This window comes from Pelodiscus sinensis, chromosome 5, assembly GCF_052426305.1.
Source record: "Pelodiscus sinensis isolate ZL-2025 chromosome 5, ASM5242630v1, whole genome shotgun sequence".
Classification (NCBI taxonomy): Eukaryota; Metazoa; Chordata; order Testudines; family Trionychidae; genus Pelodiscus; species Pelodiscus sinensis.
In genome coordinates, this window is record NC_143056.1 from 47,494,165 (window position 1) to 47,622,189 (window position 128,025).

General features: G+C 42.6%; 1 long non-coding RNA gene across 1 annotated transcript; it reads right to left on the reverse strand.

Annotated features, from left to right (window-relative positions):
- Window positions 1-8,932: 8,932 nt before the first annotated feature.
- Window positions 8,933-105,710, reverse strand: LOC142829111 (uncharacterized). Its single transcript, XR_016349626.1, has 5 exons — window positions 103,572-105,710; window positions 101,241-101,591; window positions 16,394-16,486; window positions 10,749-10,865; window positions 8,933-9,537 (listed from the first exon to the last, which is right to left on the reverse strand). It is a non-coding gene; the product is annotated as an uncharacterized LOC142829111 (long non-coding RNA).
- Window positions 105,711-128,025: the final 22,315 nt, after the last annotated feature.

Here is a 128,025-nt window from a genome sequence, read left to right on the forward strand (position 1 = left end):
AGCTTATCTGGAACAGAGTGAAGCTTAGAAACAGAGATTTTTAATACCAGCTAGTAAGACTGCTTTTTAGATAAGGCCTATCGGAGATAGTTAAACTATTCTGCTTCCCTTGAATTCCACTTTTCATGCTATTAAAAAAAAAAGTTAATCAGAATAAAAAAGCTGCCACCAGTTCTTTAAGAAAGCAAGGGTTATGTAACACAGTATTTTAAAATGAAGACAATACACAGATGAACTCAGCTGTGTTTATTATAAAACATTCACTTGGATTTAAGAGAACACTATCGAGATAAGTCTTGTTTCTAGAAAATACACTGCCTGTGATACTAAACACCTACCATTACTAAAGTTGAATGTATTTTAGAACTCTATATTTTGTCATTTAAGGCATTCATTTACATTTGAAGAAAGGATGGGCTCGTGTTTGATGCAAATAACTAGAAACTAATTGACTTGGGTCATTTATTTATAGACTTTCAATGGCACTCACTGTTATTTGAGCACTTCACCAATGTGATTCATCTGTTCTATTAAACATTAATCTATGGGTCCTAGTCCTGATTTTACAGTCATCCAATGCAACCTTCAACAATCCACAAATGCCTCAGGCATCATTTTCCTCATATGTGAGGTCAAGGTATTTATCTACCTCACTATGGTTACCTCACTTAGACTGTAAGCAGTTTGGGAAAGGGACTAGCCTTTGTTCTGTGTTTTTATGTTGCCTCGAACAGTGGGGGGTCTTGGTCCATGCTTAAGATTCTTAGGTGATATCACAATGCAAATAAATGATTGTAGGATGGGTCCTTATTTTCCTGGAATTGTTGCACTTATCTCCAAATGCAGCTACCTATGCTGCATTAGCCTCAAGTTAGACTTATTTAAACAAATATTTTAAAATAATGTATCAAAGTTAACCATGACATTACAACCCCATCCCAGAAAGATCTCCAGATAGAACTTGTCCTTCACTCATCAGGATGATACAGACAGAGCTGTCCCATCAACAGAACCCCACGCCAGCTGCCTCAACCATCCTATGGATAGGATGGTCCCCAATAAGAAGCTTAGCCCATGGGACCATCCAGGGGGCCTGCTGCCAGCCTCAGGTCCCCCAGGTAATGCATGGCTTGCATCTCTCAAAGAAAGGGGTTTTGGGGAGGGGGTGGAAAGAGGTGGGGTGGGGCAGAGGGATGGGAAAAGACAGGGTACGGGTGGGCCCTGGAGCATGGGAATTGCCCTGGGCTCCGTTCCTGGGACAGGAATAGAGTTGTCTGAGGCCTCACACCTAGCCTTTAGGGCAGGGGTCCCCAACGCGGTGCCTGCAGGCGCCATGGCGCCCACTGGGGCATTTATGTGTGCCCGCCTAGTGACCAGGGCTGGCCCAAGCCATTCTTGCACCCTGGGCCCCGGGCGCGTGACGCATACGTGGCCCCCGCCCCCAGCACATGTGCGGTCCCTGCCCCTGGGCACCCAGCAGCCCTAAAAGGTTGGGGACCACTGCATTAGGGCCAGCCCTGGACACAAGTCTCCAAAAGGACAAACTGAAGTCTTGGGCATTGCAGGACACAAACCCAGGAGGGATTTGTTGTAAGGTGGTGTCGTAGGGTGGGCATGCCTGTCCCCCTTGGGATAGGGCAGTAGGCCTCAGAAGCTTCTCAAAGGGTGCTCCACCCAGCATGCATATCAGCTCCAATGGCCAAGGGCCAAAATCTTCACCTTATCTCTGAGGCAGTGTGGCCCAGTGGCCCCAGTCAGTAACAACACCACTCCCTTCCTGTAGGTCAGTGTGGCTTAGTGGCCAGAGTCAATGGCAACAGTTGTAGTGCCCCCTCTTGGGTTAATGGGGATGGGGTCAGAGGACCCAGGCTCACCCTCTTCACTGGGTCCCAGTCAAGGGCCCCATCAGTAGTGAAGTGATCCACCACTAGCTCCGTGGGTAATCTGCCCAAAACAAACCAAGTTTCCAGGGAGGATAAGTAGCCCCATTCAGAGCTACTTCCTAGCAGACTCACTGTTGCAGTCGTCTTTGCCCCTTTCCTCTGGACTGAGGGGTTTTCCAGTCATTCCTCACTGACTAACCTCTGTGGTTCAGTCCAACTGCAGCTCTACCTCATGAACTCCATCAGCACCTCCTTCCTCAGCAACAGTCAACCCAGACTTTATATCTGACCTCCAGTTGGAGCATGCCCAGCAGGACTGTGGGGGTGCGGCCTTCTCAGCCAGGTATCCAGGATTAACCTTTGCTGGCCCAGTGCAGGGTTGGTACACCCCTCCCAGGTGGGATTTGTATTTGTGTCATCTTTTCCTAGGCAAATAAGTCCTACACATCCTGGCTCTTTGCAGATGTTTCTATCACACAGGAAGAATGATTTTTTTTATACCTAAACATTTGTTTTCTTCTACATTTTCTATAATAATGAATTTATATCAGTTTTCCAGTGCGGTGAATTGATTAATAGATCACCATTGGGACTTTTGTGCAAACCTCCTGCGCCCTAACCCAACAAAACCCAAAAGCTCATGGATAATCTTACACACATAAGTAATCTCATTGGAAGTAGTAGGACTACACACATGTTTAAGTGCTTTACTAGATTGGAGCCATTACCTTAAATTGTGGCATAGTTGCTCTTCAGAAATGTATAGCATACACATTAATGGAGCATACATATTTCAACACACATGTGGCTGTGTGTAATAGTCGGTGTTTGAGCTGCTTGCATAAATATTTGTTTTAATTAAAGACAGAGCTCCATATTCTCAGCTATATAATCAGCATAGCAACACGGCCCCCAGCTGAGAATCTTGTTCATTAAATGGTAGTAAGTTTCATTCCACTGTAGATCACTTGTTCAAGTCCAGATTATTTGAGTACTTATTAATAAATCATTACTCTCAGAAGGCCGTTCTGTAGCTTGTATTTAAAAAGTTGATGGGTCCAGCTTCTCGAAGCAGAGTACAGCTGGACCCCTTTGGCTCCTGCTCAGTCCACAAAAATCACTCTGGGTATGTCTACACTACCCCGCTAGTTTGAACTAGCGGGGTAATGTAGGCATACCGCACTTGCAAATGAAGCCCGGGATTTGAATTTCCCGGGCTTCATTTGCATAAACTGGGCGCCGCCATTTTTAAATCCCTGCTCGTTCGAACCCCGTGCAGCGCGGCTACACGTGGCACGAACTAGGTAGTTCGGACTAGGCTTCCTAGTCCGAACTACCATTACTCCTCATTCCACGAGGAGTAACGGTAGTTCGGACTAGGAAGCCTAGTCTGAACTACCTAGTTCATGCCGCGTGTAGCCGCACGGCACGGGGTTCGAATGAGCAGGGATTTAAAAATGGCGGCGACCAGTTTATGCAAATGAAGCCCGGGAAATTCAAATCCCGGGCTTCCTTTGCAAGTGCGGTATGCCTACATTACCCCGCTAGTTCGAACTAGGAGGGTAGTGTAGACATACCCTCTGAGACTCTGTGATTAGTAACCACTGGTACAGATTATTCACAGGCTTGTTCCCAAGGGCACCATTTCAGGAGGGCAGGGGAGGATGCAGCTGCTCTTCTTCCCCTTCCCCTTCCCCTCAGTATCAAGGAGTGAGGGGAACGTACACAGCTTGCCTGCATTCCTCTCACTCCCAACTGATGAGGGGAAGAGGATTAACTTGAATAGTCAGAGTTAAGAGAAAAAGAGCAAGAAGTGTCCCAGGACACACACAGCTACAATCTTCCCATCCCTCGCAAAATGGCACCCTAGTTTGTTCCCACCACAGTTTCCCCATGTACAGGCAGTCCCCGAGTTACGCGGATCCATGGAACGAGGTGTACAGCTAGTTAGGATTAGAAGCCTAATCCGAACTAGCTAGTCCGTGCTGCATGTAGCCACGCGGCACGGGGTCCGAACTAGCCGGCATTTAAAAATGGCGCCGGCCGGCTTCATGCAAATGAAGCCCGGGAAATTCAAATCCCGGGCTTCATTTGCAACTGCGGATGACTACATTACCCCCACTATTTCGAACTAGCGGGGTAGTGTAGACATACCCCAGCAGACCAGGGAGACGGGGAGCAAAGCCGCGAAGGACCCGGGCGGCGGGACCGCGGTGCATCTCGGTCCACCGCCCGCGTCTCCCTGGTCTGCTGGGGGGGGGGGCAGCTAGTACATCCCCCCCCCCCCAGCAGACCAGGCTTTTCTCCGGACGCCTGTGGTAGAGCAGCTGGGGCGCTGCCGGTTGGTCCCGCAGCGCCGCTCTGGGCGCTACTGGACCAACCCAGCAGCACCGCAGCTGCTCAGCCCCAGGCGTCCCCAAGTCAGCCACTGCTTAAACTGACCAGCGCTGACTACAGGAAGACCGAGGCAGAGTTGCTCTGCCCCGGGCTTCCTGGGATCAGCCGCTAATCAGTTTCAGCAGCAGCTGACTTGGGGACGCCTGGGGTTCTTAAGTTGAATCTGTATGTAAGTCGGTACTGGCGTCCAGATTCAGCCTGTTGAAACTGAGCAGAGGCTGATTCCAGGAAGCCCGGGGCAGAGCAACTCTGCCTCGGGCTTCCTGTAGTCAGCCGCTGGTCAGTTTCAGCAGCGGCTGAATCTGGACGCCAGTTCTGACTTACATACAGATTCAACTTAAGAACAAACCTACAGTCCCTATCTTGTACGTAACCCGGCGACTGCCTGTACAGTTGTCCCTTCACTATCTGCAGGAAAGAGGAAGGAAGGTGCTACCTACCTGCTTCGCCTGTCTACTTTTCCTTTCTTTTTCTGCTCTTCGCTTCACTTCCTTCCCCTGAGGCTTTTGTACAGCTCAGGCTAATAATTTGGCAGCCGTCTCTTCTTCCTCAATTAGAGCCAGGTTATCTCCAGCCAACTCAAATTTATTCCCCTAAATGGGAGCTGGCATGACAGAGGGCTGAATCAGCAACCCTTTTGCCCAGCACCCTGTCACACTTCTAATGTACAAATAACCAGATCACAATATCTACCATCACTGAAATTAAGTTGCAATCTTGTCTCAGTCTTAGCTGAGAAGCCAATGAATAAATGGCAATAGAAATTGAACTAACCTTTAATCAATGACAGGAGTGGCTTTCACATGAAGACTGAAGTATGCTGATGGGACAGCGTACGGACTAGAACTTAGACTGGTTCTGCTATGTATTTCTGTAGATAAGCCGAAGACTGCAGTTTCCCGGGCTGTCATTGCAGCACCTTTCATTAAACACTGAATTCACACAGAATTTGTTTATTTATTTGGGAGATAAAACATTTTAAACAGCTCAGTTCTGTGCTGAAAAGAACCTCTGTGTTAAGAAAGACAAGATCGTTCAGGTCAAAACAAAAGTACATAGGGCAAGCTCATGATTAGCTGGTGCTGAATTTCCCAGCAATCTACACATCTGACAAATGCCATGGGATCCTAACTTTCATGACAATTCATTTGAACCCACAGAAACTTAAAAAAGGAGGTCACTAAATTATGCCTGAGTTTATACCTTTCTATTCAATCAGAAACCAAGGCAACAGCATATATAGAAAGATACAGTAAATAATATTCTCAGGGGCACAGCATTAGTGAATCATAAGTTGTTACTTTGCTCCTGACTATTCATATGTTTATTTCTTCAGGAAAAAACCCACTGTATTTTAGCAGATGGTGCTTGAGAGAATAAAAGTCAGATTAGTACTTGATCTGTCCTTATAAGACACAAGTATGAGGCCAAAAAGACTATTGCATATCATTTATATGGGGTGCTACATCATTGGAATGTAAGAAAGGAATATCGTGTCACTTGGCTAGGGTGATATATACTGGCTGGAAGTAAGATAAAAGACAAACATATGCAATTCTCTCCCATAATTTTAATAAAAATACTCTGAAGCCCACATAATTAAAGACACCATCAAATAAATGCTCTTCATTTTTACAGCCTGTGACGGGGCGAACAGGCCCCGCACTGCAGGGCTGGGAGTAGCCCAGGCCCAGCTGGCGGAGAGGGCCCCGCCCTTCCGGCCCTGCTGGGCATGCTCCCAGCAGAGGCCAGGTATAAAGGCAGAGGGAGCCCAGCAGGGAGGAGGACAGCTGGGGGAGGGAGGAGACCAAGCCAGGCCAGTGTTTTTGCAGCCGCTGGGACCAGAGTCGCTGCCAGTGCTGGACCCTGACACCAAGGAAGCGGACCCCGACTCCAAGAGACCGGAACGTAACCCCAACCCCAGCAGGTCCTGCCTCAGAGGACAAGGGGCCCTCGGGGAACCGGGGCGCGGTAGGAAGCAGCCCAGGGCAGGGGATACAAAGTTTGGCTCGGTGTGTATCGGCCGGATTCCCCGCCGAGCCGGCAGGAGCCACAGACCCTGCCTAAAGGGCCCTGGGCTGGGACCCGGTGGAGAGGGAGGGCCCGGGTCCCCCTACCACGCAGGCCCCCTCCCCCCCCCCGGATAACCAGGCCTGGGGCCGGGAGAGGCTCCTCAGAGGGACTAGACCTTGATACCGTATATCCCCTGGTAGAGGGGCCTGAACTTTTGGGGACTTTGGGGTATGGTATGGGCCCGGACTGAGACGCGGGTCAGTAAAGGGGGTCAGCAGCCCCCGTCAGGGGCATACCCCCTGACACAGCCATTCAAAGAACATAGAAAGTAGCAGTAACTTTTCATAAGGTAAGATTTCCAAAAGTACTTCAGTGACTTTAGACCTTAAGGCACATCCAAAGGTATTTCAGTACCTAGAGATGAATATAGGTGCCTAATGAGATTTACAAGAGTCTAAGCAGGTTAGGTGCCTAAATCATATTGGTTTCTCCCCTTAGGGCTGTCTAGTCTTAGAACACTACAGTGGAGCTGTGCCGCTGTAGCAATTCAGTGTAGATACTACCTATGTCAAAGGTAATCTACTTCCCAAGAAGTGGTAACTAGGTTGGCAGAAAAATTCTTCCATTGACCTAGCAGAGTCAACACCGAGGGACTAGGTCAGTACGTATAGCCATGTGTCTTTTGGGGGGGGGGGGGAAGCGTGGCTGTAAGTTCCTAGTGAAAACCAGAGGATAGGCTCCTGGAAGCTAGATCTTTAGTGGCCTTTAGACACACACTAGGCATCTATCTGCATATTAAAGCACCTATAGACCTTTAAAAATCTGACCTCAGGGTCCAGATCCTCAAAGATTTTTAGGCCCCTAACTCTCATGGGCCTAAGTCACTTTTGATAATGGGACGTAGGTTCTCTATAAAGCTCAGCAAATCCATGGATACAGCATCTCATTTTTGTGGATACAGATGCAGATGAGGATATAAATTCTGTATCCATGCAGGGCTCTATTTATCTAAGCTCTAATTGACTACAGGCAGTCCCCGACTTATGCAGATCCGCCCGTGTACTCCAGGGCAAGAAAATCTGCTCCGCGTCTCCCTGGTCTGCAGACCAGGAAGACGCGGAGCAAAGCCGCGGAGGGGGTGGGGCTGCGGGGCAGCCCAGGCGCGCCTGGGCTGCCCCGCTGCCCCACCCCCTCCGCGGCTTTGCAAAGCCTCGGCGGAAGCCGGCAGCAGGACAGCCCAGAAGCGCCTGGGCTGCCCTGCTGCCCAAGCCCCTCCGCGGCTTTGCTCCTCATCTTCCTGGAGACCCCCCAGCAGACCAGGGAGACACAGAGCAAAGCTGGGGAGGATGCGGGCGGGACGGCGGCGCATCTCCGCAGTCCTGCCGTCCAGGTTTCCCTGGTCTGCTGGGGTGCAGCTAGTGCGCCCCCCCAGAAGACCAGGCTTTTCTCGCCTGGGGTAGAGCAGCTGGGGCTGCTGGGTTGGTCCTGCAGCGCCGCTCCTCGGCGCTACTGGACCAACCGGGCAGCACCCCAGCTGCTCTTCCCCAGGTGTCCCCAAGTAAGCTGCTGCTTAAACTGATCAGCGGCTGACTACAGGAAGCCCGAGGCAGAGTTGCTCTGCCTCGGGCTTCCTAGAATCAGCCGCTGATCAGTTTCAGCAGCGGCTGACTTGGGGACACCTGGGGCAGAGCAGCTGGGGTGCTGCCCGGTTGGTCCCTGCAGCGCCCCAGCTGCTCTGTCCTAGGCGTCCAGTTTCAGCTGCTGTTGAAACTGATCAGCGGCTGATTCCAGGCAGCCCAGGGCAGAGCAACTCTGCCTCGGGCTTCCTGTAGTCAGCCGCTGGTCAGTTTCAGCAGCGGCTGAATCTGGAAGCCAGTTCCGACTTACATACAGATTCAACTTAAGAACAAACCTACAGTCCCTATCTTGTACGTAACCCGGGGACTGCCTGTAATTCCAATTGGGTAGTTTTTTTAAAAAGTAGAAAATTGCTACAGATCAAGAACAAATTCTTTATAACACATTGTAAAAATATTACTCTGATCTTATTGCAACCTGTAAAATAGATTATGTAGTATAAGAACAAACTATAATTGGCTGAAGTGACAATAATATTGCAGGTTTATGTTCCCCCAAATATTAATACTCTGCCAAAGCACTTCATTAAATCTCAAGTTACATGCCAGAGTTGCACCATGAAAGAGTAAGATATTCTAAAAAATTATGTACCAAGTATTGGTTTATGAGACCTCACTTCACAAAAGAGTTATTTTTGTGAGCCTAAAATTCCATATCCACTAGATAGTTATAGTTCATATGAAGGTATTATATTTGGTTTCAGGATCTCCCTTGTGTTCTTTCTACATAAAATATTTTCTCAGGCTTCTTATGAAATCAGTGAAGCGAAGGCATTGTGGTTAATAAAACCTACAATTAAAAATAAATAAAGGTTAGAAAAATATATCCTGTTTCTTTATGAGAAAGTTGGAAATATTTGCCACATAGTTCACTAATTCAGTAATTTGACCAATCAGTTAAGCAATGTATGGTACTAAAAACCCAGGAGATAGTTAAGTTTGTAAAGCCTAATTCCAAATAGAATTCTTCCCTAATTTCAGTTACACTGTACAACACTCTGCCTTTCTCAGATACACCACTAAACCAGGACAGTGGTCCTGATCTTTCTACAGGCAGAAATCCCAAAATCAATGGAAGTTTTGCATGTAAAAGAACTCTGTTTCAGTCTATTTTGGTCCCTGCTTTTGCTCAGATTACTAGAGTTCTTACACAGCAGCCAGAGCAAGAATTAATTTCTTTCCTACTATAAAAGAGATTTTTCATTAAACAGTTTTTAAGTTCAAACTATACTATCATATAGGACTTAAGTAATGTTAACCTTCTAGTTTAATGCAAGTGAAACAAAATTGGTTGCATTATTTACAGATGGTTTTATTCAGCTCCTCTGCTAAAGAACACTCAGACTGGATAATTGGCTTCCTTATACATGCACAGTCGTAAATGAAGCTTAAAACATGGTCCTTTACACTGAACATAATTTGGAGGAAAAAGCATCCTAGACAGATGTCTACTCCATGGTTTATAAGAGTATGTGATACCATCCGCACTTTTCACAGCTCACCCCTTGAAAACTGGGAGATTGACAAAAGGCCCCAAACGTGAAGAGCATTCATTAAAAGATGTAAATAGCCAAGATCCGTGCTGTTTTGTTTCAATCTTCTTTATCCTGTTGAAAACAGGAAAGCCTCCTGTCATGCAGGCTCAGGGATTCTCAGGGCCCAATAAAGGTTAGTGACATTTTCAATTCATGTTTGTTTTCATTCTTCTAATCATGAACCCTGTGTCAGCCTGAGAAACCAGCTGAGCTTAATCCATAACCTTTTACAAGCGAAACATTAACTCACAGCATGTTCTGTTGTCTTTTTAAAGCAATACAAAAGGGGGGGAAAGCCACAATATACATGATAAAATACAGCAGCCAAATGTGAAGGTTATTTGAAAGCAGATACATTTGAAGAAAGCAAGATATTTCAGTAATTGAATTAATCATATTAAGATGTCATATCTGCTAGCTACTGCACAAGGGTATCTTTAGTACAGATAGCAATTGATTACTATTGACAAAAGACATAAATGAAAAACCATTGTATCTGCTTCAGAATTTATTGTATCAGATTTCCATATGACACTCCAGTTGTATGCATGTGTGTGTGTGCGTGTGTGTGTATATAGATATAGATATATTCGGTGAGATTTTCTCTTTTCTTCTATAAATTAACCAGACACTTTTTCTTACAGCTTCACACAATAAATGAGATATAGTTTGCTTTATACAGTATTTCTGTGCAATAATCTAGAAGTTACACCAGAGACTATAGACTGCATATTACAGCCCCTCCTTCCCCACTGTTAATACTGACTTATTTTACGGAAATCTAGCAAGATTTACAGAATAAAGATGGATAATTATTTCTCAGATCTGTATGAGGAGATCCACAAGCTATTTGAATCAGGAATAATAAGGAAGATAGAAATATAAGGAAATTAGATTTCAGGAAAGCAAACTTTGAATTAAGACATCTAGTGACTAAGAACAATGGGAGGAATTATTAGAATTTGTAAGCATGGAAGATAGCTAAGGAACCCTAAAAGACGGTATAATTAAGGTTCAATAGATATTTCCTCTGAAAAAAAGAATTCAAAGAACAAGTAGGCACCTATGTAGCCTTGTGAGTTACTGGTGAAAGATCTGATGCTAAAAAGGAACCTATAAAAGAAATGGAAAAGAGGAAGACAGCCAATCACAAATGCTCAGAGTCACTTACGAAGTGGACTACATCATCACAGCCTTTCTTTGGTCACACCAAGAGCAACGCCTTTGTTATTCCTCTGCTCAGGTCATGACCAGCTGTGTTACAGAGAACAGGAGCTACTCACATGATACATCTTCCTCCAGCAAGTCAGCAGGAACAGAACCAGTCCTAGCTCTGCCCCACATCATCAACTCCCAATTGTTGGTCAGATTTTCCAGGTTGTTGCACAAGAAGTTGTAAGCTGCACCAAAAAAAAAAAGGATGTAGAAAGTTATTCCTCTCTCTAGGGAAAGCAGGGGAGGAATTGTGATGAAGCTGCAATTCATTCTCTGCTCCTTGATGATTCAGCTACTTACTCTGAGCAGATTGTAAATTGTAATATTACCATTAATGAGTCAAAAGGGCTAAAGGGAACAAAAAGGGCTCTTGTGAATAAGCAGAAAGAAAATAAGTACTAAAGAAAAAGGAAGTCCATTAACAAATGAAGGGAAGAAAATAATGATGATTCAAAATGGGTAAGATAATAGATTATTTTATTTAAAAAAAAAAATCTGTGTCTTACTAGAAGAGTAGTTGGAACAATAAGGACCTAAGAAACGTCTAGTAAAAGTAGCTGTTGATAGGAACAGGTAAGCAAATATGGTAGGTGACCAGCCTGACTTAGCAGTGAAATCCTTGGTGAGCTTAAACCCAAAAAGGAAGCTTGCAAGAAGTGGAAACTTGGACTGATGACTAGGGAAGAGTACAAATATAGTGTTCAAGCATGCAGGGGTGTAATCAGGAAGGCCAAAGCGCAATGTGAAGGGTAACAAGAAGGGTTTCTACAGGCATGTTAGCAATAAGAGGGTGATCAGGGAAGGTGTGGAACCCTTATTGAATGAGTGACAGATGATGTGGGAAAAGCGTAAGTACTCTATGCTTTTTTTGTCTGTCTTCACAGACAAGGACATCTTCCAGACAACTGCACTAGGCAACACAGTATGGGAAAGAGACAGGCAGCCCTTGGTGAAGAAAGAACAGGTTAAGAACTATGTAGTAAAGTTTGATATATACAAATCTAAGGGGACAGATCTAATGCATCCGAGGGTACCGAGGGAGTTAGCTGATGGGATTACAGAGTCATTGGCCATTATCTTTGAAAACTCGTGTCAATCTGGGGGAGGCCATAGACAATTGGAAAAAAGGCAAATGTAGTGCCCGTCTTTAAAAAGAGAAGGACAATCCAGTCAGCCTCATCTCAGTCCCTGGAGATCCTCAAGGAATCCATTTTGAAGCACTTGGAAGAGAGAGGAAAGTGATCAGGAACAGTCAACATGGATTCGCCAAGGGCAAATCAAGCCTGACTCTGTGAATATGGGGAAGGCGATGAATGTGATATATCTTGACTTTACCAAAGCTTTAGATACTGTCTCCCACAGTATACTTGCCAGAAAGTTAAGGAAGTATGGATTGGATAAATAATCTGTAAGGTGGATAGAAAACTGGCTAGATTGTTGAGCTCAAAGAGTAGTGATCAATGGCTCAATGTCTGGTTGATGGTCAGTGTCAAGCAGAGTACCCCAGCGTCAGTTCTGGGGCCAGTTTTGTTCAACATCTTTATTAATGACCTGGATGAGGGGCTGTATTGCACTTTCAGCAAGTTCACAGATTACACTAAGCTAGGGGGAGAGAGGGATATGTTGTAGGGTCCAGAGTTACCTAAACAAACTGGAGGATTAGGCCAAAAGAAATCTGATGAGGTTCAACACGGACAAGTGCAGAATCCTCCACTTGGAACAGAAGAATCCTAAGCATTGTTACGGGCTGGGGGCTGACTGGCTAAGCAGCAGTTCGGCACCTTTAGGACCCAGGGGTGCTGGATTATCAAATATGCCGGACTATCGGAAGGGGGGGCTATGAGGGGTCTAGGCTGGAGTGGGGTGGGGGATATGGGAGGTAGCACTGCGGGACCAATCCAGCATCACCCCAGCTGCTCTGCCCCAGGCGTCCCCAAGTCAGCCGCTGCTGAAACTGACGAGAGGCTGACTCAGGGAAGCCCGGGGCAGAGCAGCTCCAATTGTCTGGCTGCCTGGAGCACTTCCAGGTTCCAGGTGGTGCCAGACTATCAGGAGTGCCGGACCACTGGATACCAGACAACTGGAGTTTTACTGTATTCCCCTTTATTCAGCACTAGTGAGGCTATATCTGGAGTATTGCATCCAATTCTGGGGCCCCTATTACTGGACAGATGTGGACACGGAGAAAATCCAGCAGAGGGAAACAGAAATTATTAGGGGGCTGGAGTACATGACTTACAAGGAGAGGCTGAGGGATTTGGGCTTATTTAGTGTACAGAACAGAAGAGTGTAAGTGGGAAGGGGATTTGATAGCAGCCTTTAACTACCTGAAGAGGGTATCCAAGGAGGATGGAGTCAGGTGTTCTCATTGGTGACAGATGACAGAATGAGGAGCAATTGGTCTCAAGTCGCAGTGTGGGAGGTCTAGATTGGATATTAGGAAAACTATTTCACTAGAAGGGTGGTGAAGCACTGAACTGGGTTACCTAAATTGGTGTTGGAATCTCCATCCCGAGAAGTTTTTAAGCCCTGGCTGGGATGATTTAGTTGGGATTGGTCCTGCTTTGGGCAGGGAGTTGGACTTGATGGCTTCCTGAGATCTTTTCCAACCCTATGATTCCATGTAAGAAAATACATTAAATATTTCAGCATAATGTATTAGCTGATCTACATGCTATGCACTGTAGGATGTTAGAGAAAATTAATTATAATAGTATGTGATAAGAGAATTAGGTAACAAATTTATTCTGTTGCTATTATAATTTAAGAATCATAAATTGGGGCCATACAGAATAACAGAAGAAAAGTAAATGCTCAAAAAGTTATCCTGACACTAGTGATAGCCTGCTTTGAATCTAAATTCCATTTCTAGAAAAAAATCAGGATTGGCCAGATTGAAGCCTATCCTGCACACCAGCACAAGGGAGCAGAGGGAGTCTGCTTCTGCCTGTGTTCAGGAAGAGATGGTATGCTTCACTGGCACTATCTCCCCTCATTCATATGGGCAGGCACTGGGTAGAGTCTTATTTCTACCATCTCCCTCACAGATAGCTGGTGGCATAGTTCCATTAGCTCATCAGCAAGGGTATGCTGCAGCAGGTGTAAACCTGTCACCGTTTATTCCTTCCCTCGAGCAGCAGGTAGACCAAGATGGAGAGCACAACTCCTCCCCAGGTCACCATCTTCCTCCTGGGGCACAGCAGGGACAGCCCAATACCATGGTGCTTGTTACTCTGCTCAGACCACACACTAACAACATAGCCTAGACTCTAGGCCCTAGAGCAGGGATTCTCAAACTGAGGGTAGCAAGTTTATTTCGAGGAAGTCACAGGTGCATGCATGAAGCAAAGATATATTTAAAATATATCATTGACATTAGGCATGTTAGAAAATTGCACAAACCTTTTCATCACAATGTAGTGTAGTTACTTCAAAAAGTATTGTAAAAATAGAATGCAGCTAAACAAATATATATTTGTATTTCACCGCTAAGGAAATTGGACTCTGGAGATTGTAGGATCATGCACACAAGTTTCTTACCTAGAGACTAAAAGGTGGGACTGAGACAACATTAGAAGTACTGATTGTTCAGCAGTGGAAGAGCTGCATTAAACCACATAACACTGAGATGGGGGGAAAAGTAATTTACTATTTAATACAGGCAGGGGTGGCATTAGTGGGAGTTTGCAGGGGCTATAGCCACCTTAAAATTTGTCTTAGCTCCTCCTCCCAATGCAAACATTTAGAAGTAAGGGTGGCATGGTATGGCACCCTTATTTCTGGTGTTCAGTGCTGCTGGTTGTGGTGGTGGCACTGTCTTCAGAGCTGGGTGCCCAACCAACAACCACCTGTCTCTGGCTGCCCAGTTCTGAAGGCAATATCTGGTGCCAGCAACAGCGCAGAAATAAAGGTGGCAATGTGGTGCTAACAAGGCTGCTGTGAAAAGTAATATTTGTAAAAAATATTGTTTGTTAATATCACTTTTCGCAGCTTCCCCACTAGCTAGCAAGTCTGCTATGAAATCTACACTGGTAAGTCTCCACTAGGAATGTAAAATCCCCATTTAATTGCTAACTGAATAAAGGGGACCAGCAGGGGGCTCTCCAGTCCAGATGGAGTGACCCCCCTGCACTGCAGGCAAGAGCTGTTCTGACCAGGACGTAGGAGCAGCCCCTGCCTGCAGTGGGCCAGAGCACCCCACCGGCAGGCGCTGCTCTAACATCCCAATCAGAGCACCTCCTGCCTGTGGGGTACTTGGGCCTGCTGCTGACAGAGGCTGTTCCGGGTCTGTGCTACATCTGCTGTGAAAAGTGATACTGACAAAGTTTTTCTTCCCTTCATGAGCACCATTTATGAGGAGATGGGGGACAGTACCCTTCCTCCCAAATTTGAACCCCTTGATTTCACATTTGAGGTCTGCTTAAAGCTTCAAGCCCTGGTTCCAAAGGCAGCTCTGAACTGCAACAGAGTTTGAGCTGCTTGCAGCTTTTCCTTTGCGAGAGAAAGATGGGGATGGAGTAAGTCATGTGTGAGGACACAGAGGCATGAGGGGAATGGGGGCAGAGGGTGGGAAGAGGGTGGGCATCTGGGGAAAAGAGGGCAAAGGGGGCAGAGGCAGGTAAGGGAAGGAGGAGGCACCAGGAGGGTGCAGGGCTAAGAGAAGGTGCAGGTGCCAGGGGATTCTGGGGGTGAAGCAGAAGGGCAGACACCTGCAGGGAAGGGACCAGCACCAGAGGAGAGAGGCAGGGCAGGTGTGTAGAGGGAGGTGTTAGGAGAGGGGATGAGGAGGGGTAGCTTGCATGATCAGAGTGGGGCTATTAGAGGAGTGGGCATAGGGAGGAGAGAAGGGCTGATGGCAGGAAGGGTGAGGGCAGGAGTCAGGACAGCAGAGGAGGGTGAGGAGTTGGGGGCAGCAGGCACCAGGAGAGCTGATGGAGCAAGGAGAGGAGACATGGCAGCAGAGAGAAAAGGTAAAGGTTTATAAAATATTTATTAATAACTTGGGTGCCACAGTGACACATCCAAACAAGCCACATGAACTCAGCACTGCTGCACAACACAAAATTCATTCTGCTCATGGGAGGAAACTCTTAGGCTATGTCTACACTGGTAGCTTCTTGTGCAAGGGTTCTTGTGCAAGAAGTCTTGCGCAAGAACATCCACATTGCCATGTGCGAGCTGTGCTTTTGCGCAAATGCATCCATGGCAGTGTGGCTGCTCTCTTGCTCAAGAAAGCTCCCCTGCCGAGCATACACACTGCCCTCTTGTTCAAGAGAGCTTACACCTGTTAGAAAAGAGCATAGCTCTTGCGCAAGACGCCCTCTCTTACCATGCCATACTGTAAATATCCTTGCGCAAGAGCAGGAGGACAGTATGGATGCTCTGTGGGTTCTTGCACAAGAACGGCTGTATTTGCACAAGAAGCTGCGAGAGTAGACATAGCTTTAGAGGGAACACTTCTCCCAGCCTCTCTGCCCCCGAGTTAATGTCACACACATTGGGTTAATGCAATTGCAGGATAGTTTCATGAGGGGGGCGTGGTGGGGGCCAAACTCATCCCTGTTGGTAGGAGGATGGTGGGAATAGTCCTTCGACTATTCACCTTTTACTTCTGGTCATGTGTCCATCTTGCCCCGAGCATGTTACCTCCAGAGGCCTGGTTAATGGGGGTCAGGGGCGTGGTTAATGGGGCACCACCAAAAATTATACAAACCTGCCTCCCGGGGCTGGGAATGGGCAACAGGGGATGGATCATTTGATGACTGCCTCTTCTGTTGATGCCTTCTGAAGCACCTGGCATTGGCCACTGTTGGAAGACAAGATACTGGGTTAGATGGACCACTGGTCTGACCCAGTATGGCCATTCTGATCATATATAGAGCCCAAATGTATCTGCCCCCTGCTGTAACCCACTAGACCCCACTCCACTGCCAGAGATGAAATAGAGCCCAGGAATCCTGACACTCACTCACTCACACTCTCTCTGCAGTTAGTAAGAAAGTAAAACTATATATTAAAATTTTAAGGCTAAGTGGTGTCCCTTAAGTGACTTGCCATAAGATGTCAGAACATGTTAATATTAGAGCTGAGCGAGTCTAATATTTAATTTTTTCGTGTATATAGGAATTAGATACAGCGCTCCTGTCAGCTAATTGCTAAGTTATCTGCCAAAAAAAATTTAAAATGTTCCAGTGCCTTACTAGCTCTACAAAATGATGATGTGTGGGGGGCGGGGGGGAGGGAAGGTGAATGGAGTCATTCCCTCTCCCCTCACACACACACACCCCGCCCATTTGCTGCTTGGCTTGCACTGAGCATGCTCAGTAACACTGCTGAAGCCACTGTCCTCATCTGCCCTTTCCATTCCCTCACTCTCTTCCCCTTTCTAACAGCAGGGCATGCACAGGTCCACCCCCTCCTCACCAAAATCTGGAAAGGCACCCCTGTTCCTCATCCTAAGTAATAGGATGAAATTTAGCATGTAAAATAGTGTTACTTATAAAAATAAGGGGAGTGGCACCTAGAGGCTTGCTGTTTGAAAGGGGTCACTGATACTGAAAGTTTGAGAACTACCAGTCTCTCAGATAGTGGAAATATGAATAATAAGCAGTATGGGTATATAAAGCTGAAAACCTGACAAACACTTTATGCCTGTTTTAACAGAAGTACAAAATTATTGCAGGAAGAAAGGGCAAAGGTGTAAAATAGTGGAATTTCAGAAAAATAAATCTCAGGATCTTATCTGAAAAATTCAAATTGCTTTTAGGCAAACTCAGTGCCCAACCAGCAGCATTACTGTGCCATCTGTTGCTTTCTGACTGCTGGGCCAAGAATCTCAAAGATTCTGCTTTACTTCTCCCCCTCTGACAGCTTCCTCCCACCCCTAAAACAGTAACACATTGCCAAGTGATGCATTCTTTATACCTATGAGTAAGCTGAGCTCTAACAAGGTTCTCTTCACTGGTTAGAATAGGGTGGGGGCTGATGGGGGTGGGTAGCTCTGGTCTTTAGCATACCATTTATTTCATTACAACTAATTTGGTTGATATTATCAACATTATTATGCTGATAGTTGTTTCAACTCAAACTAATTTAATTGATAGAATTCTGTGTCCTTGCTATTATATGAGACAATTAGCTCTCATTAGTTCACATTTCACTCATTTTCTACTGACTGATTGCACTACATACTGATACTTGCTAATATCAATATGTAATGCAATCAGTCAGAGGAAAATGTTGGTACAGTACAGTATCTCTAAAAACGATCACATTTATCATTCTGATTGTCCTCAAAGTACCAATATTTTCCTATAATTTAATGGTTTCATAATCTAATATTTTGTATTAATAACAATCTTTGTAAGGTCAAATACTTAATCACATATGGATTATACAGCATTTAATTAATGAGAATTGCCATTTATTAATACATTGCAGATGGTACATTTCTATTGTCAAGTATAACCTTCAAATAGAAATCAGACTGAGGTTTGACTTAAAGACTTTTTGCTTCTCTTTCCCTATTTCCTCAGTTTTCTTCTTGAATTCTAAGCTTTTTTTTGTATTCTATTGTTAAGGTCCTGCTGTAACCATATGGAGAGCCTTAGAAAAGCAAGAACATGCAGCTGATGCTTTGTAGAAGAGGTGAAGAGGTTACTCGAATTGTGCTACTGTTAATTTGCCCTTTAAGCATCTACAGCAGGGAGTCTATAATGGCAAGAACCAAAGCACAGATTTGTCTATCAGATTATTACGTCAGAAATGCTAAAGATTCAAAAGAAAGAAAAGGGCAAAAGGCTTTTTGTAACCAATTTAATATAATCCACCGAGCTTTCATTGGGGCCCATTTGTAAATGCTCTGCTAGCTTTTTCAAATAAAATGCAAACATACATACCTACATTTTTCCTTAAGTATTTTTATATTACAGATGTGAATTCGTTCATATGTTTTATAAACACTACACTTTCAGTCCTTGGATTTTTCATGAATTATGAAACATGTCAATACTGAAGTACAGATCATTCTGCAAAAAATAATGGCACCACACATTCTGTACTATTCTTTAGGGTTGAGCCCCTCAATAATAAATGTATTTAACAGCCTATACAGCTAGTCTCAAACAAGATCATAATCTTTAAAAGAGAGGTGTTTAATATTGGAAATGTAAAAAAAAAATCCCATAAAAACAAACAGTGCATAGTTTGGGATTGTAAAAATTCAAAATAATTCTTTTCTAAAGAGAAAATCCAAATTAGTTTTGCTATGCTATATTCTACACTGAATAATGGCAGAGGATATTTAAATACCATAGTTACTATAATAATCCCTGTTTGAACTATGGCTTCCCTGAACTGGGCTAAGCCTTTAGATAGAAACTAATTGCTACAAATACTAATTTTCAAGTCCCTTTTGTTTCTTATTGTAGGCACCTCTGGATGCAGAAGGTACCCAATTAGCAGAATTCATGGTCCTGATTGTGTATTGTGGGGCTGGTGTGTGAAAAGTATAAATACTGTTGATTACTATTCCACTATAATGGTTGAATTTTTTGATTGCTTAATAAGGCCATCTATTCTGCATCAGGCACTGGCAAGGCTGTTGGTGAAATCAGTTAGGTCACTTTTTCTGGTCAGAATAGCAGGAGGAGCCTGGTGCTGGTAACAGATGACTAAAGACATAATTACAGGCTATTTAATCACATCTGTTTCCCCACTTAACACTGTTTGCTCAAGTTACATGTAGTTAAAGAAATCAAAAGGAAAATAATGGCAAAGACAGTAAAAATTACTATTAAATGGTTAAAACTCTAGGGTTTGTTATAATTAGAGAAAACAGAGTTTACAGTAATTTTAAAAAGGTACTAATTTATATTACTGAGCTTCTATACACACACATACACTCTGCAAGGTTAGTTGTTGCTGGTTGCATAGTCCATGTCCATGCATAGTCTTTTAAATACCTATTTGTATAACACAAGTGCTTGAATTTTTTAAAAAAAAGCATAGCAAGATTAATATTCTTTGTATATTAAAGTTATTTGTTTGTGCTCATCCAATATTATAATGATATGTCAAGTTAAGTAACTCTTTTCATGGTTTGTGATTAACAGCTAATCCTATAAATATACCCTCTATTAAATGGCAATCAGAATAGCAGAAACCAACTGACTTATCTGTGTATGCCACTCCATTCAACTGGGATACTATTTTCAGCCCTTTATCATTCCAGGTACAGTTCCACAGTCAGTCAATAACGTACCTCTGCTTCACAATCAAATACAGGGATAAAACTAAGAGATATGTAACTGCTTACGAGATGTCAAATCCATGTTGCATGCATACATAATCATATCAGTGGTAGACACAGGGATAGCTGTCTCTGTTTGCCGCCACATATCATATATATATAGTAGCCCAATGTTTGGGTATGTCTACACTACAAAGTTAATTTGAACTAACAGATGTTAGTTCGAATTAACTTTGATAGGCACTACACAGGCAAACCGCTAGTTCGAACTTAATTCGAACTAGCGGAGCGCTTAATTCGAACTAGGTAAACCTCATTCTACGAGGACTAACACCTAATTCGAATTAAGTAGTTCAAATTAAGGGCTGTGTAGCCATTTCATTCGAACTAGTGGGAGGCTAGCCCTCCCCAGCTTTCCCTGGTGGCCACTCTGGGCACCACCAGGGAAACTCTTCTGCCCCCTTCCCGGCCCCGGAGCCCTTAAAGACTGCCAGCATCCAGCCAGCAGACCCTGTACTTGGCACGGCATGAGCCAGCCACCCGCTGCCACCCAGCCCTCCGCCTCTTCCTGGGACCAGGCTGGCAGCTCCCAGGAGCCTGCCCGGGGCCGCAAGAGGCGGGCACCCGCCTGGTCTAGTGCGGACATCATGGACCTCATCCACGACCTCCACACTAGGCACAGAAAGTGGCCGTCTAGGGCAGGATAGCTACCAGCCTGGCCACCTAGGAGCAGGTGTGCATGAAAATCAAGGTGGTCCAGTGAGACCCCCGACCCTGAGCCCTGAGCTTAGAACAGCCACACTGGGTCAGACCAAAGGTCTATCTAGCCCAGTAGCCTGTCTGCCGACAGCGGCCAACACCAGCTACCCAGGAGGGGATGGACCGAAGACAATGACCAAGCCATTTGTCTCATGTCATCCATCTCCTGACTTCCAAAACAGAGGCCAGTGACACCATTTCTATCCCCTGGCTAATACCACTCCATGGACCCAGCCTCCATGAATTTAGCTAACTTCTCTTTTAACTCTGTTATAGTTCTAGCCTTCACAGCCTCCTGCAGCAAGGAGTTCCACAGGTTGACTATTTGCTTTGTGAAGAAGAACTTTCTGTTATTAGTTTGAAGCCTGCTACCCATTCCTTTTCTTTGGTGTCCTCTAGTCCTTCTATTATGGGAACTAATGAAGAACTTTTCTTTATGCACCCTCTCCACACCACTCATGCTTTTATAGACCTCTATCCTGTCCCCCCTCAGTCTCCTCTTTTCTAAGCTGAAAAGTCCCAGTCTCTTTAGCCTCTCTTCATAAGGGACCTATTCCAAACTCCTGATCGTTTTAGTTGCCCTCCCCTCTCCCACCCTCTCTCTTCCCCTCTCCTACCTCCTTTTCCCAGTCTCCCCGAGTTTTGTTAAATAAAGAGAGTTTCTATTTATGAACACGCGTGTCCTTTATTTTATACATCAGGAAGGGGGGCTAGGGAGGGGTAAATGGAAGGAGGTGAGGGAGGAATGGGGTACGAGCCCCCGATGGGGAGGACTGGGGTGGCTCTGCGGGCTCCTTGGGGTGGAAGCTCTCCTGCAGCCCCCCAGTTGACCCTCCCCAAGATGGCAGCCTGCAGCAAGTGCAGCCGGTCTGATGGCCAAGTGCTGTGATATGCCGAGTGTGGGCATTCAGGGCACTCCAAGACAGGACTGCTTTGCTGTCCCTCATAGAGTTAGACAAGCAAGCGGGGAACCCCTGAGAACTGTCTGTCCGGGGTGGAGGTCGGGACTCTTTAAGCACAGCCCTCAGCTAGCCTGAGACAGCAGCTCCACACTCTAAGTCCTAATCTGATGCCCTGTCGGCACTGCTTCCGGCCATCCTTAACCTCGGTTCAGGGTCCACTCAATGTGGACATGCTAGTTCGAATTAGCAAAACGCTAATTCGAACTAGTTTTTAGGTCTAGATGCACTAGTTCGAATTAGCTTAGTTCTAATTAACTAATTCGAATTAAATTAGTTTGAATTAGTGCTGTAGTGTAGACACGCCCTCAGAGTTTGTAACGCTGAAATTCTGGCTGTTCCTTCTGGGCGGCACTGTTGCTGAAATGCTGGCTGTTCCCTCCGGGCGGCGCTGTTACCTGAGTCACGTCCTTTGCCTCCCACTGTGGCGCTCAACTGACTTCTGCGCCGCTCATCCGGGCCACCGCAGGGGAGCCCAAATGGCCGCTTGCTCTGCTTGCTCCCCCACGGCATCCCAGCTGAGCGGTGCAGAAGTCAGCTGAGCATCACAGCGAGAGGTGAAGAGGGGTGGGGCGGCAATGTACACAGCCAGGGGATGGGGCCTGGACAAGTGTGCATCCCCAACGGAGACAGAGGAGAGCGGAGAGAGAGTGAGAGGCAGGGGGAGAAGAGAAAGAGAGAGACGGAGAGAGAGGCAGAAGGTGGAGGAGAGCTGAGAGAGAGAGGGGGAGGCAGTAGGAGGAGGAGAGAGAGAGAAAAAGTGACACGGAGCGAGAGACCGGAGGCTCAGGAAAGAAAACCGATGTGAAGGAGAGACCTGAAAATCCCGTCTTATGACAGGCTAATTGGCTGGTTGTATATTAAATGTAAAATGTATGCCATGTACAGTAGATACAAATACATACACATAATACACTTCAACTTTTTATCAGTGTGTAACCCCCAAGCAGAGCCAGCCCAAGCTACGGGCTGACCGGGCTACCGCCTGAGGCGCCCCATTGTAGGGGGGGCTGAGCGGGGCTAATGCGCATGCCACGGGCACCGGGGGCCCAAGGGCACCGGGCACCTGGGGGCGGGGCCACACATGAGCCGCACTTCCGGGGGCATCACCAGGGCCCGGGGCGCATGAATGGCTCGGGCCGGCTCTGCCCCCAAGGAGATTACCTAGATTTCTGGGGCTCTGTCTGCTGGCAGCTCAGGAAGAGGCACTCTGTCCCTGGTAGGGAGGGAGAGCCAAGACAAACTCAGAGTCTGTCCGGCAAAAAATAGGGAGTGAGATGCCCCTCCCAGGGAGTTCAAGAGAGGGGAGAAGCCATTTGTTTTATGAGTCAGTCTGGAGCCAGCCAGGGCAAGGGCAGGACTGGTTTTGTGGGGAGCTGGTAAGCCCCAGGCCTGCATGAATGGTCCCCCCTGAGAACTAGCTTCTAGGGACCTGAAAGCAAGATCCCTCAGCTGGGTTTTCCTTCTCCACTGATGAGTCCCAGTTTGTAGAGTTTGCTGGGGAACTTCCCCAGCCAGGCTGAGTTAGCCTTCCAGCTCCCTGGGTGAGACCAGTCACCACATGGTCAGCTCTGCTCTGCCAGCTAGTTCAGGACTGCTGCCTGCTGTGTGTGTGTCTGGGCACTGGCCTAGAAGACTACAGCTTGGATTTTAGTACAGTTGTGTAATCTGCACCTTGAGCCCTGCACCCTTTTGTGGTGAGGGGAAATCCTGGGACTGAAGCAGCCTGATACCTGCCTGAAGAGGATCCCTGCTAGCAGAGATCAGCCCTCTGCAGTGACTGAGGAGTCCAGAGTCATCTCTGAACCGGAGGATCAGTCATGGAGTTTGTGAGTGCACCATCTTTTAGTTAGTCAGTCAGTCAAGACTGGGGACCCCCTACTACCTGAACTGTGTCCTCAAGCCAGGGAGTAAGGGTTTGGGATTTTATAACCTGCTGCATATTAAACCTGTGGAGGGATTTACCACCTTCTCCCACTTGTGAGTCCTTTGGGCTGTACTGAACCCAATCAGCCACACTGCTAACCCATTGCAGAGAAGAATTTTGTGGTCATAGGTAATCAAGGGCCCCAACAAAGTACATGTATCAATGGGACACTAATCTTACATTTGCTACACCATGTCACATGACTGGGGAAGTCACAGGTATTAGCAGTGTGGGCACCCGTGAACCTAAAAATAGTGTTTTACCCTGTTATAATTGTTTCCTGTTTAATGTAATTATTGTGTTGAATATATTGTGTGTGTTTGTGTTATTTTTTGGAAATCTCCAACTATCTGGCAAGTAAGTGGGGATTACTCTGTGGTTAGAATTTTCCTCCCAAATTGCCCTGGTGACCCTGCCAGGAAGGAGTGAGGGGGGTAGAGGCACCGCCAAAAAAATTCATAGGAAAAAATAAAGAAGATACACCCTGCTGAGTGTATGGTGGGATCCAGAAGAACCCAGACCTGTCCACCAAAACATGTAAGCAGATTGGCATTAAAGAAGATAACTGGGTGGAGAGGGGTGCTACAAGTATAATATAAGTAATTTACTATATAATATATAGGCATTATTATTATTAAACATTACTATGCATATTATAAAATAATCTGTATTGCATTTTAATATACAGTAAAACTGGGAGCTCTATGTACTACTGCAGTATGATATTATATAATAGTACCATATTTATATCTTTCAGAACAAGAAGTGAGTTGGGGAAACATAAGGATTCTTTTTAGCATAAAAAGGAGAGGTTGAAGAGAGTCTAATGAACTCACAAATTAAGCTTAAGTGGCCTTTATTTAAAAAGAGTTTCAGAAAAGAAAAAAGCAATACAATGGACTTAAGATGAGCTACTAAAAGAGGGATTGCCCCCAAAATATGCCAGCTCTAGTTGTGATGGTAAGAGTGCCTACAAGCCACTTGGCTTTAGAGGTTATTTTCCAAGAAATCTCATGACACCTCCAATTGATGTCCTTAAAATATCAACCCACTCTTCCCCAAACCCAACCTACTTATTCCCAGCTCAAAACTGAACAAATGATACTCATCCTGCATTGCCATATTTTCATACTGCAAGGCACTGGATAAGAAGTCAGCTATTCGCATGTCAGTCACTTTTTTGAAATGTACATCTACATACTGTAGCATTTTCACAATAGTGACCAGCATGCAAGAAACCATTTAGGTGCCACATCAGGAGTTTTGGGTCACTTTTTGGTCAGAAAGTTTCTTATCCTTGAAAATACTGGTCAGACTTTTCACATGGAAACTCTATTTCAAGACATTCTATAATAAACCCTCTGCAGTTCCTCCCTGAGAGAATGGGAGTCCTTGAACCCCAAACCTCTGTCCCAGCCCTGGGACATTCATTCCCAGCCTAACCCCAGAGCCCACACCCCCAGCTGGAACCATCACACTCCTGCAGCCAGGCTTGAGGCCCCTACAGCACTCAAAAGCTCTTGGCCCCACCCCTGCCATGAATTTTGTTATGTGCACCAATACAAAGGGGATGTGTCACTGCTAATAATAGACAGATGGAGCAAGCCCTATAGTCAGGGGCTGTCTGGCCCCTACCTCATCTTATGAGGTCTATGCACCCATATATGTAGTTCCTCTCAAAAAGAATTCCTTGTGGTTGACGTGTCCTCTTTATCCACAGTGATATTCTTATTCTATTAAAAGAAACCAGCACTGGGAAACTGTATGGAGGGCCATGTACCAACGCATGATCCTTGTGTTTGTATCCCTCAGTGTGTGTATCCACTGATGAGGTATGTGGTCCATATGGAGAAAAAAGGGGTTCCCCAGCACGTAGTAGAGCAAAATTTCAATGGCCCACTTCATGGCCAATGCTCCCTTTTTGATCGCAGCATAAGTTCCTTCACGTAGGAAGAGATTTTGGCTTCAATAAGAAGTGAAATTAAGACAGTGTGCCTACTCCAGCAAGAGCTGACTAAACTCTGGCAAAAGCTGGATGGGGTGCTCTGCTGAGAGCCGGCTGGCAAGCAGCACAGCTTGCAGTGCACTCTCCCAGATGGGTTTCTAGTGCAGGGTGGTGCTGGCACCCTGATGCAAGCAGCCAGGTGAGGCCAGAAGGGTAAAGAGGCCAGCTGGGGCATACTGTAGGGGAAGCATGCATGCTCCCAGCTGGGCTACTGGTGCATCTGCATCTGTCCTGCTGCCCCCTAAGTGGACACCGGGCAGCACATGTGTTGTCCATGTCATGTGCTGTGGCCTGCGACCCCTAAGAAGAGGCTGGGGAAGGGAGCAGCAGGCCAAGGGGGGGGGGGGGGGGTCTCACATCTCTGCCAGTTTCTCTGTAGCAGTACCTCCCCACAACCAACCCACAGCTCCATTGTGGCAGCAGCAGCAAACAGGAGCATCAGGGCAGGGACCTGTCCACCAACCAGGCAAGGTAACCAGGTCCCAGTCACACACACCCTTCCCATCACTCCCAGTCCCCTGCCCTAACTCCTGTACTTCCCCACATACTTCAGCCCCCAGCCTGACTCTTGTACCCTCACACCCACTGCCCTGAGCCTCCTCCCACAGTCCCATCCCCATGCCGATTCCTGCTTCCCCCCAACAAACTCCAACCCTCTGCCCTAACCCCCCTCCCTGCCACACACATACACTCCCTCAACTAATCTCCCGGGCCTCCTTGGGCCCTGTCCATAGGACGGTTGATGTGGTTGCCCTGAACCATCATATGGATGGGATGGTTCTAGCCATTCCAGATCTCATGATGGATTTTACAACCATAAGCACATTCTTGTGTGGGCAGGGGCGGGGAGGTGGAGAGAGGGGTTCCCTCCACTCACAGCAGAACTCATCTACTACCTGCATTCTCCACCGCTTATAAGAGAGACCTGTATCTACTGCTCCTCCCTCAGGATGGAAGGCAAGTGCATGCTGTTTTGTAATGATCTAACGCCATCATAGAAAGTTTTGGGAATCCATTCTGGCTGGGCCTCTGAGTCGAACACATTCTGAATCTGCTGTACTCTTCTCGGGATCTGGGTGAATGTCTCCTGTCTGGGAATTTCCCCTGTGACTCCAGGAGTGATCACTGCTGTCTGCTCCTTCAGGTAACCGTCCCACCTTGTGAATACAGTTTCATGCTTTTAAAGGCCTCCTCCCTGTCGTACATGTTTGACAGGGTCACAAGAGTGGGGCTAGTCCTACTTTCAGGGCCTCTGATACCATCCTCTTCCATGTAGAATGTATACATCCAGTTACACATTCCTTTTCAATGTGGATGTATGTTTGTTCCATTGGCAGACATGACCTTGGATTTGATTTTTACCTGGGACAGTATGAAAATAATTCAGTTATGTCCAGAACCTTGTTAGTTTAGAAGAATGCAGGGAAAATCCATAAAGAAAAAGAAAAAGAAAAATTGAGAGGGGAAAGAAACACAATGCCCTTAAGTTTAAAGACCTTAAGGAGTGTCTTGTCTCCAGCCATTGAGGATTTTTGCTACTGGCAGTCACTGATGGATCATATGCCACTGTAGCCAGAACTGTGCTGTTTTGCCCTTGTCAGAATCCTGACCAATTATGTTCATTACCCAGTATGCCTCTCCTTCTATGTGGCATGGACACACAGACACTGGCCTTTATAAATTGTGCTGAGATTTCCCAAACACTTCATCCAAAACACACTGTTGTAAGTAAAATATAAAACTGATTTATTAACTATAGAAAGACAGATTTTAGTAAGAGTAGCAATCAGAAGTGGTTACCTAAAAAATAAAAGTAAATTCACAATCTAAGTTCTATAAACTCAACAGGATTTGAATCAATCAGTATCTCACCCTGAGATAGTATCAGAGGGGTAGCCGTGTTAGTCTGGATCTGCAAAAGTGACAAGGAGGCCTATAGTGCCTTAGGGTATGTCTACACTGCCACCCTAGTTCGAACTAGGGTGGCTAATGTACGCATTCGAAGTCGCAAATGAAGCCCGGGATTTAAACATCCCGGGCTTCATTTGCATCTTGCCGGGTGCCGCCATTTTTAAATCCCCATTAGTGTGGACTCCGTGCCCGTGGCTACCCGCGGCACGGAGTAGGTAGTTCGAATTAGGCTAATTTGAACTACCGGTACACCTCATTCCACGAGGAATAACGGGAGTTCGAATTAGAAAGCCTAATTCGAACTACCTACTCCGTGCCGCGTGTAGCTGCGGGCACGGAGTCCGCACTAACGGGGATTTAAAAATGGCGGCACCCGGCAAGATGCAAATGAAGCCTGGGATATTTAAATCCCGGGCTTCATTTGCGACTTCGAATGCCTACATTAGCCACCCTAGTTCGAACTAGGGTGGCAGTGTAGACATACCCTTATAGACTAAACAGATGCATTGGAGCATAAGCTTTCATGGACAAAGACCCACTTCGTCAGAGGCATGACAAAGTGAGTCTTTTCCCACGAAAGCTTATGCTCCAATACATCTGCTAGTCTATAAAGTACCACAGGACTCCTTGTCACTTTGACAGATAGTAGAGTTCATCAGTACACAAGTTGAAACTGCCTTATAATCCAGGACTACCCTCCCCAATTCAAAGTCTATGTCTTCCAAATGTACTTTCAGGTGTTGAGTTTCAGGGAGAGTCAGGCCAAGTCACAATGCCACTTCCCCTTATTTCATAGTTTCTTCCAGCTTTCTAGAAAGATTTTTGTTTCTGACATGGAGTTCCAATCCCATTGGGCAAGCATTGATCAAGTTCTCTAAGAAACCTCCTATGATGGCTGTGATGAAAGTAGATTTCCTTTAATGAGCCATCAGCATGTCTGGCTACTGCATTGTTGTACTTATTGTAGTGTTCCCAACCTCACAACCTAGTTCAGTAACACACACATGGCAAAACTTCATTATATTATATAAGATAGCACATATGATACAACAGGCTGTTAATGTCCAACAGATGATACCTCACAAGGCATACACTGTACAAAATACCATAATTATATGACAGCAAAAAATATGGTGGTTCCAGGAGTGCTATTTTGAAATTACAAAGTGTCACAGTAGAGTGCTCTAAAATTTCACTCCTCTGATGCATAGAAACCTTCACCTAATTTGAAGCCTAAACTTGAAGATGGCCAGTTATAGCCATTTGTTCTTTTGTCCACATTGGCATTTAACCTAAATAACTCCTCTCCTTCCGTGGTATTTATCCCTCCAACATATTTATAAAGAGCAATCATATCTCCCCTCAGACTTCTTTTCATTCACCTAAACAAGCCAGGCTCTTGGAGTCTCTTCTCATAAGATAGGCTTTCTATTCCTTAAATCAGTGTTTCCCAATTTTATTTGGCCACGGAACCCTTTTACACTCTAAATAATTTTGCAGAACCCCTAATAACAGTCTAATATATGGAGCTACAAATAAGTAAGGATAATAATAAACAAATGCTAAACAAGGTCATGAGATCAACATTTAGTTTAATTGCACATATTTAAAAACAAAAATCACAATGTTAATTCTTATTTTTTCTAAGTCATAAAATGTTATTGTAACAGAATTTTCTCACTGAACCCTTATTTTCACTTCACGGAACCCCAGGGTTCCACAGAACACCATTTGGGAAACATAGCCTTAAATCATCTTAGTAGAGCTCTACTGCATCTGTTCTAGTTTTAATTAATCTTGCTTAAACTTGGGAACCCAAAATATCATATAGTATTTTAGAGAAGGGCTCACCAGTGCCCTGTATATATGCTACAAACACTTCCTTGACTCTACTAGATATATCACCTAATGCATTCTAGGACAACTTTAGCCTTTTTCCCCCCATGGATACATCATGTTGACAGTTCATAGTCATCCTGTGATCTACCAATGCACTTAGGTCTTTCACCTCCTCTGCTGCTTCCAACTTATGAGTCGCTAGCATATAGCAAAAATTTGTTATTAATTGCTAAATGCACAATCTTACACTTTGCACTATTAAATTTCACCCCATTTCTTTTATTCTAGTTTACAAGAATATCCAGCTCTTGTATGATAGTCCTTTTTTGTATTGGCTATACCTCTGAACTTTGTGTCATCCACACATTTTTTTAGCAAACTCTCATTTTTGGTGCCAAGGTCAGTAATAAAGATGTTAAATAAGGTTCGTCCCAAGACCAATCCCTGAGGAGCTCCACTAGTAACCTTCCTTCAATCTGACCTGCCATCTTCAATATGGTGTGTCGTATTGACACCATTAAGCAGTTCCTCATCCAACTTTCAATCCTCATATTAATCACCATCTTTTCCAATTCAGCTAATAATTTCCCATGTGGAATTGAATTAAATATCTTACTGAAATTTAGGCATATTAGATTTTCTGCATTTCCTTTGTCTAAAATAATCAATTATCTTCTCAGAGAAGATCATGTTGGTCTAGAATAATCTACCTTTTGTAAAATCATACTGTATTTAATCTCAATTACCATTTGCCTCTATGTCCTTAACTACTTTCTCTTTCAAAATTTGTCCCAAGACCTTGCAAACAATTGATGACAAACTACCAGACCTGTAGTTTCCTGCATCATTTTTCCCCTTTATTAAAAATAGGAACTATATGAGTAATTCTCCAGTCATAACGTATAACCCCAGAATTTACAGATTCATTTAAAATCCTTGCTGTTGGGCTTGCAATTTCATGAGTCAGTTCTTTAATATTTTTGGATGGAGATTATTGAGGTGGAGGACCTGATTTAGTCCCATTAAGCTTTTTGAGTTTGACTTACACCTTGGATGTGATCACTACCTCCTTATCCTTGTTGCCATTGACTACCTTGCCACTATCCCTAAACTCTTCATTAGCCTCATTAAAAACTGATAAGAAGTATCTGTCTAGGTATTGGGTAATGCCTAGATAAATGTTAATCTCCATCCCCTCCTCAGTGCTTAAAGGCCCACTTCTAGGATCATGTACATCCTACAGATTCCACATTCAGTCATCTTCATTGTCTCTTCCAGGGCAGAGTCACTGTCACTGCTGCCTTTATACCGGTCATAGCCTTCCCACCTAAATTCCTGTCATGGGGGAAGAAACCACCAAAGATCTGAGCAAACACCAAAACAAACCCAGAATTCCACATACCCTCATACTCACCTTACAAACTCCCACTAAAACTCCCATGTTAATAGCTCTCTTTGCTGCTCCTGTGCTCTGGTTTACTGTTTGGCTGCTTTTATAGGCGCCGTAATAGGGAAGCCCCTTACCCAGGGGTCTGTTTCGCTCACAGACATAGGTGCTAGAACTAGGGATGTGGGAGGTGCAGCAGCACTTTCTGGCTTGAAGTGGTTTCCATCATATACAGGATTTACAGTTTGGTTTGATGGCTTAGCACCTCAACTATAAAAGTTGTTCCAGCACCCCTGTTCACAATGCACTGTCCACTACCAGTCTCCACTGACAGGGGACAGTCACTCACTGCCCCATGCTATTTTTAACATCTCTAGAGATATATACCTATCTCTGTATTTGATCACTGAGCTATGCATGTTTTTCCTCTCTTTCTCAACATAGCTTCAGAGTGGTGCAAATTAAATATACATTTGGCACTTTAAAAAGATAGCTGAAATTGTATCCAAAGCACTTACAAATGCTTGATTCCTTGACAGAATTAATTTTAATTTACTTTCCCCAGTAAAGTGATTTATGATTCTTTATCTCTGTCTTACACTAAAATTTCATCATCCTTATCTGTAGAACTAGCCATAAGAAAGTATTTATTTAGTAGCATGAAAGTTTGTTTTCGCAGTGTAAGCTAGATCAAAGCAGCAGTCTTAGGTCATATTCTGCTTCCATTTAGTAAATAAATGAACTGTTCTTGATTTGATATACATCTATATATCTTTTAGAGAGTTGTGTGTGTGTCTGTCTGTGTGACTGTCTGCAAATCCATTTGTTCAAGAACTCCTCTTAAATGGTAAAAGCTAGGACCACCAAATTTGGTATGCAGCTTCCTCTTCTCCGACCTTAAAAAGCAAAGTTGGGATTTGGTTGTGCAAGGACAACCAGAAGTGCCAGGAAAAGGACTGTTTTCCATAACACGGAAAAAGAGGGGCTGGACTATTGCTCTCTCTCTCTCTCTCTCTCTCACCTTCAGTCTCCTCTGCCCCTTTTCATTTATAATCTACATTTCACCATTTCTAGCCCAAGCTGCCACCCATGCCACAATGTCCACATTGCTATTTTTAACATGCTAGTTTGAGCTGAGCTAGCATGAGTGATAAACCCTTTAGATTCTAAACATTTTTCTTCCGGTCTGCATAACAGAAAAGTAAGAGATTAAGGATCCCAATTCATAACTGGATACTAACTAAAACATTATCTGTTGCTGCTTGCAGTCAGTGTTTGTGTGTTCTCTGCATGCAACATTCCAGCACTATAGCCAAAATGTTTGCACAGCGGGGCTAAGCATGTCAGCTTTAGGACCTAGATGTCAAGCTTTGGAATGTATAGTCATAGATACAAAGTGGTCTCAGAATTGGCCTTTATGGTAACCTTCTGACAGATCACTGCTGACTTTTATGGCCAATGTGAAATTATACAAACTTGCTAAAAAGTGTCTTCTCCCATCAAATGCAAATGTCTTCTTTGCCCAAACAATGTTCTCCTCCTTTAGAGATTAGGTTTTCACATTAAAATCTAGTACAAATCTCTTATGTCATTCACAGCAATATTTGTTAATGGGAAACTGTTTTTCCTTTGTCTTCATTGTCATCCTTTGCAGACATAGAATCTTTTATGTCAGGGCTAGTTCATTAAACATTTTGGGCTTTCCTACTTAGCTTCCTTTGCTGTGCTTGTAGGTGTTTCTCTATTGGTTCCTTGCAAATAAGCATATATTTTTTAAAATTAAAATCTACTATTTTGGCAAAACTTTTTAAAACTGTTCTGATATATGCAGTTTCATTGAAAGTAGAGTCCTAGAGCCCTGTTTGTCTGCTCGCCTTTATTAACCTGCTATGCTTTGTTGTTGTTGTTGTTGTTGTGATATGCTTTCCCTCTTCTCTGTCTTCTTCATGTTTCCATAGCTAGAAGACAAAACTAAGCTAGTTATTGAGAGACTATCATTTATTTCTGTTCTTTAGGCAGACTGCAGCAGAGCCAGAAGATAATGGACATCTCATTTATTCAGGCTTTGAATGATCATATTTAATTCCCAGTGACAGCTGTCTTCACCACATTAGCATTGCAAATCAGCTCGGTTTTGTAATGGCCTTCTATTGAACATGATTCAATTATGTGTGGTCCGTAGTGAGGCCGGATACAATCTTAGTATCTATAGCAATATTTCTGCAAGCTGCTGCTCTTTACACTGCTCACATTTAAGCTGTCTGTTTACCACAATGCTTTCCTTGAACTATGCTGAACTCTGTGCACTTTGAAGCTAAATAAGGAAGAATGAATATAATTTGTAAAAGCAGTTATCTGTGCAGACATATTACATGCCTCATGTTCTTTACATATGCATGGAACCAGGAAACACTTGTGAAAATAATTGTCTGTTTTTATACTTTAGACATTTATGATATACAGTCATTAAAGCAGATTTAAATGATTATACAGTGTTAAATGGTACCAAGTACTGAGGTTCACTACTGGTTTAAAGACTTACCATGACAACATATCAAAAAAGTGTTTTTGAGTAAATCTGCCTAAAATCAATGTCATTTTCCTGAAAAGGGTTGATGGTGACAATGTTTGCGAACTAAGGTACAAGCACATTAGACTGGTAAAAACATATTTTTTAAATATTTCAATTTTTTTATACAAATTTGCTGTGTAAATTATTATATGTACAGTATATTCCAGGCCTCCTGGATTTGGGAAAGATATGTGCACATGAAATTTCATACTAGTTTAAATAAGAGCTAGATTTTCAAAAGTGCTCAGCACCCAATTGTTGCTATTGTAGCACTTAAGACACTTTCTTGAAGTCTTATGGTCAATCTGCTGAAAAATCTCTTCTGAAAAAAATCTGGCCAATAGTGTGTTAGTTTGGCTGAGTTTTTTGCTGCAGTCACTCTGGGTGGAAGTGGGGGGAGGAGATGGAATAGGTGGAACCAGTTCTTTTATGCTTCTTTTTGCCCTTCCCTGACCACATTTTAAAAAAATGTTTTAGTTTGTCCCTTATAAAACCTGTGTGCGCAACCTTCCCCCTGCTTTCATATTTCCTATTTTACATCCCCTTCTATTTTCTTTGTTACTCTCTTTGTAAAGGGAAGTTTTAATTATGATGTTTTTCTTGTCTGTTATGTTTTTGTTGTATTACTGTTCCCAGAGGGCATGATACAAACAAAGTTAAATTTAAAAAACAAAAACTGATCTGGTAGCACTTTATAGACTATCAAAACATATAGATGTTATCATGAAGCTTTCATGGGCACAGCCCATAGAATCATAGAGATGGAAGAGACGTCAGGAGGCTATCAAGTCCAGCCCCCTGCCCAAGGCAGGACCAATCCAAACTAAATCAACCCAGCCAAGGCTTTGTCAAGCCGAGACTTAAAAACCTCTAAGAATGGAGATTCCACCACCGCCCTAGATAATCCATTCCAGTACTTCACCACCCACTTCTTCAGATGACCAGCATTTTGAGTTTAGGACGTGCAGACCCAAAATAAACAGGGGAGAAGGGAGGGGGAAAGGAAAAAAAGGAGGGGGGTGGGTGTGACGGCACGTTGGGGGTTCCCCGTCTCCTGCACCCCGAAATGGCACAAACAGACTGCACCAGCCAGTGGAATTGAGGGTGGTTTATTGCTCCTCCAGCACAGCGCAGCACAGATGTAATCTGGTCACAGGAACTGGGCTAGGATGCCTCAGGCCCCCTTGAGATGGGGGAGACTGGGCCCCTAAACTCCAGCTCCTCTCCCTAGGCTGTCTCATCCATGCCCTCCGACAGCCAGCAACCAACTCCCTAACTTCCAGCCCTGCCCCCCAGCCAAGGCAGCATTCCACCTTCCTTTGTTCCTCTCCATGGGGGGTGTCTGGCCACTGGTTTGCATAGTGACTCATCCTGTTTTGCTGGGTCGTGGTACCCACAGCAGCCAGTGGGGGTTCCCCCAGAGCCAGCAGCATAGAAACCAGCCAGGTACCCCCACTACGTCACAGTTCTCCCCCCTCCGAGAGCGAACTGAGCAGGGTCACTCCGCTCGTGACCTAGGGAAGTTCGGGTCCTCTGCGTGGGAACCCGCCCTGGGGACATGGGTGCTCCCCTTGACTCGGGCCGGCCGTGGCGAGGCCCCACATGAATTGGCTTCCCTCTGTCCACTCGCCGACCCGCTCCAGGGTGACTGGCCCAGGCCTGTCCTCGGGGGTCACACCCACCCTTCCGCTGGCCTTGATCTCTCGCCAGGGTCTCTCGGGCCGGGGCCATGAGCCCAGCGAGCCTTCTCTGGACAGCCAGGGCGGCTTCCACCCCCGATGCTCCATCCAGGGAGGACTTCCCCTCCCATAACTCTCTCAGCAAGCCCAGAGGGTCCTCTATCTGGGGTAGAGACCCCCAAGCCGCTTTCCTACTGTCTTGGGCCTTCCCGCCCCTCTGGCAGGAGTCACAGGACCGGCAGTACCGCTGCACGGCTGTAAAGATTCCCGGCCAATAGAAGTGCTGGAGCAGCTTCAGCCGGGTGCTCCGGATCCCCCGGTGGCCCCCAACGGGGACATCGTGGGCCAAATACAGCAGCTTGAGGCGATACTTTCGGGGGACGACCAGCTGCCGCTCTACCCTCCATGCCCTCGCCTTCCTGGGGGGGAGCCACTCACGGAACAGGAGCCCACGCTCCCGCAGGAATCTCTCCTGGCCACCTCTCCCCCGGGGCTGAGCTGCACGGAGGCCAGCCTGGTCCCTCAGCCTCTGCAAGGAGGGGTCTGCCTGCACCTCAGCCTGGAATTCAGCTGCTGAGGCAGGGATCGGGATCTGTCCCCCACCTCTGCCTAGGTCCGGAGTCCCAGCCTGGCTGGACCCCGTGTCCACTGGGATGGGACCCTGAGGACGCTGCCAGGAGTCCTTCCCTGGACCCACGTTGTCGGCCCCCCGCTGGCTCTGGCTCCGGGTAGGGACTAGAGCCCGCTGGGATCCATGGGGCCACTCCTCTAGGTCATTCCCCATCAGCACCTCGGTGGGCAAGTGCGGGTGCACCCCCACTTCCTTGAGGCCCTCCTTGGCCCCCCATTTCAGATGCACCCTGGCTACAGGCACCTTAAACGGGGACCCGTCTATGCCCTTCAGGGTCAGCTGCGCGTGGGGTAGTATCCGCTCCTGGGCCACTATGTCGGATCGGGCCAGAGTCACCTCCGCCCCCGTGTCCCAGAAGCCCGTCACCTTCCTACCATCCACCTCCAGGGGTATGAGGCACTCGCTCCGCAGGGGCCGTCCTGCCCCCACCCGGTACACGGAGAAATCCGCCTCCTGAGAATCAGACCTCCCAGGGGAGGTGCACTGAGCATCCTTCCCCTCTCTCTGAGCTGAGGTTTGCCTGCCAGCCCCTGCCTCTGGGGCAGCCTGCCCTTCCTCCCGCCCCAGCCAGTTAACCCTGGAAAGTCCCCGGTCCCGGGACCTGGTGCACTGAGCCCTCTTGTGGCCTTTTTGCCCACAGCACTGGCAAGTTAGGCTTTGGGCTGTCTCTGTCCAGGCCCTGGCTGGTTCTCTGGGGCGCAGACGACCTGTTCCTTGGTCTCGCCCCGTAGTTGACTCCCTCCGTCGCTCAGCCGAGATCCGGTCTCTGCGCGGTTCCCTTTCTCTCCGGGACTCCCGTTCACACCCGGACCGGCTCTCCGTGAACTCATCCGCCAGCCTCCCGGCCTCCTGGGGGTTCTCTGGTCTCCGGTCCTTGAGCCACAGCCTCAGTTTGGGTGGGCACGCTTCATAGAACTGCTCCATCATGACCAGCTTGAGCAGCTCCTCTGCGGTCTGGGCTCCGACTCCAGACACCCACTTGCGGCAGTATTGCGCCAGGCGGGAGGCCAGATCCACATAGGTCTCCCGTGGCCCTTTCTGTACCCCCCGGAACTTCTTCCTGTATATCTCGGGGGTCAGCCCGAACTTGTGCAGCAGGGCCTCCTTGACTCGGTTGTAATCCCCTGGCTGTAGGTCCTCCAGCTGACTGAGCACTCCGGCCGCCTCCTGGCTCAGTGCGGGGATGAGCTCCTGCAGCCAGTCAGCTGGGGGAACCCGTTGCAGTCCACAGGCCCTCTCAAAGGAGCTGAGGAACCCGTCTATGTCACCCATGTCCTTCAATTGGGCCACCACGAGCCTCTCCAAGTGGCTGGCAGCCCTGGGACCTTGGGGCCCATCCGCACTTGGCGCAGCCGGTGCCCCGCCGGTTCTCCGCTCTGCCATGGCCAGCTCATGCTGTCGCTGCCTCTCTCGATCTTGGCGCTCCTTCTCTCGGTCCTCTACTTCCAATTCCCTGATCCGCAGCTGGATCTCCAGCCGCCGCAGCTCCGCTGGGCTGGCCCCTGCCCTAGATGGGCTACGGCTTGCAGGCCTCCCGGGAGACGCTGTCTCATCTCTCCGTTGGGTTCCAGCGCTCCTCCCCCTCTCTGAGCCTGACACACTCTCAGGGGGGGTCTGGCTGCTTCCCCTGGGGACAAGATCCTGGCCCTGTGGCTGGTCATTCTCTTCCAGCTGGGTAATCAGCTGGGCCTTGGTTGCTTTCCGCACAGGCAAGCCCCTCTCTCTGCACAGCCCCACCAGCTCTGCCTTCAAGAGTCGGGCGTAGGCCATCTGCCCGCTGGGCCCCTCGGTGCAGACTCACCAGTCTAGTGCTGCAGCGCCCCACGATTCCCAGGAACCGCTTCGCTCTGTCTCCAGCACGCCTGGCTCCAGGGCTCTTGCTTCTACTGCGCCTTGTCGCTTGCCGCTGGGAGCTTCATCCACGGGGTGCAGTGCATCCCGCCCCTGACACCAGTGTGACGGCACGTTGGGGGTTCCCCGTCTCCTGCACCCCGAAATGGCACAAACAGACTGCACCAGCCAGTGGAATTGAGGGTGGTTTATTGCTCCTCCAGCACAGCGCAGCACAGATGTAATCTGGTCACAGGAACTGGGCTAGGATGCCTCAGGCCCCCTTGAGATGGGGGAGACTGGGCCCCTAAACTCCAGCTCCTCTCCCTAGGCTGTCTCATCCATGCCCTCCGACAGCCAGCAACCAACTCCCTAACTTCCAGCCCTGCCCCCCAGCCAAGGCAGCATTCCACCTTCCTTTGTTCCTCTCCATGGGGGGTGTCTGGCCACTGGTTTGCATAGTGACTCATCCTGTTTTGCTGGGTCGTGGTACCCACAGCAGCCAGTGGGGGTTCCCCCAGAGCCAGCAGCATAGAAACCAGCCAGGTACCCCCACTACGTCACAGTGGGAAACAAGGAGCAGAGGTTATGAAAACATCAAAGGGAAAAATAGGAAGGCAGAATAGGCAATCAGTAAGCACCTGAAGATTAGATAGGTCAGCCGTATGGAGTGGAAATCCATCAACTTTACAAAAAAATTCACACAGATCCACATTGAGCTTCTGAACAAACAAAGTTGTTGTTATTACTGATATAGAATCATAGAATACTAGGACTGGAAGGGACCTCGAGAGGTCATCGAGTTCAGTCCCCTGCCCCCATGGCAGGACCAAATACTGTCTAGACCATCCCTGATAGACATTTATCTAACCTACTCTTAAATATCTCCAGAGATGGGGATTCCACAACCTCCCTGGGCAATTTATTCCAGTGTTTAACTACCCTAACAGTTAGAAACTTTTTCCTAATGTCCAACCTAAACCTCCTTTGCTGCAGTTTAAGCCCATTGCTTCTTGTTCTATCCCCAGAGGCCAAGATGAACAAGTTTTCTCCCTTCTCCTTAGGACACCCTTTTAGATACCTGAAAACGGCTATCATGTCCCCCCTCAATCTTCTCTTTTCTAAACTAACAAACCCAGTTCTTTCAGCCTTCCTTCATAGGTCATGTTCTCTAGAACTTTAATCATTCTTGTTGCTCTTCTCTGGACCCTCTCCAATTTCTCCACATCTTCCTTGAAATGCGGTGCCCAGAACTGGACACAATACTCCAACTGAGGCCTAACCAGCGCAGAGTAGAGCGGAAGAATGACTTCTTGTGTCTTGCTCACAACACACCTATTAATGCATCCCAGAATCATGCTTTTTTTGCAACTCATATTCAGCTTGTGGTCCACTATAACCCCTAGATCCCTTTCTGCCGTACTCCTTCCTAGACAGTCGCTTCCCAGTCTGTATGTGTGAAACTAATTGTTCCTTCCTAAGTGAAGCACTTTACATTTGTCTTTATTAAACTTCATCCTGTTTACCTCAGACCATTTCTCCAATTTGTCCAGATCATTTTGAATTATGACCCTATCCTCTAGAGCTGTCGCAACCCCTCCCAGCTTGGTATCATCTGCAAACTTAATAAGCGTACTTTCTATGACAATATCTAAGTTGTTGATGAAGATATTGAACAGAGCCGGTCCCAAAACAGACCCCTGCAGAAACCCACAGGTTATACCTTTCCAGCAGGATTGTGAACCATTAATAACTACTCTCTGAGTATGGTTATCCAGCCAGTTATGCACCCATCTTATAGTAGTAGCCCCATCTAAGTTGTATTTGCCTAGTTTATTGATAAGAATAATATGCGACACTGTATCAAATGCCTTACTAAAGTCTAGGTATACCACATCCACCACTTCTCCCTTATCCACAAGACTCGTTATCCTATCGAAGAAAGCCATCAGATTGGTTTGACATGATTTATTCTTTACAAATCCATTCTGGCTGTTCCTTACCACCTTGCCACTTTCCAAATGTTTACAGATGATTTCCTTAATTACTTGCTCCATTATCTTCCCTGGCACAGAAGTTAAACTAACTGGTCTGTAGTTTCCTGAGTTGTTCTTATTTCCCTTTTTATAAATGGGCACTATATTTGCCCTTTTCCAGTCTTCTGGAATCTCTCCTGTCTCTCATGATTTTCCAAAGATGATAGCTAGAGGCTCAGTTACCTCCTCTATCAGTTCCTTGAGTATTCTAGGACTTCTAATACTCCAGTCATCTGACAATGTGGGTTGTGCCCACAAAAGCTCATTAATTATACTATCTACATGTTTTGTTAGTCTTTAAGGTGCTAGACTATTCATTGTTTTTTAAAGTTTTTACATTGACAGAAGCAACTTGAGGAGATAAAGACATCACTTGATTTGCACACCAGTGATAAATTGGCAAATACCTGTATTGATTTTTTATTAGTATGGGAAATGTTCTACTTTTAATTAGGATGGGTTACTTTTTTTTTTTTAAGAGACAGAGAGGTAGCCATGTTAGTCTGATCTTGGTAAAACAAAAAAGCAGTCATGTAGCACTTTAAATACTAACAAAATAGTTTATTAGATGATGAGCTTTCGTAGGGCAGGCCTACTTTTTCAGATCATATTCTGAAAGTAAAAAGGCATGACCATTTTATATATCAAAAGGGATTGTTAAAGGAACTGAGCAGGAAAGATAAAACAATATAAGCAACATCCTAGGAAACACTCAGATACAACAGGCAGTTTTATGGCCAAGAAGGGGCAACTTCTCAGCCCCAGCCCTGGTGATATACCTGTTCCTTCAAGGCTCAAGAGAAAGATCAAAAGGAACACAAAGCCATGACATCATCCTGGGACATGAAATTGAAGACATTCAAGTGAGATAAGAGACGATGTCCTGAAACAATCAGTGAAAATTGACAAACTGCCAATAAAACACAGAGGCTGCATCTAGACTGGCAAGTTTTTCCACAAAAGCAGCTGCTTTTGCGGAAAAACTTGCCAGCTGTCTACACTGGCTGCTTGAATTTCTGCAAAAATACTGACCATCTCATGTAAGATTGTCAGTGTTCTTGTGGAAATACTATGCTGCTCCCGTTTGGGCAAAAGCCCTTTTCCGGAAATGCTTTTGCACAAAATGGCCAGTGTAGACAGCTGAAAATTTTTGCACAAAAAATCCCCAATGGTGAAAATAGCGATCGGGACTTTCTTGCACAAAACCGCATCTAGATTGGCACGGACGCTTTTCTGCAAAAAGCGCTTTTGCGGAAAAGCGTCTGTGCCAATCTAGACACTCTTTTCCACAAATGCTCGTAACGGAAAAACTTTTCCTTTAAAAGCATTTGCGGAAAATCATGCCAGTCTAGATGTAGCCAGAGAGTGACAGCAGAACGAGAGCAGGGTAGCATCTCCCTTTCAGAGATGGGGGATAGCAGGTCTAAGTACTGACAAAAGCCAGCAAGGAAAGATTAAGGTGTAAGACAGATTCATGCATATAGATCTTTCATTATTTTTACCCCTTTTTCTGCATGCTTTGTATCTGTGGAGGAAAGAATTTATAAATAATACTTTGTTCTGAAGATTCTATCCTCTATCACCAGCTCCCTGGTGACATGCCCCTGGAGAAAAAGAGTTTGCAGGTGTCAATGAAATTCAGTGAAGACAAGTGCAAAGTGCCACACTTAGGAAGGAAAAAAAATCAAATGCTGAAATACAAAATGGGGAAGAAATGGGTAGGCAATAATCCTGCTGAAAGGGATTAGAAGAGGGGGTTACAGTAGATCACAAACAGCATATGAATCAACAGGGTGACAATTGCAAAAAAGGCTGCAATCATTCTGAAGTATATTAACAGGAATCTTGTATGTAAGACACAGGAGGCAAATGTTCCATTCTACTTAGCACTTGTGAGGTCTCATCTGGAGTATTGTGTCCAATTTTGAGTGCCACACTTTCAGAAAGACATGGGCAAATTGGGAAAATCCAGAGGCCAGCAACAACAAAATGATAAAAGGTTTGGCAAACCTGACCCATGAGGAAAGGTCCAAAAAAGGGGCAAGTTTTGTCTTGAAACTGTGGAGGGACCTGATAACAGTCCTCTGTGTGTTACAAGCTGTTTATAAAGTGGACAGTGATAAACTGTTATCCGTGTCCACTGATGGTAGAACAAGTAGTAATGGGCTTAATCTGCAGAAAAGGAGATCCAATTTAGATATTAGAAAAAAAAACTAACTATTCGGATAGCTAACTACTGGACTAGGCTCCCAAGGGAGGTAGGAGAATCCCCAGCACTGAAGAGTCAGCCAGGGTATGTCTACACTACCCCGCTAGTTCGAACTAGCGGGGTAATGTAGGCATACCGCACTTGCTAATGAAGCCCGGGATTTGAATTTCCCGGGCTTCATTAGCATAAGCGGGGAGCCGCCATTTTTAAATCCCCGCTGCTTCGAACCCCGTGTAGCGCGGCTACACGGGGCTCGAACTAGGTAGTTCGGACTAGGGTGCCTATTCCGAACTACCGGTACACCTCGTTTCACGAGGAGTACCGGTAGTTCGGAATAGGACCCTAGTCCGAACTACCTAGTTCGAGCCCCGTGTAGCCGCGCTACACGGGGTTCGAAGCAGCGGGGATTTAAAAATGGCGGCTCCCCGCTTATGCTAATGAAGCCCGGGAAATTCAAATCCCGGGCTTCATTAGCAAGTGCGGTATGCCTACATTACCCCGCTAGTTCGAACTAGCGGGGTAGTGTAGACATACCCTCTCAGAGTGGGTAGACGGTGTGGTTCCACACAAAGAGCAGGAAGACACATCTGTTACCAGAAGGATGCACTCAAGAGGGACAAAGGGACAAAAGGTAATCATAACAACATGCAATGTTTTCTTGCATAAAATATTACAAATAGTTGGGCATGCTAATTCAAGCCCTGATCTTAAAACCAAAGCCATGGCTTCAATGTGACTTCCTGCCAGAGCCGTGATCTGCTTGCATCAAGTCAGTTGCAGGGCTGGGGCCTCAGAGGCTAAACTGAGGCTGATGAAAAATCTGGCTGTAAAGTTTCAAAGGAAGCATTATTATATTTTTAGAAATCATCAAAAGTGCTCTGGAGATAAAAATATGGTCTGCCCAGAGTATGTGCTGAGAATAGGAATATGTTTCTTGTCCAATGTGGATGGCAATGTACAGCTGCAACTTGAACCTCTCTGCTGATTAAAAATAGTCTATAAAGAAAGTAGAATACTTGATAATGAAATAAACTAGTCTGAGGAATGTATAATCTGGCGCTTACAGTCAGATGCTCTAAACTCCTCACAGACAATCAGATGATTTTTTAAAACATTAGAAGGAGGTTGTTCAGATACTTCTTATGTATTTTTTCTTCTTTTTCATAATAATCCCTTGACAGGTTAAAACTTTTCCTTAGGAAAAAGTTTTATCTATTATACTGGTTCATTATAGTAGGGTTTTCCCTCAATTGAAATAGAGGGAAGCATAGATTACTGAAAGGAACCTCCAGAGGTCATCAAGTCCATTCTCCTGGACTCATGGCAGGACCAAACACCATATAGACAATACCTGACAGGTATTTGTCTAACCTTTTCTTAAAAATCTCCAATGATAGAGATTCCATAACCTCCCTAGGAAATTTATTCCAGGGTTTAACCACCCTGGCAGGCAATTTTTCCTAATGTCCAACCTAACCCTAAGCCTATCGCTCCTTGTCCTGTCATCAGGAGTTAAGAATACTAATTTTTCTCCCTCCTACTTGTAGCAATCTTTTAGACACTTGAAATCCATTATGTCCCAGTTCTTTCAATCCTCCCTCATAAGACCTTTAATAATTTTTGTTGCTCTTTTCCATACCTTCTCCAGTTTGACCACATTTTCCTGAAATGTGGTGCCCAGAACTGGACACAAAACACCAGCTGAAGCCTAATCAGCACAGAGTAGACCAGAAGAATTACTTATGGTGTCTTGCTTGCAGCACTCCAGTTAATATATCCCAGAATGATATTTGGGTTTTTTAAAAAAGCAGTTTCACGCTATTGATTCATATTTTACTTGTCCATTATGACCCCTATATCCCTTTCCACGATACTTCTTCCTAGGTAGTCATTTCCCATTCTGTATGTGTGGAATTGATTGCTCTTTCCTAAGTGCCAAGGAGTCCTGTGGCACCTTATAGACTAACAGATGTATTGGAGCATAAGCTTTCGTGGGCAAAGACCCACTTCATCAGATGCATGTAGTAGAAATTTCCAGAGGCAGGTATAAATATGCAGGCCAGAATAAGGCTAGAGATAATGAGGTTAATTCAGTCAAGGAGGGTGAGGCCCACTTCTAGTAGCTGATGCGGAGGTGTCAACACCAAGAGAGGAGAAACTGCTTTTGTACTTGCCTAGCCATTCACAGTCTTTGTTTAATCCTAAACCGATGGTGTCAAATCATCTGCAAATTTGGAGCAAATAATTAAGGAATCTGTGACGGGCCGAAGGCGGCCTGCACAGAGGAGCACTGAGGAGGGCTGGGGGAGGCAGTGACCCCAGCCACAACTCCCAGCTATTGGGAGCCGGCACGCAGCGGGCACTGGCAGTGGGGACTTCCCCCGCGGCTGAGAAACCGAGCCACGGATAGCCCGGCTCCCGGCGTGCGTCCGCCGAGGGTGACGTGCTCCCAGCGCATTGCCCCTCCTGCATCGGCGCTTGCTCACCCATCGCGTCCTGCCCATCAATCCCGGCGTCCACCCTCGGCGGACGCACGCCGGGAGCCGGGCTATCCGTGGCTCGGTTTCTCAGCCACGGGGGAAGTCCCCACTGCCGGTGCCCACTGCACGCCAGCTCCCAATAGCCGGGCGTTGTGGCCGGGGTCGCTGCCTCCCCCAGCTGTCCTCCGTGCTCCTCTGTGCAGGCCGCCTTCGGCCCATCACAAATTCCTTAATTATTTGCTCCATTATCTTTCCTGGCACAGAAGTTAAGCCGATTGGTCTATAATTTCCGGGGTTGTCCTTATTCCCCTTTTTATAGATGGGCACCATATTTGCCCTTTTCTGGTCTTCAGGAATCTCTCCTGGATTCCATGACTTTTCAAAGATAATTGCTAATAGCTTACTTTCTCAGTCAGCTCCTTGACTATGTAGTATGCATTTCGTCAGGCCACAGTGACTTAAAGATGTCTCAGTTATTTTAGCTTCTGGACCTGCCTCATTTTCCCTGGCATTCATGATGTTAGAAATAACAAAAAAAGTGTTTGATTCACATAGTTGGGGGAAAAGGGGTCTCTCTCTCTCATATATATGAGAGAGAGAGAGAGAGAGATGGCTTTAACAAACAAATAGAACATGTGGGGAGGAAGAAGAGTAAACAAGGTGGGCCTTCCAACCTACACAATAACATTTAATCAAATTGTTCTGTTTAAAGAAAGAGGGGGAAACAGTGTAAATGTTTGCTAAAGTGTGACTTTCTCATCTGTTAAATAAGTAAGTCTGTTATGGCCTACATTAATTAAGATAGGAGTGTGTGCGCGTGTGAGAAAAAAACCTTTCATTAGATTCATGTGCAGATTAGATATAAAGCTGTTTTTGTTATATGAAGGTTAGCAAATAAAACATCTATACTTCAACAGGGTTTCAAATATTGTATATTTTCACAGCATGGCATTGTAAATATAAACAGACTAGGTAATACCTTTGATATGTGTCCTTAGATTAAATTCATGAATACCATTCTTTCCGCAAAACATTATTTCAATATACATAAAATATTTTTCACATAAAAAGCACTTTTCATCACCCACTGGGAAGAGATTGCTATGTAAGATTGGACATAGTTACAGTCAATTAATGAGGAAAACTAGAAAATTTGTTCCTATATTGCTTTATGTAATGGATACTAATGAAAACTTCTGTCATGTGTAATTTAATCTAATTAGAGTAATTTATAGCATTTGTTCTGGTAATTGAGAAAAGGTCAGGACTGGAGTTCATGAAATATGAATCACTTCTACATCCTCTTTCAATATTTAGCATCCCACATGGCCAAAAGATACCATTAATGCACAAAAACGAAATTGTGAAACAATTAAGGTTGCTAGTGTTACATGCATGCATACCTGTCACAATAAATACAAAAGCAAGGAAATGAAAAGTTAAGGTATCTAACATTCTCTTACTCTTCCTCCCACAGAAATATCCTATTTCACTACCACAACACTAAGTTTGATCCCTGTGGGTGTATCTGCACTGCAATCTAGTAAAAGAGTTTGTTGGAAGTTGGGTACATCCATGGGCGGCAGGTAACATAGGAAAGAGAAGACATTGCCGTCACAAAACTGGGGCTGAGGCACATCTGTCCAGTTCCCTGGCCTTCCGGGCAGGCTGGAACTGCTGTTGCTGCCAGGCCTCAGAGCCTGATCCTTCCTGGCCAGCCAGTCACGGCTGCCCAAATCTCCAGCTACCAGGTGCTCTGGCCAGTCAGGAAGAGTAGGGCCATGCCATCCACTGGGATGGGTGAAACTAAGAGGCCTGGGAATGTTCAGGAGCTGGGGACAGTAGCCGGAATAGGGGCTGGACTTGGCTCCATTGGGGGAGAGGAGGTTGTGAAAGGTGCAGGGCCTTGAGTAGAAGCGGTAGATCAGGGGCTTACCTTTCCCAGCTGGGTGTTCACCCACTGCCCATGGATACAGCCACACTGCCTATTTTCTAGGGCAGCTAGACAGACCTTCAGAAGCTGTGCTGGAGTTCGCACATTAAAAATAGCAATGCAACCAAGGGCGGCATAAGACACAGCTCAGGTTATTTGAGCAAGTACGTAACCACAGGGGGTTATCCTCAGGCAACTAGCCTGAGCTGCTGCCCATGCTACCTCTGGATACACTGCTATTTTCAGTGTGCTACCTTGAATGCAGCTTATGTATGTCCATGTAGCTGACCTTGGAAGCACACTCCCAGATGCAATATAGACGTGCTTTTAAGGTGCCAGCTAGCCAACAAACAGCTCCTCAAAACATACCAAACTATCCCTCTGCTCTGCTCTCTCTTGTTCACACTCTATTCACCATACTTCCCTTGCCCTATGTCATTAAATACTAAACTATCTACATCTGCCAGTTACCAGAACTCAATAAATTCCTTGAATTGACTTGCTGTTCTGTGTTTCACACCCACCTCTTTTGCCCTTGATGCAATCATGACCTCGGACTTTTCCTGACTCATCTTACAACTTTATAGTTGCATGAAATATGCTGATAGTGTTGAAATACTCCAACATTTTAGCCAGCAATGATCCAGCTGGGGAATGTTATGTAGGTTCTGATGATTCACTTAGGCAGCTTTTTATCTCTCATGCATTTAATAAAAAAGGCAGAGCCCTCAAGAGAAAGGGGAACAAAGTCATTGACTGGGCAGGTTCAAGATGGAGACCCTAGGAGCTGATGACTCGATGGAGACAATTTGAGGTGAACTTTGCCATCTTATTAATTTCTCTGTCAAGCACCAGAAAAGGGATACTACGGACTTAAAACAGAATCAACCCAAGTGCGAAAATAGGTTGGGAAAGATACCAGCTCACCCTTTCTATTGCATACCAATTTTTGTGTAACTCTTCGTCAGTAGTACAAAGTCATTTGCATAGCTGAATTTCCACTTCATTTCTATAATAATGATAAACAGAAGCAAGGTCAACAACAAAGCCCTCCTGCCATCTTACATTCACTTCACTGATTCCATCAGACCAGTCTCCTGAAATGTGGTAGCATCTGTCTGCACCTCATGCCACTTCAAAATATTTTTTAAAATAAATCTAAGCACTTTGTTCTAGAAATACTCCACTCCAACGACATTACTAAAATATAACCCTTCATAACTAGCATAGCAATTAGGACAATAGACTAACCAAGGACCAAAAACGTAACGCATTACATAAGATCACAGATTACTAGAGCTAGAAGGGACTCAAGGGGTCATCAAGTCCAGTGCCCTTCCCTTACCTAGATCATCCTTGATAGATATTTATCTAATCCACTCTTAAATATCTCCAATGATGGAGATTCCGTATCTTCTCTGGGCAATTTATTCCAGCGCTTAACCACTCTGACAGTTAAGAAAATCTTCCTAATGGTCTACTTAAAAAACAACAAATAGTTTGATAGCACTTTAAAGACTAACAAAACATGTAGATGGTATCATGAACTTTTGCGGGCACAGCCCACTTCTTCAGATGACTGGAGACTGTGCCCACAAAAGCTCATAATAACATCTATACGTTTTGTTAGTCTTTAAAGTGCTACCAGACTATTTGTTGTTGTTTAAGTTTTTCCTGTTAGAGACTAACTCGGCTACACCTCTGAAACTTTTAATGTTCTACCTTACCCTTCCATGCTGCAATTTAAGGAGGTAAAGGAGAATAATTTCTCCCCCTCCTCCTTGTTTCTCTCTTTTAAGTACCTGAAAATTGTTATGTCCCTTCTCAGTCTTTTCTTTTCCAAACACCTAATTCTTTCAGTCTTAAGAACATAAGAACGGCAGTACTGGGTCAGACCAAAGGTCCATCTAGCCCAGTATCCTGTCTACCGACAGTGGCCAGCACCAGGTGCCCCAGAGAGGATGTACCGAAGACAATGATCAAGCGATTTGTCTCCTGTCATCCCTCTCCAGCCTCTGACAGACAGAGGCCAAGGACACCATTTTATCCCCTGGCTAATAGCCTTTTATGGACCTAACCTCCATGAAATTATCTAGCTTCTCTTTAAACTCTATTATAGTCCTAGCCTTCACAGCCTCCTCTGGCAAGGAGTTCCACAGGTTGACTACACTCTGTGTGAAGAAGAACTTTCTTTTATTAGTTTTAAACCTGCTCCCCATTAATTTCATTTAGTGTCCTCTAGTTCTTCTATTTAGGGAACTAATGAATAAGTTTTCTTTATCGGCCCTCTCCACACCACTCATGATTTTACATACCTCTATTATATCCCCCCTCAATCTCCTCTTTTCTAAACTGAAAAGTCCCAGTCGCTTTAACCTCTCCTCATATGGGACCCGTTCCAAACCCCTAATCATTTTAGTTGCCCTTTTCTGAACCCTTTCCAAGGCCAAAATATCTTTTTTGAGGTGAGGAGACCACATCTGTACACAGTATTCAAGATGTGGGCATACCATAGTTTTATACAGGGGCAGTAAGATGTTCTGGGTCTTATTTTTTATCCCTTTCCTAATAATTCCTAGCATCCTATTTGCCTTTTTGACCGCCGCTGCACACTGCGTGGAAGTTTTCAGAGAACTGTCCACAATAACTCCAAGATCTCTTTCCTGATTTGTCATAGCCAAATTAGCCCCCATCATACTATACGTATAGTTGGGGTTATTTTTCCCGATGTGCATTACTTTACACTTATCCATATTAAATTTCATTTGCCATTTTGTTGCCCAATCACTCAGTTTGGTGAGATCTTCTTGGAGTCCCTCACAGTCTGCTTCTGTCTTGACTATCCTAAACAGTTTTGTATCATCTGCAAACTTTACTACCTCACTGCTTACCCCTTTCTCCAGATCATTTATGAATAAGTTGAAAAGGATTGGTCCCAGGACTGACCCTTGGGGTACACCACTAGTTACCCCTCTCCAATCTGAAAATTTACCCTTTGTTTCCTGTCTTTTAACCAGTTCTCAATCCAAGAAAGGACCTTCCCTCTTATCCCATGGCCATGTAATTTACACAAGAGCCTTTGGTGAGGGACCTTGTCAAAGGCTTTCTGAAAATCCAAATATACTATATCTACTGGATCCCCCTTGTCCGCATGTTTGTTAACCCCTTCAAAGAACTCTAACAGATTAGTAAGACAGGATTTCCCTTTACAGAAACCACGTTGACTTTTGTCCAACAAATTATGTTCTTCTACATGCTTCACAATTTTATTCTTTACTATTGTTTCGACTAATTTGCCCAGTACTGAAGTTAGACTTACCGGTCTGTAATTGCCAGGATCGCCTCTACAGCCCTTTTTAAATATTGGTGTCACGTTGGCTACCTTCCAGTCATTAGGTACGGAAGCCGATTTACAGGATAGGTTACAAACCACAGATAATAGCTCATCAATTTCCCATTTGAGTTCTTTTAGAACCCTTGGATGAATTCCATCCGGTCCCGGAGATTTGTTAACATTAAGTTTTTCTATTTGTTCCAAAACCTCCTCTAATGACACTTCAATCCGGGACAGTTCCTCAGATTCATCACCCAAAAAGGACGGTGCAGATTCAGGAATCTCCCCAATGTCCTCAGCCGTGAAGACTGAAGCAAAGAAATCATTTAGTTTCTCCGCAATGGCTTTATCGTCCTTGATTGCTCCTTTTATAGCTCGATCATCTAGGGGACCCACAGGTTTTTTAGCAGGCTTCCTGCTTCTAATGTACTTAAACATTTTGTTATTTCTTTTTGAGTTTTTGGCTAGCTGTTCCTCAAAATCTTTTTTTGCTTTTCTTATTACATTTTTACACTTGATTTGACAGTGTTTATGTTCTTTTCTATTTATCTCGCTAGGATTGGACTTCCACTTCTTAAAAGATACCTTTTTGTCCCTCACTGCTTCTTTTACATGGTGGTTAAGCCACGGTGACTCTTTTTTAGGTCTCTTGTTATGTTTTTTAATTTGGGGTAAACATTTAAGTTGGGCCTCTATTATGGTGTCTTTAAAAAGTTTCCATGCAGCTTTCAGGGATTTGGCTCTAGTCACTGTGCCTTTTAATTTCTGTTTAACTAACCTCCTCATTTTTGTGTAATTCCCCTTTTTGAAATTAAATGCCAGGGTGCTGGACTGCTGAGGTGTTCTTCCCACCACAGGAATGTTGAATGTTATTATATTATGGTCACTATTCCCAAGCGGTCCTGTAACGGTTATATCCTGGACCTGATCCTGCATTCCACTCAGGACTAAATCGAGAATTGCCTCTCCTCTTGTGGGTTCCTGCACCAGCTGCTCCAAGAAGCAGTCATTTAAGCCATTGAGAAATTTTCTCTCTGCTTCTCTTCCTGAGGTGACATGTATCCAGTCAATAGGGGGATAATTAAAATCCCCCATTATTATAGAGTTCTTTATTTTGGTAGCCCCTCTAATCTCCCTTAGCATTTCAATGTCTTATCTCGTAAGTCATGTTTTCTAGACCTTTAATCATTTTTGTTCCTCTTCTCTGGACTTTTTCGAGTTTCTCCACATCTTCTTGAAATGTGGGCCTAGAACTGGACACAATACTGCAGCTGAGGTCCAATAAGCGCAGACTACAGCAGAAGAATTACTTCTCATGTCTTGCTTATAGCACTCCCATTAAAGCATTGCAGATTGATATTTGCTTTTTTTGCAGCAGTATCACATTGTTAACTCATATTTGGCTTGTCATCCACTATGACTTCTCAATCCCTTTCCACAGTACTCCTCCCTAGGTATACTATGTTTACCACTTCTCCCTTATTCACAAGGCTTATTATTCTATCAAAGAAAGCTATCAGGTTGGTTTGACATGATTTATTCTTTACAAATCCATGATGACTGTTACTTATCACTTTATTTCTTTCAGATGTTTGCAGATGGATTTCTTATTTGCTTCAGTATCTTTCCTGGCACAGAAGTTAAGCTGACTGGTCTGCAGCTTGGAGGATTGTCTTTAGTTCCTGTTTTTATAGATGTGCACTATATTTGCTCTTTCAGTCTTCTGGAATCTCTCCTGTCTTCCATTGACTGTTCAAATATATTAACCAACGGCTTAGATACCTGCTCGGTCAGCTTCTTGAGTATTCTAGGATGCATTTCATCAGGGCCAGATGACTTTAAGATATCTTACTTTTCTAAGTAATTTTTAACTTGTTCTTTTCCTATATTAACTTTTGAACCTTTTTTTTTCTCCAGCATTCAATATTTTAAGCATCCAATCACTAGGGTTGCCAGATGGCTGAAAGAAGAATACCGAACACTCCCCAAAAAAACCCACCAGGAAAAAATTTTGTTGCAGGAAAAAAAGGGGGGGGGGGCCAAAAAAAACCACCCTCCAAGAACCTGGATCACTGCTAGGGGTTACCAGGTAATCATTAAAAAAAAATCCTGGACACACTTCGGGGGGGACCGGCCTGGCCGGGAAGGGGGGGCCTGGAAACAGGTAACGGGGGAGGTGGAACGGTGTTGGCCATGGGATACTGGGGGAGGGGAGACCGGCTGGAAGGGGGCGGGGCTGGCTGGAAGGAAGAGGGAGCAGGAAGCAGAGCTGGCGGAGGACAGGAGGGGTGCAGCAGCGCTGGCTGGGAGGAAGGGGGGGCCGGAAGGAAGGGGGAGTGGGAAGCACAGCTGATAGGGGGTTTAGCAGGGGGGCTGGGAGGAAGGGGAGCAGGAAGCAGAGCTTGCGGGGGCAGGGAGAGGTGCAGCGGCGCTGGCCAGGGGAGAAAAGGAAGAAGAACGGGCCGGCGGAAAGCAGAGCTGGGGGGTGGTGCAGGGGTCTGGCCAGGGAAGATCAGGAGGGGAAATGGGGGAGAACCAGCCAGCCGGGAAGAGAGGAGGGGTGAGCAAACTGGCCAGCGGGGAGCGGGACTGAAATGGGCACTTGCTGCCTGTCCCGCGCAGGCTCCTGGCGACACACGAGCGAAGAGGTGGCTTCCCTTCCTCCTCACACTCAACCAGTTGAGGGCTCCCAGGAGCAATCGTGGCCCCGCATCCCAGATGGAACGTCCAGCTGCTCCCCCTGCTCATGCCAGGCTTCTGTCTGGTGCACAGCTGGAAAAATCAGAAAATACTGGACATTGCACATGCCCGGTATTTTCTGATTTTTTTTTAACCGGACAGAGTTCGCAAATACCGGACAACTGGCAACCCTACCAATCACCACCCTTTTTGATTAAGACCAAAACAAAGTCATTATGCCATTTCCATATTTTCTGTTATTGCTTTTCCCTCTTCATTGAGCAATGAACCTACCCTGTCCTTGGTCTTCCTCTTGCTACTATTATATTTGTAGAATGTGTTCTTGTTACCCTTTATGGTTCTAGCTAGATTGAACTTGTTTTGTACCTTTGCCTTCTACTTTTGCCCCTACATACCTGTGTTATTTGTTTATATTCATCCTTTGTATTTTGACCAAATTTATGCTTTTATAGGACTCCTTTTTTGATTTTTAGATCATTCAGGATCACCTAGGTAAGCCAGGGTAGTCTATTGCAATATTGTCCCTTTGAAAGATTACCAACTGTTCAGTTGTTTTTCCTCTTACTCTTGCTTCCCATGGGACCTTACCTACCATCTCTCTGAGTTTACTGAAGTCTTCCTTCTTGAAATCTATTGTCTTTATTTTGCAGTTCTGCCTTCTACTATTCCTTAGAATCATGAACTATCATTTAATGATCACTTTCACCCAAGCTGCATTCCACTTTCAAATTCTCAGTCAATTTCTCGTATTTGTTAAAATCACATCTGGAACAGCCTCCCTCTCTGTAGCTTTCTCCTCCTTCTGAAATAAAAAAAAAAATGTCTCCAATACATTTCAAGAACTTGTTAATCTGTTCCTTGCTGTGATATTTTCCCAACAGATATTTAAGTACTGTAGTTGAATTCCCCCATCACTATTGAGTCCTGTGCTTTGGAGGCTTTTGTTAGTTGTTTATTAAAAAAGCCTCATCCACTTCTTCTTCCTGGCTAGGTGATCTGAAATAGACACCTACCATGACATCACCCTTGGGGTTTTTTACCCCCTTTAACCTTACCCAAAGACTCTTGACACATCGTCTCCTATGTCCATTTCAATTTCAGTCCAAGTGTATGCATTTTTAATCTATAAGGCAATACCTCCTCCCTTTTTCCCTCTGCCTATCATTCTGGACCAAGCTATACCCTTCTATACCAATATTTCAATCATGTGTATTATCCCACCAAGTCTCTGCAATACCAACTATGTCATAGTTGTGTTTATTTACTAGCATGTCAAGTTCTACCCGCTTATTATCCATACTTCTTGCATTTGCATACAGACAACTAAGATACTGATTTGATTTTGCCCCACATTTCTGCCTTGTCTCTCCTGTATTCCTGCTATTACAGCCCATGCTCCACGGGCACGGAGTTCGGATTAAGGGGGATTTTAAAATGGCGGTGCCTGGGAACATGCAAATGAAGCCCGGGATATTTAAATCCCAGGCTTCATTTGCAACTCCAGTTGCCCTCATTTGCCTACCTAGCTCGGACTAACGAGCTAGTATAGACATACCCTAGGAGTGTAGGTAGTATAGGGTCTAAGGAGAGAGTCTATATAGCCAGACATTCCTTCTCTAAGAGTACCAATTCCTGAGGTGATGGAAGAGAACTGTTCTGAATTATATCCAGCACCTGCACATGAAATGAGAAGATTTGGAGAGAAAAGCAGTTGAGTGGCAAGCATTACAAATGTAAATAGCCCAAAGTGCAGCAAAGTATGGGATAGAATAAGGTCTAAGGTAAGACACATTACCATGTTAATCATACATTGTAATAAAGCACCTTAAAAGGAGTCTGTAAGTATTTAAAGCCATTACATGATTACAATTTATTATATAAGAAAGCAAATAAACAAAACCCTCACCCATATCCCCATCACCCATACAATAAAATAATAGACTGCTGGTCCCCCATTTACTATATTAAATCAATCTTCTGAGCAATAAAACTAGAACATAGCCTAGCCCAATATCAAATAGCTGTTTCCTTGATATTAAATTATTATAAGGATTAATAATTTCTCTACAACATATAGATTAATATAATATGCATTTTACTCTGACTTGTGTGGTCCCTTTCCAAATCTTAAATTAATGAGAAACATTATAAAAATCTATCTTACTCTCTTAGCAGGATTCAATTATTCCAGAGTTCCAATTTTTTATTATTTTTTGTGGAAAGCAATTTATTTTCTGTTACATTCCTTTCATTAATATAGACTTTCTATACTTGACATGTGGCAATTCAAAATCATTTTAAAAGGCCTTTAGGAGCATTCCGAATAAAATAAAGTGAAGTTATTCACATTTCAAAGAGAAAGTTCCCTCGTCCCTTTGTGTACAGTGGAGTCACATTACCAAGATTCCAGAATGGAAGGCAGATGTCCTTCGCTTTCTGACATTTTGGTTCTGCTTGCTTTAAAATTAATAAGTGGAAGCCTTAAAAAAAATCCTCAAGGAAACAGAAAAACAAATAAGAAATAATTCAGCAAGAACAAAAATTTTAAAATAGCCCACCTATCATATACCAACATAGCTAAGAAAGATGCAATGTAAAATCTGTACTTTTTAAATTATACTACAATTCGGTGGTTTCCTAGAACTTCATAGTTGTCATTTAGCTATCATGAGCATTTAGAACTTCCCAACAATAGTGGTGTGTGGGGCAGAGGTAACATGGCTCATGTCCTCCCTGCTCTGGGCCCTGGCAGGGGTGGAGGTGCTCACCACTGAGTCAGTGGGGATCCATGCAGCAGCTTCCTGAGAGAGAGCCTGCAGACTGCTTCCTCCCTCTTTAGCAGCCTGCCCAAGTTGAGTTGGGCTACTTCCTGTTATACTCTGCCTCTAGGCTGAGCATGTGCAGTAGTCAGGAGGGTGGGGCTTCCTCACCCTGCGAAGCAGAATTAACCCTGTCAGAGCTGGTGCTGTGTAGGTACATAGTCACCAGGGGGATGGAAAATCACTTCCCAAACTCACAATACTAAGAGGACAGCACCAGAGATCAACACTGCTGTGATCAATGCAGTGATTTAGTAGGTCTGGTAAAGACCCATTAACTTGATGGCAGAGCACTGTCAGGTCAACTCAAGTACTCCACCAGAATGAGAAGAGTAAAGTAAGTTGATGAGAGACCGTCTCTTGTCAAAACAGCACAATGTAGACACTGTGGAAAATTAATTGAAGATATGTGGACTCCAATGATATTATTCATGTAGTTGGAGTAGGATAGCTTAGGTTGATTTACTCTAGTAGTGTAGATCAAACTTTAGTTGCCTACACTCTTTTCCCCCTCATACAAATATCCTACATTATCATACGATACTGTCTACCAGGAAGCAAAGAGCAAACAACAAGTTAAGGGAACGTAAAGTTAGGCTGCATCCTAGGGGGAGATATGGTCTGTGCAGGAAGGAGCCATGTTAGTGCACCTTTACAGCCTGAGGATCAAGTAAAAGGCATTGAAAAGCACACCAAGGAGAGTGATAGAGAACTTGAGATAAAACTTTGGTGCTGCAGTAACAGATGCCCAACAGAAATGTCTGTTAAGGATCCCCTGAAGGGGAAGTACTGTGGCAGGAATCCATATGACTGAACTGAAGTTAAAACCCACAGCTGGTCTGTCAGCTGACATGAGCTGTAAATCTGTGGGAGGTGAGAGGGTCCCAGAGTTTGTGCTGCAGTGAGCCTAGGACATCCACGCAGCCTGAGCCCGGTAAGCCTGATTCAGCTGTCTAAGACTATGTCTACACTGCAATCAAAAAAACCTCTGCTGTGAAGTAGACAGAATGCAGCAGAAAAAGGCACAAAAGAAGAACGGAGGTAAACCCATCACTGAGGACTTAGGTAAAGGAGATGAATCCCCCATGGCTTGAGAGAAACAGAGAAGTTCCTATCAAACCATCGGAGATGCATAAGCCAGGGCAGAAACCTGATATGGAGGAGTGAGGAAGAGAAAATGAATCCTACTCAGTGACTGCAGTAAATAAATTCCTGTTGGAATTTTAAAAAGATATATTGTTTGATGTAACAATACAGGTGGATGAGCTCTTGTGTTGCTATTTTTTAGCCAGCTGACAGCTCACAGACCACATTCCTAGAATGCCACACCTTCTCAGGAACATCATTTATGCTAACAAAAGTAAATAAAAGGCACCCAGGCTATCCTCTGCTCTATTAGGAAGAGAGTAGCCATCTGTTTTTTAAAAAAACAAAAAACAAAAGCAAACAATAGCAGAAAAAGAAATGTTTATTCTGAAGCCTTCTGAAATGCGCATTCCCGGAAATATAATTGTGTCTTATAATAAATATTAATATTCTCCAATTATATAGCATTATTTATGAAGATCTTAAAGCAACGGTTATTTTTCCAGCAACATATGCAACAGATAAACAATATATTCTTATTTTTTTAAATGTATCCAGCCACAGGCAGATTAAATGATTTTCCCTGTGTTGCCTCATATGGTGAGTCAGTGAGAGAGCCAGGAATAGTACTTAAGATTCTTTCCTATTCTAAATTGAACATGTAAATTTCATATCTGCATGTGTCTTAAAAATGTTAAGTTGCAGCTCACAGTATTTAGCAAACTTTAAAGATATGCAGAGTGAAATATCCAAAGCCAACCTTTTGCCTTTTCTTTAGTTGCTCTCTTGTTTCCCAAGGCTTTCATCCGACCTCAGAGTATTACTCCTTTGAATGGACAAATCTTACTTAGAGATCAATTCACTACACAATTGGTCCACCTTTGAACCTGTAACATTTAATTTTCCTACCACAAAGGGGGGGAAAATCCCTTCTAACCTTTAGCAAGCTTCCGATAAGCACGTTCTGGACAGATTCCCCCCCCACCCCCCCGATTGGGCTTTGACAGGAAAAAGGTTCGTCAATGTAGACTAGAGCTTTACCCACCAGGAAAGGGAAGACACTCACATTCTCTCTTACCACACTGCTTTTTCTTCTCAGAGAAATCACCTCAAATTAATGGGAAGCTCAGCTTTAACATGTAAATAAAGGATGATATTCACATGGCTTACTGTTCTGCTCATACAATTTTACAACACAAAGACATTGAAAAATGCTGAATGATTTGGTACAGTGGTTCTGGTGCTCACTTTACTTAAGCAAAGCTGTAAATAAATGGAACTGATGTCTGTAGCCAAGATATGGAGACATACCTATGCTTATCTTTTATTTAGCTTATGCATATATTCAGATTTCCAAGGTACATGTTCCATTTACATCCTATTTTTTAATAATACTGACAAGAACTGCATACGATTAGATAAAGAAATTTATACTGTGGAAAGTATATAAAGATAGCTTTGATAAAAACATTTACTTGAGGTAAGTGTGGAATAATGAGCAGTTTCCAAGGGCTCAGTTTCGCCCCTCAGAAGGCATGCTGACATTGCAGTCAGCAGTGTGACTGAGTGTGTGTAGACAAACCTGACCTAGTTTTAGTATAGCTAGCTCAAACAACAGCAGGTGAGCCACAGCACAGGCCATAGAAGCCCTGATTACTTATGCAGGTGACTAGCTTAGGGTGAGAGCCATGCTGCTATAGTTTCATTACTATTCCTACTCCCAATTAGTTAAATTAAAACTAGCTTGCGTATATCCACACGTACTGCCTGCAATCACACCTTTGATATCTCTCAGCATGACTTAAGTTATCTTATATAACACAGGTTATATAACCTTTGAAATCTTGATTGACTTGAGTATACAGTAAGGTACTATTCAACTAGAGTAATGGTGAGACTCTAAATATTTATGACTGTGTACTTCATACATTTACATTTTCATTGTGCTCCTGTACATGGAGAAAAGTTTTGAGAATAAAGTTAATTTTCTTTTCCTTATCCTCTTGAATCTATAGATTTCAGATGATCTTTGTTGATGGATTGGGAAAATGGCCTTAGGGGATCACTATTACAATTTTGTACCACATGTGGTATGCAATTAATATTCAGCTGTAATCTAGAATATTGCCTCTAAATAGGAAAGTAATTCTGAGTTCCATGTCCTCTTGGTACATTATGATGTAATGTGCTATTGTCATTAGCATAATGTGTTACTGAATTTTTTGATTGTTTATTTACATAGAGCATAAAAATTAATATATCTGACATTACACTCACTTGCCTTTAAATAAAGATGTGTGGCAGTCATTTTCTCTCAGTCAGTACATATATACAGAAGATCTAACTTTTTATTAACAAAAATAGATTTGTTTTTGTCATTTTGACATTGTAAGTTCTTGAAATAAAAGGAACAGGAACAATCCAGTTGGTATCTGAGTGATTCTAGCAATGAAGAGAAAAGAGAACCTTAGTTTTCAGGTCTGAGTAAATATCATGAAATAAATTTCCAGTTCAAAAATAGCAATTCTGGATGTAACTATTGACATAAGTGATCCCATGGGAATTATTTCCATCTGTCAACAGTTTGTTTTCTTTCTTTGTGTATGGAATGGAAAATTCAATGCATTTTTTACAAAATACTTCTTCATTGCGGTGTAATTTTGAAAATAAATATTAGAAGGCAAGTAACAAAAGAAATTACTAGACTAAATTTTTCCTGCATCACAGTAATTCCCACATTGTACTGGCCAAAAATAAACTTTCATTCAGTTTGATTGGTGTTGATCATAGGAATATATACAAACTGCAAAACAATATCCATCTTCTAGGGCTGTTTTTTGCCAACAACTGTGGTTGATTGCAAGTCATTTGAAAACACTGAGCCATGCATAAGCATGACAAAAGTCAATTTAGGTGGGCATGGAGCAGAACAAAGACTTACAGATGCGATGCAATTCAAAATTCAGCACTTTGAAAGCATACCTTTCAATTCAGTGTTCATGTTGTTTCATTAAATGATGTAAGAAGGTAAAAAGTTTAATAAACAATTTTATACGCGTATAGAATAACATTTGTATACATCATTCTAACTTATTGAAGATAGAAGGAACAATGAACAGGTCAGTAGAGCAATTTGTAAAGACAACCTTCAACTCTGCATGAACAAAATTAATCACTTGACTTTGAATCATTTCTTAAAACTACAAGATTACTTTAGGGAAATAAATATACACTCTCTTTTTAATTCCTTCTCTGTCTCACAGCCATAATTGAATTCACTAAGTCAACGCACTTGTGATCACTGTACATTATATGATATTGTATTTTGATGTAACATTTTTTAACAGTGTCACAAAACACTTTATTGAGAGTGTCAGTCTTGGATTCAATATAAAGGAAATGGGATTTAAGGTCAGATTTAATGAGGGGAAAAGTTAGTAGGAGAAGAGTGGTGTATTGTGATGGCAGTACCACTGAGACAGCAAACTCCAAATGTAGAGTCATGGGATTTAGGTTGCAGGCCCAGTTTGCAGAAATAATGTGAGCATAGGGGAAAGTGGATACTAGACTAAAGTAAGAATCTCTTAAATATTTTGAAAAGCTATAGAGGGGAGTACATTTTGAATGGAATTCAGAGATGGAGAGGAGGTCAATCAAGGTGACAGAGGTATATAATTTTAATTCCTTGAGTGGGAAGGAATATAACCAATTTTTAGAACCACCTGAAATCTAAACAAAATAGGAAATGAATAATGTCAACACCACAATGAAAAGGAATTTACAGTCATAAAGTGGGTTGCAACCAAAAATCCTTTTACGTATTTTAAGCATACCGAAAAATATTCTTCTTTTTGGAGAACGTTGTACAAATTGTCTAGTGACTAGAGAGAAAACCGAGTCAATACTAGTTATATACAAATATATATATAAAATATACACACATTTTAACTGTATGTTATCATAAACAGAGAGCAACCGTTTTAAAAAAGAAAAAATATTAAGTTGCCATGCCACTCTTTCTCCTAGTTTTAAGACTATTTCCTAACTTTTCACTGAAGGTGGAAGGAAGATAGCTATTATCATATTCCACCCCCGGTACACACACATTTTGCCTTGAAAGTTTCCAATTTTGTCAGATTTACAGGCATGCTTCTTAGTCATTCAGCCCCTAACACAGCAATCAACACAAGAGAAGTAAGATCATGAGGTAGGAATACAACTATTAAGCGTCCTATTTTGAAATTATGCACACAACACCAATTAATTTAACTTGTGATTTCTGATTATTCAAAGAGTATTTTTATAAAAGGTGTATGATACATATTGGAGCCATATTAACACCAATGAAACGCTTGAAGACATGATCCCAAAAGTGATTGGAGCAAATATTTTACCTCATACATTTGCTGAGAAGCATGAGAAGGCTCTCCAGATAGCACAATTTTGAATTTTTTCCCCTCAATGTGGGTGCCTTTTGTTGTCAACATAATTACAGGTAGTATAGAAAACCACTTGCAAGGAAAACATTCTGTTCTTGTATATTCATGTAACACTCAGCAAAGTCAATGGGAGCTGTAACTAAGTATCAAAAGGCAGGATTAGCCCATTAGTTAACACCACTGCATGAAAGCACAGATACTGTTCAGTGTGCTAAATTCACAGGTGCAAAGAGGTGTTTTCTGCATTTTCTGTGATTTAAGCATCTTTAATTTTTGATGAGATTAAAGCCTATTGGGGAGGAGAGCAATTGCTTTCTAACAGAGTGCCAGGAAGGCAATAAACATATCTGCCAACTATTTTAACAAGGGGCTTTCACAAAAAGTTTTCTTCTTCGCTTATGATAAACCAGATGAACCAGAAGTGCATGTGCTTAAGTGACTAGGGAATTTAATAGTATCCAAAAGGGTGTGAACTGCAAAAGGTGCCGTAGTGGGCTGTGCCCACAAAAGCTCATGATACCATCTACATGTTTTGTTAGTCTTTAAAGTGCTACCAGACTATTTGTTGTTTTTTAAGTTTTTCAGTTTAATAGTGATATGTTAATCTCTGTGTGCTCCATCTACATCATCACTGTTTCTGCTTTAAAACAGAAAGTGTCATAACAACAGGGATCCAGCATTACTTGTTAGAGACCTGAGAGATAAATGCTCATCAATAGGTCCATGGGGAGGAGAAATCTGACTTTTGGTTAAGGTCCTGGTCTGAGATTCAAAAGATTTGGGTTCAGTTCCCAATTCTCTGCCTCCCATTCCTGCATGACCTTCACCAGGTCACAGTCTCTTGTGCTGCAGTTCCTCATCGATAAAGATCTTACTTCCTTTGTGTTAGCCTTTGTCATGCTTACATAAACTCTTTCGTCAGTGAGAATGCTTCTAGGGTGTTCATGATACATAGCACAAGGAGGCCTTAATGTGCTATCATACAAATAATCTTTTTACAAAATTACTGTTATGGTACAATAATGATAATATATAAGCCACAGTAAGTGAGATTTATAATGTATTTCTGTGTTGATATGTTGCTTAAACAGAGATCATTTCTGTTTCTTTTAAAAAAGAAATATGTATCATATTTTGCAATACAATGAAAGGAGTTCACGAAAGAGTCTTTTTCCTGGCGTAGTATACTAACCAAATTTATCAAAGGAAGCATCCTTAAAGCTTCCTCATATTTCATTGTATAATTTTGTGTCAATGTCAAATCTTCAATTTGCGTACTTGCAAATTTGAGCTGCAATATTATTTGCTATTACGGTGTACGTAGCTATTTATTCTGTTTTGTTTTCTGCTTATTGCATCTTTAAATGATGTCATCTATCTAGCTGCAGAAGTAAATGCCTTATTGGTCCCATATACATACCACAGAGGAGATAGGCAGGCATACTGTGCTCTCTACAGAGAACTTACTTTGTGTTGGATTTGCATCATATAAAGATTATTGTAACTGAAAGTATGTAGTTGCACTTGAAGTATGGAAAAACAAGAACTATTTTATCAATTATTAAAAATATGGTAAAAACGTATTTAACTTCCAGTTTATAGACTTACCAACTGAAAAAAATAATTAAATTTGATTTTAAAAATTCTAACAATAATGCGCAAAAATGTGTCTCAGATGTGTGTGCAAAGTCTAATGGAGGTAGAGGTATTTTGGAAACAATAGAGCACAATGATATAACTGTGGGCAACTCTTAGCCCCCCAAATAAATAAAACGTATTAATTGACAAAAATGAGTGTTTCCCCCTCTGAATATTAGAGCATCATAACATTTAAACATTTAAAGTTATATAATGACTAATTGATAATGTATTCAGCTACATTATTATGGATTCATTTTTCCTCCTCATCAATATATATTATGCATAATGATAGCATGCCAATACAATTAGCTATCCATTGTCTCTATGCCATTAACCAAATAAACATTTAAGCTAAAAAATAAAACCATTTGTTATAATTTGTACAGATGTTTTCTCTAATTATAGTACTTTATTAGTCATGAAGAACACGTTTGGAAGAAGGAACAGGTTGTAACAAATGTGCTGACTATCAACTATCCACAATCTGTTGTTCTGTGTTTTATGAGTTTTAAAGTATCTTTCAAAACAGCTATTCCAAACAGTACTGGTGATCTTGAAGTCTCAAAGTTCATTTAAAATATTGCTGTTAAAAATACTAGAGCCCACTGGGTGGAGAAAACACACAGTCGGAAGAGCAAGTTGTTATTTAATTCTACACTAATATATATCTGGAGGAAAATATTGTGACTTCATTTTAAGTCATTTTTCCTCCTCAATGAGGAAGAGTTTAAGTTTAAAATGTGTGCAAGGATAAATATAAAACAGTTTTAAGAGCATTTTTATGCATTATATTCCCATTATTATAAACTTCACTAGTAAAGATCTAATCATTTTCAGATCAGGGCTATTTAAGCTGGAGAGAGAGAAAGAGAGAATGTATATGTGTAGTGCATGTGTGCGTGTGTTTTAAAGAAATTGCATACTCTTTTCCCTTTTCTAAGCTGCTAAGTGTAGAAAGCATATTTCCCCCTGGTGACATTTCTAGATATAAATGCATACTTTTAAGCAACACGTGCCCTTTTCCAAGATTTTTTTTTTTAATTTTGCATTTAACAAAATAACTGCAAATGTCAGGTATTAGAAGGGTTGAAACAACCTTTTCTATTTTATTGTCTTTAGAACCCCATCTTTTATTCATGACCTCTCTCTTGGTGCTAGAAGGCAGACTGTGTTGCTATAGCAATGCCCTGCATATTCTTGTAGACAGCTTACAGTTTCACTTTTTTTGAACAACAAAGAGCCATTGATACTACACGTTGCCAAAGGTTACAAAAGTTGAATTCTAAAATGAAAATATTTCTTCTGTGCAATTGAACACTATATGTCTGCAGCAAATTCATGAAATCAGGTAAGGTTATGATCCTTTCAGTGAACACTGGTGAACCTAGTGTAAACTGTTTGACCCAAACTCATTCTTCAGAATACAAAGTATCTGAAATATGATCCTTGTTTTCAGCCTTAGAATTTTGAATTTTTTTAAAACATGAACTACACTAAGGATAATGTAGTTTTCTACATAATGATGCCAGATAATAAAATGTAATCTCATATTCCTGTTATAATAGTAAACACACTCTCAATGTCAGAGAACAGTCACCCTATGCAATCTCCAGCTGCTCACAATGGATATTAAATATAGCTGAGTGTCCCTCAAGAGTGGTGAAGTATGTTTTTTGTTTCCATCTTAATTGATTTCTCTTCCAGATTTGGATCCCACAGACAGATGTTTACATAGTACAAATTCAATAACAGTTCAACAAGCTAAATCAAATAAGGACTTAGGTATAGGAATTCAGAATTGTGTTGGTAAAGAAAAGACACTTGCACTCATGAATAAGTGGGAATCATCAGCACCACAATAATTTGCAGTTGATCAGAAAGCTGATTGAGTGATATCGTGGACAAAAATGTCTCTGGTGACTATTGCAGATCATCAATGATGTAGATATTGGGATAGAGAGTACGCTTATTAAGTTTGCAGATGATACCAAACTGGGTGGGGTTGCAACTTCTTTGGAGGATAGGGACATAATTCAAAATGACCTTAGCAAGTTAGAGAAATGGTCAGAGGTAAACAGGATGAGGTTTAATAAAGAGAAATGCAAAGTGCTGCACTTAGGAAGGAACAATCAGTTCCATACATACAAGATGGGAAGCGACTGTCTAGGAAGGAGCATGGCGGAAAGGGATCTAGGGGTCATAGTGGACCACTAGTTGAATATGAGCCAACAGTGTGATGCTGTTGCAAAAAAAGCAAATACGATTCTAGGTTGTATCAACAGGTGTGTTGTAAGCAAAACTCATGAAGTCATTCTGCCGCTCTACTCTGCACTAGTTAGGCCTCAGCTGGAGTACTGTGTCCAGTTCTGGGCGCCACATTTCAAGAAAGATGTGGAGAAATTGGAAAGGGTACAGAGAAGAGCGACAAGAATGATTAAAGGTTTAGAGAACATGACCTATGAAGCCAGGCTTCATGAACTGGGCTTGTTTAGTTTGGAAAAAAGAAGATTAAGGGGGGACATGATAGCGGTTTTCAAATATCTAAAAGGGTGTCACAAGGAGGAAGGCGAAAATTTGTTCCTCTTGGTTTCTGAGGACAGGACAAGGAGTAATGGGCTTAAAGTGCAGCAGGGGAGGTTTAAATTGGACATTAGGAAAAAATTCCTAACTGTCAGGGTGGTCAAATATTGGAATAAATTGCCAAGGGAGGTGGTGGAATCTCCCTCTCTGGAGATATTTAAGAACAGGTTAGATAGACATCTGTCAGGGATGGTGTAGATGGAGCTTGATCCTGCCTTGAGGGCGGGGGGCTGGACTCGATGACCTCTCGAGGTCCCTTCCAGTCCTATTATTCTATGATTCTATGATTAACTGTTAGTAAACAATGGAACCTATTTATTTCCCCCAGAAGCAGGTGAAGCATATAGGACAAGTTGTTTGTTTAGCAAGTGTCTCCTGACTGAGTTATTTATTGTCAGTTTCAAAAGATGATGTTCAGTTCCATAGGCAATTTCCCTGCCTTCTACCATATTCTGAAATGAACAGGACAATTGCAGGTGTTTAAGTGGTCCAGTGCTGATCAAACTAGCTGTAGTCATAAGGAGATTTCTCACAAATCTAAGGGCAAAGCAAAAACAGAATGTCACAACTGCGCATAATATCATTCTCTAACCTACACACGATATTTTGCTTCAAGAAAAAGTAGAGTCATTTATCAAATTAATGGTAGCAATGAAATGAATGTCTCACTGTATACAGCTTAAGAAATATTTAGACACATTTTTAAAAAATTAGATTACATACTTTTTTAAAATGTTCATTGCTTCAGTTGTCTTATTTCAAACTTTAAAATAGCATCTTTCTATATTGGAATTGTGTTTTACTAATTTCCCCTGGCCTATATGCTTGATAAATAGATAATTATATTGCACCTTTTGGTATCTGTGCTCAGTGTGTGCAAACACTAAAGGAGTTCAAGGCAAGAGTTTGCCTATTTACTTTCAAGCACATGAATGTAGTTATGGGAACAGAATGCATTAGTTCAGTGGTTCCCATTTACTGGCACATAATATTGTGGTACCAGTGTAAAACTAATGAAAAAGTAGTATGACAAAACAAGAGCTTGGAGCAACCCATCTTTCACTATGGATTGGGGCATTGAATGGAAAGCAATAGGCATTAACTGGTACAGCCAAGGTCTTTGTCTAGAAAACTGATGGCAACTATCCAAATTGCATTGGAACATTTTTGTTCACTAACTTATGCTCCCTCTGCTACCTAACGCCTGGTCTACTCTAGTCCAGGCAGGTCAGCTTAAGGTACACCATCCAGCTACGCAAAATGCATAGCAGGATTCGGCTTACCTTAAGCCAAGCCGCCACAGCGTCTACACTGCGGGAGGCCAACAGGAGCACATACTCCTGTCAGCTTCCCGTACTTCTCACAGAATGAGTACCGGATGCCGGTGGGGGGGGGGGGGGGGGGTGCTGCCCTCAGCATTCAATTTGGGGGTCTATACTAGACCCATTAAATCAAACACTAGAAGTTCAACCTCCAGAGAGTCAATCTTCTCTGTAGTGTAGACATGCCCTAAGTGGCAATGTGTTCTACAACAGCACAGTAAAAGTAATACTGCATGGATTATATAGAAATAGTAGGCATTTTTTATTCATTTTCTTGATAGAAAATTACTGAATACTTTTCACAAATTGATAAAACATGGACTGCATTCCATGTGGTTCCATAATTTTAAGGTCAACCAAGTTTGCTGACTAAGATAGCACTATATGAGGTATTTCTAGTGAACCCAACACCAATACTTCAAAATAAACAAAACTGAATTCTCCTCGCAGTATGTTCTGATGATAATATAACTTGTTTGTTCCATGCATCACATGTTTACAAAAGGAGTCAAGTTATATGGATTTAAGGAACACAAAAATCCACATAGATGCACAGCTGAAGGTCATGCTTTGAAGAACTGTTCACAGCATATAAAAAGGGACTGGCTTTTTCAAGTATGTCAAATTACACAATGTGTCCTCTGTAGTTGTTATACAAATACACACTTTAAAAGTTTCTGCTTTCCTAGAAGTGGCTCTGATCTGTTCCCAATATGGCACCATGGTAGTATAATAGACCAGACTATTCACCTTCTCCATGTTCCAGCTACTTCTTTGTGACATGCCTTCTATCTATCTGTTTATATGCCATTGTGGCATCTCTGACTAGCAAAATAATATTGCGAGCTCTATAAGGGTACTTCTCTATAGCTCTGCATAGCTCAAAATAAGCTATGCAAATTGAGCTACGCAAATTGTGTAGCTTATTTTGAGATAGCACCAGATTTCAAAACAGCCTATCTACAGAGACAAATTTCAGTATAGTTCACTATTCCCCACAAGTCCCTTAATCCTTGTGGAATGAGGTTTACTGGGACATCGGAATAGCAAGCCCGTTATTTTGAATATATTTTGAATTAACGGGCTTGTTGCCAAGATTCAGAAAACACTATTTTGGGATACTGGACTTATCCTGAAATAGCACTACTGTCTAGACATACCCTCACAGTCCTTGCTGATTTCTGGCTCTACCATAGTTTATGGACACTGCCATCTTGTTTGGTTTTTTTCCAGTGCTGAAGTAATAATTCAGTGGCTAGTTCTACTGAACACAGGGCTCAACATCACAGCAGCAATTTTTTCCCCACAAGTGATACCAAACTGACCTGTTAAACATCTGTTATTCTGACTGCCAACAGCTCTTTATGTATTGCCCTATTGTTCCTCTCTTACTATCTACATCAGCTGCCTGTCCTACATCCTTAGCCCTTGTGCACCACACTGTCTTATCTTCCTCATATTGTTTCGCCGGCTTCTTCCTCTTCACACATCTAATTCACCTTTCTCTGTCCTCTCCGATATATTCTACAACTATCTTCCTCACCCATACATTTACCTCCTCTGGAACCATTAATATTCTCTCCTATTTTTTAGTTTATGGTCATATATTTAAAAACCACTTTAGCTTAAACAGTTTAATAAGCAATGCAAGATCTGCGCATAACAAACTAAGCCACCCCGCGATCTTGATGTATAATAACCTTATCTCTACCTTATTAGTCCCCAATTGCTATTTCTCATCATCTGTTACATTTAGATAATGCAACACATATGAATGTAGATTTATTTCTATGAGACTGCCAACTGAAGGTAAATACTAATAATCAAATACAGCCTCTATATTTATTTCTTGACAAAAAACTAATTAAGATGGAATTAAAGATGAGAGTACCTATTAACTTATGAAAAAAACCATTGCAGGACTGTTGTAATTGTGAAGTAGTCTGAGAGGTAGAATATATACATCCCCCTTCTCCCAGCTCATCCCTAACTTTGTGGCATGAAAATAGACTCTTGCCCCACCTGCTCCACAGAGCGCCTAGTCCCAGGACCGTAAAGAAAATAGTTACCGACTTTCTCCCAAACACTACTTATACCTGGAACTGCTTCTTCACCGCCAACACGCCTTATTTTCTAATTTTTTTGCATACATCAAGCCTCCCACAATCTTAAAGGACCATGACAGATGACCAGGATGATCTGGCCATAAGGCACAGTACTCTTAAAGGGGTAGGACTACCCTCTTACAATGACAGATGTAATTAGTTAGTAAACACATTTGATAACTGAACTAGGGTGTCCAAATAATGATTATTCAGTTATTTGTTTATGGTATTATCCATTATATATTAGGCACTTCCTGGGTGTTCAAAAGGGGATGAACCCAGAAAAGGAATTCAGAGAGAGGCATGATGAAATTGACATACAAGGAAAATAACTTTAGACGTTACATGTTGTATGGACTGAAGGGAGACAACATGTGTGTCTGGCAAGCAAGAGAAGAGGTTGTGAAAACAGAAAGAAAAGGACAGATTATGGAGATGCAAAGAAAGAATAAAGGGTGGGATTTGGTTATGATCCAGATGTGTGGAGCAAAGGAGTAAAATTACATATAGGAATACCAGCTACATAAGGATATGAGAAGGGAATACATAGGATTTATATTAAATAATATATAATACTAATACTCTTGACTGATGGTTATCAAGATTCAGTGTCTATTTTTATGACTTATGGCTATGAAGTCTTACAATATTGGTTTTAGCTTGCCCAGCTGCAAATGTTTGTGGAAGCCACAAAATTAAGGTCTTATTAAACTCTGTCATATTATTTGTCTGTATGAGCTTCTATTTCACTAAACTCCACAGGTTTAATATATTCTGTGTAAAGAATTATTTCCTTTTGTTTAAAATGAACGTCCTTTCATCTTAATAAGTGTAATCTTTTTTACTATTCCACAATATACTAATATCAATAAATAAATAGCCTGCCTTTCATAATCTTATATAAAGTAACCTAATATTCCAAGGAAGGTCATGGTATCCCACTGAGAGAGAGCATGTTAACTTTAGCTTTGGCATTTTATATTTCATCTCTTTCACCCTCTAAGACTTTGGACCAGATCACAATTTCCAAATTGAATTTCATATGCAATGAAATAGGTAGTTGAAGAAATATACAAACACTGTCTCCAGGTAGGAAGAGGTTACTGTTTACTACTTCACTGCAGGTACTCTTCTCTGGTTTGCAATGCAGATAAATGGTTGTTAATATAAATGTAACATCTCAGAGCCTATCAAAGAAAGAAAGAAAATTTGGGTCTTTACTGTCCTGCTCCCACCTTTCAACTACAGCACACTTTTGTAGTCTTTGACCCAAGTCTCTGTGATTATAGTTCATGACAAAAGGAACTCCATAATGTTCAATAATTAATAACCATATCAGGCCCAATTTTCAGTGATACTGAACATCTGGCAAGTCCAGCTGTTTTTAACTGGATTGTTGGGTGGCCAGCAAATTTGAATATCAGGCACATAACTTCCAACTCGATGTTCCAAGATTTGAGCAAAGGTATAATGAAGTTCAATGGCCCATACTACTATGGTAGAAACCCTGTCCAAAGGAGCAGAAGAGATCATTCTTTCAAAAGGACTGCTATCATATTTTGGTGCTTTTTACATTAGTGACAACACTTTGACAGGAAACAGGCAACATTACTAGAACCATTTAAAAAAAAAGTCATAATTTTAGTAGCTCCTATAACAATTTACAGGGTAACCACACGGAACAAAAGAGTGTTTGAACATGGATAACAGAGAAATTAAATAGATATTGTTGTATGCTTATACCATTGGTAAAATTGGAAAGTCACAAAATTTGAAACAATGTGTTGTATAATCAGGGTAAAAATAAATGTCAAGTATTTAGTATAGGATGCATAGTAAAATCAAAATCCAATTATCTGAAGACTAAGCAATTACCTTTCTAAGCTAAAGTATAAAGTATCTATTATAAACAAAGGAGTTGGTCAGAGGCTACCAGTGCCCACCATAGAGTGTATTGATGGCTTCTTGTGAAGATGGTCCCAACTTTTAATGTTAGAAAGCAGAATCTTGAAAACTGGATTTGTCCCAACTCTAAATTTCTCGGATACAGTGATTGCATCCAGTTGCAATGGCTGTTATGGGCCTTCTCTATTTTCTTTTCTCTTAAAATTGAAAATATGTCTATATCCAGAATTCTTGTTCTAAGTCCTTTTGTGAGAGATGAGAGAAGCCTGTAAGCAAATGCTGAGTCTTGTATTAACTACTGTATCTCTGAACCTTCCTCAAGAGATGGATGCATATGAATGTTTATAGTTTACATATTTAGGGCCATATACTCATACATGTTGTACATACATTCTGCCTAACACACACTTATTTTTAGACCATGGACTCAAATGATCTACTAAGTCACAGATTTTGACAGAAGTTGGCCAGTTTTCACGCATTTTGGCTGGGCTAAGGATTCACTGGTTCAGGAGTCAAATGCTTATCCAGGGTGGAGATGTCTTTCTGCTCATTTTTCCAGCCATTTCAAATGACTGAGCTCTTCATAAGAAGCGGCAACCATGTTATAAGGTTGTTTGAAATTGTAAAATGTCATGCATTGCAATGGAGCCAAATGATGAACAAGAGCTACAAAAGTTTGCATTAATGGAGGAAGGATAGTTTTGTCATTAAATTCCAGTACTGGAGAACAGGGTTCTAGTCTCAGCTTGCAAAATTGCTGCCTGAATCTTTCTTGTCTGCCACTTTGACCACTTCTGGCCCAGCCTCAAATTCCTCCAACCTTCCACACTCTTCCAAAACAGAGTCAAACTCCTCCTCATAGTTTTAAGAGCACTGAACAATGTGGTTCCAGCTGCGTCTCCCTTCTTTCCTCCTTTTCTGCTGCTCCCCCCACCCAGCAACCACACTCACCACTTTCTCTATGTCCTCTCCTACCTTCTTGTCTTCCTCCAGGCCAGAAACTACACACAGAACTCTTGACTTGGCCATCTCTGACATCTGACTCTTCAGACTGCAGGGTTTTCATCAAGCCTTCACTCTCTAATCCATAACTCCTACATTGTAGATGACAGAATGTAACACACTGTGGAACTGACAACAGTTTAGGAATTTAAAATAAAAAACTGGAATTTACAAACTACAAGTTGCAGCTCCTTCACACTGCTTTTTGTCTCCTCACCATCACTGTGGCTGTGCACTACCTTCTGTTTTGTTTTCTGCTTATTGCATCTTTAAAGATCTTTGAGGGTAGGTACATGTTGTTTTACATGTCTATAAAGCACCCTGCACATAAATTTACCATGCCATACAGCAAAATATTAACAGAGACCAATGACTTTTCAGGTTCTGACTTGTCATCATCCTCAGTCAAATCAGAAAATGTTTGGGTTTTTTATAGCCACGCTGACAACTGACACTGTTCTCTGGCAGCTTCAGAAGTTCCTCCAAGGAAAGTGATAGACAGGAAGCAATGTTGGAGTTGGAGATTACACTACAGATATGCAATGTCTGTGCAGCACAGGTCTTAGTTCCTTCATTGAAGGGGGGATTTAACAGCTGCACAGCATTCAGGGTGTCATTTTCACAAAGGTGGAGGCAGAGGTTCATGCGAAGTGCACTCATATTTTGCACATGCAAATTGCAAATTTCATAACTGAACAAACAAGAGGTATGTGGAGATAAGAAAGTTTCTCACAGCTCTGCAATTAATCTTTAGGGAAAAGCCTAATCTGTTGGGCAAAGATCTCGAGGGAGAGCACAAAAAGCAGTAAGGACGGGGGGGTAGTCTTGCATACTAACCCTATTCAAAAGCAACTAAGGGGAGTTCAAGTCATTGATCCAAATCTGTGTGTGAGCCACAGTACAGTAAAGAGCTTAGACATAAGTAACAGCAATTTCTCTTTCCCCTGCCCTCTCCCAAATCCTCTCTCCGTAACTTTGAAAACAAAAAGGCCCTCTCTACCTGGTGAATGGCTCTGACATGGAGTACTTTTAATGGATGCAAGCAACAGTTGTTAGCTTCTTACAGATATTGTAGGAAATAAAATGTGGACGATGCATGGTTTGTAAGTATTAGTAAACAGTAGTAAAAAATTGCCTTTTAACAGAATATGAATTAGAGGATATCTTTTTAGTGATAAACATGTTTGTTACCAATACACATAAGAACAAAATCTGTGCTACTGTCAATCTGAAATTTGACCAACTGCTTGCAATGCCTGAATAAAAGTTTCTATCCAGATAAGAAAAAGATGCACAAACTTCCTAGTGCAAAACTTATATTTAATAAAGTTTAGCTGTCACCCACATAAGATATATAAATATATAAAATATATATAAAAATATATATTTCAATAAGTATACATAGTAGCTGTAATAGCAGATTGTTATAAGTACATGATTAAATAGACATTCCACTTAGAATAAAATCAGTTAAATCTTTAAATGAGGTTATACAAAAGATGTACTTCTGAACACGCAGGTAAATGCTACAGAAAAGTTTCAGTGCTAAACTAGCCAGAACAGCTTTCCCATAGTAATAGGTATCCCCCTTTTCAGTTCAATAATCAAATAGCTTTGACTGGTCAATGTCTGCCTTTGTCCGGTTCTGACCTACATGTTCCTATGAGGGACATCTTTGTCTCACTTTTCTTTGGTCACTGAGTTCATGTACCTCAATAGGCTGAGACTTGCAGTCCATTAACAAGAGTTCTCAGCTCAGCCCTAGGCCACCCAGAAGCCTTGGTGCATGTTCTCACTGAATGGCTTCACTGGTGGCCCATTCAAATGTGCTAATGTCAGAATAAAGGATTGAATGGAGGAGCCAATGTACACCATTGCTCAGGAAAAGTGACTGCAGCTTCCAACAAAGCCTCCCCTGTGGCGATGTTAAGCAGAGTTATCAATAGTGCTAAGGCAGAGCAAGAACTAATGCTCCAATCATGTCATCAACAGGTGGCACAGATGCAGCCTCTCCAATACAGAAATCACAGGGCAACATTTACTGGCAATTCTATCCTCTTTCCAGTTCTGATGTACAGATAAATGTGCAAATGTCATGTGTCTCTCTCTTGTGCTATGTCAGACCCCCTTGAAATGAGTCCCTAAAGACCTTGTTTCCTGTTCCTTTTATTATTCGCAAAAACTGTATGCAATGTTAAAATCTACATTTTAAAAGTATAAATAAGCAATTTTCTCCAGTTTATTGTAGCAGCTGAAAGAGAACATTTCAGAACAAAAAGGAAACAATTTTTTTATTCACAAGACTTGCCCACCCTGTCTCACCAATTTACTAATTGTCAAAATGCACATTAAACTGTCTTGATTTGTATTAAATAAACAGACCATGCGACCTCTCCTTCATCTCACTTGACTACAACTTATTTTTTCTTTGTGATTTTTTTTAAATAGAGAATAGAAAAAAGTGGTTATAACTATGATGAAGAATGTGTGTGAGAATACTAAATTTGCTTGTAAAGTACATTATGGGCAGTCACAGAACTCGAGGAGACTGTCCTTGAATAGAAAAACAGCTCAGATTTATGCACTAGGTTACCACTGCTTTGCTAGTAGCATATTGCTAGAGGAGAAATAGAGGCAATTGTGTCAGATGGAGGACAGACACCATCATAAAACACTTCTTCCAAATAAAATGGGATCATTCCACTAGGTTATACCTGAAGGCTTAATAACACAAGTTATTTTAAGACTATTCTTATGGGACAGAGGTGGAGAAGACAAACACTAAGGAACCACCAAATCAAAATTCCAAACATTTTCCCAGGACTTGCACTGGAGGGTTCCACCTACAGAATAAGTTACCCAAAAAAACCCAACCTGTTTGTCTTGGACAGCAAATGTGAAGAATAGCAAATTATTGTCTATGATACAAGTGTGCTCTAGGCATTATTGTTGACCCTGATCCCCCAGCATAAAAGATCTTGTAGTGTAGGTGTCATGCCATGCAGAATAGTTTGGTTTCAAATCCTATTTCCTTTCTTCTTGCAGTTAGGAATGTTCCTAAGGAGAGAGAAAATAGCAGCATTCAATGCTATGAAGCCAGAAACATAGCAGCTGCAATACCAGAATTTGAGTTAAACTGATGTAGAATCAGGCAGCACTGCAGGGATTTGATAAAGATGAATGGATCCCCTAACCTCCTAAGAAAAGCTTTGTCTTTGAGTGTTTGTTTATGACTGTACAGATGTTTCTCTCATCTAGCGTTGCTTCTCCGTGAGAGGTACTTTTTAATAGACATGGAGAAATCACAGGCTGAAAGCTCATTATGAGCAATACTCTGTCATGCATTAGCAAAAGGTTTAACATTCAGTCTCTCTCATATTATGTACAGAAAAACCATTTTAATGGTAGATGGAGTGAGTAAAGGGGTCTAAAATGTATTAGCTTGTAGTATTTCCTCTGCAGTTGTGTATTATGTTACCTCAACTGACTGGCAAAATAATTTAATTTTTTTTTCTAATCTCTGAAAAATTTTCTGTAAACTGTGTGGTATTCACAGAAATGTGTGAAATAGTGTGAAAATAGTGCTGGTTTCTCTATGCCCTGTCCTACATAACTAATTTGTGGCTTCAACATTCATTAATACCGCAGCTATCCCAGATGCAACTCGATTATACCATCCCTTATGAAAAATCCTCTGGATAATACAATAAAGTTATCACTCTTCTATAGAATTCTTAAAACGACCTGGAGCTGGGATAGAATTATTTTTTGAATTATATAGGATGGATTAAAACCCACTATAGAAAAGATCTTCTATATTAAATTCTACAAGTATAAATTCTACAAGACTTTTTCCATCAGGATTTATATAGTACCACAGCATCATTATGACTCTCTCTCACGTCGGAGTTTGTGAAAAAAGGAACAAAAAGTGAGGACTATACAAATGAATCAAGGGCTTCTATTAATTTATTTTTTCCACTACTAAGTAGCTATCCGTGTCATCCCCTCCCCACCATGAGACACATTCCATTAAGTCAATGGAAGTTTTTCCTGAGTGTAAAACCTGCAGTATTGAACCCTACTGTTGTCATACTTCAGCAATCCAGCCAAACCAATACATTTTGAGGTCTTACACAAAATGATTTTTTTCAGTTATTTAATTAATTTTGTATTTCACTAAAATATGCTAATTTTTTCACACACAAGAACCAACTTAGCTCTGTTTCCCAGAATTAAGAACCAATTTTACTGTTTTTTTCCACCTCTAACTATTACTGAACTTTCAAATGACTCCTTTAGCGCTTCTCTAGCATAGTATCCCAAGAGGAAGCTAACAGCTCTTTTAAAAATTCTTCTCTAATTTGGTTAGAGCACAAGGTGCTTTTGGTTAGTTCAGAGCCACCTGTTTTTCATTATTTCCCCTCCCCCCGTTTTTTAAAATTCTGTATGACTATGTCCTTAAAGGCCCAGTAGACCTCTCGGTAACCTTGAATTGCAAAGCGGAGAAGAAATGCCCACTGATTTGCGTGGCTTAGAAGCTAGTGCATTGATGCTTTTATAAATCACAAGAAAATGGAGGGCCAAGAAACAAACAATATTGTACAACCCACAACTAGATTTTTTTCTTCTGCATTCCAAACACTCATCTTCTAAAAATAACACTTTCCCTCTGCTGTCCTACAGTTATTACTTTCAAAGTGTTATAGAACTTTCCAGTGATATTGCTCATTGTGCACATGCCGAATCAGTTCAATTTTTCCCTTTTTAGTGCATGTGAAGACAAGAAATTTCCCAAATGAGGTTAGGACAAATTATACTTAATTTTAAAATAAAAAAACATCCGTTTAAAAAAAATATCACTTCCAGTAGTTTATTTTCTATCAATTTAGGGGTTTTAAAGTTGATCTCTCTCCCCCTTCTTTTCCAGGTGATTTCTTCTCCTTTCCGATGTAGGAACGTGTACTGGGCAGGAGAGGCCCTTAGACTTTCAAACCTTGATCCTTTGCACAGACACCGAAGTATATGTTTTTCTTTAAATGATCAGAGTGGTCCCAATGAAAAAAAGTTAACACACAGACATATTTGTAGAAATGAGGCCCAGGTGTTCTCCCTGTCTTCTTCCCTGAAAGATATCTCTCTATTACCTCTGAGATGCTTTTTGGTGTAGAACAGTGTATCACTACACATTCCTTTTTGTCCAAATTACACACCCTTTGGGGAAATCAAAAATGCAGAATTCAAGACATTCAGATATGAATTTTGGCATGTTTTGGAAAGAAGGCGGAAGGTCAGAGATCCTAAATTAACTCTGCTTTTGGATTATAACAAGACAAACACCATCCAAGACACTTCTATGTTATGGATTGATGGATCCAAATGTAAAACTGGTCCAAGAGACACTTTGTTTTATGAAATATTGGTGGGTAGCAGCCTTCAAAAAAAAGTGTCTAATTCCCTCTAACTCACCTGACAAATAAGCAAGAAAGCACTTGCACCTTCTGCATTAAAGATAGTCTAGTGCTCATGATTCTATTTTTAAAAATAAATGTCAGACTAAGGCATCTGTGGTGAGATTTCTCATGTTTTTAAATAAAAATCTGCTCAGTGTCTTACAAGTCCTATAATGAGCAGATCTGTCATTTAGTCTCATGCTTATATTGACATACAGCTCTCTTGCTTTCTATTGAGTCTCAGATGTGCTCACTTCAAAGAGTACCAGAACAAAAGCAAGATGGGGAAAAAGTTCCCATTCGTCACTGCAAACATGTGTTGTTTCCCTTTTAAAGTTTCACTATGCTAATGGAGCATGTGCATTACAGCTTCCTAAAATGAGTTTCTTTATCAGGCAGTGTCATTCGTTAAGGCTTTACACATTAACAGGTTTGCTCATTTTTCATTAAAAGTGATATAAGCTGTTCTAACTAAAACAGCATAATCTAGAGAGCTAATTGTGACCAATTATTTCGGTTGGGATCATTGCCTCCTGGCTTGGGCAAGCACTGCTCCCCCATAACTTCCACACCCCTGGTTGAGGACAGAGAGATCTCCCTTCCCATCTTTTCCTGTTTCAATCTATTTTAAATACGAAGTATAGGAAATGATCAGTAGGGTAACCCCCCTGTTGGTTTATGGTGTATAGAAGCATTCTCCAGTTGGGATCCTTACCTGAAGTTATACAAAGTTTCCACTAGGCACCATGACTGTCACCCTAAAACCAGCCTTCATTTGTGTCCTGGCTCCCTCCCTTCCTATTGTGATCTTGTGCAAGGGGTAGGGGGAGCACAGTCACTATTACTCCCCCCTCCCCTGCCTCTAATGCAACTGGAGAAACCATTAGCCCTAGTTGTATCCCTGATGTATTTGAGGCATTTCTTTTTTTCCTCTTGCCTCACATGCAACCCAAGAGTTCCTACCTCCAGATCCTTTCTCTCTCTCTAATTTTCTCTCCATCCCAGATGTGGAATATCTTTCCTATTTTCCCCAGGGTTCTCACCTCTTTTCCTCCCCTCGATCATGTTTTCTTCTCTCCCGTCACACCACACTCCCTCCACCTGATGCCTTGAGCTTAAAATTTGCTGATATTTTTTTCTTGTTGGAAGCAGCATGAGAGAACGTGAACTTCAGTAGCCACTGACTGTTCAGTAGTCTGTAAAGCAGTGGCCTCTGTGTTCCAGTTTGGAACTTCCAGACTAGGGCAAGGAACTGCAATATCCTAAGCTACTTGAGAAAGGGTGGAGAGAGACTTTGAACGATAGCCAAAAACTAAGACAGTCTTATCCCAAATAGCAAATATGCTGTCATTAGTGTCGCTCCATTGGCATTACTAACGGCTGCTTACAAGCAGTACGATTGCACTTCGATGATTTTGCCACAGAGTTTTAAAGGTATTTAAGCACGTAAGTCCCCTTGATTTCAATGGGAATTAGGCACCAAATATCTTTGAGGCTCTGGGCTTTTATGTCACCATATTTAGCATGGTCTCACTTATTTTTCATTTATGATCCCCTATCTTTTGCTTGTGAATCAAGACAGTGGCCCACCCAACAACATTCTCCAGTTTTTGGTACCTAATCTTCATGCAGCACTCTTCTCTATTATCTTGTAATCCTAAAAGCCCCTTAGCAAAGGGTCCCCGGTTCTTTGTAAACAACTCTCATTTCATACTTGACACACCCAGTAAGTCAAATATAGGATACTGGCCATCCAGCAACATGTAAGGCAGGGGTCAGAAGCCTATGGCTCATGAGCCAAATATTGCTCTGTACAGCAGCAAATATGGCTCTTTTGGCAATCCCCGCTGCCCCATGTGCTAGAGCTGGAGCTAGGCTGCCCGCGATGTGGCTGTTCCTGGGGCCAGGGTCACAGTGCAGCCTCAGGAACAGCCGCACCACAGACCTGACTCCAGCCCCGGCATACGGGATAGTCGTCCACCATGCAACCCTGCCCCGGAAGCAGCTGGGCAGCCACCAGTGGTAGCTATGTTGGTGGGAGAATATCTGCCACCAACACAGCACTGTCCACACTGGCACTTCTCTTGGTGTAACATATTAAATTAAATTAATGGAGAGTGGCTATCTCCTAGAACTGGAAGGGACCTTGAAAGGTCATTGAATCGAGTCCAGTCCCCTGCCTTCACAACAGGACCAAGTACCATCCTTGACAAATTTTTGCCCCAAATCCCTAAATAGCCTCCACAAGGATTGAACTCACAACCCTGGGTTTAAGCAGGCCAATGCTCAAACCACTGAGCTATCCCTCCCCCCATATGTCTCTCAAGGAGGTGTTTTTCATGCCCGAGTGACATAAGTTGCACCAATAAAAGTGCTAGTGTAGACACAGCCTTAGTGGTGGCCAGTTCATGCAAGAAGGCATTACCACCCCACTCTGGTCAGCCAAGGAAGTAACAGAAGGTTCTATTGTCTACTATTGCCCCATCATAGAACAGTCATAGACTAACACAGAGTAAGAAGAGGTACATTGGATCAGTTCAATGAGGAGATATCTGTTGAGCTGGGTGGTTTTCCATGAAAGACTGTATCCTTGGTCCTTTAAGCCAACCAGATCTTGCAGACTGAACCCTGAGGGAAACTACTTTATTAGATGAGAGATGTAATAATTAATAAGGACACATCCTCCTTCACGTATAATGATTTTGTTTTGTATTGTTACCATTTGTTTCCATCAGTCTCTCTTATTTCTTAGTGGAATGTATATTCTTTGAATAAACATCCCTTAGTTTCATTATAAGTGTTCTGTGTTATTTAGGAGCAATGGTTTAAGGTTAAATTGGGATATACTGCTCCTTTTGAGGGCAGAGGGTCTGAGATTCCTGTAAGTAGCCAGTGTCAGGGACTGGATATCACAGAAAAATGCTTCAAGGGACTTGCATGTGCCTCTTGTTAACCTGCAAAGTAAAAACAGGTCTGAAAAAGCCCAGAGAAGAGCTCTTAAGTGGCTGAAAAGCTGGTGATGTGAGGGAGCCAAGACCATCAGCTTCCACAAGAAAGACTCCTTCAGAGTAGAGGCAAAGGGTAATAAGGTGACAGACCTAGGTAGCCCAAATATTGACCCCGTACTGTAAGATACTTTTGCTTTGTAGATGCTGTCACACAAGGAATTTCTTCATTTTGAGTTTCCATTTCAGAAAGGTAGGGTTTAAAAAAAAAGCTAGGTATTATTCCTAAACCAACTGAAATTGCATTTGTGACATCAAAATGGATTTTTTGAAGTAGTATTCTGGATTGACAGAAAAGCAGCTGCACAGCAACAAATGAAAGTGGAAATTAATAAGAAACCAAGGTAAAGGAAAAACTATTGGTTTTGCACACCCACAGCAAATTGGCTGGATTTAGAAAAGCACACTTTGATCTTTCCCAGACTAATTACTGCTCTGTGTTTGACTGTTTTGTGCATTAGTTGCCCTTCATAAAAAATGAAACTACTGTAGCACAGAGCTGTAATACAAATGAAAATGTGACATCCAATAAACAAAATATGACAAAGGTCACCCAGTATAATAACTGTATAATTCAACTTTAAAATGTCTCCTGTATACAAATAAAGGTGGTTTTGAACTGATATTAAATGATGTGACCATGAGTCTGAGAAAGAGTGAGAGAAACTGTATCTACAAAGTCTGACACACAGAGTTTTATGACAAACATTTTTCAGACATGCTACACTATTTACAAGATTAGATGATCTGATAAATGCATAAGTATTTTGAAGACTGATCCTATCAGGAATCTAGGAATATATCATTCTTACTATATGAAAGTAAAGAGTGGTAGTTCCACAGCTTTAGAATATATCAGTTATAGCAATAGAAACAAAATAGCTTTACATGAAAGCAAACTGAAAACTTCACCCACAACAACTGGGTACAAAACCATACCAAAACCACAAAAACCTTCCCAATCACCTCAAGTGGCTGTATTCCTATCTTCCCTTTAAGTCTGATCTGGCTTTCAGTCTCCACTCCTGCACACCTGTAGCTCTTTGCTTGTTGAAAAATAAGCAGAGCCATCGGACACTACAACCTCCTGCAGAGACCATGCTGATCTCCAGATCAGATACTAAGAAGAGGAATCACAGTGAAGTTACATTTTATTATTAACTAAAGACCTGATCATGCAAGCACTTTGACACAAGTAAATTTACACATGTGAATAAAGCTTAGCTTGTGCATGTCTGCAAAATGTAATTCTTATTTCTAAAACAGACTGTCATGTCCATCAAAAGGAAAGCATTCCTGCTTGAAGTTTGCTTGTAAAATTTGTCTTCATGCCACCAACTGCAGAGGTATTAGTTGCTTTCACAACCAAAGTGTTCTGCTGATTCTAAGAACATATTTTTCTGATTGTCTACTATTCTATATTACCATATTGTCAAGGAGCTAAATATATTGATTTTTAAAAGCTTGGGCTGCACATATTTTTAATATAAGGATAACAAACTGCCATAGACTGACACTCTTAGTGCAGTATTAAGCTCCTGATATGGATTTGTTCTATACTATTCTCCCCCATCCAAAAATGTTATGTGCATTTGGGACCCTACCCACACTTGTAGTCACATCCCACACACTACCTCAGTCATATCTGTACAAAATATGCCTTGTGTAGCATCACATGAAAGCTGATAAAACTGTTTATTAACATAATTGTAAAATGCAGATGTGCTAGTCTTTTTATGTGAAGTTAAGCATTCCCTCTGTATGATTCTACTAGAACATGTTTAAGACAAGACTGCCTAGCCTTAGCCTAGGCAAAGGTGAAAAACAGATCTGTTCTAAACAAATGAATATGGAGTTACCTTAATTTACACTAAACAAAGCTATCCAGCTAAACCAGCAAGGGTTATTCTGCCCCGACCTCAGGAGACAGATAATTAACATAGTTCCTGCACTTGAAAGACACAGGAAGCAATCACCAGGAAGCCTTCCTGATTGTAAGAAGAGCAGTCCTGTCCATAGGAGACCCTGCATTTTGAGGGGCCCTGCGGCAGCCACCTCAACCATCCTATGAATAGGATGGTCACCCAGGTTAGCCACGGGGCCCAGGGAGGCCTGGGGAATTACCTGGGGGGGGGGGGAGGAAGATTGGCACCCCCTGCACTCACTATGGCAGGGGAGCTGCAGCAACCTAGCAGATTGCTCCACTCTGCCACCATCTCCCAGCTCATTGCTCTCTCCTTCACCACAGCAGCAATAAGGGGAGTGCCCCAGCACTGGCACCAGCTACCTCCTCTCCCCTAAGCACCTTGCTTGGGGCAACAGACTGCGGCATTCCTCTTCCCACCACCACACTGACGTGGAGCATAGTGGGCTGGGAGAGGATGGCAGATCATAGCTGGCTGCCGGGTCGTTCTGGTTCCTGCCACCATGGCAAGCACCGATGGGGCCAACCCCTGCTGCCAACCCACGCCAGCTCCCACCCCAGTAATCCCCTTGCTCATGTTGTGCAGGGCAAGGCCTTAAGGGAAGGGGTGCGATGGGGACAGAGAGGGGCAGGAAAAGGAGAGACATGGGTATATTAGTTGTGGGGTGTGGGCAAGGCCCATGGTGGGGAATTGTCCTGTGCCAAGAGCCCCCCTAAGTACAGTCCTGCTTGTGTGACAAAAACAAACATTCTTAGAAGAACTAACTATCTGATCTTCAACAGTGGTTGGGGTTTTATATCGCTGAGAAACAGCTATGAGGAGCTTCAGGTCTGGAGTTCATTAATTGTTACCTGATAGGTGAAGTTTGATCCAGGAGAGCCTTCAGGAGTTAGCAAGTGAAAAAGACAGACTGACTCAGCGGGAAGCTGACATGCAATCCAATCACCTGCAAAATGCTCGCTTTTTGAGGCAGAGAGGTAACACAACAGCTTGTAACTTTGGGTATCCTCAAGGGCACGTAACAGTACTTCACAGAAGGCATAAGGAGATGTGATACCAGTTTCAAACAGCATACAAGCAAATTTTAGCTAGGACATAATTCAAGGTAATGAAGTAAGAGAAGGAGTGAGGTGAGAAGTGTCAAGGGTTAGAGCAATGCAGTCATGCAATTGCATAAACAGGAAGCACTGAGCCTGTATCTTAACCACTAGACAATTTCCAGCTTTGCCACAGAATCCTGTGTAAATTTGAAAATTTCTTTTAGGGCCTGATTCTGCACCTGCAGGCCCAACAACAGCAGAGGGAGAAGAGAAGCACAGGGGGCAATTGCCCCAGGCCCTTTTGTATCTCGGGTCCTGAAGCTCCAGGGGTGGCTGAAGCCCCAAGCCCTTTAAATCACTGCCAGATCAACATGGAGAGTTCTCTGGGCAGCACTGAAAGCTCTCTGGGGAGCACTCTCTACGATAAGAACTGCCTAGTACCAGTCCTGCTGCCCCTTCCACCTGAGACCCCATCCCTTCCGGAGTACGAAGCAGGGACACACACACACACTCCCTAGGGTTGCCAGATGGTTTAACAAAAAATACTGAACACTCCTCCCTTCCCCCCCAAAAAAAACGCCAGGAAAAAATTGTTGACCAAAGCTGTTAAGCAAAAAAAAAAAAAAAAAAAAAAAAAAAAAAGGCACTGCACTTTTAAATGGCCCCATGCTCCTAACTCCCCCGCCCGATGTGGCAGGGGAAAACTGTCCCCGCCAGGCTTCTGTCTGAGAGAAACAGGAAATACCGGACATTTCACATGTCAGGTATTTTCTGTTTTTTTTTTTTTTTTAAACCAGACAGGGGACCTGAATACCGAACTTTCCGGACAAAAACTGGACATCTGGCAACTCTAACACTCCCTGCCTTGCCCAGGGGTCCAGCAAGGCTGTTGACCCTGCTGCGTACCTGGCTCAATGCAAATGCCAGGATCCTCCCACATGAAGCTCGTTACAGGCTCATAGCTTCAAGGTCTCTGTGCCTCAGCTCCCTCAGTGTAAAATAGGGATAATAATTCTCCCTCTTTATCTTCAATAATTAGACAGTAAGACTCGGCCTGAGGACAGAGCCTCATACCAGGCTTATGTACAGCACCCTGGCACAATAGGTTCTCATTCCCAGTTAATACATATGCACATACGGCTGATTTCTTTAATTCTGAGATTTGTTCATGTATATAAAAATAAAACAATGAGAAGTCCTGTAGAGACTAATAGATATATTCGGGCATAAGCTTTTGTGGGTAAAAACCCACAAAAGCTTATCCCCTAATAAATCTGTTAGGACTGGTTTACACTAGGATTTTACATCAACTTTAGCCCCATACACTCGATTTTCTAAGTGATGCATCCACACTACCAAGCTTGTTGCATTAACCTTAAGGGGCTATGCAAGTTGATTTCAGTACTCCTGCTTTTCACTAGGAGTAACACTATTCCCAATGGTTGAATTTACAGAAGTCTAGACGCAGTGTTGCTAGAAAGTCAATGCTATTGGCCTCTGGAAGGCCTCCCACAGCTTCCCACGCTGACCAGAACCTGTGCCGCTAGTGCTCTCCCACTGAGCTCAAAAAAGGCCTGGGAACAATAGAAGGGCCTTTCCTGTGCAGCCAGCATTGTAAGCCCATTCATGAGTGAGCAGTACTCTACAGCACATGTGGAGATGACTCCCAACAATCTAACCAACAGTGCAATGACTTCAAGGATTTCTGCTGCCACGGGCTCCAATTCCCAGGGGCGCAGAAGAGGACCAGTGGGGAGTCTCCAGGAGATCTTGGCTCTGATCCAGAAGTAGGTAGATGAAGCCATCCTCACTTAGCTCTGAACCACCAAGAACACTTAGATTTATGGCACGATCACAGGCTGCATGGGGGCTAAAGGTTATTATAGGAACACCCAACAGTGCCGAGGTAAAAATCAAGGAGCTGCGCCAGTCCCACCATAAGGCAAAGGAGGTAAGAATACCCTTGACCAGAATCCCCTTTATCCTCCTTATAATGGTGATATTTCATGTTACACTCTCCTTTAGAGAGGGTCGGTACATAGTGCATTAGAGTCATTCATTCCTGCTGTCACTCTGGCTGCAGCCACGTTGTACCAGAGGATATGGCCCCATGTTTACAAATGACTTTGAAGATAAGCACTGCTATTTTTTATACCAATACTCAGCACTTTTTGCTCTGTTGTTTATATATGTCATATTATATTTTATATATCTGCCCCTCAGGCTGAACATATTCTCGTATTAGGTGCATTTGAAAGCCTTGTAAATAAAATCTTGTTTAGTTTACCCTGTCATGTGCGGATGGATCTTCATTCCTGTAAGAGGTCTAAATGAAGACAATATGTTAGGCACTGTTTTCTTAACAAACAGGGTCCTTTCTTTTTTGCAAAAAGAAATGAGCTTATTATTGCAAGACTTTTTTTCCCCTCCCTCAATATGGAGCAAATTCAAACTTTCTATACTGCAACCTGAGAAAAGTCTTTTGAAACAAAAACTGGATTTTTGTTTAGTGACTGAAGCTGTTTCCAATAAAACTGTCCTAACAATCCTATAAAATAATGAAAACTTCTTTCATGTGATATACAAACAATTATATACTAATTGCTGTAAGATTTTGGGAACTGTCGTTAATGCCCCATATTTCTACTTTATATGGAACAAATTCTGCTTTAAATTAAATATTTAATTAGCGAAAGCCCATTCATAAATAACAATGTATACTAAATCAGAATGGAATACTAAGTGTTACATACACGCACCTTGTTTCCATAAAGATTTTGGGTTCATTCATTTCATTCCTCCCAAAGTAACAAAAATGTGTTAAGTTATTCAACTGCAATTGACATATCCTCACTTTCTATGCAACCAGATGCCAAAATTAAGGCTAATACATGCCTGAAAAATTGAAAATGAATTTCATAAATATATATTTTGAAAGGTTTTCTGTAGGAACAAAATATTTCTCCCTATGTGGTTTATAGATTACTTACAGTATAGCAGAGAGTTTTACCTTCTGGCAAAGAGTTCCATTCCATTCTAGGCCAAAAAAAGCACCTTAGGGTAAAATATTAGGTTTTTCAGAAAATCTCATAAAAATGAACTCAACCACATAGGTGCTGGAATAAGGGGATTCAGGAGATGCTGCAGGACCCCTCTGACTTAAGTGATTTTTTTTATATACAGTTTGGATAAATGGCTCTCAACACCCCCACTATAAAGATTGTTCCAGTCCCCCTGCTCACCCAATAATGGAGCCTTAACTGTACCAAAAATGGCATTGTATTGTCTAAAGGCTGGAGTTTGAGGAGTACTTTTAAATAGACATAACACAACATTCCCACGGTGTGAATATTAAAAGCACATTCCTGCTTGGAAATGTGTTTGTAAGAACACTAGGTCTGGCCTTTGCACATCTTTCTCGGGTGACAGAACCCAAGAAAGATCTGACTCATTACTACAGAATATTTACCACCCCAACACAGTTTTTAACCGGTGCATTTCTGTACATTTGTAATGTTCCAAAAGCCACACACACAGAATTTAAGGGGTTAAATACTACTAGAGGCAAAAAAGTTTCATAACATGCTGAGGAATGTGAACCTGCACAGCAAGTTGTATTGATGTTACCCCTATGAACAGTAATCTGCTTATACACAGTGTGGTCTTTATGCATAATTCCCAGTGTTTAGTTAGAAGAAAAAGCTAATTCAAAGTAATTTTCTTCTCTACAGCCAACCGTAATTCTTTTTTCACTATTCAGTTGTCAATATGTGTACTAACCCAGCCAAAAGAAAACATGTTCTGCTGGAGAAAACAGCAATATATACCTCGGTTTCAAATGAAAGGCTTTTTCACCACAGTTTTCTAAGGTTCTCTGAAAGACCCTTTCCTCATGAAAGTGAATGACGGCACAAGTACAGGCAGTCCCCGACTTAGGCGGATCCGACTTATGTCAGATCCGCACTTACAAACGTGGCTTTTCTCGCTCCGGAGCTCACGGACGGTGGGTCGCCACCCGTGTCCTCCGGGGCGAGAAAAGCTTCTCCCGGTCTCCCTGGTTTGCTGGGGGGGGGGTCCAGCAAAGCCCCCAGCAGACCAGGGACACCCGAGCGCGCTTGGGCTATCCCGCTGCAGGCGTGCTCCGCGGCTTTGCTCCCCGTCTCCTTGGCCTGCAGGGAGACGGGGAGCAAAGCCTTGGAGCACGCCCGCAGCGGGACAGCCCGGGCGCGCTTGGGCTGTCCCGCTGCGGGCGTGCTCCAAGGCTTTGCTCCCCGTCTCCCTGGTCTGACCAGCAGACCAGGGAGATGGGGAGCAAAGCCTCGGAGTATGCCAGCAGTGGGACAGCCGCGGCGCGCCTGGACTGTCCCGCTGCTTGCGTGCTCTGTGGCTTTGCTCCGCGTCTCCCAGGTCAGCAGACCAGGGAGACGGAGCAAAGCCGTGGAGGACTTGGGCGGTCCCGCCACCCCCGTCTCCCTGGTCTGCTGGGGGGGAGGTGCAGCTAGTGCCCCCCCACCAGCAGACCAGGCTTTTCTTGCCTACCCCTGGGGTAGAGCAGCTGGGGGCTGCCGGGTTGGTCCCGCAGTGCCACTCCAGACCAACCCAGCAGCACCCCAGCTGCTCTGCCCCAGGCGTCCTGATTCAGCCGCTGCTGGTCAGTTTCAGCAGCGGCTGAATCAGGACGCCTGGGGCAGAGCAGCTGGGGTGCTGCTGGGTTGCTCCAGTAGCGCCGAGGAGCCACGCTACTGGAGCAACCCAGCAGCACCCCAGCTGCTCTGCCCCAGGCGTCCCCAAGTCAGCCGCTGCTGAAACTGACCAGCGACTGACTACAGGAAGCCCAAGGCAGAGTTGCTCTGCCCCAGGCTTCCTGGAATCAGCCCCTGATCAGTTTCAGCAGCAGCTGACTTGGGGACACCTGGGTTTCTTAAGTTGAATCTGTATGTAAGTCAGAACTGGCGTCCAGATTCAGCCGCGGTAGAAACTGATCAGTTTCAGCAGCGGCTGACGCCAGTTCCGACTTACATACAGATTCAACTTAAGAACAAACCTACAGTCCCTATCTTGTACATAACCCAGGGACTGCCTGTATTACACTGGTGTGATTTACACAGTTTTTGAGCCACATATCTGAGATGGGAATTGGGCTCTTATTTGAATATATATACACACTTCACCTTGCTATAATGTTCTATTCAGATAATGGAAAACACAAGCAGTCAGATTGTGCTTGCATATTGACTGTCAGAATATCTAAAACCTCTTCATATTAAAGCTGACAAAGAAAGCATTAAAGGTGGCAGTTAAGGCCATTTTTGAATAACTCATTCATAATGCTTTGAAGATATTTCTTAGTAAAAATCTCATATTGTAGATCTTAATTTTCTACCAAAATACTGTATGAAAGGCGGTGTTAAAATTATGCCCCTGATAAGGCCTTTACTTGTAGCCATCAGATAGAATGCATTAATATGATTTTAGAAATCCACTATGAAGCAAGTTAGTCGCTTCTTTTAACTAAACAGAAAAAGAAAACCACAAGCAATATAGTGAAAAATTGCAAAAAGGCAAGCATGTGTAGTCACTAGTGTTAATCATAGAATCATAGGACTGGAAGGGACCTCAAGAGGTCATCAAGTCCAGCCCCCCGCCCTCAAGGCAGGACCAAGCTCCGTCTACACCATCCCTGACAGATGTCTATCTAACTTGTTTTTAAATATCTCCAGAGAGGGAGATTCCACCACCTCCCTTGGCAATTTATTCCAATATTTGACCACCCTGACAGTTAGGAATTTTTTCCTAATGTCCAATCTAAACCTCCCCTGCTGCACTTTAAGCCCATTACTCCTTGTCCTGTCCTCAGAAACCAAGAGGAACAAATTTTCGCCTTCCTCCTTGTGACACCCTTTTAGATATTTGAAAACCGCTATCATGTCCCCCCTTAATCTTCTTTTTTCCAAACTATACAAGCCCAGTTCATGAAGCATGGCTCTCTAAACCTTTAATCATTCTTGTCACTCTTCTCTGTACCCTTTCCAATTTCTCCACATCTTTCTTGAAATGTGGCGCCCAGAATTGGACACAGTACTCCAGCTGAGGCCTAACTAGTGCAGAGTAGAGCGGCAGAATGACTTCATGAGTTTTGCTTACAACACACCTGTTGATACAACCTAGAATCATATTTGCTTTTTTTGCAACAGCATCACACTGTTGACTCATATTCAACTTGTGGTCCACTATGACCCCTAGATCCCTTTCCGCCATGCTCCTTCCTAGACAGTCGCTTCCCATCTTGTATGTATGGAACTGATTGTTCCTTCCTAAGTGGAGCACTTTGCATTTCTCTTTATTAAACCTCATCCTGTTTACCTCTGACCATTTCTCTAACTTGCTAAGGTCATTTTGAATTATGTCCCTATCCTCCAAAGAAGTTGCAACCCCACCCAGTTTGGTATCATCTGCAAACTTAATAAGTGTACTCTCTATCCCAATGTCTACATCATTGATGAAGATATTGAACAGTACGGGTCCCAAAACAGACCCTTGAGGAACTCCACTTGTTATCCCTTTCCAGCAGGATTTAGAACCGTTAACAACAACTCTCTGACTACGGTTATCCAGCCAATTATGCACCCACCTTATCGTGGCCCTATCTAAGTTATATTTGCCTAGTTTATCAATAAGAATATCATGCGAGACCGTATCAAATGCCTTACTAAAGTCTAGGTATATGACATCTACCGCTTCTCCCTTATCCACAAGGCTCGTTATCCTATCAAAGAAAGCTATCAGATTAGTTTGGCATGACTTGTTCTTCACAAACCCATGCTGGCTATTCCCTATCACTTTATTACCTTCCAAGTGTTTGCATATGATTTCCTTAATTACCTGCTCCATTATCTTCCCTGGGACAGACGTTAAACTGACCGGTCTGTAGTTTCCTGGGTTGTTCTTATTCCCCTTTTTATAGATGGGCACAATATTTGCCCTTTTCCAGTCTTCTGGAATCTCCCGTCTGCCATGATTTTTCAAAGATCATAGCTAAAGGCTCAGATACCTCCTCTATCAGCTCCTTGAGTATCCTGGAATGCATTTCATCAGGACCTGGTGACTTGCTGACATCTAACTTTCCTAAGTGATTTTTAACTTGTTCTTTGTGAATCCTATCTTCTAAACTTACCCTCTCTCTGCTTGTATTCACTACATTAGGCACACCTCCAGACTTCTCGGTGAAGACCGAAACAAAGAAGTCATTGAGCATCTCTGCCATTTCCAAGTTTCCTGTTACTGCTTCTCCCTCCTCACTAAGCAGTGGGCCTACCCTGTCCTTGGTCTTCCTCTTGCTTTTCATGTATTTATAAAAGGTCTTCTTGTTTCCCTTTATGCCTGTAGCTAGTTTGATCTCATTTTGTGTCTTTGCCTTTCTAATCTTGCCCCTGCATTCCTGTGTTGCTTGTCTATATTCATCCTTTGTTATTTGTCCTAGTTTCCATTTTTTATATGACTCCTTTTTTATTTTGAGATCATGCAAGATCTCCTTGTTAAGCCAAGCTGGTCTTTTGCCATATTTTCTGTCTTTCCTACACAGCGGAATTGTTTGCTTTTGGGCCCTTAACAACGTCCCTTTGAAATACTTCCAACTCTCCTCAGTTGTTTTTCCCTTCAGTCTTGCTTCCCATGGGACTTAACCTACAAGTTCTCTGAGCTTATCAAAATCTGCCTTCCTGAAATCCATTACCTCAATTGTGCTGGTCTCCCTTCTACCTTTCCTTAAGATCATGAACTCTATTATTTCATGATCACTGTCCCCTATACTGTCTTCCACTTTCAAGTTCTCAACTAGTTCCTCCCTATTTGTTAAAACCAAATCCAGAACAGCTTCTCCTCTGGTAGCTTTTTCAACCTTCTGAAACAGAAAGTTGTCTCCAATGCAGTCCAGAAACTTATTGGATAGCCTGTGCCCCACTGTGTTAGTTTCCCAACATATGTCTGGATAGTTGAAGTCCCCCATCACCACCAAATCTTGGGCTTTGGATAGTTTTGTTAATTGTTTAAAAAGGCCTCATCCACCTCTTCCACCAGGCTAGGTGGCCTGTAGTAGACTCCTAGCATGATATCACCCTCGTTTTTTACCCCTTTTAGCTTAACCCAGAGACTCTCTACACAGCTATTTCCTACGTTCATCTCCACTTCAGTCCAAGTGTGTACATTTTTAATATACAAGGCAACCCCTCCTCCCTTTTTTCCCTGTCTGTCCTTCCTGAGCAAGCCGTACCCTTCCATACCAACATTCCAATCATGCGTCCCATCCCACCAGGTTTCTGTAATACCAATGATATCATAGTTGTATTTATTGGTTAGCAATTCCAGTTCTGCCTGCTTATTACCCATACTTCTTGCATTTGTATATAGGCATCTAAGATACTGATTTGATCTTGCCTCCCTGTTGTGCCCTGACCCTCCTTTCTCCTTGCCATTATAGGCCGTAGTCCCCCCCATTTCCAACCCAACTCCCAGTCCCGCACATTCAGCACTTACCTGTGGGCTTAAGATTAAAGCTTTTTTCCTTTTTTAAAAATTCCTTACTTTCTCCAATTTGGAGTCCAGAAATGGTAATCTGTTCCTTTTCTTTAAAATAGTTGATGTGAACTTTGCTAACCACCACCAAATGGTTGTCAAATTATTCTTACAAGAAATGGTAATACAGGCTGAACCTCTCTCAACCAGGACTCCCTGGTCCAGCATCATCCCTGGTTCAGAAGGACCACAGCTGTTGCTGGACAAGAAAGACCCAGTGGAAGACCAGAGTCAGGAGTTCTGCAGGGGCCATGAGCCCAGCCACAGGAGGGCTGAGCCAGTGGTAGGGTGGCTGAAACACCAGTGGGCTCTGCTAGGGCAGCAGTCTGCTGTGGTGGGGCCAGGAGCCCCAGCAGTGGGATCATGGCTGCCGCAGCAAGACTGGTGGGGCCAGGAGCCCCAGCAGCAAAGCCAGTGCTGCCCTGGTAGGGTTGACAGGGTTGGGAACCCCAGCAGCAGAGTCCCGATAGTGGAACTATGGGCTGGCAGGGCTGGTGCTGCTGCAGCAGGGCTGCTGGTGGGGCCAGGAGCATTGGCAATAGGGCATCGGTCTGCTGTACAGGAGTTAGGAGCTCCAGAAGTGGGACCGCACGCTGTGGTGGTAGGACAGTGGGGCTGGTGGCAGGTGGGGAGCCAGCTGGGAGGCCAGGGCAGGATCAGAGCCACACTGGGAGGCCAGTGGCAGTGGGGCCAGAAATGACCTTCCCTCAGGTACCGAGGGTGCCGGGCCAGGGAGGTCCAACCTGTATTTCATGCTAAATGGTATCAGTACAAAGGTGATTTCTCGGTCACAAAATATAAACATCTATATTCTGTTCTTTCTTGCATTTCTCTTTCAAAAACTCACACTAGATAAACAATTCGCTCTCTGGTCAGTTTTCTCTTACTCTTTTTACTTTTACATTCTGTTACTAAGAGGGATACTTACTTTTAACTAGATTGCAATTTCAGGTTAAAAGAGCTTGGAACAGATTTTCTAGAATGAGTTAAGTAGTGTTACAGAAAATTATCTGCAGATACTTTTAGAAATGCAACAGCAAGGAACAATTAGCTATCTAGATTTCCTACAGATAATGCCTGAGTCTCTGAATCAGAAGTAGTGTAACAGTGATAAAGGAAATGAAGTTGTATTTTAGAGTGTATATTTTCTATATTACTATTTATTTTATTAAGCTAATTTTTCTTGCGTGTATTTCTAAATCACCCATTCTCACCCCAATGTCCCAGTCAAATTAATCTGTCCCCCACCTATTTTACCTGCAGGACCCAATCCAGGAGGCGTGCTCAGAGCAATTAAGTTCTTAATTCCTTTATCACAGTTACATTACTTCTGTGATTCGGGTGGGTGAGGTAATATCTTTTACTGGACCAACTTCTGTTGGTGAACAGATCATGCTTTTGAGCTTACAGAACTCTTGTTCAGGTTACTGAATAACATCAGACGAGTCCTTTTGGAAACTCAAAACTGCAGTATGAGAATGTTGCAGATCATGATAAAGGTTCATTGTTGTTGCCATCTTGGAAAGCTACGAAGTATCTGGCTCAAATTACCTCTAGCTAGCAATGTCAGCCTCTTATGTTCATGAGCAGTAAAATGTACTTCATGCTAATTTATGAGGCAAAAAGTAGGGAAAAATAATGTTCATTGGCTTTTTGTACTTACTATCCTGTTTCTTGGTCACCTCCCTGAAACATACATTAATTAAATACAATTGAGGTGACAAATATAATTACATTAGATAACATGCTAGCCTAAAAATACTGAAACTAAAGACAAATTGATAGTCATTGAGGGCCAGAACTGAAGAATGGACTCTCATTCCAAAAAAGAGAGTGGGGTCTTTTCACACAGCTCTCAAAAGCATCAGTTGAGCGCCCACAAATATTTTTGAGTAAATAGAACAACAATCACTAGTCGCCTGGACAAATCAATCAAATGTTACCAAAAGGAAAAGCCACTGTATAATAAAACACTCCACAAATTAAGTTCATTAGACATCATCAGCATCTAATATTTCCCAAAACCTGAGTACACACACATTTTAAAATATCTGACAATTTGAAAAATATCACGCTATTTACACTGAAGTTAAAGATCAGTGCTTCAAAGCCAGCAAGAAGGCTGAGAGGAATGCCAGCCGCCTGGGCAAGTGCGGGTAGAGGGGAGCAACTCTGCACTCCCAGAAGGGGCAAGACCTTCGGTAGAAGGGGTGGGTCTATCAGCAGCAAGTCTTTGGTGCCTCCTGGACCATGCTACTCTCTCCCTTTTCCCCAGCCCTTAGCACTACCCAGTGCTCCAGCTGCAATTTAAGAGGCTCAGGCCACCATCTCTGCCACAGTAGCAACAGTGGTGGCCGGGAACCCCAGCTTCTTTTGAATTGCCAGTGCATACACAAGCTCCTTCTATAGAACTCAGTGAACATTTAATGAAATTACAGCAGAATGGATTCTCATGAACACTAAGGTGTCTGTTCCTGTGACACACACAAATGTCCCTCATCTAAAAGTGTCTTTAAAAAGAGGCTGTTATTAGATAATAAGCCCATGGTTCAATATCTTCAGATGTTATCAGTTAAAAACCAGAAAATATTTATCTCTATAATTAATGGGTTAGGGGAGACTTTTACTAATTGAGTACATTAAATGCTGTCAGTGCATAACCATGGGAGAACTGCACAATAAAAGTGCAGTGCTTTGCTTACTTTCACCTACCCAGAAAATGGTAGTGACTTTTTGCACACTTGAAGATAATTTAAAAATTAGCTTTCAAATCATTTCCCACATTAATTATAGCTCAGTAATTAAGAAAATTAACAGTAGTTAAGAGCTGACAAAAATGACTAATAATCACAGCACTTTTACTTATTTAGTACCCAATGACAAATACAGATTCTCCTTGATGTCAATAGAACATGCATGTGTGTGTATGTGCCTGCACACAAAAGCTGAATCAGGACTATACTCAGGGACCCTTATTTTCCACAGGTGCAAAATGTGTCATGGAATCTAACCTTTGCTACATAATTATTGTCACAGAGCAAATTGGCTCTTTCAGGCTAGGTCTACACTACAGAGTATTTGCGCAAAAACAGCATCCACATCTCAAGTATGTTTTTGCGCAAGTAAAACAAAAGAACAGAGGGTTTTTTCCCGGTGTAGGTATTCCTCCTTCTACGAGGAATAACTTCTTTTTGCGCAAGAACTCTTGCACTAAAAGGTACGTGGGGATGGGCAAGAGGGGTTTTTTGCACAAAAAGAGGCAATCAAAAAAGCACAGGTGCCCTGGTGGCCATTCTGTGCATAGCAATCAGAGTTTCCTTTTGAGAGAGCGTCCATGCAGTCTGGACGCTCGCTTGCACAAGAAGTTTTTGCAGAAGATCTCTTCCGCAAAAAGCTTCTTGCTTGAGAAGCCTGTCATGTACACATAACCTCAGAGGGTTGGGGCTCAACCTCACACAGATAATCTGCTTCCCCAGGTGAAGGGAATGTGTCTGAGGTGAGCAGGAGGTCATGTGATGGGATCATGGGAGTTAGAACCAGGCCTGCTGTGCGATGTAAAGGACAGCTTGTATTTAGTGAGAAAGAAGTACTAGTCCTACCATGTGAACGCTCAGTGTGAGAGAAGAAGGCTGGGATAAGCCTAGCTGGAGGAACACCTCATCAGGGTAAGAACTAAGAATGCAGCACTGACACTAAGCACCAGCTAGGGAGGCTAGATGGAGGTTTGTGTTCTTTTGAACTCTGCGTTAATAAATCAGACTCCCAAGAAAGAGGCATTATTAAGAACATCAGCAGTGTGAAGTTTTCTCAACTGGGAAAGAAATAGAAATGGAGGCACCAAAGCCAGATCAAGTAAATCCTACTACAATTGTGCTCCCACTTTAATTTCTAAAATAAGTACGAAATAATCATAATAATTCTTCAAGACTGCCATGACCTTAAAACCCCAGTATAGTTGGATGTATAGCTATTTTCGACAGTCTGCAGACATGTTAAAACAAAGGCTCTGAGAATCCTGCCATAATGAAAAATGTCATCACTTATTTCACAGTGAATTTTTCAACAGCAACATCTAACTAATGTACTCATCCTCCCAAACCAACTCCCTCACCCTCTGAGGTACCAAAACTTTCAATTTTCATCAGCCTCTCTCTTCCTTGCCTTTTAATGCTCTTATTAATTTCCAATATAAAAACCTGCAGCACGCTGAAAACTGAATTGTAGAAGCGTAGTAAAAAAAACTGGAACAAAAAAATGGAGTAATAGCAAAACAATCATACAGGTGTTAAATTACTGGTTGTATTATTGATTTTCATATTTAATTCAGTAACTGCCTCTGTTAATTTAAGTGGAGTTACTGCATAACTTCTGATCTGCCACCCAAACTCAAAAAATATGCCACAGAATTTCAGTCCAGCTTGTTATATAGCATTGGCTTTTCTTCTAGAGATTGCAGAAGAGAAGTCTGAGATTCCACAATGCCTCAAATGTAAGAGTCGTGGTGTCCGACATGCTAGCCACATGTGGCTATTTGGCCGGTTGAGTGTGGCTAGCTCACTATTGCAGTAGCCACTATAGTTGCTACTGCTTCAGAACTGATTGCTAATTTAATCCTTTAGAAGCTAATTTGTCAAGAGGACTCAATCCATACTCTAAATTTAAATGCACAAATTTTGAACTTTAACTATTAGACCACACAAAACATGTATTTGTACAAACTAATTGTGATGGGACTGGTCATAGAGATCTCATTGTGACTGTCAGTTGATGTGCTTAAATACCACTGAGCCAACTTTCCTGATTCCCTGGGTGCCCTCTTTACTCCATCTTACTGATACAGGCCCGCCAGCCTCCTTCAGCACTGACACAGAAATGAGGTCACACCCCTAGTCAGTGTAACTTTACAGCTGCTGAGATATGATCAGCTCTTGGAAGGGTCTGTCAAAGGGACTTGCCACAGCACTCAGATGCACAGACCCAATGGGACCTGAACCCCAGATAAATCCCCATCTTACTCTGTATAAAGTTATATACAGAACAAGCTCATATTTTTCCCCCTCTTTTTTACATAAAGAGAGAGATGCACAACTGCTCCCCCCTCCTTCCAGGTAACAATTATTTATACTGGATTTAAATAAACAGGATTACATTAACTATTAGAAGACTTACCCAGTGTTGCCGGGATCCTTCAGGGCAGGTTGTTGGTGATATTGGAGGGGGGTGCACGCACACATGTGTGCATGTTCAGGCGTCTAGGAAGGTGAGAAAGTGCACAGGGTGTCCTTCCCAGACATCTCTCCCCACCCCACCCCACGCTTTCACCAGCATCCCGAGTATGTCCAGTGTCAGGGGGGTGAGCAGGGCTGGGGCTCTGCCATCTTGCCTGTCAGCACACCAAGTTAAGTAGTTCCCTTGTCCCAAATTCTTTCCACCCCTCCTGAACCTTGGCTGCAATGACGGGGTTGGGAGGAGGAAAGGGCTCCTGGTGGCCGGGGAGGCCTGGAGTAGAAAAAAAGGCCCTAGCAGGTGTGGGGATCTGGGGAAAAGAACAGCGCCCTGGCAGATGGAGGACTTCTGGCCATCCTGGTACAACCGAACCTTGACCTTGCTTTAAGTTAGGAGAGGAGGAAACTGCATACCAAATTTGGTGACCCTAGCTCTTACCAATAGGAGGAGCTCTTGAACAAATGGACACACAGACAGACACACTCTAAAATAGATATACAGGTAAAAAGTAGGATTTAAGTGGTTATGAGTAATCTCACTCAAAACAAAGCAAGTTACTAAGCGAAAGAAAAACATGCCAGCTAAGTCTGATACACTATGGAACTGGTTACCTAGAATATCTCACCCTCAGGTATTCAGAGAAGCTTCTTTCATAGGCTGGACAGCCTCACAACCTTGGTTTCATATCTCTGCCCCCCACACCCTATTCAGTCTTAGATGTTTCCAACAGTCATCTTGGGTGGTAAGCAGTGGTGTTCCGATGTCTGGCAGTCACCTCTATTGTTTGGCTTCCCACCTTTATATAGATTTTGTCCAAAGCAGGTATCCTTTGTGTTCAGTTTAAAAACTTTTTTCTTGTCTTCAGTGAAAAAGTACAAGGACTAATGTGGGTCCCAGCAACAGGCGACCTATATACATGTCCCTAGGAGGAATGAGAGTCCCCACATGGACAGATTCATAGGAAAAACAAACCCATTTTCAGATCATTTATCTTATCCTTGAGCCATCTAGTTTCTGAAATACACTTACTGGCTCTCACTTAGCATGTCTATATTAGTAAACAAGGTTTATACTTCATATTTCTAACTCCATATACAGAAATAATACATGCACACAAATAAAACACACATGCAGATTACAACTTTTCAAAAGATACTTTACATGAAATATTTTGCATCAAGCGTTTTCCAGTTATGCATATTCATGTTCATATTTCCATGAACACTATGACTCCTGTGCACTAAACATGTAGTTAAGTGCCAATCTGCCTGATTTTTCAGTAGGAATACTTTAATGTGCAAATGGTTGGATATGCATGTGATGGGGTGCGGTCACAGAAGAACCCTTGGGGGTGCTTCCCAGAGTGCTGAAAAAGCCACTGACACTCACCTCTTTGTTCTCTGGAGCTTCTTACCACCCTGTCCTATTGGACCTCCTCTCCCCCAGCCAAGGCACAAAGCTGAGATCACCTCTCCACCCCCACAAGGAGCAATATAAACACTGAAAATCTTTAGGTGCAAGGAAAATGCAGCTTGGGGTCCAGCTTCCAGAGAAACCACTCCCCAGATAAATCATTCAGGTAAGCCCCTTTAACAATGAAAGGAGGATGTTCAGGAGGATGATTGCTCCCCAAGGTAACAATTATTTACACTGGGCTTGATAATAAAATCACTTTATTAAGTGCAAACAGTAGGATTTAAGTGGTTGCGAGTGAAAACAGACACAGCAACGTATATTTAAAAAACAAACAAAACAAAAAAAAACATGTAGCTAGTTCTAACATTAAAAGCTCAGTACAAACTTTCCTTAAGGCTGTTCTTCCCTGCCTTGGAGGTTTAGCTGAAAAAAAGATCTTTTTCCCCCCTGGAGTCTCTGGTACATTTTCTTAGGAGTGACATGCCATCCAAAAATAAAGGGACAACTAGCTTCCCACTGTTTTATAGATTCCACTTTGGGCAGGAACATGGACTTCTCCCCCACCTTCTATGGAAAATTACCTGGCCAGTCCCTACCACTTGGGGTGACCACATGCCTTACTAAAACCAACCGTTGCTAAGAAGTAAAGGATAGAGGAGGCTGTTTACATGTGACCATCCAGACATTGAGGGAAACGCCCTTGATGGCTTTCATTTGCACATTTAAAAACAGAAGCCATTCCATACTCCATATCTCTAACTTTACATACAAGTGTGATACATAAACCAAAATAAAATATACAGATCCAGCATATTGTGACATTAAAATTGATAGGTTGCATGTGGTATCTCATCCAAAGCATCTTTGTGTTATGCTTATTTGTGTCCATAAGTCAATTTCATAAAGCATGGGTGAGGGGGGGACTGTCACAATGCATTGTTCCGATATGTTGAATCACAGACCACGGTTGGAAAACGTTATTTCCATATTTTGATTTCTAAAACTTTATAAAAGCATGTTAAAACTTCTAGACTATTATAAAAATAACACTTTAAAAAAAATTATCATTGAGAAGAGTTAATAGTCACTTCTGTCATTCCCTAATCCAGCATTGGTGCCTGCCAGTTTGCAGAGAATATGATCAGGGACAAAGACAACATCAGAACATTTACACTGAAAGCTGGTGAAAACCAGACAAGGTCTTCTCTCTTCCCATATACAAATACCGTATATCTGTTAATTAGTTAATCTCTTACCTGTGTAACCCCCTTATTCCTCCCTGGTTTACTCGGGATCAGGTCATACTCATGTGTGCCTGGGCGCCTGATATTTTTAACATAAAAGGAGATCCTGAATTCTCCAGTGGTGATGTTTAGTTGGGAATTCCCTATCCACCTCTTTACTGCAGTCCCTTGCTCCTAAAGAATATACAATGGCAGTGCCTCCACCTGGCTGGCCCTGTACAAACTTAATGGTGTACCTTGGGAGCCTCCAGGAATAAAATTATTCCAGTAATAATCCAGATCTAACTCTAAGACAACAATTATAAATAATATATATCTAATTGATTAAATTAGAATTAACACACATTTACTTAGATTAAAAGTGAACACAATCAATTAACAAAATACACAGAAAGAAAGGAAACTTATCTATCTGGCATTTACACGGCCATCATTTATCCCATGCCAGAGTGTGCACTCCTTTGGATTCAGAGTTCCAGATGCTTGCATGGGTGCACTTGAAGGTCTTCAGCTGGAGTGGCAACAGCACTGAGCAGGTTCTGTGTCTGTTACTCCAGACATGCAGTCAGCTGCAAAATCCCTCTGCTACTGGTGCAGGCCCCACCAAATCCCAGAAGCTCTGGTTCCTTGGGCAGATCACTCTGGCTCTCATTGGACCCAGAGTCAGTTTGTCTTCTGTGATCTGTCCCAGGCAGCACTTTCCCAAAGCGCAGGTTTATGTAGGCCCTTTCCAGCCACAGGCACAACCAGGATCTCTCCCCTCCAGGGACAATCCCCAGCCCCTGAAGTAGCCTACTAGATCCAAGCCCCAGCAGGCTCTCAGTAATAGGCTCTAACTGCAACAACAGCTCCTGGCCTGGAAAAAGCTTCCCATCAGTAGCCTGGTTCCTTTCTTCAAAATGGAGTCTAGCCTAACTCTCTCTCTTTCCATGCCTGGAAAGCCACCATTCTCCCTTTTCCCAAGGGCTCATGGGAGTTGTAGTCTCTAGGGCTAGACTGCAGCACAAAGGATCCAGTAAAAGTGAGAGGCTCCTTTAGTAAGGGAGAAACTATCCAACAATAAGAAATCAAACCTAGAAAGACATTTTGAAAAGAAACATTGGATGTTTGCTAAAACCTATCCAGCTGGTGGCATGAGGAATAAAGCAGTATAGGACTCTCGCACAAAGCTGAGCAAATAAGATATCCACTTACTGAATGGATGAAGGCGCTGGGAAGGACCACTACTGCTAGTTTTATGGCAGCTCAAGAAATCGTCGAACAAGGGAAGCCATTCATAGATGGAAATGTGTGAAAGAATGTTTCATTAAAGCATCTGAGCACCTCTTTGGTAATTTTAAAAACAAAGATGAAATATTTAAGAAAATTAGAGAAATGCCATTATCTGCAAAGACTGCAAAGGAAGAACTATTAAGATAACCACAGACATAACCAGCCAGAAGGTTAGTGACGTTATATCAGCACCAGGTTTTTCTATTGTCTGTGATGAGATAACTCAGGTTGCTTTACTCGGCAGATATATTAATGATTAAGGTCTTCACGAAGAGTGGATTGTGTTACTGCTACTCAAAGGACAAACTTGGGGCAACGATACTGCATCTGCTGCCACTGAATGTTTGAAATAAAAAGATACTGACATCAACAGAATAATTTCTATTGTTACAGATGGAGCACCCAGCATGAAGGGGGCACACAAAGTTTTGTTTCTTTACTTAAAAAAAAGAAGTAGGATGTAATTTAATTTCACTGCATAATCCACCAAGATGCAGTTTATTCCATCACTTATTTTGTGTATTTATGTAAGAATTTGTCTGTCATTTGCTATCTTTGTGTATGAGTATAAGTAGCTTGGCATGTGATACGGCTCTTGAAATATTTTGGTTAACGACAAAAACAAAAAAATGACTCTTCTCCTTTGAAAGGTTGCAGACCCCTGCCATAGGCAGATCTTTATGCTCACACAGTGATCTGTTGACTTCAGTGAGACTCCTTGTGGGTGCAGGGTTCACGTACAGGGCTCTCAGGACGGGATCAGGGATCAAGACAGAACTATTTAATTTACAGTATCCAAAGTACATATCAAGCAAGAACACACTCCTCTACTTATCCAGATTTTATAAGACAACTAAACCCCAGAAATTCAGAAACAACAATTGACATTAATTAACACAACTTTCTTTCTTTCTTTCTTTCTTTCTTTCTTTCTTTCTTTCTTTCTTTCTTTCTTTCTTTCTTTCTTTCTTTCTTTCTTTCTTTCTTTCTTTCTTTCTACCTTGTCCCCTCCCATACATACATGCACGTAAAACAAACCAGCACAATTATATTATTTGGTCTTACCTTTCTCCCTCGGATTCAGATATCATACAGGATGACTGGTAGCATTTTTTATGCCTGTAGGAACAAGCTGCTTCTTCCAGCCAGACTGCTGTCCAACATGTCAATAAGTCTCCTTTATTCCTTTGTTGTTTTGAATAATTCCTTGCAGTCCCAAAACCATTTAAAAACCTTCCACTGGCAATCAGTCTCTATTATCCACCAATGTTTATTTTTACAGTTAGCACAATACGTGTAAACTCCCAAATGTGCTGTTATATACAAGATCCTAGAACCTACTATATTCTTTATCCAGTTATATTGGGTTTTGTCCTCAATTTTCTCAATGGTCAGTTGGTTCCATTTCTGAGTGGCCTGTGAAAAAAAAGATATGATCTAGTCTATAGTAACTTCCAGACTACTAAATACTAAGGAAACAGAAATAAGGTGAGCAAGGAAACAACATTAAAAATCAGTCCAATGCATGATATACGGGTCAGAACGAAATTGTGTGTGTGTGTGTGTGTGTGTGTGTGTGTGTGTGTGTGTGTGTGTTTTTTCTAGCGGTAAACATTATTGTAAAATTTAACCTTATGCACGTCCTGTTAATGGTTTTGACATAAAATAGTTTTATTTTTGTATGTTTCAATCTCCCCTTTTTAAAACTCAGACAAAAATCTTCAAATCAAGGACTAAAAGTCACTCCAATCTTCCTTCTTTCCTCCCACATAAGGAGGAATGTATCCAGATCGTATAAAACAAGTTTTAGAATGACAAGCAGATGCCCATCTGTACATCTAGAGATGCTGCAATGAAGCCACTGAGCCTAGATCAGTAGAAGGTAGTATGATGAATTGGCCAAACAATGCATCTGCTGCTCTTCTCTCTCCTGACTGGAAGATAACAGGCCAGCAGAGGAGAAGGTTCTGGGGCTATTGACAGGACAGTTTATGAATAGCCCATCAGCGAGGCAGAGTGTCTGAGTTAGTGTGGCAGTTGGAGTGTTTAACAAGTCTTAATTTGCCTAAATTATGACATTGTTCTGTGGATCTCATCAACCCAGGCTCTATGGTGGCCTGTATAACATCTTGACAGATACTGAAGTGATAGGATTGCCATTATCAAGGCTAGACTAGCTTTCCAAGATAGGATGATGAGCAGCAGCTTGGGTCCAGACATGGAAATCCCTGCTGCTATGAAAAGTGAACTAATATTTAAAAGGAGGAGGTCACAAAAAGTACTACACTTCCCCAGCCTCCAGACCTGCTTATGCAAGATGCACTGTACCCATGCAAATCTGTCTGTACTATAGAGACTGCTTCTGCAGTTTGCTGTACGCCTGCGCCCATACTTGCCACCGTTACATAACCATTCACCTACATTCAGTGCTCCCAGCTGCTCTGCAGTCATAGGAGTCACTGTTGATTTCCCATGGAACTGCCACAAGGGGTGGAGTTTGATAGAAGCCAGACCATTATCTGCTCCTCTACATTGTGGCCAGAAAGTACTGCATGGCATACCCAGCATACAGTCTAGACTGAGGAACCATTCTTTTATCACAACCCACAGAAAGATCAGTGGGGGAAGAGAAAATCAACTCACTGCTCACTTACTCTCAAGGTGAAAAGCAAATAAAAAAAATCCCTCACTCACACCTAACTTGACATGCGGCAGAAGAGAGATGCAAGGCACTAGGCTTCTCTCTGTAGGACAGATCACATTAAGACAAAGACCAGATCTGGGTTGTAGATTCCCTACACCTGATCTACACAAAAAGTAAGTAGCTGTGCCTCACCTGTCTCTAATCTGTGGTTCCCTTTACTCTGTTTCATTACCGTAGGCTCTAGTAGTACTGCTCACAATCTCCAGCACATAAGTCACTCCCAGCATAGTCTGGGTACCTGCAGCCTGCCACTCAAAGCTAGGCTTTTACCTGCTTGAGTTATACTGCAGCGAGGCCCCAGCACGCTCCCTTGTAACACACAAAAGCTTATCCCCTAATGCTCTAATAAATTTGTTAGTCTTTAAAGTACCACCAGACTCCTTGGTTTTCCCCAGAATGTGTCTTGTACTGCCCAATCCGCTCTTGGATAATACAAGCTTACATAAAGTGCATCATTTTATTACTAGAAATTATATACACAGATCTTGTTGCCCCCAGATGGAGTTTCCCAAACACTTCAATTTAAGCATACTATTTTAGCTTTTAAAGAGTTTATTATCTACAGGGAGATAGATTTTAAGTGAATACAAGTAATGAGGCATAAAAGTCAGAAATATTTACAATAAAAATAGAGAGAAAAGATAACATGTCTAATTTAAACTTTGTTAAATTCTAAGTAACATTTTTCTCACCATATGCTCTCAACACTCTTAGCCCAGGACCTGTTCTTCTCATTAATTGCTGCTTCCTCTGTTCTTTCTGGTGCTGTGAACTGAGGTACTGTTGGCAACACAGGATTATTTGAATCTACCCATGAAGGCTCAACTCTTACCCTCCAATCATGAGTAGCAGCTTGAAGCCAGGACCACACTGGGTTCAAACCAAAAAGTAAATCCAGAAGGAAACCCTTGGAAGCAAATAATATTGGCAAGATATATTTTGCTTATCAAGCATTTGAAAGCAAATAACTCTCATACAAGATATTTTACTGCTGGAACATTCTGTATTATACATATTTCTTACCATGATTTGTTATTTATCTGACTGTATAAAAAAAGGCATGCTACAAATTAATTTAATGGGCTACACAGCTACCTCAAAACATTGGATCTTTTTGCCCATAGTGAGAGCAGACCAGATCAGCTAACAACAGACAAAATTAACTCCATTTGCAGCCTTTACAGTAAAGCATAATTTATATCCCAAAAAGGTCCTAGAGGACATTCCTTATCTAACTGAAAGAAAGGACTGTTCTAATTTATGGCACCTTTCATTCAAGACCCTTGATTAATTTTATAATGACTTTATCCTCAAAATTCCCCTTCTTATGAATTAAGGAAAACAGACCCCAAGTGGTTAGAGAAAACTGAGACCCCAAGAGGTTAAACAAGTTGCTCAAGTTCACATAGAAAGGAAACTTATGGCACAGCTAGGAATAAAAACCAGTTCCTCACCCTTAACCACAAGATGATCCTTTTACCCATTGAAGTATCTCCAAATGATAATCATCAAATGTAGTTATAAACAGCCATTCCGTTAATCATAATGGGGAAGTGGGCAAGACATCAAGTTGAAATCAGAGAAATGAGAAGAGTCTGGTGTCAGATTCCAGGAGATAAGATTTGATATTAAGGCTTCCTTCACTTAAGAAAATATAAATGTACTATCTGGTGAGTTGTCTATAATAAATATCATAACCTACCACAGACAAAAAGCAAATACCCTTGTCTTGCACCCTGCTAGACTAACCAGTCATATTTTTGTTCTATATTAACTCATACAATACCAAGCTACTTGTATATCATTAGGGCTGAAAGGACAGAAAAAAAATAAAGACCATTATTTCAAATGAGAAACAAATGTCTCTAGACCATATCAGAGACTTTCATTATAGTCCTCAGTTCTATGAAGCATGACTTAAATGTGGTTCAGCTATAGGTGTACTGGAAATTCTTCATTATATTGTCAAACTACAGGATCATCTATTCTCATCTCAATTTAAAAAAAAAACCAGAAATAATTCATGTGAAAATTAGAAAACACTTACCTGCAAATGTTTTTAGAGGAAAGGGGTGCTTTGTGAGTGCATCAAAAAAACAAACAGCAAGGCTATGGTGTAGAAGTAGTGCAACCTGGTTTAAAAAAAAAGATTATAGAATTAAGAATACTTTATACTTATATAGCTGCTTTCATCATAGCATCTCAATCTTTTTCCACGCTGATGCATTACAGTTTGGCTACCTCTGCAAGAAATTGAATTGTTGAAAGAGATTTGTGCAGATTTGTTTTCATTTTTGTTATACTGGCGTATATCTGAATCTTATCACACAATGAATAAATACATCTAGAGCCTTATTTTGCTTACTTTATTCATGCAAGTAATTCCACTGCCTTAATTAATCAGGAGAGCAGAATTTGGTCTCTGAATTGAATATCCTTTTATCACATTGTTTCTTAACTTAATTTTTAATATTGGATTACTTAGCATTTAACTGAGCTGTAACCTTGTGTTATGCAACCATAATTGTGATGAAAATATATTTTATATAATCATATTGTATTAGCTGTATATCTTAAGGTACACCTACATTTCACTTTTCTTTCAGTGGTTGCAGAATAAATGTGCATATCTCTCCCACTCCCAGCAGGGGTTTAAATAGCTGTGTAGCCAGTGAGGCATACAGCTTTGCCACTAAAGACACACCTGGGCTGTGTCTACATTAGCACGATCTTGTGCAAAAGCAGCTGCTTTTGTGCAAAAACTTGCTCCCTGTCTACACTGGCCACAAGTTCTTGCACAAGTACACTAATGTTCTAATGTATGAAATTGGTGCTTCTTGCGCACAATCTCTGATGCTCCCACTCAGGAATAAGCCCTCTTGCTCAACTATTCTTGCGCAAGAGGCCAGTGTAGACAGGCAACATGAATTTCTTGAGCAAGAAAGCCCTATGGTTAAAACAGCCATCAGAACTTTCTTGTGCAAGAGAGCATCTACACTGGCATGGATGCTATTGCGCAAACGCACATGCCAGTGTAGATGCTCTCTTCTGGAAGAGTTTTTGCACAAGAACTCTTCCGCAAAAGAATTATTGCGCAAGATCACGCCAGTGTAGACGTAGCCCTGAAGAATGCTGATATGTAAGGTGAGTACATACCCTACACTGTCTCTACTTGTCCAAGCCTTGCCTCCCCATTAAGGTTCCCTCTAAGCTTCATGGCAGTACTGCCCCTCAACTGACTAATCAGCCCTGCTCAGCTAGACAGCTAATACTCAGAGCCCTGAGCCTCTGATTGGGTGGAGCTGATTAAACAGCTGCAGGCCATGTTACTGCACAGATTAGGGGGAACCTTGCACGTTCACATCCACACTACTATTTTTAGCAATATACTGTTCTGCTACTTCTTCCTCCTTCTTCCTCTCACTCCCCTGCCCCCCTGCTAGAGCCTTTCCTCTGCAGGCATGGAAAGATTCTAGCAACAAAGGGATATCAGAGAAAGGCTCCACCACATTGCGAGAGACTTTCCCCATGGCTCAGCCAGGTTCCTGTTGCCTGGATCCTTTTCCTACAGTGAAGACAGGCTCCAGCTGTGAAGGCCTTCTGCATCATCACATTACTGCAGGACCTTTTCATTGGCACATGTAGCTACACACCAGACTGTGGATATAGCAGATGTTTCACTGTGACAAATATATATGTAAAATAGGTATGAATTTTAAAAAATAAAAAAGTTCAATGTTGATACTTCATACAGTTTTTTCATTTCTTAACTTTCACTTAAAGTGAAAATTGAGAACATTCCTCTAAAAGCTGTTTTGTTTTTAGTAAACATTGAGGCTACGTCTACACTGGCCCCTTTTCCGGAAGGGGCATGTAAATTTCACTAGTCGTCGTAGGGAAATCCGCGGGGGATTTAAATATCCCCCGCGGCATTTAAATAAAAATGTCCGCCGCTTTTTTCCGGCTTTTAAAAAAGCCGGAAAAGAGCGTCTAGACTGGCCCCGATCCTCCGGAAAAAGTGCCCTTTTCCGGAGGCTCTTATTCTTACTTCGAAGTAAGAATAAGAGCCTCCGGAAAAGGGCACTTTTTCCGGAGGATCGGGGCCAGTCTAGACGCTCTTTTCCGGCTTTTTTAAAAGCCGGAAAAAAGCGGCGGACATTTTTATTTAAATGCCGCGGGGGATATTTAAATCCCCCGCGGATTTCCCTACGACGACTAGTGAAATTTACATGCCCCTTCCGGAAAAGGGGCCAGTGTAGACGTAGCCTGGTTGTGAGAAATTTCACTTCTCTTTTGTACACCTGGAGTCTGCATTATAATCAGCAAATTTAAAATTGAAATTCTCACCAGGCATCTGATCCTGTATGTAGGCTCAAGAAGAGACTATGTCAATGTTTGCTTAGTTCTTATATTAATATGTATTCTAGCTAACCTTGGGAAAAGGGACACAAAATAATCAAGCCAAGTTATGCCATTTGTATTCTCCATGCTTCATTTTACAGTCAAGTAGATTCAAACAATGAAGCATAAATGCTTTATTATAGACTTAATTGCCACTGTCAGGATCTGATCAAAAAAAGAAAAAGGTTTGTGTGTGTATTTTCTGTGCTGTATCTCTCAGCATCTGGAACACAGATTAAAATATCATATTTTACTACTGGTTATTGAGGCTTATTTACTTCTGAGATAACATATTCAATGCACAGGGCTGATTCTAGGGGTATATAAGCAGGGCTGTCTCTTTCAGGGGGTGCCAGACTGCTGGGTGACTTGGCTTCTTTTGAGGGAAGGAGGTTTGGTCCCAGGGAGATGGAGATTGGAAACATTTTCCAGCCATTTTCTGGCCAAATGACTAATGCCACCCCCATAGACAGCTATAACACACTACAAGGAACGATGTAATTTTTTAAAGGTAGAAAGTTGATAATCCCTGTTCTTATCTTTGTGCATGTACCATTTCCTCTGAGACAGATTCATCCCTGTATTGACACAAGTAGCAGGCACTAGTTAGGAGTAGTGGGAGTTACCTGCATCCCCTCAAAGTACGTAGCACAGCAGAACTGGGGTGCTATTGCAGATTTTGGTAGAGATATTGTCTGCCCTCCCTAAATGGTGCCCCTACAGGCCAGCTTCAAAGTGCAGGATGGCCAACTCAACGGCCAGACTCTGTACCCCTTCTTCAGAGAATGGCACCAGCAGCAGCTGCACTTCACATGGGGGAGCTGATCACATTGCTGCAGTTATTGGATAATGGCTGGTAGGATGGGCAGAAGGAGAAGTCTGTGCTGCTGGCTCCCAGCAAGCTACGTGCAGCTGCTGGAGGTAGGAGATTAGCTGCTTCGAGTATTTGGGAGACAAAGGGAGGGAGTGCAGGAGGCTAGGGCCATGAGGGAGTGCAGGGGTTAGGGAAGAAGGAGCAGAGAAGGGGTTGGGGAGAGGGGCACAGGAAGGGAGTACTTAGGGGAAAAGGGGGCACAGGAGGCGAGTGCAGTGGTTAGGGGAGCAGGAGATACGTGAGCATGAGCCTAAGTACTAGGAGAATAAGTGGTGCACAAGTGGGGCCATGTGAGGGAGCATACATGAAACGTGCTAGGTGCTGTGCAGATCTGTGTATTAAGATCAGAATGTATTCCCTAGAGCCTGTGCCTGACCATGAGCCCCTGGCTCTGTTTCTGCTCCCTAACCTGTGTGCAGGGCTGAGCCCAGGCAGAGCAGTGTCACTGCCTGGGTTCTAGTGTTGACAACTTTCTAGTAGCACAAAACCGAACACCCCTGCACCTCCCCTTCCCCAAGGCCCTGCCTATACCCCCCTCCCCCGAGGCCCCACCTCCGTTAGCTCCATAGCCCCCTCATAATGTTGCTCACTTTCCCTCACCCACACTTTTACCGGGCTGGGACAGGAGTTGGGATGGGGGGAGGGAGAGGGCTTCTTGGGGCTCCTTATCCACAGCAGGGGGTGTAGACTTTGACAGGGGCCAGAAGAGAGGGGTTCCAAGTGTGGAAGAGGGCTCAGGGCTAGGGCTAGGGCTGGGGCTGGGGCAGGGGGTTAGGATGCGGTTGGACTGGGCTTTGGCTGTGGAGTGGGTTCTAGGGTGAGACTGGAGATGAGGGGCTTGGGCTTCAGGATGGGACTCCAGGCTAGGGCAGGGGAGTGTGGGAAGAGGTTCAGGGTCACATCAAAGCTTTCCATGGCTCCCAGGAATTGGCTTCCAGGTTTCTGTAAATCCTAGACACAAGCAGGCTCCACACACTGCCCTCACACTTGCAGGTGTCACCCCCCGCTGCTCCCATTGGTCACATTAGAATGGAGACACTGCACGGAGCTCCCCTGTACCTAGAGGCCACAAAGACCTGATAGCTGCTTCTGGGAGCCATGTGGAGCCAGGCAGGTAGGGACCCTGCTTTAGCCTTGAGTCCCTGCTGTATCACTGACCAGACTTTAAACGGTCTGGTTGGCAGTGCTGACTGGAGATACCAGGGTCCTTTTTCAACTGGGCATCCAGTTGAAAACTGGGTGACTGGCAACCCTACTGGGGCTGGCACTTCCCACTGTGGGGGAGGAGAGGGCACAGAGGATTAAGGCTCTCACTAACATTGTTAATCACCAATTGTACCTACTAGAGGGCGACTGCAGTTTAAACACACTCCTCCCTGGCCCTCTATAGACAGGCCAGCATGCTGAACTGCAAGGCCTTGGCTGTTAGGGGGCCTGGCTGAGCATCGCACTGACACCCACCCACAGCTCAGGCCATTCCAAGGCTGCTTACAGGTGAGGGCAAAAGGGGAAGCTGCCCCAGTGCCTGGCAATTTTTACAGCAGCAAAGGAAGCAGCCAGAGTCCTGGGTCCTTTAAATCACCACAGGAGTCCCAGGTGGTACTGAATGGCTGGCTGCGGTTGGCTAGTCCCCAGAGTCCCCCCTCCGAGAGATCTGGAGCTAACCCCTGTCTTTCCCAAAGCTGGGTAAAGTCTATCCGCTGCCCCCAGCCTCTCACAGGTGTTGCCCTGGGGTCTCTACCACACATAGCGCTAACCTCTGTCCTTGCTTTGACCCTGACGCAACTGCATGGCAGTAGCAAGGAGGAAAGGCCTAGAGCTCCTAGAAAGGAGGAATCTCAGGCTGAAATTCCAACTGATGGGTTGGGTGACAATTTTTTCCGTAGCTGCTGATGAAATAATGCTCCCTGTCACTCGCATGTGGATTTCAAATTACAGTGGCTGGGTTTTATTTGACCCTGTTCTATTCTGTAACAACCTATTCAGTGCATCGAATAGCTTGCTGGCATAGTGAAGGTGTAATTCCAGAAGGTATTGCTCTGTAATGACCGTGTCACAGCCAGTTGGATCTGCAATGTGCCACTGAGCAGCCCATACAACAGTCTTAGGCGATGTCTATACTACCAGGTTATTTCAAAATAATAACTCCCAAAATAACTTTTTTGAAATAAGCTTATTCCTCTTCACAAGCAGGAGTTATTATTTCAAAATAAACAGGTCCCTTATTTTGAAATAACTCCCCAGTGTAGACATGCCCTTAGAGAGTGGCACAGCTGCAGCTAGGGCAGAACAAGAGTTGTCAGGTTTCCGGTTTTGAACCGGACAGTCCAGTATTTGAGCTTTCTGTTCTGGAAACAAATTGAGAAAATATAAATGTCTGGTATTTTCTAAATAAGATGTAATGTGATGTAATGTCAAGTGTGTCCAGTATTTTTGTTGAAACCATCTGGCAACCCTAGGTATAACTCCACTCACCTGCATCAAACCACTGGGCCCTGATGCCTGATCTATCAAAGAATCTCTGCTATTTGTTGGCAATATAGTTAGCATGACAGCCAGGAGGATCATGAGAGGTACATGGTGCACATACACACCAGCCTGTTCGTTACACACTTGCCTAAATAGACAAAGTTTGTCCTCAGAACCAGCTGTTCAGATCTTACTTTTGACCCAAGCATAAGAAATTTCTGTGTACTAATTGCTTCCATCCATAATTTTCAGTGTCTTTTCTCAGGCTTGTGTGAAATGCAATCTTGGCCATCATCCCCAAATCCAGATTTATCCCTGAAGCGCAACAGACCCCTCAATGACAGCAGCTCCCCTCCTCATATGAGACTTTATCCTAGATATAGGTATTGAAATGGATTCCTCCCATTCCCAAAACACAGGTTCCTCCACACAACCAAGCTGTGAGAATCATAAGATTAATAAGACACAGCTGAACAGTTCTGACTCCACCTCAAGGTTTGGGATTGGGAGTATTTTGCTATATTGTTGTAAATTTACATATAAACTTAAAATATGCCTTTAACTGGAGTAGTATATGCTTTTTCTTTCTTTATAGGGGAATTAGATATAGTGCTCCCGTCAGCCAATTCCTAAGTTATCTGAAAAAAACCCCACCTAGCCTTTTGAGGTACTTAAGTAGCCCCTGGAATCACACTTAAAATTGCCCACACATGTGTACCAAAATCTGAAACGGCTCCCCAGGCAACTTGTGCCTTTCCTATTCAAGTATTGCAACAGCCTCTATGGAGTCCACTTCAGCAGCTCGGATTCTCCTTACCCCTTCCTCTCCCCCCCCCCCCCCCCCAATGCTTTCCCTAGCTCCTCTGGCCTGTTTGCCCACCTCTGCTCCCCATCCCATTCCAGAATGTCTCCTGTGCCGGTGGCTCCTACACAGTGGCTACGTCTACACTGGCATGATTTTCTGAAAATGCTTTTAACGGAAAACTTTTCTGTTAAAAGCATTTTCGGAAAAGCACGTCTAGATTGGCAGGATGCTTTTCCGCAAAAGCACTTTTTGCGGAAAAGCGTCCGTGGCCAATCTAGACGCGGTTTTCCGCAAAAAAGCCCCAATCGCCATTTTCACGATCGGGGCTTTTTTGCGGAAAACAGTACTGTGCTGTCTACGCTGGCCCTTTTGTGCAAAAGTCTTTCAGAAAAAGACTTTTGCCCGAACGGGAGCAGCATAGTATTTCCGGAAAAGAACTGACGATCTTACATGAGATCGTCAGTGCTTTTCCGGAAATTCAAGCGGCCAGTGTAGACAGCTGGCAAGTTTTTCCGCAAAAGCAGATGATTTTGCGGAAAAACTTGCCGGTCTAGACACAGCCAGTTAGTGCAGAGTGGACTCTGTACTTATTATAGGAACATTCTGCAATAGGAGTATTCCTGGAAGGCCTTGCATCTGCCCCTTTGCGCCAGCCTATTTGTGGCAGAGGGTCCACGGCAAAATGCTGAATGTGGTCCATGAAATATATAGCCTCTCAATGCAAAACAAATTCAGAACGAAAGAAAATCCAATATTTAAAATGTATAATCCAATTGATTTTCAAAATGTAATGTCTCAGAAGTTCTATATATAAATTTTAAAATAAGAATAATGATGCACAAATATATTCAATATTTCCTTCTGGTTCCAGAATATGTCTACAGTTCAGAGGACAGGAAAATGCATGCACTAGAAGACCATATCCCGATACAGCAACGCACAAATGAGAAAATCTGCATTAAAAGCACCAGAAATATACCTCACAAATTCTAGAAACTGCAAGAACCAGTTGAAAATAAGAAGGGCAATTCTGAACTGGATCCAGAAATGAATGGAGGAGACAGCACAGGTGTTAAGGGATGGCAGGCATCCACACTGAGGGCTGGCTGGGAAGAGGTACGGCATGGCACAGTCTGAACATTGCTGAGGGCTGGCTGCCCTAGCCTCATCCCTTCTACCTGGGGCCCCAATCCTTCTGGAAGTGTGGAGTCAGCCCCTCCCACCTTCCCCAGGGGCACCGCAAGTCTGTCGCTCTCCCCTCCCCCCCATGAGTGTTAAGAAAGAAGAGAAAAATGTCAAACCTTTACTCTTTATTATTTTCTCCTTGGTCAATTTATTTCAATCGTTAATACTAACTAGAATCATAGAAGATTAGGGTTGGAAAATTCTTCTAGTCCAACCCCCTGTTCAAAGCAGGATCAATTCCACCCACCATATCTACCCTGATGCTTTTCATTGCTTAGAGCAGTGTTTCTTAAACTTTTTGGCTGTGTCTACATTGGCACCCTTTTCCGGAAAAGGGATGCTAATGAGACACTTCGGAATTGCAAATGCTGCGGGGGATTTAAATATCCCCCGCGGCATTTGCATGATCATGGCTGCCGCTTTTTTCCGGCTCGGGGCTTTGCCGGAGAAAAGCGCCAGTATAGACGGGATCTTTCGGAAAATAAAGCCTTTTCCAGAAGATCCCTTATTCCTCTTAAAATCAGGAATAAGGGATCTTCCGGAAAAGGCTTTATTTTCCGAAAGATCCCGTCTAGACTGGTGCTTTTCTCCGGCAAAGCCCCGAGCCGGAAAAAAGCGGCAGTCATGTTCATGCAAATGCCGCGGGGGATATTTAAAACCCCCACGGCATTTGCAATTCCGAAGTGTCTCATTAGCATCCCTTTTCTGGAAAAGGGTGCCAATGTAGACACAGCCTTTGAGACCACGGAACACTAAACAATATTTTTTTATGCAGAACACCTATGAACATTTTCTTTTAAAAAAAATTGTCAGACAAAAAAGACAAAAACAAAGAAGTAACAAAAACAAAGAAGAGGTAGCGGCACACCTGCGAGTTGTTCACGGAACACCAGTGTTCCGCAGAACATAGTTTAAGAAAGACTGGCTTAGAGACTCTGTGGTATTGTTGCAAAGGAGCAGCTACCCACAGCACAAGAATACCTATTAGTAAGGCCCTGCTTGAATTGTAGGATGATTATGAAATAATTGCGGCTGAGTTGCAGACAAGACATGGAACATTACAGAAGAATAATAAGGCTCCTTTACTAATTGTAGTAATTTAAGCCAGAGAATACCTATTTGTTTAAGGAAAATTTGCTGGAACAATGTAAGCACTCAAGTATTATATTATGCCTGCTAGGTGTTCGTTTGGCAGTTTTTTTTTAACCAAACATTTTGTTTCACCTATATTACAATCACTAATGCACTGGGTTGAGAGCAGGAGCCCTAGGCACCAGCCACCCAGGGCTGAAAGTAGGGGAGCCTTAGCTATGGTGGAGGCTTCCACTCTCACCTCCAGGAAGCTGACACTAGATCAGCTCCCTGCATGAAAAATTCTGCTAGAAGCCTAATATAATGGGATCCCCAATATCAGAAATTAAGCAGGACCTTAACTCTTAGATATTTATGAATGAAAAAGTGGCAGGAGGGAATCATAGTTTCCTGCATAGATATAGAGGTGATCCTGAAGGATGAAACATGCCACAACATGAAAAGCAACTATGGCAAAGAGATGAAAAGGGATGGGGAAAGAAGTGACCATCATGAGAAAGGGGAAGATTACTACATACTTAGAAGAGAGATGGCTATGCTATTGGCCAATAGCTACATTCATTGCAATTTTCTATTAAAACCAGTCACTGCTGAGCACAATTGTATGAAAAATTATTGAAGAGGGGGGAGAAGGCAAACTCTACAAGCAATTTGCCAAGATGGGGAAGGTTAGACATGGCCTGGTAGTACAAAAAAGGTTCAAGGATAGCTTATAAAGAAAAAAGTGGACAGTACTAGATTTGAGAGAGTTATAGAAGGTACCAGAGGTCAAGGAACTATGACAATGGTGGTAAGATAATGAAAAAGAGTACAGAAATAGGACCTTGACAGCAGCAAATGGCTTTTATTGAACTCACATTCCGTGACTTATTGGTTCCCTTCAGGATTCAAACAACTAGTGCTTGCAAAAGAAAATTAGGAATTGCCAGTATTCTTTATCCAGGTTTGCTATTTCATAGACCTCTATTAGACACTGTAAGGCCATAGCACAAGAATACCATTAATCATTAAAGAGAGTAGGCCATTGGTGACACTTCTCCATTATCGTGAGATATTACAAAAGAGTTCTCATGATAACACTGAATTTGTTACTTGCAATGAAATAATTTTTTTTTCGGTTTCTTGTTAGCAGGGTGAAATGTTACACTGGGGTAAACGCAATTACATCAGAGAGGAAAATTACGGAGTGTCAGCATTGTGCATGGGATACATTAATAGTCAGATTAATCACTCAGATTGGCAAGGACTAGATTCTGAGCGTTAATCAGCTTCCTGCAAGAATAAGAAATCAGGATGTGCATGTTATGTGGCATTCATGCAAAAGTGCAGAAACACCCAAATGAGTGGACAGAACAAGTGATTCATCTGGCTGTGGGGGTCTCATCCATTCATATCTGGATTCAGTTCAAAACATCCTAGCAGAGGATCTAGGAAACCAGAGAGGCCAATGAAAAAACTATACAATTTATTTTCTCTTTCTCTCACACCCCAGATTCCTGTTTGCTCCCATGGGATGTTTCCCCACTCCCGTCTTTATTTGCTCCAATGACAGCTAATCTCTTTGTTCTGTCAGGGTCAATAATGTGGCAGTCTGACCTAGGCCAGAAGTCATACCAAAGGTCAAAAATGGAGTCAAAGCATGTGACATTATGTACTTCCGAATGGCATCCTGGAACCCCATATTCACCACTGTCATGTGATTATGATATGTTTTGTACAATACAAGCCTCATGAGGCATAATTTTAAAAGGTGAATGTTGAATGTTAATAACCTATGGAATTGTAAGTATTACCACTGTATGTGAAGTTATGAAGGACTGCTATGGGTTTGTTACTAAAATATATGGAGAAAACCCACAGCTAGCTTTTCACTGGCATGAAAGGAGTAACTGAGAAGATGAATTTACCTCAGGACTAGCCAAACGGGTTGATGATCATCAAGAAGAATCTACTATCCCAGAGACTCCTCAGAGAAGGCATATACACAATAAGGGATAACCAAACCCCACCTTATAGCAAGGATTCTTCTAGCAGCTGGAAGAAAGTATAAGATGGTGACATCATCACTTGGCCTCTCTGTTCCCCCATCTCAAAACCTAGAAGACTTTGAACTGGGTAATTGGTCCCATGCTGAAAGGGACTTGAATCTGTGTATTAAGAACTGAGCGCTGTCTGAAATACCCTATCAGGGGGAGAAACAGCTTGATTCAAACTTCGCTTAGGTTGTAGAATTTAGATTGCACATTTATTTTTTATTTCTTCTGTGACCAACTTTGATCTCTATACCCACTACTTATAATCACTTTAAAAAAATTTTTTTTGTAGCTAATAAATATATTTTTTACCTGAAACAATTTGGTTTTGACTGAAGTGTTTGGGAACTTTGAGCTCAGATTAACAAGGGCTATTCCATATCCACTATCTTTTGTCAGAGTGGGAAACTAATTAATTACCTTGCACTATACAAGGGATTCTTGAGCAGTGGAAGACAGTATATTTCTGGGATTCAAGTCTGAAGCAGAGTAACTGGCTGGTGCTTCCCTCAACATAATTCATGAGTAGTTTAAAAATTCTTTATGCACTTTAGCTGTGTCTGGGGCTCCACATATTGAGGGCTGGGCTGAGTGATTACAGCAGCTGGAAGGTTTTGCTGCTTGTCACTGGCATAACTTTGTGAGACACAACCAGGCCAAAGAAATAGCGGTACACAGAAGTCACACAGTTCCAAGTTGTACCTCAGGATGCCATCACAGAGTCCAAGACCACACTAGGAGCCACATGATAATCATAAGCTTCAGAAGGGTAGCCGAGTTAGTCCGTAACAGGAAAAACTTAAAAAACAACAAATAGTCTGGTAGCATTTTAAAGACTAACAAAACATGTAGATAGTATCATGAGATTTCATGGGCACATCCAACACTCCGGTCATCTGAAGAAGTGGGCTGTGCCCACAAAAGCTCATGATACCATCTACATGATAATCATAGTCAGGGTCAGAATAAAAAATCTCACCCAAGGCCAAGATGAAGTCAGTAACTGGAGTTAGGGCAAATAACGAGGAACAAAATGTGTTAACAGCAACAAGACCCAAGCAAAGAGACAGAACTTTGGTTTCAGGAGTCCAGTCAGCAACAGGCCATGCAACTAGTTGCTTAGACCAACAGTTTTCAACTAAGGTCCGCGCCTCCTGAGGGGCCACAAGTCAGTTTCAGAAGATTTGCAAAGCCAGGCTGGAATTAGACTGGCTGGGGTCTAGGGCGAAAGATTTGGGAGCTCTACTGTCCTGTAACTGAAGCCCTAAATCCCCCACTGCCAGTAGGCCCCAGTGTTTTTATAGTAAGGGAATCAGACTCAGAAAGAAAAATGTTGAGAACCCCTTAGACAAAGGATAGGACAAGAACAAGAAGTTTTACACTGGTAGTATCCAAGGAGCAGTCTGCTACTTGTCACGTGAGCGTGCTGAGTCAGCAGGTATGGCCTCTGGTGATGGGATACTAGCAGTAATTGTACCAGCTGCGCTGGGGGACTCAGGGTAAAGTTCTCATTCAGCAGCCCTAGGGTTGAGACCTCTAGTGCCTGACAGCTTCACAGGTGGTGGCTGCTGACCTACTTTGACATAAGAGAAGTCCAGCTCCTATCTACCTAACTATCTCTTCATTTCTATAATCCCTTTGCCAATAGGCTACTCAGCAACTCAACTGAACTACTGAAGAAGGGAGCAAATGAACCTTTAGCTCACAAAGGGCCCTACCTATGATGGGGCTGAGATGTGCAGTCACACTAATTGGCCGGGAAGCTCTACTTAAACCACAGGAACTTGTCTGAGCAACTAAAGGAATTGCTGGCTGCCTGCTACTATGGACCTTATCTACTTGGCTTACTCCTGATCCCTGTCTTCTTTATCCCAGTCCCCCTCTCTGTTCCTGCATTCCTGCCTTGCTCCTACACCTTACCACTGATGCTGACTCTGGATCTGACCTTCCATTTAGTACCTGTCTCTGACTCCAGGCTCTTGATCCTAATCATTAAGCCAGCCCACTATGCCCCAGTCCCAAAAACCATAGCCTATTGAAACTGAGCAGGAATCTAACCTGTTCTACAGGACTTTTTACTTACAGTATTTTATTTGCTTTTACTTCCTTTCTTTCTCCTGTTTTCCCATCTTTTAAATATAGTGTCCATCCCATCCCATCCCATCCCCAAGTATAAAAGACAATGCTATTAACGTTTTGTTACTTTACTGGTATATCGGGGGGGGGGGGGAGGAGGGGGAAGAGTTAGGAAGTAAATATTCAAAACAAATTCTTGAACAGTATTATAGCAGTCTAATTACAGAAGCAAAACAAACAGGTAGAGTTGGCTGAGACCCAGGGAGTCTTTCAATGCCAACTGGCAGAGAGCACATCATATTCTAACTCACACCAAGACTGACGCATATATTACTCCAACACACTGTTGTCATAATCTTTATATAAATGGTATCATATAAAAATCAGTAATAATGACACTGGTCATTAATATTATTTGGTGATATATTTACAGGTGGTGTATAAAGAATTATAGCTATACACTGTAAATATGCTATTAAAAGGTATTTTGTAAGTACTGTAGTACATAAGCCCATTCTGTCCTAGACAAAAACATGCTGTTTTGCCTGTTTTCCTGCGTCTACAAAGTTAATTGACCCAGGTAATTCCTCAGTGGCAAAGTACATCTGCATAGAAGGTAAACAAAGCCACCAGGCTAAGTGAACAGGAAAGAAGACCACTTAATGATTACATATGCAGAATAGCATCTATACCTTTCTGACTCTTGAAACTGACAGAGCAGATTTTGGAAAATATATGCAGAGACAGAAAGCCTTGTAAGCATCTAGTACCTAGAAAACAAAGGAGGAACTGTGGATTTTCTTGGCCTGATAATCAAGAGTAGTGGAATTGACTACAGGAGAGAAATCTACTCAAAGCCCAAGCCTCACTATTCTGGGCAGGGAGGTCAAAGCTGATGCTCAAGGGCTTGAGCCCCAGGCAAAGGATTTGTAACTTAAGCCCCACCACCCAGGACTAAAGCTAGAGTTCCCAACCCACAGTTAGAGAACCACTGTTGTAGAATCTTTCTTTGGCATGGTCAAGATAGGCAGCCTCATGAGCCAGGGAAGTATGGGGTTAGCTGGGTACCCTGGAATCGCCAGTGGCATTTCCACATTACCGACAGTATCAGCCAGTTAGTAAACAGTTCTCCAGCTTGCAGCTTCTCAGACAGTTCTGTGTTCTTATAGATGTTTTAAAAATGTGGAGGACTCACAGAAAACAAGCACATCTTCTAGTTAATTTTTGTTCCGAGAGGATTATGATGATGCTAGTGGATGCCTGGTCTAAGGTAAAATGCACTTTAAAAATAAATATTTACTAAAATAGTAAAACACTTGTTGCTACTCATATCAGAGCTAAGGGGGAGGGGTAACTGGTAAGTAGGAAGACCTAAAATGGCTTTACTTCAAGAGTCTAGTTTTATTTAATTTTCCTTTTGTCCCTTAATTTTATTTTCAGACTGAAAGTGGGCAGGCTGAAGACAAGACACACACATTCTCTGTAACAGCTTTGGCCAGCACTGTCCTGTTTTATTTAAAGTTACCTGCTTTTTGACACTGGTCTGTATCCCCAGTTGGGCTGTATTGAGAGCTTACAAGGGATCTAAACAGAGAAAGTTCCATTTATAGGATAATCCTCTCCCATAGCAGGGAAGAGCTATACCAGTGGAGAGAAGGAAAGGGCCCATTTTGCACAGAATCTTGGAGAGAAAATAGAGACATGATTAAGTACTTTTTTCCTTGAGCTAATTGATGTAATGTCAGGGGTGTATGCTCTTTCATTTAACCACTCACACATACAATCTTACACTGAACAGGGTACAGAGTTTTTATTTACTGCCTTTCACATCTCCTCATATAACATACTGTGCACATTACTGCTAGAGTATCAGACAGAATCATATAGCACCAACTGCTCTACAAAAGGTGGACTTGACTGGAAAACCATTGGTGGAAGTCTGCTCTGAGGGATGCGGTGAGGCATAAGAACATAAAAGACATACTGGGTCAGACCAAAGGTCCATCTAGTCCAGTATCCTGTCCTCTGACAGTGGCCAATGCCAGGTTCCCCAGGGGGAATGAGCTGTTGTTGTTGGTTGTCTCTCGGGAGCCGAGGAAGACATGTTGTGCATTTCATTTATGGAAACGCATGTGGCTCCAGAGCCCAAAGGTCGATGCTCATGGGATGCCGGTTGTCAGGACAGGAGAGAACACAGCTCTAGGTCATCTTTCCCGTGCAGCTGCAAGGCGTTGGCAGCGGTCGTCCTCAAACTTTGTCACTGCTTTCCTCATAAGGGAACTCCATGGCTACGTCTAGACTACATCCCTTTTTCGTAAAAGGGATGTAAATTAGATGTATCGCAATTGCTAATGAAGCAGGGATTTAAATCTTCTGCACTTCATTAGCATAAAAATGGCTGCCGCTTTTTTTCAGCACGGAGCTTTGCCGGAAAAAGCTCCAGTCTAGACGCTGATCTTGCGGAAAATAAAGCCTTTTCCGAAAGATCCCTTATCCCTCATGCTCCCATTACCAACTTCCTTTTTTTGCACAACATAACCTGTGCATTAAAAATATTATTATAGTGGGAAAGCCTTTGCACAGAGACGATCCCACTCTCTCTCCCTCAGAAGTCAGAATCCAGTGGTATGAAAAAATCGTTACTTCTGGAGACTACCTCAGATGCACTGGATGGCCATGTCACCTTAAAGGTTCTGACATGCCCCACACACTCCATAGTGCGCTGCTGCAATGCCTTCTCAGCCGTTGAATCATAAAGATTTCCTCCACCAGATCCATCGAAGCAGTCTTTGCATGCTGGGATGACCAAGTCCCTAACTCACCGAGGGTTTCAATCCCATCGGCTACCCTCACCTGGTTTAGCCGGCCTGTCAAAGCCATTGCCCGGGGTGTGGCCGCTGCTGCATGCAAAGCAACTATGTGGAGCCACAGGTGAGAGCTGAGTGCTGCTAAAAATCAATAAAGGATGGGCCACTCCCGAAGAAGTGTGACAAGCCCTCCTTTAGAGGTACTACCCCATTAGAGGTACTACCATGGAACCCCTAACACCCCAGTGGGGGGAAGGGAATGAACAGAACAGGTAATCCTCATGTGATCTCTCCCCTTTTACCCATTTCCAGCTTCTGACAGCCAGAAGCTAGGGCCACCATTTCTAACCATCCTAGCTAATAACCATTGATGGACCTATCATCCTTGAAATGATCTAGTTCTTTTTTGAACCCTGTTAAAGCCCTGGTCTTCACAACATCCTCTGGCAAGGAGTTCCACAGGCTGACTGTGTGTTGTGTTAAAAAATACTTTCTTTTGTTTGTTTTAAATCTGCTGCCTATTAATTTCATTTGGTGACCCCTAGTTATTGTGTTAGGAGCAAGTAAATAGTTTTTCTTTGTCTTTCTCAACACCAGTCATGATTTTATAGGCATCTATCACAGCCCCTCCTTAATCTCTTCTTTTCTATGCTGAAAAGTCCCAGTTTTATTAATCTCTCCTCATAAGGCAGCTGTTCCAAACCCCTAATTGTTTTTGTGGCCCTTTTCTGAACTTTTTCCAATGTCAAGATATATTTTTGAGATGAGGTGATCACATTTTCATGCAGTATTCAAGATGTGGGCATAACATGGTTTTATACAGAGGCAAAAAATATTCTGTCTTATTTTCTATCCCCTTTAAAATTATTTCTAATATTCCCTTAAAATCTCTGCTTTCTGGATTTTGAGGTGGAAAACTTGTTCAAATCCAGATTCAAGGTAATGAAAAGATTATAAAAATGTATGAATAGAATTGGGATAATACAATCATAACCAGGGCTCGACAAACTGCGGCAAGAGCTACTTGTCAGCCCCACACCGCGCATGCACCAGACCAGCACTGCGCATGTGTGCAGCACTGGTGAATGGGGCGCACGGAGCGACCGGCTGAAATCTACTTGCTACAGGCGAGTAGAAACAGCAGTTTGTCGAGCCCTGATCATAACCCTTTTCCAGTAAAGGTATATGTTAAACTACTATAGTCACCTTACATCCCCAGGCGGTGGGGAAACACTATAATTGTTACTTTTTAATCAAAATTGAATTATAATTGGAATTCAAGAAAAAAATAGAAAGTTCTGGGAACTGAAGTTGAAATGTTGAAAATTAATAGCATTGATAACATAAGAAAACTCAAAGTGCCCTCTTCTGGAAGCTGTTACTAACAGCTAGTTAATTTGAAATACTTGTTAAAACCACAGTATTTCTAGTTTGTGATGTACATTTTTTCTGACACACTATATATTATTTCTGTTATCAGATTATCTCAAAATAGTTTGATTTTTCACTGATTTTGGCCGAGTTTTTTAAGTTCACTTTTGATTTTTCCATCCTGATAAGTATTATATTTAATGTCATTAATTTGCAAGAGCACTGAAATGAGTTTTCAGAGCCAACACTTCTCAATTTGTATTATTCTTAATGTACCTTTTTATAAATCAATTTGAGGAAACAAAACAATGTTTTGTCAATTCAGAGCAAAAAAATTGAGTGGGTGAATTTTTATTTTAAAGCCACCTCGTCCCCAGCCTAGTTGTTGATTTAGCGTTCCCATATAAAGCTCTAATTCATTGTGCCAATCCTAAGTACTTTCATCAGAGTAACTGTTCTTATAGGTTTCCTTTTGTTTAATTACATACTTTGTTTCTATAGCAACTAGAAAGCATATAATCAGTTTTAGTTCCTGAGTCTTTACACAGTGATTTTGCTTTCAGCTTACAGTAGTAAAAAATAATCCTCCTTTAGAACCCTAGACACTATCTTCTCGTTCTGAATATCCCTTAATTAGTATGCAATAGGATTAAATCCAATAGTAGTTCTACAGCAAGTACAAGAAACTGAACAATATACACTAATATTACACTGAAATAGAAAATTCTAAAACTATTGCTAACTCCTGCATGAATTTACTGCCACCTTCAGGCTTTCCTCAAAATGTATCTTTGGCATAGTTGTCATTTTCCTTCTGGTCAAATTATTTGGTTGGGGCAGATTTAACTTTCCCAAATGTCATGGACTATTTTGGATTTAATTTCCTTTAGGGGAGTTCTAAATGAACTATTAGAGTATTTTGGTTTCAGGAAAAAAAATATGTAGCCTGGTAAATTTACACACAGTATGAGGAGAAATTCAATATTCCCTTCATAAACTTGCTCTCTTACTATATCTTCCTTTTTTCCTGTCATTTGCCACTGAGCCACTGGAAAAATAAAGGCCATTATATTGTCTGAAGATTTTCTCATTGCACAGTTCTGTTGAACAAGAATGCAAAATCTAGGACAGCTAACCAAATATTAATGCTAAATACTGAGCACTTTCTACGTTTTCCCTTAAAAAAATATTTGTAGAAACAAAGAAGGCTCTTAAAGTGGATCCAGATCCTGACTTAGAAAGTTAGCTCTTGTAACGTGAGTCATGTCTGTAACCTTTGCTATGGCACTATTCCACGGTGCCTCTTTAGTACTTAGATGTAGTTATTTTTAAGAGATCTCTTATATTCAATAAAGAACGAATTTTAAAAAACAGTAAAGATGTTTAACAGCAGAATGGGAATAGTACAACCTTCACTAAACTGCTTAAGCTGGTGTGTCCTTGATTTTTATATTGTTTTTACACATAGAATTATTCTGGGCCCACTTGTGCCTGTGCATTATGATATAGTCTTTAATACCTGATTTTATTTATCCCATGGGACTCCTGCCTCATTCAGTGCACAGGATGGATGATGGTCAATGAATGAGTAGTTATTCAATGTTTTCTTTTAATCTCCTTCAGTATGTGACCTTATGCATGGTTTACTGCACACTATTAAGACCCTGTCCTGTGGACAGAATTATTAATTTCATTATGAGATTTTCTATGGTATTTATCACTGTAATACTGGAGTGCTTCACAAGCATTAATACATTTAGCTACTCAAGATCCATTTTTTTCAAAAGAACACTTCAGGGGAAAAAAATCCCTGCCTTATTCAATTCATAGGAAGGAACTGAATCAAAGCTGTGTAGTAAAGGAGGGTGTTTTCCGTAAGACCCTGGCCTCATTTGTTACTGAAGTTGGAAGGTGTGTAGTGAATGTGAAGGAGGCAGGGGACTGATTGCACAAAGAGAAAGGAGAGGGGTTTGTGGCTAAAAGACAACAATCTGTTGCTGGAGAGCTGCTTTCTAACTCTGCCTCTCCCAGGGTAAATCTATGCTACAGAGTTTTTTCCCCCGGAAGAATGGCCATTTTTCAAAAAAAACTTCAATTACGTCCACACTGCAATTGCATTCTTTCGAAAGAAAAGAGGAGGTTTTCTGGCATTGGTAATCCTGTTTCCATGAGGAAGAAGCCTTTTTCCCAAAAGAGCTCTTTCAGAAAAAGGCATGTGTAGACAGGGAAGAGGGATTTATTTCAGAAGAGGAGGAAAGAGGAAAAAGTACAGGTTCCCTGGTGGCCACCTCATCCATTCTAATCTCAGTTTAAATGCAAGATAGCATCCACACTGAATGGATGCTATCTTTTGAAAAAACAGATTGCTTTTTTGATGCGGTTTGGCACAGACATTTACCTTCCCCTCTTTCCTCCCCCTTCATCCCCCTTCTGTTCTGAAATTTGATTTGTCCTTTTCATGTGTTCATTTTTTTTTTAATTGCATCCTTTGGTATATATGGTTGTGACAATTTTCTTCCACTATTTGATCTGAGGAAGTGGGTCTGGCCCACGAAAGCTCATCACCTATTAAACCATCCTGTTAGTCTTTAAAGTGCTACATAGTCCTGTATTTTGTTTCAGCAACACCAGACTAACACGGCTACATTTCTATCACTAAACAAGGAAGTTTTCCTATCCTACAAGATTTAAGGTACTGACTTTTTTTTTCTGGTCTGCATTGCCACAAAGTGAAAATATTTACAAGATCCAACAAAATTTTTGATTCAGACCAACCAAAGTGTCCCATATTTTCTTTACCTTCTTAGCCCTAAGCTCCACTTCTCAGGCTTCTCATCCAAGCCCAGTCTTCTAACCTAGACAGTAAGCTCAGGGAGGACAGAGCTTTCAGCTGTTTCCTGTTTCAGTTACTAAAATTGGGCAAATCATTGTGGATTTTCAGAGACAGCAAAAGGCACATTTGTCCCACAAATATCACCCCCTGCCACATTACAAAGCTTTATTCCAAACCACACAGCCCCTAATATGCTTTTCAAAGAAATGTCTCCACACATTTTTAACATGGGCAAAACAATGTATTTTTTCCTAGTCTCAAAAAATGGCTGAACCCCTTTGGCTGAAATTATCCAAAACGTTTCAGTGTAACGAAGACACTCGGTAGGGAAAATTTCAGCCAAACAGTTAATGTTTCACAAAATTACAAAAACAACCAAAACCGGGCTCCTATAAAGGGAAGCATCAGGGAATCTTAATTAGCAGTGCTACAAATCCCACTTACAATAGACATATACATATGCTTATTTCCAGTACATGTGCTATTATTTAACTAAATGTGCATTAAACACATTGGTTTATGAACCTAGAGTGCCTACAGCTGAAACACCCATCCCCACCCCCTCCCCCACACACTTTAGGGCTCTTTCACTCCTGATCCCAGGTCTTTAATCCAGGACAGTGCGAGTCTACCCAGACATTGCATCCTGGCCTCTATCCACAAGCTGAAAAAACCTGTGAGGCTAACAGCAAGTAGAACTATTGCCTCATTTAAGACACTACCAAAAGGAGCCTAGATTGGAGGATTGTCCAGCTCCACCAAATCACTCTAAGCCGGAAGGAAACCCAGGAAGCAATTCGGTGATTTTCTATTGTGTTTCTGTTATGTCTGCTTCTTGAACCCAAGCCTGCTCCTGCTCAGCTCCCATCTCCCCTCTGCCTTCACTCTTGTTCTCAGTGTGCTCCTGTTCCATGCTTGATCCTTGTCTCTTCTCTGGTTCCTGTCTTTATGCCTTGCTTCCAACCATCAGTTCTAGTACCCTGGGCTTTGGCATTTAGAATTTGACGTCAGCTCTGACTCAGTTTCGATTCCTGGCTTGACCCTGGCTCTGAAATTTGGTAGTAAACTTTGGTGCTGACTCTTGGCATTGCTCCTCAACCTGGATGCCTGCCCCGACCACTAAGACAGACTGTCCATAACAGATAATGGGAGTCTCTTAACTAGAGAAGTAATGTAACTCTTTTTCCTTGAATGCTTGGAGACTTTACTATGGCACTTAATTGGGTAAGTCTCCTACACCCAGTAATCACTTGTTCTTAAGAATCCAACTAGTCCCAGGATTGTTTCCTATAGGATCTCACTAGATAATGTCCTCCCAGTTTGACAGCAAACCATTGATGATTACTTTCAAACTGTCTCGACTAGTTCTTGATTTGGGGCTCTCTTTGTAGGGTGAACTCCTTTCTCCTTACATAACTTTAAGGGCTTTTGGGTCAAGACTCTTGTATGATTGTGATTCATTCATTGCTACTTACACTTAAGTCTTAAAACTTTCAATATCAAGTTTAAACTTTTAACAGGCTTAGTGTGTGTCTAGACTACATCCCTTTTTCAAGAAAGGGATGTAAATTAGGCACATCATATTGCAAATTAAGCCGGGATTTGAATTTCCAGCACTACATTTGCATAATGGCAGCTGCCGCTTTTTTCCAAAATGCTGCTTTTAAAAAAAAAAAAAAAAAAAAAAAAAAAAAAACCACAAACCACGGCAGGTTAGACAGGGATCTTTCGAAAATAAAACTCTACTTCGAAAGATCCTGTAAACCTAATTTTTTTTCATCCTGAGGTTTACAGGATCTTTCAAAATAGGGTTTTATTTTCGAAAAATCCCTGTCTAAACTGCCGGGGGGGAGATTTCTCCTGAAAAAGCCACGTTTTGAAAAAAAAGTGGTGTCCCTCATTATGCAAATGAAGCACGGGAAATTCAAATCCCAGCTTCATTTGTAATATCGATGTGCCTAATTTAAATCCTTTTCTCGAAAAAGGAATGTAGTCTAGACACATCCTTAGAACCCCAGCACTAACTGTCATGGGGCATGTGAATCCTGGCAAGACAATGCCAACTGTCACATTGTCTGGAGTGCTTCATAACTGAGTGTAAGTCAGAGCTGATTGTTAAGTACGGCAGAACCCCAAGTTGGCTGCAAGATCTATTAGATTTCACCAACCCAGAAACAAATATGAACTCCTGAAATACAACAATCTTACCATAGGGTCACAGGCAATCCCCCAGGGCATTTTAGTCTACCTTGTCGCTTAGGCAAGCTGAACTTAGAGACTAGTGTATAACCACCAACTAAGATCACAACATATTCAGGTTGCTCCCAGTCCCAAGAGACCACTCACTACAGCTCTATTTGTACATTAGCTCACTCACCAAAGAGAATGCTTGTAGTCAAAGATTTATTCAAACTGGAGAAAAATCAGTTACAAGGTTTAAAGCAGACAAGCATATACACAAATGAGTTACAGTTTATGGTTGTAAAAAGGTGACAGCTGTAGTAATCTGTCAATTCTCAATGTCTTTCAGGGCTAACCAAGGTTGAGCATGGGTTCTAGTTCATAACTTTGGCACGGAAAGAGTCCAAACATCAAAAGATGAAAAATGGTCAGTTATTATAATTTCTTCCTTCTAGAATATAAACTGATCAGGTGAGCCTTTAACATGTAACTTCTTCATAGGTGTGAAGGGTGCAAATTAGGCCTTTTGTATTGGAATGTCCCACAATGGTCCATTTAGTTTGGATAGGCCTTGATGGTCAGAAGACAATCCCTCCTGACTGGGTTCATTGTTTCAGAGCAAACACTTTTTACAGTTCTCAAGCAAAACTTATTACCTTATAGCATGTGATAAAGATGTTACAAGTGAGATTAATGCAAACAGCAAATACAAACATCTCAGAGTCTAAACACATGGTTAATAAAGTTCAGCACCTGTTTTAACCATACGAACACAGGTGAAACAGACTTGTTTCCAGCAATGAATTTGCAAGTGCTCTGCTCAGACCTAAAGCCTTGGCAAGAGCTGGTAAGTGGTCTGCCAACATCACAATTACTCTTTCAAAATAAAAGAAATACACAGAAACCTGTTGGAGAACACTTTAACCTGCCTGGGCACTCATTAATGGATCTCCAAATCACTGTGTTGCTTCAGGACAATTCCACAAGTCAAATACACAGGGAAGGGTTGGAACTTAACT